The sequence below is a fragment of the Coregonus clupeaformis genome, unplaced genomic scaffold, assembly GCF_020615455.1.
Source record: "Coregonus clupeaformis isolate EN_2021a unplaced genomic scaffold, ASM2061545v1 scaf0024, whole genome shotgun sequence".
Taxonomy (NCBI): domain Eukaryota; kingdom Metazoa; phylum Chordata; class Actinopteri; order Salmoniformes; family Salmonidae; genus Coregonus; species Coregonus clupeaformis.
This window is the reverse complement of record NW_025533479.1, coordinates 493,731-637,909: the sequence shown is the minus strand read 5'-3', so window position 1 is coordinate 637,909 and position 144,179 is coordinate 493,731. Positions and strand designations below refer to the sequence as shown.

Sequence of the window (144,179 nt, the reverse complement as noted above, 5' to 3'; positions counted from 1 at the left end):
ATCACAGGGCCAAGCTTCCTGCCATCCAGGACCTCTATACCAGGCGGTGTCAGAGGAAGGCCCTAACAATGATCAAAGACTCCAGCCACCCTAGTCATAGACTGTTCTCTCTGCTACCGTACGTTAAGCGGTACCGGAGCGCCAAGTCTAGGTCCAAGAGGGAATCTAAACAGCTTCTACCCCCAAGCCATAAGACTCCTGAACATCTAATCAAATGGCTACCCGGACTATTTGCATTGCACCCACCCCACCCCCACCCCCTATTATGCTGCTGCGACTCTCTGTTAATTATCGACGCATAGTCACTTTAATAACTCTACCTACATGTACATATTACCTCAATTACCTCAACTAAATGGTGCCCCTGCATATTGACTCGGTACCGGTACCCCCTGTATATAGCCTTGCTATTGTTATTTTTACTGCTGCTCTTTAATCATTTTTTACTTTTATTTCATATTATTTTATATTGTCTTTTTTGTATGATTTTTTGGGGGTATTCTTTCTTAAAACTGCATTGTTGGTCAAGGGCTTGTAAGTAAGAATTTCACTGTAAGGTCTTCACCTGTTGTTTTCGGCGCATGTGACAAATAACATTTGATTTGATTATGAACTGTTGTAGGCAATGTAGATTAGTGGGAGAGAAGCCAGGACATTATGAACTGTGTTAGTGGTGTTCCCGTGCTGGGAGAGAAGCCAGGACATTATGAACTGTGTTAGTGGTGTTCCCGTGCTGGGAGAGAAGCCAGGACATTATGAACTGTGTTAGTGGTGTTCCCGTGCTGGGAGAGAAGCCAGGACATTATGAACTGTGTTAGTGGTGTTCCCGTGCTGGGAGAGAAGCCAGGACATTATGAACTGTGTTAGTGGTGTTCCCGTGCTGGGAGAGAAGCCAGAGAAGCCAGGCCAGTGGCTATAAGAGTCATTTTACTGTGAGGAGGAGACAGTGTGGAGAGGTCAACTTTGACCCTAGAGGAAGTCTGGTCTTGCTGCTCCTAGAGAGCCGGGTGGCATAAACAGGGCCCTGAGTTTTATCTGACCATATGATCTGACCAGTTCCTGAGTTTTCCTGAGATGTAGCCTATAACTACTGTAGGGCCCAGAGTTGCCTATAGGGCCCTGAGTTTTCCAGAGATATACAGTGAGCTCCAGAGGTATTGGGACAGTGATACATTTTGTTGTTGTTTTGGCTCTCTACTCCAGCACTTTGGATTTCAAATGATAAAACAACCAAAAATGTGTCATTGTCCCAATACCTTTGGAGCTCACTGTGGTCTATATCACCTATAGGGCCCTGAGTTTTCCTGAGATATAGCCTATAGCCACGGTATGGCCCAGAGTTGCCTATAGGGCCCTGAGTGTTCCTAACCATGTGAACTGACCAGGACTGGAGTGATCCTGAGTTATGGCCTAGGGCCTATGCAGGGTTTTTTTTAATGGTCAGGTGAAATAGTCAGGAGAGACTCAAGACCCTAACTATGAGTAATGGTGTAGACTGCTCAGAGAGTGTGATGTTGTTGCAGTTTGTATCCAGAAGGATTATGACATAACTGTGGTGCTATGCTGCTTGACCACTCTGAGGTGGTGTCTAGTTCTGACTGTTCCTGGGTTATCTCTGAGGGGGTGTCTAGTTCTGTCTGTTCCTGGGTTATCTCTGAGGGGGTGTCTAGTTCTGTCTGTTCCTGGGTTATCTCTGAGGTGGTGTCTAGTTCTGACTGTTCCTGGGTTATCTCTGAGGGGGTGTCTAGTTCTGTCTGTTCCTGGGTTATCTCTGAGGTGGTGTCTAGTTCTGTCTGTTCCTGGGTTATCTCTGAGGTGGTGTCTAGCTCTGTCTGTTCCTGGGTTATCTCTGAGGTGGTGTCTAGCTCTGTCTGTTCCTGGGTTATCTCTGAGGTGGTGTCTAGTTCTGACTGTTCCTGGGTTATCTCTCATAAAACAATAATAGAAATCCTAGGGACTTTCACCTCTCTCTCTCTCTCTCTCTCTCTCTCTCTCTCTCTCTCTCTCTCTCTCTCTCTCTCTCTCTCTCTCTCTCTCTCTCTCTCTCTCTCTCTCTCTCTCTCTCTCTCTCTCTCTCTCTCTATGTCTGTATCAATGAGAAAGTGAAAACAATGTTGTGTCTCACCGTTGACTGAGCCCAGGTCAGATTGAGAAGGCTGGCCCTCCTATGCCTTCTGTCCTGTACACTACGGGTGTTCCTTACAGAAATATGTAACTGCTGATTAAACAGTATTTACTGCTGACTCATACTGTATAACATCATAGAACACAATACTTTTAGGGGAACAACATGACTGGACTAGATTGTAGTTAAACTGGTGAGTGAGGTTACTCCCTTTATGGTAATTTCAATGGAAAGTTTGGTATATTCCAAGTGTGTGATTGTACTTACTCACTAGTGTAACTATCTGTACATACACACACATGCGCACGCACGCACACACACACACACACACACACACACACACACACACACACACACACACACACACACACACACACACACACACATACACACACACAAGAGAGAGATAGTATACAGGCCTCAGAGACAGAGAGAAGACCAACCAGGGGGATCTATGGAGGTCAGGGGTCAGAGAGACATCACTAGGGGTCACAGAGAGACATGACCTTTAACCTCAGAGTCAGGGCCGTGCAGACACAGGGTCTGAGTTAGTGACATATGCAAAACACTTTTCTCCAAACAGCAGGAATCGAGTATGCAGAGAAAAACTGTATTAAAATGTGTATCATAATGTTTGTCCTCTTTCTCAAGTCAATGGAAAAAACAATTCTTCACAAGAAAAGGAAAAACTCTCCCTTTGTTGTTGACTTCCTATGTATGTAATACAGTTTTTCTCAATTGCTAAAACACTAAACCCTATTGTCTGAACCAAATGCTCAGTTGCCTGAACCCACTGATTGAATCAATCACTCTTTTAGCAAAACCATAAGCACTTTTCACCTGTTTAGACATAACTTGCCAACACATTTTCATTGTGATGCACCCGTGCTGCATAATGGTGAGCACAGGTGACAAAAGTCAAACACAATTAGAGCACAGGTGTCACCACTTGAACACAACAACTCAAAATTGATCACACTTGTGGCTAATGATGTGAGGGAACATATACAGTAAGCCAGTTCAGAGAGCACTGGTTTGTGAGGCCCTACAATGGATAGAAATCTGAGAGGAAGAGTTCGTGTGAGAGGAGGTCGAGGTGGTCGAGGTGGTCAGCGAAGACAAAGAACAGTAATATCTGATGAAATCAGAGCTACTGTGATTGACCATGTTCTTGTCCATGGTATGAGCATGAGGGAGGCTGGACAAAGGGTACAACCAAACATCAGTAGATTCACTGTGTCCACCATAATCCGAAGATTTAGAGAAGAGAACAGGTAATTACCTTTTTTGACATTATAGTACAGTATGTAAATGTTGACAGCAATTACTGTATGACATACTATATATTGTACCACAGTATACTGTAAGTAAATATATGTTTCAGTACATCACTGTACCAATGTACTGTAGTATTGTAATGGAGGGTTGGTCTAACTGTTTGTAGGCCTAGTATTCCATGTATATTTTTGTAACTCCATGTTCTCTTTTTGTAGAATTGAAAGACTGCCACATGGGGGTGGGAGGACAGGTATGTTCTCCCCACACCAAGAGACCCTAATTGTTGATATGGTCCGTGAGAACAATGCCATTAAACTGAGCGAAATTCAGCAGAAGATCATTGAGGACCATTTACATTTTGAGGGTATCAACAGTGTCAGCCTCTCTACTGTTGATCGTGTCCTCAAGCGCAACAGACTGCGCATGAAACAGCTATACAGAGTGCCCTTTGATCGCAACTCAGACAGAGTCAAAGAGCAAAGATTCCAGTATGTACAGGTTGGCATATATACAGACACATTCAATGTTGATTACTCTAAGTAGTGATTTACTGTAGTGGCCTAAATCACTTTTTCCGTATCACTTACAAAACTATATCTATTTCTACAGAGGGTTTTTCAACTGGATGCAATGGAAAGACCCCATCAATACATCTACATGGATGAAGCTGGGTTTAATCTCACCAAAAGGAGAAGGAGAGGCCGTAATGTGATTGGCCATCGGGCCATTGTTGGTGTTACTGGGCAGCGTGGTGGCAATGTCACATTATGTGCTGCCATCAGCAATCATGGGGTTGTCCACCATCATGCCAACCTGGGGCCCTACAACACTCACCAGCTCCTCATTTTCCTCAATCACATGCGAGATGCTTTGTTAGGGCAGCAGGATGAGCATCCCATCTATGTTGTTGTTTGGGACAATGTGAGTTTTCACAGAGCCCTCCAGGTTAGAGAGTGGTACAATATGAACCAAGGTTTTATCAATCTTTGCCTTCCACCGTACTCCCCTTTCCTAAACCCCATTGAGGAATTATTCTCCTCATGGCGGTGGAAGGTATATGAACGCCAACCTTACACCAGGGTAAATCTCCTGCAAGCCATGGGACTTGCCTGTGGTGACATAGGTGTGGAGGCATGCCAAGCCTGGATACGGCATGCCAGGGTTTTTTCCCCCGTTGCCTGGCCAGACAAAATGTGGCCTGTGATGTGGATGAAGTCCTGTGGCCTGACCCAGTACGGAGACATGATGCTGTGGCTGAGTAATGCACTTATTTGTATATTTTTGTACTTTATTTTTACATGGGCTTACTGTACACAAGTGGCAAACGCATAAGATTTCTGTTTGTTTTTACAAGTGCTACATGTAAATGCACAAGATTTCTGTTTTGTCTTTTTGTACAAGTGCTAAATGCACAGTTTTTTTTTTTTTTGCAACATGCATTTAGCCTACAGTGAACAATAAACATTTATTTCTCCAGCTTCATGTCCTGAGCATTGTGTTTTCTATTTTTCTACGTAGTGTTTAGTGACTGTTCAGTAGTGTTTTTTTATTTTGATTGACTCGGGGCACGATTTGACAACATAGTTCAGTTTTGAGCACAGATTGAACTGTTTTGAGGTGAAAGTTTGGTTTTGCAAGAAGAGTCTGAGGTTTTGTGAATGTAGCTTGAAAATTGGGTTTTGTGTTCACAGTTAAGAGAAAAGGAGAGCAGCTTTCAAGAAATGTGTCTTAGCAATCGAGAAAAACTGTAAGCTAGTATGTGTCTTTCGGACCTTTGCTCTCCTCTGTTTAGACAGCATGAGCCTGTAGAGACATGTTCAGTGTTCATAATGTGTTGTTCACTGGACCGAGGAGGGGAGGATATGGCTTAAGAAGTGAAGATTTGAATTAGGTCTTTGGCTCTCCCTTCCAAGGGCCTGCATTAGTGTAAGTGGATGTTTGAGGTAATTTCATTGTCTGGGTCCAAATGGCACCCTATTGCCTACAGAGTGCAAAAACTAGTGCACTAAATAGGGAATAGGGTGCCATTTAGTACGCAGCAATGGTCTTTTCATGGACATGACCTCTTGTTAGTCTTGGCCTGATGGGCAGCTGGGAGAGGCTTTGAAGTTGCAGGGCTGACGGAGAGCTTAGAGAGCCTTAACAGCCAAGGGAAGGGTGTGTGTGTGTGTGTGTGTGTGTGTGTGTGTGTGCCCGGCTAAGGCACTGAGTTGACTTCAACCTCTCTGAGAATGTTTGGTCCTGCCTGATCAGAGAGTATACTTAATTATTACATGGCGCTGGAAATAAAAACATGTCGTTAATCAACATTCGACAGGGATGTTGGCTGGTATCTGCAGCACTTCTAACTGAGAAACACAATGAACAACAGCAGAGTGGGAATGATAGAACAACAGATAACACAACGGTGAGTTAACCAGTTTATAATAACAGATAACACAACGGTGAGTTAACCAGTTTATAATAACAGATAACACAACGGTGAGCTAAATGTGTGTGATTACTTTGAAGCTTTGAGTCCCTGAGTGATTAATTGATCATAACAGGAATACACGCAGTTAGTTAGTGGACAAAGCAGGAAGGAGGTGTGAGCAGTAGCCTAGGGGTCACGTTTTGTGTTGGGTTGTGTTTGGCTCAGCTGAAGGGAGAACTGTGGAGTTCTACAGGGCTGGGATCCAATGCTCTGTTTGGCTATAGGTGGTGTTGGCCAGAGTAACATTTAAAAACTGCTGTGGATTTCTCATACAGAAAAAAAGAAAGAGAGAGTCAGAGAGAGAGAGGAAAACCCCAGTCATAAAAAGAGAGGCAGAGATCAGAGAGAGAGAAAGAGAGATAGAGAGAGAGAGGACAAAAAGTGCAGTACAAAGCTGGTTTGCTTGCATGTCCTGGTTAGAGGAGGGGTTAACCAAGCCAAGTAGAATAAGAGCAGTGTGTTTGTGACGCAGTCACCTTGCAGGCAGCGGGTAGCGGGCATGGGGCAGCGGGTAGCGGGCATGGGGCAGCGGGTAGCGGGCATGGGGCAGCGGGGCAGTGGGTAGCAGGCATGGGGCAGCGGGTAGCAGGCATGGGGCAGCGGGGCAGTGGGTAGCAGGCATGGGGCAGCGGGTAGCAGGCATGGGGCAGCGGGTAGCGGGCATGGGGCAGTGGGGCAGTGGGTAGCAGGCATGGGGCAGCGGGTAGCGGGCATGGGGCAGCGGGGCAGTGGGTAGCAGGCATGGGGCAGCGGGTAGCAGGCATGGGGCAGCGGGTAGCGGGCATGGGGCAGTGGGACAGTGGGTAGCAGGCATGGGGCAGCGGGTAGCGGGCATGGGGCAGCGGGGCAGTGGGTAGCAGATGTGGGGCAGCGGGTAGCAGGCATGGGGCAGCGGGTAGCGGGCATGGGGCAGTGGGGCAGTGGGTAGCAGGCATGGGGCAGCGGGTAGCAGGCATGGGGCAGCGGGGCAGTGGGTAGCAGGCATGGTGCAGCGGGTAGCAGGCATGGGGCAGCGGGTAGCGGGCATGGGGCAGTGGGGCAGTGGGTAGCGGGCATGGGGCAGCGGGTAGCGGGCATGGGGCAGCGGGTAGCGGGCATGGGGCAGCGGGTAGCGGGCATGGGGCAGCGGGTAGCGGGCATGGGGCAGCGGGTAGCGGGCATGGGGCAGCGGGTAGCGGGCATGGGGCAGCGGGTAGCGGGCATGGGGCAGCGGGTAGCAGGCATGGGGCAGCGGGTAGCAGGCATGGGGCAGCGGGTAGCAGGCATGGGGCAGTGGCTAGCGGGAATGGGGCAGTGGGTAGTGGGCAAGGGGCAGTGGGTAGTGGGCAAGGGGCAGTGGGTAGTGGGCAAGGGGCAGTGGGGCAGTGGGTAGCGGGCATGGGGCAGTGGGGCAGTGGGTAGCGGGCATGGGGCAGCGGGTAGAGCGCATGAGGCAGCGGGTAGCGGGCATGGGGCAGTGGGGCAGTGGGTAGCGGGCATGGGGCAGCGGGTAGCGGAAATGGGGCAGTGGGGCAGCGGGTAGCAGGCATGGGGCAGCGGGTAGCGGGCATGGGGCAGCGGGTAGCGGGCATGGGGCAGCGGGTAGCGGGCATGGGGCAGCGGGTAGCTGGCATGGGGCAGTGGGTAGCGGGCATGGGGCAGCGGGCAGCGGGCATGGGGCAGTGGCTAGCGGGAATGGGGCAGTGGGTAGTGGGCAAGGGGCAGTGGGGCAGTGGGTAGCGGGCATGGGGCAGTGGGTAGTGGGCATGGGGCAGTGGGTAGTGGGCATGGGGCAGTGGGTAGTGGGCATTGGGCAGTGGGTAGCGGGCATGGGGCAGCGGGTAGCGGGCATGGGGCAGCGGGTAGCGGGCATGGGGCAGCGGGTAGCGGGCATGGGGCAGCGGGTAGCGGGCATGGGGCAGTGGCTAGCGGGAATGGGGCAGTGGGTAGCAGGCATGGGGCAGCGGGTAAAGCGCATGGGGCAGCGGGTAGCGGGCATGGGGCAGTGGGGCAGTGGGTAGCGGGCATGGGGCAGCGGGTAGCGGGCATGGGGCAGTGGGGCAGCGGGTAGCAGGCATGGGGCAGCGGGTAGCAGGCATGGGGCAGCAGGTAGCAGGCATGGGGCAGCGGGTAGCGGGCATGGGGCAGCGGGTAGCGGGCATGGGGCAGTGGGTAGCAGGCACGGGGCAGCGGGTAGCGGGCATGGGGCAGTGGCTAGCGGGAATGGGGCAGTGGGTAGTGGGCAAGGGGCAGTGGGGCAGTGGGGCAGTGGGTAGCGGGCATTGGGCAGTGGGTAGCGGGCATGGGGCAGCGGGTAGCGGGCATGGGGCAGTGGGGCAGTGGGTAGCGGGCATGGGGCAGCGGGTAGCGGGCATGGGGCAGTGGGTAGCGGGCATGGGGCAGTGGGGCAGTGGGTAGCGGGCATGGGGCAGCGGGTAGCGGGCATGGGGCAGTGGGGCAGTGGGTAGCGGGCATGGGGCAGTGGGGCAGTAGGTAGCGGGCATGGGGCAGTGGGGCAGTGGGGCAGTGGGTAGCGGGCATGGGGCATGGGGCAGCGGGTAGCGGGCATGGGGCAGTGGGTAGTGGGCATGGGGCAGTGGGGCAGTGGGTAGCGGGCATAGGGCAGTGGGTAGTGGGCATTGGGCAGTGGGTAACGGGCATGGGGCAGCGGGTAGCGGGCATGGGGCAGTGGGGCAGTGGGTAGCGGGCATGGGGCAGTGGGGCAGTGGGTAGCGGGCATGGGGCAGTGGGTAGTGGGCATGGGGTAGCAGGCATGGGGCAGTGGGGCAGTGGGTAGCGGGCATGGGGCAGCGGGTAGCAGGCTTGGGGCACTGGGGCAGTGGGTAGCGGGCATGGGGCAGTGGGGCAGTGGGTAGCGGGCATGGGGCAGCGGGTAGCGGGCATGGGGCAGCGGGTAGCGGGCATGGGGCAGTGGGGCAGTGGGTAGCGGGCATGGAGCAGTGGGGCAGTGGGCATGGGGCAGCAGGTAGCGGGCATGGGGCAGTGGGTAGCGGGCATGGGGCAGTGGGTAGCGGTTATGGGGCAGTGGGTAGCGGTTATGGGGCAGTGGGTAGCGGACATGGGGCAGCGGGTAGCGGCATGGGGCAGTGGGTAGCGGGCATGGGGCTGCGGGTAGCGGGCATGGGGCAGTGGGGCAGTGGGTAGCGGGCATGGAGCAGTGGGGCAGTGGGCATGGGGCAGCAGGTAGCGGGCATGTGGCAGCGGGTAGCGGGCATGGGGCAGTGGGTAGTGGGCATGGGGCAGTGGGTAGCGGTTATGGGGCAGTGGGTAGCGGTGATGGGGCAGTGGGTAGCGGTTATGGGGCAGTGGGTAGCGGGCATGGGGCAACGGGTAGCGGGCATGGGGCAGTGGGTAGCGGGCATGGGGCAGCGGGTAGCGGGCATGGGGCAGTGGGGCAGTGGGTAGCGGGCATGGAGCAGTGGGGCAGTGGGCATGGGGCAGCAGGTAGCGGGCATGGGGCAGCGGGTAGCGGGCATGGGGCAGTGGGTAGTGGGCATGGGGCAATGGGTAGCGGGCATGGGGCAGTGGGTAGCGGGCATGGGGCAGTGGGTAGCGGGCATGGGGCAGTGGGTAGCGGTTATGGGGCAGTGGGTAGCGGTTATGGGGCAGTGAGTAGCGGGCATGGGGCAACAGGTAGCGGGCATGGGGCAGTGGGGCAGTGGGTAGTGGGCATGGGGCAGTGGGTAGCAGGCATGGGGCAGTGGGGCAGTGGGTAGCGGGCATGGGGCAGCGGTAGCGGTTATGGGGCAGTGGGTAGCGGGCATGGGGCAGTGGGTAGCGGGCATGGGGCAGTGGGGCAGTGGGTAGCGGGCATGGGGCAGCGGTAGCGGTTATGGGGCAGTGGGTAGCGGGCATGGGGCAGGGGGTAGCGGGCATGGGGCAGCGTGTAGCGGGCATGGGGCAGTGGGTAGCGGGCATGTGGCAGCGGGCATGGGGCAGTGGGTAGCGGGCATGTGGCAGCGGGCATGGGGCAGCGGGCATGGGGCAGCGGGCATGGGGCAGTGGCTACGGGGCAATGGGCATGGAGCACTTGGCCTAGCTGTGTTACTTATGGGCCTTGGCAAAGTTGGCATGGAGCATTGTGCCTGTGCATTCCATGGGGCGATGCATCCTGTGTGCCACGCCATGATGAACCAAGCTGCTGGGCTGGCAGATAATTAGCAATGCCTGGCAATGGTATGAGCACTCCTGGAGTGTTGCTAATCTGTTGTGAGGGAGACATGACAAGATACATCGCTAAACAGCTGGTCACAGAAAAATCTTTCAAAATACCACCCAGAGAGAGAGAGAGAGAGAGGTAGAGAGAGAGGTAGAGAGAGAGAGAGAGAGAGAGAGAGAGAGAGAGAGAGAGAGAGAGAGAGTGAGGGAGAGGGGGAGAGAGGGAGAGAGGGAGGGTGGTATTTTGAAATATGTTTATTTAATCAGCTGTTTAGCAATGTATCTTGTTATGTCTCCCTCCAAACAGATTGTGAGGCCGTCCATAGCAACACTCTAAGAGATCCCCTGCATAGATTATTGAGCCACTACAGCAGTGAGCCTTCTCCCTGTTTAAAACAATACTGGAATATACAGTATAGTATCACAATAAAACAATGGAGGTGGGGAGAGCAGAGACCAGTGCATACCTCTACCACTGTAAGACAGGGTTTATCAATACTGGCTGCTAAAATCACTACCCTGCATACCTCTACCACTGTAAAACAGGGTTTATAACTACTGGCTGCTAAAATCACTACCCTGCATACCTCTACCACTGTAAAACAGGGTTTATCAATACTGGCTGCTAAAATCACTACCCTGCATACCTCTACCACTGTAAGACACGGTTTATCAATACTGGCTGGCAGCTATAATCACTACCCTGCGTTTATCTAATGCTGCTGTTTTTATATGTGAGCAATGCGTTATTACTGCCTGTGGAGCAGCAGGGTGGCCTGGGCTCACACACACGCACGTGCGCACGCAAGCACGCACGCACACGCACGCACGCACGCATGCACACACACACACACACACACACACTCACTCACTCACTCACTCACTCACTCACATGGCTCGGGGCCTCTCCTGTGTTTTCATGTCCCTAGCAGGCACCTGGTGGGGAGATAGAGAGAGAATTAACTTTGGGTCCAACGTGTCATTACAGAGACGGTGGAAACAGTCCATCTTCCTTCTCTTCCACATATCTCCCTCCATTTCTAGTGTACACCCCCCACCACACTAACACCCCCCACCACACTAACACCCCCCACCACACTAACACCCCCCACCACACTAACACCCCCCACCACACTAACACCCCCCACCACACTAACACCCCCCACCACACTAACACCCCCTTTTCTCTAACCTCCCCCCTTCTCTCTAACCTCCCCCTTCTCTCTAACCTCCCCCCTTCTCTCTAACCTCCCCCCTTCTCTCTACCCTCCCCCTTCTCTCTAACCTCCCCCTTCTCTCTACCCTCCCCCCTTCTCTCTACCCTCCCCCCTTCTCTCTACCTCTCTCTAACCTTCCCCCTTCTCTCTACCCTCCCCCCTTCTCTCTACCTCTCTCTAACCTTCCCCCTTCTCTCTACCCTCCCCCCTTCTCTCTACCTCTCTCTAACCTTCCCCCTTCTCTCTAACCTCCCCCCTTCTCTCTACCTCTCTCTAACCTTCCCCCTTCTCTCTAACCTCCCCCTTCTCTCTAACCTCCCCCTCTTCTCTCTACCTCTCTCTAACCTTCCCCTTCTCTCTAACCTCCCCCTTCTTTCTAACCTCCCCCCTTCTCTCTAACCTCCCCCCTTCTCTCTAACCTCCCCCTTCTCTCTATCCTCCCCCCTTCTCTCTAACCTCCCCCCTTCTCTCTAAACTCCCCCTTCTCTCTAACCTCCCCTTCTCTCTAACCTCCCCCTTCTCTCTAACCTCCCCCCTTCTCTCTAACCTCCCCCTTCTCTCTATCCTCCCCCCTTCTCTCTAACCTCCCCCCTTCTCTCTAACCTCCCCCCTTTTCTCTAACCTCCCCCCTTCTCTCTATCCTCCCCCCTTCTCTCTATCCTCCCCTATTCTCTCTAAACTCCCCCCTTCTCTCTAAACTCCCCCCCTTCTCTCTATCCTCCCCTATTCTCTCTAAACTCCCCCCTTCTCTCTAACCTCCCCCTTCTCTCTAACCTCCCCTATTCTCTCTAAACTCCCCCCTTCTCTCTAACCTCCCCCTTCTCTCTAAACTCCCCCCTTCTCTCTAACCTCTCCCCTTCTCTCTAACCTCTCCCCTTCTCTCTAAACTCCCCCTTCTCTCTAACCTCCCCCCTTCTCTCTAACCTCTCCCCTTCTCTCTAACCTCTCCCCTTCTCTCTAAACTCCCCCCTTCTCTCTAACCTCCCCCTTCTCTAACCTCCCCCTTCTCTCTAACCTCTCCCCTTCTCTCTAAACTCCCCCCTTCTCTCTAACCTCCCCCCTTCTCTCTAACCTGTGGTAGAGGAGAGGAAGTCAGCGGGGAGTTGAGGTGTTGATCTCTGCAAGCTGACGTAATGCTGACCATGGTTCTGGTGATGTTTGGACCCACAACAAGGACCACAACAAGCTGACGCAATGCTGACTATGGTTCTGGTGATGTTTGGACCCACAACAAGGACCACAACAAGCTGACGTAATGCTGACCATGGTTCTGGTGAAGTTTGGACCCACAACAAGGACCACAACAAGGACCACACCTTCAATTAACAGATCACTTCTACAGAGTCAAACCACCTTCAATTAACAGATCACCTCTACAGAGTCAAACCACCTTCAATTAACAGATCACCTCTACAGTCACACCAACTTCAATTAACAGATCACCTCTACAGAGTCAAACCACCTTCAATCAACAGATCACCTCTACAGAGTCAAACCACCTTCAATTAACAGATCACCTCTACAGAGTCAAACCACCTTCAATTAACAGATCACCTCTACAGTCACACCAACTTCAATTAACAGATCACCTCTACAGAGTCACACCACCTTCAATCAACAGATCACCTCTACAGAGTCACACCACCTTCAATTAACAGATCACTTCTACAGAGTCAAACCACCTTCAATTAACAGATCACCTCTACAGTCAAACCACCTTCAAATAACAGATCACCTCTACAGAGTCCAACCATCTTCAATAAACAGATCACCTCCGTTAACCCGTTCAGTTACACTAGGACCCATGGACAACAGGTAGGTGTTTGTGTGTGTGTGTGTGTGTGTGTGTGTGTGCATAAGTGTGTGTGAGTCTGAAACAACATTCAGGTGTGGGATCATCAACAACAGGATGGCAGAGATCAACACCTCAACTCCCCGCTGACTTCCTCTCCTCTACCACACCCAGAGCTGGGGGGCAGGGTGTGTGTGTGTGTGTGTTAGTGTGTGTGTTAGTTTGTTAGTGGGTGTGTTAGTGTGTGTGTGTGTGTGTGTGTGTGTGTGTGTGACAGGGGCCATACATTTGGTGTCCTCTTTTCAGTTTTATACCCTGAATACCTAATGTTTGTTCTTTACCCACAGCCCCTATCCATACCTACATCCCCTATCTATACCTAAATACCCCTATCCATACCTACATACCCCTATCCATACCTACATACCCCTATCTATACCGACATACCCCTATCCATACCTACATACCCCTATCTATACCTACATACCCCTATCCATACCTACATACCCCTATCCATACCTACATACCCCTATCCATACCTACATACCCCTATCTATACCTACATACCCCTATCTATAACGACATACCCCTATCTATACCTACATACCCCTATCCATACCTACATACCCCTATCTATACCTACGTACCCCTATCCATACCTACATACCCTATCTATACCTATATACTCCTATCTATAACTACATACTCCTATCTATACCTACAGCCCCTATCCATACCTACAGCCCCTATCCATACCTACATACCCTATCTATACCTACATACCCCTATCTATACCTATATACCCCTATCTATACCTACATACCCTATCTATACCTACATACCCCTATCTAGACCTACATACCCCTATCTATACCTACATACCCCTATCAATACCTACATACCCCTATCTATACCTACATACCCCTATCTATACCTACATACCCCTATCTATACCTACATACCCCTATCTATACCTACATACCCCTATCTATACCTACATACCCCTATCTATACCTACATACCCCTATCTATACCTACATACCCCTATCTATACCTACATACCCCTATCTATACCTACATACCCCTATCCATACCTACATACCCTATCTATACCTATATACTCCTATCTATACCTACATACTCCTATCTATACCTACAGCCCCTATCCATACCTACAGCCCCTATCAATACCTATATACTCCTATCTATACCTACATACCCCTATCTATACCTACATACACCTACATACCCCTATCTATACCTACATACCCCTATCTATACCTACATACCCCTATCTATACCTACATACCCCTATCTATAACGACATACCCCTATCTATACCTACATACCCCTATCCATACCTACATACCCCTATCTATACCTACATACCCCTATCCATACTGTGACGTCACGAGAGGCTACACAGCTTTCAGCGGGATTGCTCAAGTAGTGCAAGGAGACAAGGTTCAAACAAAACAAGGATTTTATTATAGGTCTTGGGAAATTAATGAAAATATAACAAAATTCTGTTCTCTTGTGGCTCTTTAAGGGTTAACAGTTCAGGGATGTCTCTTCCACATCCAAAATCATAATTCTCACTCGCTCAGATAACTTTTCCCCAGCCTTACTGTAGTCCACGTTGCAGCTAGTGGCCAACCCAGCAAAAAGTCCTTCCAAATGTCTCTCACGTATTTCCACAGGTGCATATATCCAAAGGTGAGTATTTCCCAAAGGTAAGTATCTCCAAATCCTTATATTCCTCATGGAAGTGGACGTGCAGCACTCTTGTCCTCCAGAGAGCCCAGCTTGGAGACTGTGTCTCTTCCCTTCCCAAACCTTCAGCTCATCAGCTCCTCATTTGTTTCAGCTGCGTGGGAAGATTGGCCATAGAGGGGTGGAGTTCCCGACCATACCAGCAGATGGAGCCATAGCTGTCTGGGTTTGCAGCCACCTCAGGGGATGTAACGTCCCTCCAGGACACAGCCTCTCGTGACATCACACATCCCCCTCCTCGGGACCGACGTCCTCGTCGGGGTAAAGGCAGCGAAGAAGGCATCACGCCGGGAGAGGGCGTCCGCATTGCCGTGGTGCTTGCCAGACTGCTCTCTCTTCAACTCCTCCAACTCTAGGACCAGGGACTCAGCCTCCTGTTGTCTCTCCTTGAGTTTCTTACTGAACGCATCAGCCTTGGTTTTAGCAGAGTTTAGCTTCTGTTGAGCAGCTTTCAGTTCCTTCTCTCTCTCTGCCTCCGCATTCTTCATCTTGTTCTCCAACACCTTGTACTTCTCCTCTGCCTTCTTCTGGACCTCCTTACTACTGCGCAGGGTCTCCTCACACTCCTCGATGGTCCTGCGCAGCCTCTCCAGCTCCTCCTGTTGCTTAGGGAAGGAGCTCTGTTGGAGTTTAGCCTGGAGGATATCTAACTCTTCTGTCTTCATGTCTAACTGTTGCTTTAACAAACGATACCTCTCAGCGGTCCCCTTCAGACCAGACAGTTCTTTGTCCAGATTCTGTAGCTCCGTCTCTGTGTCGGTCTGGGCACCTGCCATCCCTATCAGAGCCCGGGGCGGGAGTGAGTAACTCGGAGGATTGCACCGGAGCCTTCCCAGGATGAGTCTTGCCTCTCCGTTTCCGAGGTACTCGGGTTATCCTCTCCTGAGACTCTCTCCAGAGTGGGTAAAAGGCTGGGCAGTCTCGTCCAATTAGGACAGGGACGGGGAGGGAATCAACCACCCCCGCCGTCGTGTGTATGGTTCCCCGTGTGCTGGTCATTGTAAGTTCAGTAATGGGGTATTCTCTGCTGTCCCCATGGACACAGGAAACTGGGAGGACTTTCCCCCGGGGTCAGACACGTTGGGCCCACCAAATCCTTACGCACCAGGGTGGCCCGGCTACCAGAATCCAGTAAGGCCTCCACATCATGGTGATTCACAGTTACCGGGCAGGTGGGGGGTCGATCTGGGCCGCCATCTACGACTCCCAAGAGCGAGGCAAAACGGTGTGTGGGTGCTGAGCTGGAGGACTCCGCAGTGGGCATAGGTTCATCGGCTGGTTTCCCACACTGCCAGGAGATATGTCCCATCTCCCCACACCGGTAACACTGTCGAGTTTCCCCCTCCTGGTGTACTCTTCTTGGACCCGCCTGGTTTCTGGCTCCCCCTGGAGCCGGGATAAGTCCTGACGTGGCTGGGTTCGAGACCTTGGGGTCCTTTGGACGGGTTCTTCCCATTTGTGGTGGGGCCGCACTCCTGGGGTCTTTTCGGGAAGCATTCAGCATCTCCGCTGTGGCCTGGTACTTTTCCACAGCTTCCACGGTCAGATCAGCCGTGGTCAAGGCCTGTTGACTGATGAACCGTTTTGCCTCATAAGGCAGGGCGCGTAGGTAACGATCCACCACAACGGCCTCCACCACCGCCGCTGCTGTATTCCTCTGCGGATCCAGCCATTTCCTTGCGATTCGGACAAGTTCATGCATCTGCGCCCGAGGAGGTTGGTCTGGTTGGAAGGTCCAGCTGTGAAAGCGCTGGGCCATACCAAACTTTGTGAGTCCATATCTGCTGAGGATCTCAGACTTCAGGGCATCATAGTCAGTAACCTGGTCAGGGCCCAGGTCCCGGACAGCATTCAGCGATTCCCCGGTTAGAAAGGGGGGGCTAACAGACCAACCCACTGTTGCTTGGGCCAGGCTTCCCTAGTGGCCGTGGCCTCAAATGCATGCAGGTATGCCTCAATGTCATCGGTAGCTCCCATCTTAGATATAAAGTCACTTGCCTTTATTGGGCGGGTATTTTGGACCACCCTCTGTCTCTGCAACTGCAATTCCTCTGCCTTCAGAAGGTTGGCTTTCTTTTGCTCCTCCAAGAGAGCCACGTTTGCTTGCATCTGGGCTTGCTGGCCAGCAACAAGGGCTTTCAATATGTCCTCCATTTCAGTCGGGCGGGGAGCCTACGGCCAACTTGGAAAACTGGGTGATCAAACCTTCGGTATCCTCCTCTGACATGCACTATTAACGCTTGAGCGTGCCTGTATTCTCCACCATCTGTGACGTCACGAGAGGCTACACAGCTTTCAGCGGGATTGCTCAAGTAGTGCAAGGAGACAAGGTTCAAACAAAACAAGGATTTTATTATAGGTCTTGGGAAATTAATGAAAATATAACAAAATTATGTTCTCTTGTGGCTCTTTAAGGGTTAACAGTTCAGGGATGTCTCTTCCACATCCAAAATCATAATTCTCACTCGCTCAGATAACTTTTCCCCAGCCTTACTGTAGTCCACGTTGCAGCTAGTGGCCAACCCAGCAAAAAGTCCTTCCAAATGTCTCTCACGTATTTCCACAGGTGCATATATCCAAAGGTGAGTATTTCCCAAAGGTAAGTATCTCCAAATCCTTATATTCCTCATGGAAGTGGACGTGCAGCACTCTTGTCCTCCAGAGAGCCCAGCTTGGAGACTGTGTCTCTTCCCTTCCCAAACCTTCAGCTCATCAGCTCCTCATTTGTTTCAGCTGCGTGGGAAGATTGGCCATAGAGGGGTGGAGTTCCCGACCATACCAGCAGATGGAGCCATAGCTGTCTGGGTTTGCAGCCACCTCAGGGGGATGTAACGTCCCTCCAGGACACAGCCTCTCGTGACATCACAATACCTACATACCCTATCTATACCTATATACTCCTATCTATACCTACATACCCCTATCCATACCTACAGCCCCTATCTACCCTATATACCCCTATCCATACCTACATACCCCTATCTATACCTACATACCCCTATCTATACCTACAGCCCCTATCCATACCTACATACCCTATCTATACCTATATACCCCTATCTATACCTACATACCCCTATCCATACCTACATACCCCTATCTATACCTACATACCCCTATATATACCTACATACCCCTATATATACCTACATACCCCTATCTATACCTACATACCCCTATCCATACCTACAGCCCCTATACTACCAATCAGGTTTGAGGAGTTAGCGAGCTAACTTTGGTCAACTCTGAGTTCAACTTTGGATAACCAGTCATACGAAAGTGGCTCACCTTTTAGCAAGGTACATTTCTATGGCAATGAATTCTTCAGAACTAACCTGCTCTGGGGCAGGCTAACTCAGGGCTAACTCAGGGCTAACTCAGGGCTAACTCAGGGCTAACTCAGGGCTTACTCCACTTACCCTGAATGAAATGACTGAGCCGCGAGTTGAGGACCAATGAAATCAGATTCCCTCCCTGTGGCAAAGATTGCATCATTATCCCCTTCATTTGGGAAGACAACTGAATATTTTATGAATCAAATGTTGTTAAAAATAGTAATATTTAAATAGCTATCACATTACACATTTATTAATGACAGGATGCATTTGAAAGTTCATGCACAGTAAAACTGTCTTAAGACAAACATTTTATTGATAGGAGTGGGAGGGGGAAAAGGTGTTTGTGCATTGATCAGCACACCAAAGTACATCCTGTTGCTTACAGCTGCACTGGAGTCGGACAGGCTTCCTGTTTAGATTAAGACACCACGGTGTACCCCGAATTGTCCCATTATCACAACTGTTACACGGAGAAGATTGAACGACTGCTAGTTGTTAAGTAGACTGCCGTTTTCATCCTCATGCTAGCTAGCAGTAGCCACTTTGGAATGTCACGTTACATTGAACAACAAAGGAGCTGATTGGCTTACACTGCCAATCCAAAATGTCTACCTAGCATGAGGACAAAAAAGGGCAGTTTTCTGGAAAATCTAGCAGTCGTTCAAATTTTCTCGGTGTAAGAGTTGGGATAATGGGACAATTCGGAGTACAACACATTTCTCATCCCAGGATTTAGGTACGTTTTTCAAACCATATCTCGCACCAGCGCCGTGGTGTCTTAATCTAAACAGGAAGCCTGTCCGATCCCAGTGCAGTTGTTATCAAGCTTATGGTTGGAATCGATTTTGGGTACATTTGCATGATAACTTTTCTTTCATGTTGATTTTGGCAAAAATTAAAATGTTGCACTGACTTGCAATGGATTGATGGTTCAGCATTGTCTCAATTAATAGTTTGGTGTTCGACTAGCCATGTGCGACTTGCACGCGCAGTTACAAGCCTGCTTGAGTTAGCGGCAGCTGCATGATCAAATATCCACCTTTGTAGTATGGATGAAGCCTGGAATGTGAAGCTAACAAGCTGGCTAGCTTTAGAAAAGCCTGAGTAGATCTAAACCAGAACTGCCCAACCCTGTTCCTGGAGAGCTACCATCCTGTAGGTTTTCACTCCAACCCTAATCTAGCACACCTGATTCTAATAATTAGCTGCTCAACAAGACATTAACTAGCTGAATAAGATTCGCTAAATTAGGGTTGTACTGAAAACCTACAGGACAGTAGATCTCCAGGAAGAGAGTTGGGCAGCCCTGATCTAAACCCTTTAACCCTAAACAGAGATAACCCCTGACCTCTAACCTTAACCTCTGGGGCTCTTTAAATGGGACTTTGGCCTCCTGGGAATTTCACCTCATATCTCATGGAGGATCTCTCTCTCTCTCATCTCTCTCTCTGCTATCTCTCTCTCTGCTATCTCTCTCTCTGCTATCTCTGTTCTTAATCATTTAACTCTGTGTCTCTGCTTTCCTTAGAGCCCATCTTGAGTTTTCACAACAGAGAGCCGAGGGGGCTGCTAGTATATACACGCGATGGCTAAACTGAGACACATGGATGTGTTCACGGCCTGGTCTGAGCCAGGAGATACTTGTGTGTTTGTTGACTTTATCCCTTTGTTTCCATTTTTGGTCTCTTAATCAAGCAGAGAAGTAAAAACGATACTCTTTTGCAAAAGGTCGATCAAACTTTGACCAAACTATATTTTCTACGATTTCATTCTGTCACTACTGTCACTACACTACACTACACTACACTCTACACCACACTACACACTATACACTACACCACACTACACACTACACTCTACACTACACTACACTCTACACTACACTACACTCTACACTACACTACACTCTACACCACACTACACACTATACACTACACCACACTACACACTACACTCTACACTACACTACACTCTACACTACACTACACTCTACACTACACTACACTCTACACCACACTACACACTACACTCTACACTACACTACACTCTACACTACACTACACTCTACACTACACTACACTACACACTATACACTACACTACAAACACACGACACTACACTACACTACAAACACACGACACTACACTACACTACAAACACACGACACTACACTACACTACAAACACACTACACTACACTACACTACACACTACACTCTACACTACACTACACTCTACACCACACTACACACTATACACTACACCACACTACACACTACACTCTACACTACACTACACTCTACACTACACTACACTCTACACTACACTACACTCTACACCACACTACACACTACACTCTACACTACACTACACTCTACACTACACTACACTCTACACTACACTACACTACACACTATACACTACACTACAAACACACGACACTACACTACACTACAAACACACTACACTACACTACACTACAAACACACGACACTACACTACACTACAAACACACTACACTACACTACACTACACTACACTACACTACACTACAAACATACTACACTACACTACACTACACTAGAACATACTACACTACACTACACTACAAACACACTACACTACACTACACTACAAACACACTACACTACACTACACTACACTACAAACATACTACACTACACTACACTACACTACAACATACTACACTACACTACACTACACTACAAACACACTACACTACACTACACTACAAACACACTACACTACACTACACTAAACTACACTACAAACATACTACACTACACTACACTACACTACAAACACACTACACTACACTACACTAAACTACACTACAAACATACTACACTACACTACACTACACTACAAACACACTACACTACAAACACACTACAAACACACTACACTACACTACACTAAACTACACTACAAACACACTACACTACACTACACTACACTACACTACAAACACACTACACTACACACTATACACTACACTACACTACACTACACTCTACACTACACTACAAACACACTACACGACACTACACTACACTACAAACACACTACACTACACTACACTACACTACAAACACACTACACTACACTACACTACACTACAAACACACTACACTACACTACACTACAAACATACTACACTACACTACAAACACTACACTACACTACAAACATACTACACTACACTACACTACAAACACACTACACTACACTACACTACACTACACTACAAACACACTACACTACACTACACTACACTACACTACACTACAAACACACTACACTACACTACACTACACTACACTACACTACAAACACACTACACTACACTACACTAAACTAAACTAAACTACACTACACTACACTATAAACACACTACACTAAACTACACTACAAACACACTACACTACACTACACTACACTACACTAAACTACACTACAAACACACTACAAACACACTACACTACACTAAACTACACTAAAAACACACTACACTAAACCAAACTACACTACACTACAAACACACTACACTAAACTACACTACACTACACTAAACTAAACTACACTATACTACACTACACTACACTAAACCACACTACACTACACTAAACTACACTACACTACACTAAACTACACTACACTACACTACACTACACTACACTACACTACACTCACTAAACTACACTACACTACACTAAACTACACTAAACTACACTACACTACACTACACTACACTACACTACACTACACTACACTAAACCACACTATACTACACTACACTAAACTACACTACACTACACTACACTACACTACACTAAACTACACTACACTACACTACACTACACTAAACTACACTACACTACACTACACTAAACTACACTACACTACACTACACTACACTACACTAAACTACACTACACTACACTACACTAAACCACACTACACTACACTACACTACACTACACTAAACTACACTACACTACACTACACTACACTACACTACAAACACACAGTAGAGGAGGAGACACCCTTACTGTGAGGTAGGGTACAGACTGACTGTCTGTGGTGGATAAGGAATGGGGAAAAGGTGGGACGCATTATATTAAACATATAGTATTAGCTGTGACAATATATAAGATATATAAATAACAACCAGCAGAGATATATAAATAACAACCAGCAGAGATATATAAATAACAACCAGCAGAGATATATTAATAACAACTAGCAGAGATATATTAATAACAACTAGCAGAGATATATTAATAACAACCAGCAGAGATATATTAATAACAACTAGCAGAGATATATTAATAACAACCAGCAGAGATATATTAATAACAACCAGCAGAGATATATTAATAACAACTAGCAGAGATATATTAATAACAACTAGCAGAGATATATTAATAACAACCAGCAGAGATATATTAATAACAACCAGCAGAGATATATAAATAACAACCAGCAGAGATATATAAATAACAACCAGCAGAGATATATAAATAACATGTATTCATTTAGCAAATATGATACATTAGCCTTCAGGAGCTCTGATCTTTATGGCCAGCCTAGCAACAGGTCTTTCTGTCCTTCCATTTTCACACGGGTTCTCCAAATAACTCAGCTGGCCGTGGCGACCTTTTGATCCCCCTCTATTCTCTCTTTGCCATGCATGCCAGCTGTCTCTGTGTCAGGGAGACGGAGGGATGGAGGGAGAGGGAACGGAAGAGAAAAAGAGAGGGAGATGCATGTGTTTTCACTCAAACAAAATAACCACACAAACTCATATCCTGTGCTTTCATGGACTTTATTGACTCAATCTACAGTACGCCATCTCCTCTGTTACTTTCACTTTGTAAATATTTCACAATATTGTGGTTGTCACCGACATCACCAAGACAAGTGATAGGGAATCCATCACAAGCCCCATACACTGACTGTCTTTGACCTGTTGATAGCCTTCCTCTTTAACTGATCCTTGATGAGGATTCCCTGTCTCGTAACGCAATCAAATCAAATCAAATTTTATTTGCCACATGCGCCGAATACAACAGGTGTAAACATTACAGTGAAATGCTTACTTACAAGCCCTTAACCAACAATGCACTTTTAAGTAAAAAAAAGATGAGTAAAAAATAAAAATAATTAAAAAATTAAACAAATTAAAGAGCAGCAGTAAAATAAAATAACAGTAGGGAGGCTATATACAGGGGGTACCGGTACAGAGTCAATGTGCGGGGGCACTGGTTAGTCAAGGTAATTGAGGTAATATGTACATGTGGGTAGAGTTAAAGTGACTATGAATAGATAATAAACAGAGTAGCAGCAGGGTAAAAGAGGTTTGGGGTGGGGGTGGGGGGGCAGTGCAAATAGCCCGGGTAGCCATGATTAGCTATTCAGGAGTCTTATGGCTTGGGGGTAGAAGCTGTTAAGAAGCCTTTTGGACCTAGACTTGGCGCTCCGGTACCGCTTGCCGTGCGGTAGAAGAGAGAACAGTCTATGATTAGGGTGGCTGGAGTCTTTGATAATTTTTAGGGCCTTCCTCTGACACGGCCTGGTATAGAGGTCCTGGATGGCAGGAAGCTTGGCCCCAGTGATGTGCTGGGCCGTACGCACTATCTCTGTAGTGCCTTGCGGTCGGAGGCCGAGCAGTTGCCAAACCAGGCGGTGATGCAACCAGTCAGGATGTATAACTTTTTGAGGATCTGAGGACCCATGCCAAATCTTTTCAGTCTCCTGAGGGGGAATAGGCTTTGTCGTGCCCTCTTCACGACTGTCTTGGTGTGTTTGGACCATGATAGTTTGTTGGTGATGTGGACACCAAGGAACTTGAAGCTCTCAACCTGTTCCACTACAGCCCCGTCAATGAGAAAGGGGGCGTGCTCAGTCCTCTTTTTTTCCTGTAGTCCACAATCATCTCCTTTGTCTACATCACGTTGAGGAAGAGGTTGTTATCCTGGCACCACACGGCCAGGTCTCTGACCTCCTCCCTATAGGCTGTCTCATCGTTGTCGGTGATCAGGCCTACCACTGTTGTGTCGTCGGCAAACTTAATGATGGTGTTGGAGTCGTGCCTGACCATGCAGTCATGGGTGAACAGGGAGTACAGGAGGGGGACTGAGCACGCCCCCCTGAGGGGACCCCGTGTTGAGGATCAGCGTTCCAGATGTGTTATTACCTACCCTTACCACCTGAGGATGACCCGTCAGGAAGTCCAGGATCCAGTTGCAGAGGGAGGTGTTTAGTCCCAGGGTCCTTAGCTTAGTGATAAGCTTTGAGGGCACTATGGAGTTGAACGCTGAGCTGTAGTCAATGAATAGCATTCTCACGTAGTGTTCTTTTTGTCCAGGTGGGAAAGGGCAGTGTGGAGTGCAATAGAGATGACATCATCTGTGGATCTGTTGGGGAGGTATGCAAATTGGAGTGGGTCTAGGGTTTCTGGGATAATGGTGTTGATGTGAGCCATGACCAGCCTTTCAAAGCACTTCATGGCTACAGACGTGAGTGCTACGGGTCTGTAGTCATTTAGGCAGGTTACCTTAGTGCTCGGAGTACATGTCCTGGTAATCCGTCTGGCCCTGCTACCTTGTGAATGTTAACCTGTTTAAAGGTCTTACTCACATCGACTACGGAGAGCGTGATCACACAGTCGTCCAGAACAGCTGATGATCTCATGCATGCTTCAGTGTTGCTTGCCTTGAAGCGAGCATAGAAGTAATTTAGCTCGTCTGGTAGGCTTGTGTCACTGGGCAGCTCGTGGCTGTGCTTCCCTTTGTAGTCTGTAATAGTTTTCAAGCCCTGCCACATCCGATGAGCGTCGGAGCCGGTGTAGTACGATTTAATCTTAGTCCTTTTATTGACTCTTTGCCTGTTTGATGGTTCGTCTGAGGGCATAGCAGGATTTCTTATAAGTGTCCGGGTTAGAGTCCCGCTCCTTGAAAGCGGCAGCTCTACCCTTTAGCTCAGTGCGGATGATGTCTGTAATCCATGGCTTCTGGTTGGGGTATGTACGTACGGTCACTGTGGGGACGACATCATCGATGCACTTATTGATGAAGCCAGTGACTGATGTGGTGTACTCCTCAATGCTATCAGAAGAATCCCGGAACATGTTCCAGTCTGTGCTAGCAAAACAGTCCTGTAGCTTAGCATCTGTGTCATCTGACCACTTTTTTATTAACCGAGTCACTGGTGCTTCCTGCTTTAGTTTTTGCTTATAAACAGGAATCAGGAGGATAGAGTTATGGTCAGATTTGCCAAATGGAGGGCAAGGGAGAGCTTTGTATGTGGCTCTGTGTGTGGAGTAAAGGTGGTCTAGAGTTTTTTTTCCTCTGGTTGCACATTTAACATGCTGGTAGAAATGAGGTAGAACGGATTTAAGTTTCCCTGCATTAAAGTCCCCGGCCACTAGGAGCGCTGCCTCTGGATGAGCGTTTTCCTGTTTACTTATGACCTTATACAGCTCATTGAGTGTAATCAGCATCGGTTTGTGGTGGTAAATAGACAGCTACGAAAAATATAGATGAAAACTCTTGGTAAATAGTGTGGTCTACAGCTTATCATAAGATACTCTACCTCAGGCGAGCAAAACCTAGAGACTTCCTTAGTATTAGATTTTATGCACCAGCTGTTGTTTACAAATATACACAGACCGCCACCCCTTGTCTTACCGGAGTCAGTCGTTCTATCATGCCGATGTAGTGTATATCCCGCCAGCTGTATCTTGTCCATGTCGTCGTTCAGCCACGACTCGGTGAAACATAAGATATTACAGTTTTTAATGTCCCGTTGGTAGGATAACCGTAATCTTAGGTCATCCAATTTATTCTCAAATGATTGAACATTGGTTAATAGGTTTGATGGAAGAGGCAGTTTACTCGCTCGCCGTCAGATCCTTACAAGGCACCCCGACCTACGTCCACGATATCTCTGTCTCTTTCTCATGCGAATGACGGGGATTTTGGGCCTTGTCGGGTGTCTGTAGGATATCCTTCGCGTCCGACTCGTTGAAGAAAAAATCTTCGTCCAATACGAGGTGAGTAATCGCTGTCCAGATATTCAGAAGCTCTTTTTGGTAATAAGAGACGGTGGCAGAAACATTATGTATAGAATAAATAAAAAATAACGCGAAAAAACACACATCATAGTACAATTGGTTAGAGGGCTGTAAAATGGAAGCCATCTTCTCCGGCGCCATTCATCTCATGATCCTGCAGCCTCTACAGAAACTGTATCATGGCTCATAGAATCACAGGGGACCAAGGGTAGAAACTGGACCACGGCTAATAGAATCACAGAGAATCACAGGGCCCAGAGGGTAGAAACTGGACCGTGGCTGAGGCAGAGAATCCCAGCCCAGAGGCCTGAGGGTAGAACCTGGACCGTGGCTGAGTCAGAGAATCCCAGCCTCGAGGGGCCCAAGGGTAGAAACTGGACTGTGGCTGAGTCAGAGAATCCCAGCCCAGGGGCCTGAGGGTGTCTTGTATAACCAACATCTCAGATGCCTCAGCAAAAGGTAGGCCGTGTTGTTACATAACAGTTTAGTCCGTAATGAATGGACCTCAGCACAGGCCTGCTGAATGGAAGTAAATGGGAAATGAATGGAAGTGAATGGGAAATGAATGGAAGTGAATGGGAAATGAATGGAAGTGAATAGGAAATGAATGGAAGTGAATGGGAGTGGAAGCAGAGGGGAACAAGTGGGTATAAACAGTTTGTCAATAAGACACACTACTGATATCATTTAACTCACTTTTAATTCACTTAGAAATAACTATTTCATAACTCAAATAAATTGACCTTGAATTCGTCAAAATATTATTTGAATTCCTCAACATAATCAAACAATCAAAAATGTAAGAAAAAACAGAAGTCCATGTCTTGCATACTGCACCTGATGCAGGGTATACTAAAAGGTTCTAGAATGTCAGCTGTGGGGTTAGTTTTGTTTGCAGTGATGAGGGAGAGGGAGTGGGGAGGTGCAGTGTGAGACCTTGCTTTAATGACCCACTATAGACTCTATACATGACCACCCTAGCACAACCCTCCCTCAGGCCTCCACCCTTCCACCCCTCCTTCACCCACCCTGCACCCCTCTGTTCTGCCTCACTATACACAGCCCCAGCCCTCCTCCTCCACCCCATCACCCCACTATACACACAGCCTATTTAAAGGCCAGGTCTTTGTGTATGCAACTCACTTTGTCAGCCTCTATTTATGGCTTCCTTTACAAGGCCCCGGGTCCTTTGAATATGAACTATGTGAGCCGTCCTGCCACACAGACAGCCTCCTCCAGATACATGGACTATTGCATCCCAAATGGCACCCTATTCCCTACATAGTGCACTACTTTTGACCAGGGGTGCACTATATAGGGAATAGGGTGCCATTTGGGATGCTGGCCTTCCAGAGAGACCCCCCATGTAAGCTCCAGATCCAGCCCAGCACTCAGCACTCAGATTGGTGTCTTTGTGCTCCAAACTACTGCCTCCGTGGATGTCCCATTGCCAGTCATTAATACAACAAGCACTTGAGTTTAGTCAACGGCCAACTGGTAGGGAGGAGAGATTTCATTCCATTCAATTTCCACTGCTTAAATTACATAATGATGTAATGGTTGATTAATTGTAAGGTCTGGGAGCACACATTGCACCAGACAGTAGATATGACTGAGGAGTCTGTTTCAGTTTCAATATTACAGGCCCTGAGAATAAAACAATGAAGTAAAGACAAGAGGGAGCAAATAGAAACACAGGAAAAGGAGGAGAAGAGAGGAGATTTGTCTGTGTCACATTGTGTGTCATTGTGTGTCATCGTGTGTCATCGTGTGTCATGGTGTGTCATCGTGTGTCATGGTGTGTCATGGTGTGTCATGGTGTGTCATGGTGTGTCATGGTGTGTCATGGTGTGTCATGGTGTGTCATGGTGTGTCATGGTGGAGTTCCAGTGGAGTGAGACTGTGGTGTGATGACACGACAACAGCAATACTGTGAGTCACAGAGCCTCTCATAAACAGCAAGACACACACACACACACACGTACACACACATGCACACAGACCCCATACGCTCACACACACGAAACACACACACACACCAGGGCAGTATAGTGTAGCATAGCGGGTGCAGGAAGGGGACAGGTGAGCTGTAGTCAGTCTGGGCTGGTGGTTTCTCTCAGGGGAGCTGTAGTCAGTCTGGGCTGGTGGTTTCTCTCAGGGGAGCAGTGGTCAGTCTGGGCTGGTGGTTTCTCTCAGGGGAGCTGTAGTCAGTCTGGGCTGGTGGTTTCTCTCAGGGGAGCTGTAGTCAGTCTGGGCTGGTGGTTTCTCTCAGGGGAGATGTAGTCAGTATGTGCTGGTGGTTTCTCTCAGCCAATAAGCCCTTTTATTGAGTCTCAGGAAATCCTAATTGGAGTCGGAAGTGGCTCCAACAGCCAGCTGTACAACGACAAACAGACAGAATAGGGAGGGAGGGGGTAGTAGGACAGGGAGGGAGGGGTAAGACAGGGAGGGGGGAGGGAGGGAGAGGGGAGGGAGAGGGGAGGGAGGGGTAGGACAGGGAGGGGGAGGGAGGGAGGGGGTAGGACAGGGAGGAGGGAGGGGGTAGGATAGGGAGGAGGGAGGGAGGGAGGGGTAGGACAGGGAGGAGGGAGGGGGTAGGATAGGGAGGGGGAGGGGGGAGGGGGTAGGACAGGGAGGAGGACAGGGGGAGGAGGGAGGGGTAGGACAGGGGGAGGGAGGGAGGGGGGTAGGACAGGGGGAGGGAGGGAGGGGGTAGGACAGGGAGGAGGGAGGGGTTAGGACAGGGGGTGGGAGGCAGAGGGTAGAACAGGGAGGAGGGAGGGAGGGGGTTAGGACAGGGGGGTGGGAGGGGTTAGGACAGGTAGGAGGGAGGGAGGGGGTAGGACAGGGAGACGGGAGGGAGGGGGTAGGACAGGGAGGAGCGAGGGAGGGGGTAGGACAGGGAGGAGGGAGGGGTTAGGACAGGGGGGTGGGAGGGGTTAGGACAGGTAGGAGGGAGGGAGGGGTAGGACAGGGAGACGGGAGGGAGGGGGGTAGGACAGGGAGGGGGGGGGAGGGGAGGACAGGGAGGAGGGAGGGGGGGTAGGACAGGGAGGAGGGAGGGAGGGGGTAGGACAGGGAGGAGGGAGGGAGGGGGTAGGACAGGGAGGAGGGAGGGAGGGGGTAGGACAGGGAGGAGGGAGGGAGGGGTAGGACAGGGAGGAGGGAGGGAGGGGGTAGGACAGGGAGGAGGGAGGGAGGGGGTAGGACAGGGAGGAGGGAGGGAGGGGGTAGGACAGGGAGGAGGGAGGGAGGGGGTAGGACAGGGAGGAGGGCCCAAACCCCACAGAGCACCCATGACCACAAGCACTTTAAACAAGCGCCCCTCCCCTGTCCCCTGGAGTGTTTGAAGACTTTTCTCTCCCCTCACACTACAGTGTTGTTACAGTAGACAGCTGGGGAAACACACAACATCATCAGCTGTGCTACCCTGAGGACTGGCAGACACAGACTGTTGTTGTCACGGTTCAGACAGACGACAAGAGGACCACAATTGCGTCACACCAGAAAGTTTATTAAAACTTAAGGGAAAAGGGAAGTAGGGAGTGAGTGAAGGCTCCAGGGGTTATCCCGTCCAATGTGCTGGGTCTGTGCCCTCCCCCAGTGGCAGCGATGCGTCCGATGACGCCGGTGGTTGGTGGTCCAGAAGTCCTGGGGGGGGAGGAAACACAGACACAACGGGGCGGATGAAACAAGGCAGAAGTACAGTTCAAGGGAAATCCCAATACGTTGTAGCAAGGCAGAAGGCTGGTCAGAGTTACCGGGGTCGAAGAGTAGTCAGGAGTCGTAATGGCAGAAAGCAGGTCTGGTATTCCTGGGGCAGAAGAGTATCCAAGAATCAGGCAGGTCCGGGGTCACAAAACAAGGGTGAGCCAGAAGCACGAGCACACAGGTTCCGGGTGTGAGCTTTGCAGACGATCTGACAAAGGAGAGCTGAACGACAGGACTTTAAATACTGGGAGAGGTTAGTGGGTAATGCAGCGCAGCTGGCAGAGTAATTAGAGCCGAGCAGAGCAGGGACAGGTGGAGCTAGTTAGGCTGAGTAGAGAGAGAGAGATGAGCAGAGTGGAAGATAGTGGAAACACATTAAGGTGGTAACCCGGTGGAGTGAGAGGGCTCATGACAGTTGTAGATGCACAGATCAGAAACTACACCTCTCTTTATATATAATATTCATTACAGTAGAGGGACGGAGCACAATACCGCCTCAAAAAAAGTGTATCAAATACTTGTTCTCCCCACTGTATATATACAGTGGGGAGAACAAGTATTTGATACACTGCCGATTTTGCATGTTTTCCTACTTACAAAGCATGTAAAGGTCTGTAATTTTTTATCATAGGTACACTTCAACTGTGAGAGACGGAATCTAAAACAAAAATCCAGAAAATCACATTGTATGATTTTTAAGTAATTAATTTGCATTTTATTGCATGACATAAGTATTTGATCACCTACCAACCAGTAAGAATTCCGGCTCTCACTGACCTGTTAGTTTTTCTTTAAGAAGCCCTCCTGTTCTCCACTCATTACCTGTATTAACTGCACCTGTTTGAACTCGTTACCTGTATAAAAGACACCTGTCCACACACTCAATCAAACAGACTCCAACCTCTCCACAATTGCCAAGAACAGAGAGCTGTGTAAGGACATCAGGGATAAAATTGTAGACCTGCATAAGGCTGGGATGATAATCTTAGCTTCTGGAGGGGGTCGGAGAGAGGGGTTGACAGTCCCTCTGTAAGCATTAGGAGGTGGGGGGCAGTAAGCATTAGAGGGAGTATGGGGGGGCAGTTCTCCCGCTTATGGTCCCCCACTTACCAAAACATTCAAACAAATCACCCTCCTCAATACTTTTTGATTTTAGCTTGATCAAACAGCGATCATTTTCTCACACACCAAAACACATCCATAGTATGTATATATGTATATATGTACTGTATATATGTGTACCGCCCACACTGTCTGGGCACCAGTACACATTCTCTCTCATTCACCCACCCTCCCACTGGGCACACCACGTCATTTCAACGTGGAAATGTAGGTAATATTTGGTTGAGACGTTGATCAATGAGATTTCAACCTTTATTCACCCACTCAAAGACAGACAGAAGTTTGTTGAATTCCCAATGTGTTATCACTATGCTTTCAACCATCTAAAAGCTCAACCAAAGTCAAATGTAAAAACAACGTCAGGTTGTTGGGTTTAGTTTTCATCTAAATGTGTTATCACTATGCTTTCAACCTTTTCAAATGGGAATACCATGTCAGATGTTTTGTATCCATACAACAGATTAATGTGGTACCACTGTGCTTCATCTAATAGCAGAACCAAATGACCTGCACTGTTGTTGAGATCACATTAAAAGTACGTGCTACAAGTGATCAATGCTGTTCCAGATTCTGCTCCGATTATTACAGGTATTTTGAAGATCTCCACAGATCTGCGATGACCTTTGCATGCTATCTTGAACACGCACGCTTTCTATGATTACATTAGAAGACATGTATAGTTACAGTAACCTCAAAATGTGGCCATGGATGTGTTACTCATTTTAAGGTTGAATAAATACTGTTACATTAGTTTGTAAGATAGCTTTAACTTTAGGCTATTTTAATGTATTGCAAAAGTGATATTGAATTGTGTTTGGTTGTCAACACAACGAAATATCAACATTTGAAGGAGATGTCTAAGTTAAAGAATATGACTAAATCAAATCAAACTTTATTTAAAGTGCATTTAAAGTTTGATTTGATTTAGTCATATTCTTTAACTTAGATTTTTGGTTGAGATGGATATGTGAATCCAACATATAAATTATTAATTTGTAGACAAACTGGAATTAAAGTCAGACTAAGTCAGTGGCACAGATGGAACTATCCAAGCAGAAGATACATCTCCTTCAAATGTTGATATATCATTGCATTGACAACCAAACACAATTCAATATCCAGTTTGTCTACAAATTAATAGTTGAAATGATGGATTCAAATCTCAATCTCAACCATAAATCTAAATTAAAGAATAGGACTAAATTAAATCAAATCAAATTTTAAATGCTATGTAAATAAAGCTGGATTTAATTTAGACCTATTCTTTAACTTAGATTTTTGGTTGAGATATCAATTAACAACTTGAAGATTACATTTGAAATCAACCAAAGCTTTAAACCCTTGGCCTACAGTGCATTCGAATGTATTCAGACCACTTCCCTTTTTCCACATTTTGTTACGTTACAGCCTTATTCTAAAATTGATTAAGTAATTTTTTTTACTCATCAATCTACACACAATAACCCATAAGGACAAAGTGAAAACAGGTTTTTAGAAATGTTTGCAATTTTATATACAAAAAATAAAAGAAATACCACGTTTACATAAGTATTCAGACCCTTTACTAAATACTTTGTTGAAGCACCTTTGGAAGTGATTACCGCCTCAAATGTTCTTGGGTATGACGCTACAAGCTTGGCACACCTGTATTTAGGGAGTCTCTCCCATTCTTCTCTGCAGATTCTCTCAAGCTCTGTCAGGTTGGATGGGGAGCGTCGCTGCACAGCTATTTTCAGGTCTCTCCAGAGGTGTTCGATCAGGTTCAAGTCCGGGCTCTGGCTGGGCCACTCAAGGACATTTAGAGACTTGTCCCGAAGCCACTTCTGCATTGTCTTGGCTGTGTGCTTAGGGTTGTTGTCCTGTTGGAAGGAGAACCTTCGCCCCAGTCTGAGGTCCTGAGCGCTCTGGAGCAGGTTTTCATCAAGGATCTCTCTGTACTTTGCTCCGTTCATCTTTCCCTCGATCCTGACTAGTCTCCCTGTCCCTGCCACTGAAAAACATCCCCACAGCATGATGCTGCCACTACCATGCTTCACCATAGCGATAGTGCCAGGTTTCCTCCAGACGTGATGCTTGGCATTCAGGCCAAAGAGTTCAATCTTGGTTTCATCAGACCAGAGAATCTTGTTTCTCATGGTCTGAGAGTCCTTTAGGTGCCTTTTGGCAAACTCCAATCGGGCTGTCATGTGCATTTTACTGAGGAGTGGCTTCAGCCTGGCCACTCTACCATAAAGGCCTGATTGGTGGAGTGCTGCAGAGATGGTTGTCCTTCTGGAAGGTTCTCCCATCTCCACAGAGAAACTCTGGAGCTCTGTCAGAGTGACCATCGGGTTCTTGGTCACCTCCCTGACCAAGGCCCTTCTCCCCCGATTGCTCAGTTTGGCCAGGTGGCCAGCTCTAGGAAGAGGCTTGGTGGTTCCATACTTCTTCCATTTAAGAATGATGGAGGCCACTGTGTTCTTGGGGACCTTCAATGCTGCAGACATTTTTTGGTACCCTTCCCCAGATCTGTGCCTCGACACAATCATGTCTCGGAGCTCTACGGACAATTCCTTCGACCTCATGGCTTGGTTTTTGCTCTGACATACTCTGTCAACTGTGGGACCTTATATAGACAGGTGCCTTTCCAAAACATGTCCAATCAATTGAATTTACCACAGGTGGACTCCAATCAAGTTGTAGAAACATCTCAAGGATGATCAATGGAAACAGGATGCACCTGAGCTCAATTCCGAGTCTCATAGCAAAGGGTCTGAATACTTATGTAAATAAGGTATTTCTGTTTTTTTATTTTTAAAACATTTGCTACAATTTCTAAAAACCTGTTTTTGCTTTGTCATTATGGGGTATTGTGTGTAGATTGATGAGGAAAACATTAATTTAATACATTTTAGAATTAGGCTGTAACGTAAAAAAATGTCTTGTCTGTTTTAAGTTTAACCCTGGGTTGAACTGAAACAATAGCTGTTGATGTCTTCTCAAATACTATACAGGCCTAAATATTGATGATGCTGTATATGACTTATAAAGTATGGTTACATTTCATTTGCTCTGTTAAACCTACACTTTGGAATGACTTCGAAAGCAACAGGGAATCTATTTAGTTATTAAGAGATCTCTCAACAATCCTTTTCACGATAGCACATTGGTAATAGTCAGTGACACATCAATGCTAAGCAGGGCTTGGTTAAATCCCTGGATAGGAGACCAAAGGGAAGCTGTAGATAAATACATTTTTCCAGTAGGAGGTGCTGCCCAGCCAGTTTCTTTCTGATAGTGGATATAACGATGACAATCTGACGTTGTTTCAAAGGTAAAATTGAAATTTGGTTACCATGATGACATAATCATGTGGTTGAATTTTCACCCTCAAAACAACAGTTGATTACTTTGTTTCAAATCCAATGTTTTTCCACGTAGATTCCATATCATAATACGTTGACAAATTACGTTGAAACAACATTGATTCAACCAGTTTGTGCCAAGTGGTCTGCCTCCAATACACTAATTCTCTCTCATTCATAAAAACGACACCCCCTCAATGAAAGGTCCCTTTCTGACCCCGTCCAGTTTTACACACGAACACCCACATGAACATCCATTCACAGGAGAACAGAGCCTCAAGCTCCAAGGATCACTGCAGAAAGGGAAACGGGGTCGGTCCACCACTGACTGTTGTTTCACTGTGAAGCAAAATAGTCAGTCTCAGTGAAGCAAATGAGGTGTGTGTGGGTGTGTTCGTGTGCACCCTTCTACAGGGGTGTTCTGGCTCTGTACAAGGCCTATACAACAGCTTTTTTTCTCAAGTATTCTGAAGTCTACTGTACTCAGAGTCTGGCCTAAGTTACGGCCTGAACTGACTGGAGGACAGAAAGATACGTTTCCTGAGAGTTAGTTTATTCTGGCACAGTCTCGGCACACCCTGATGGATGGACGGAGTCAGAGAGAACAATGGCTGGCGCTGAGAGGTCATAACCTCCCAATTAGCTGCTACAGCCTCTGATGTGTTGAGTTGTGTCTGTCACCGTGTCGTGTAAAAGAGGCTACCTACCTGAGAGCACACAGGTGACATGGGTCCAGGAGCACCCCCAGATGCCCCAGCACGTCCAATGAAAGGCCAGTGTTGTGGCTTCACACACGTGTGTCAACAGCCTGTCTGGACTTCTAGCATCTTGGCTTTCAGGCTTCATCCCTTCATACACCCTCTTTCATTTCTCTCCCTCTCTCATTTCTCTCCCTCTCTCATTTCTCTCTCTCTCTATAATTGTTTCTGTTCCCACTCTCTCTTTCTCCTCTTCCTCCTTCTCTCTCTCCCTCCTGCTCCTTCTCTATCACTCATCCCCCTGCTCCATCTCTCCCTCTCTAGTCTCATCTGGATCTGAACATAATCTCCATGTCTGTCTAATGCATCTGGTCTCTCAGGGTCTTGTTCCCCTCCTCTCTCCCCTGATCAAGGCTCTCTACACCAGGCAGAAATCACAGCCCCACCCCCCTGTGATGATAACCCTGGAACAAGGACTTATCACCAAGATACTGTAACTACAAATTCTTCTTGTAGTCATCAATGATCTTGCTGAACCATTCTACTGGCAATTTGGCTTAATTTTCAGCAGCAACTGGATCTAATTCTTCAACATTTGAGGGGTGCCCTTCACTAACTGCTGTTTTCAGATCTCCCCATAGGTTTTGGATGTGATTCAGATCTGGACTCTTTGCTGGCCACTCCAGAACAGACCAGCATCTCTGAACCATTCCAGAGACACAGTCCAAAAACTGTCTCTGTTGAAGGTTGTGAGTCTTCCAGCAGGACAACAACCCCAAACACACATCAAAAGCACCCTGGAATGGTTCAAGAAGAAACGTTGGATTATTCTGGAGTGGCCAGCGAGGAGTCCAGATCTGAATCACATCCATGGCGAGAGCTGAGGAGGGCACCACTCAAACATAGAAGAATTAGAGCAGTTTGCTGCTGAAGAGTGGGCCAAATTGCCAGCAGTAATATGCAGCAAGCTTATTGATGGCTACATGAATAATTTGTTGGCGTTATCTTGGGAAAGGCTGCGCAAACAAGTACTAGCTCCGGGGTGCCAATAATTTTGGCAATGCCATTTGTCTTTATTTTCAAATTAAATTGTAAACTTTAGTTGACAAAAATAAAATTGGTTCTGCAATGTTGAAAATACATTAACAATGTGTGGAGACCAAACATTTTTTTCAATTTCAACTTATTTTAGACAAATAGGGAATTATTTAAGAAAAGCGCAAGGGTGCCAATATATTTGGCCACAACCGTAACAATACAGTATATCCTAATGGCACTTTCTATATCATTTTCATGGGAACTATTTTTATTCTCCATTATGTGTGAATTAGTGTGTAAGCCCGTTATTAATGTGTCCAGGTATTATAAATGTTCCCAGGGCTTATAAATGTGCCCAGGTATGCAGGGGAAACCACTGGAGTGATTGGTGAAGTACCTGTTTGTCCATCACATGGGAAAGTTGGGCGGAAATAATGCAAGAAGCTCAGGGCCACATTCAGTTGCCGAACGTATAGAACGTTGTAGATAGAAATGCATGAATAGAGCCGACGTGATTCCTTATTCTACATGTCAGAGTGGCATGTTTGTTCTACATAACACATTTCTATCTGAACGTTCCAAAACGTTGCGTACTGATGAACGCGCTCCTGGGCAAATTTTAAGAGACTCGGCGGCGCGCCTGCGCGTCTCTTCAGCACTAGGAAAGTTTTCCTGCAAATTGAGCGAAGTAGAGGAGAACACTTGAAACTGCGGAGCAGCACAATGCATTGGCTTGAGTGAGGAGGCATCAAGCAAAAGAGAACGAAATAAAACAAAACAATACGTTTTTCATTGAAGTTTAAAACAAGAAAGAAGGAATTGTCAAATAAGTTTAGGTAATAACTTTGGAAAGTCGGATATCGCATCATAACGCACTGTGAGTAGCATGTGTTTTTTTTTTTGTGTGATTTTGTTGCAGGAAAAGGTGGAAATAACCATGAGAAGACTACGATAAACCGGGGAATTACATTGTAGGCTTATAAGGCATTATTGCAAATTCGCTATAGCCTAAACAATTGTTTTTATAAAGTAATTTAGCCTACATTTAATTGAGAAACAAACATGCAGAGATGATCATATTATAATAATTGGTCATTTAGCAGACGCTCTTATCCAGAGCGACTTACAGGAGCAATTAGGGTTAAGTGCCTTGCTCAAGGGCACATCGACAGATTTTTCACCTAGTCGGCTCGGGGATTAGAACCAGCGACCTTTCGGTTACTGGCACAAAGCTCTTAACCACTAAGCTACCTGCCGCCCATTTTATTATTAATATTCACAGTAGGCCCCTGCTACCCAGGTGGCTGAGTGTTTTAAATGAAAGTCTATTTTAGGAACTGACACGGTTTAGACTAAATCTGTCAATTGATGTGTTTGTTTTGGGGGTGTCCACACAAAATCAGTACTCTTAACGTTGGGCCTACTCTTCTTTCCTCCTTGAATTAAAACCATCAGGCTATGAACTTTCTTCGTAGGTCTACTCCTCCTAAATTATGTATTTATTTATTAGTATGTTTACTTTTGAAGAATGACTGTCTTGGCTGTATACAAAGAAAGCGTTCCGATTGAATGAGTAATTTACGGAAGGCCAAATCAGAGATGGTCTTTGGCTGTGTTTAGACAGGCAGCACAAATCTGATATTTTTTTAACTTATTGGTCTTTTGCCCTATCAGATCCTCTCTGGAAAAAAATCTAACGTGGAAGATGTGATGTGATTGGTAAAAAAATATCAGAATTGGGCAGCCTGTCTAAAAGCAGCCTCTGTAGCGCGCTCATGCGGTGCGAAGTGAAACAACTAACATGGCATTAATCACTGGCCTCAGAGCGCCATTGTGCCCCAGTGTTGTCATTCATGAAAATAATACCACACGAGGAGGCCCATATGTTGCCATTTATGATTGAATAACTTATATTTTCAATCAGAAAAACATGCACTTGAAACCTGAATGACTCATTTGTGTAATTGCAGGTTAGGCCTATCCAAAACTTTCCAGTGGGTTCATGACGCTTACTGCTAATTTTCAGAATCTGTTTAATATTCGTGACTGGACATGTCCTATCTGAAGAGAATCTAGTCATATTAGACACGAGAAATTTAGGGACGTTTACTGTTCCACCTTTCCTTGTGTGTGAGCGGGAGAGAGAGTAGATCGCCTGCTTCCCTACACGTCTCTCCCTCTGATGTCTGGTGGAGGTGTGTGTGGACTTGAGGCCGGCATCAGGGTGAAACATGCTGTCCTCTTTCTCCCCTCTCTCTCTCTCTGAGGGTGTAACCTAACCGGAGGTAAGCATTTTCAAGCTGTGTAACAAACAGTCAGTTAGATCCGCTGTAGAGAGTGATGAACAGAGATATAACAGGCATAACCGTGCTGCTAATTAAAGGACTAGCCAGGTGTCTGAGTTAGTAGCTTGCGGGCCGCACACTGGAATATTTCAAATGCTTATTGAAAAACCTTAAATACCGGTCTTAGCCTGGTACAGAGTTTTACTCAAAGAATACAGACGGATAAGAAATACTTTATTTGAAAATGTGGTTTGTCAATCACAATCAACATAAGTTACACAAATTCCAAATGCCTTTGGTTGATGTAGGCTAAGACTCAACCTTTTTAAATCGGGTTATCAGAATGAGTGACAATGGAACCCTTGGCTTCCGAATCCCAGAGCATCTGGTGTCATCTCAAATGTCTAGTAACTAAAAGATATGGAGACGTTAATGTCAGGCCCAGGACCAGACTAGACTAGACAGGTCCTGGGTTTATAACGTATGTCTGTCTGTCTTTAAGTAAGTAATGTGATCATGGAGACTGGATGAAATGCTTCATTACATTGTCTGATACCAGCATAGCCTATACTGCTATTGGCATAATAAAGATGGCATGAGAGGTATCCTGAGACATGTCTGTCTATTGAACCTATCTGAGAGTTGATTTCCTTGTGTTGTTGTTTTCCTAGATTGGAGAGACTGACTGAGACTTGCACCACTGTGAGAAGAGAATAGAGAGCGGACACTCCTTGGTTGAGTAGAGACTGTACTGGCCCTTTGGGACGCACCCTAACAAACATCAAATCTACACCCTAACTAGCCCCTATACCCTAAATGTCAATATCCATCTATCTATGTTGAACTCTTGCTATCCGCAATGCTAGACCACAACCAGTCCCAGTCCTAAACCCTAGTTGAGCCCTATCCTAACTCCCAACTAGCCTCTATGCTTATCAACCTGACTGTGTCCTTCAAGGAGTCCCGTGCCTTTCATGGAACGCCACCCGCCAGCCCTCGCGGTGTTGCGCCCCTCATCTTGGAAGTGACAGCCATGGACACCCTCCCTGGCCCTACCCCTGCTCCCCTACCCCTCACCCCTGCTCCTACTCCTCTGCCACCTCCCCCACCTCCTCCACCTCCCTTCACCTCCTCTCCTCTGACCCGTATGGACTCGGCCCGTCGCAGCCGGCTGAGGAAGCTGAACTGGGAGCAGATCCCTAAGGAGAAGGTGGAGGGGAGGAAAAGTGTCTGGAGTGGAGCGGCTACGGAGGAGGAAGAGTTCCCTATAGACCTCCACTCTCTGGATGAGCTGTTTAGACAGAAGGACTGTAAACCTCAGGACAGAGCCGGGAGTTTGAGACGGAGGTCTGTGCTGATGCGATGCAGTTCACCCCAGGACAACACCACGGATAAGGTGAGATAGCTGGGAGAGGATGATGGGGCTGGAGATGGGTGGGAGAGAGGATGAGAGGACTGGAGATGGGTGAGAGAGACGATGAGAGGACTGGAGATGGGTGAGAGAGAGGATGAGAGTACTGGAGATGGGTGAGAGAGAGGATGAGAGGACTGGAGATGGGTGAGAGAGAGGATGAGAGGACTGGAGATGGGTGGGAGAGAGGATGAGAGGACTGGAGATGGGTGGGAGAGGGGTTGAGAGGACTGGAGATGGATGAGAGGACTGGAGATGGGTGGGAGAGGGGATGAGAGGACTGGAGATGGATGAGAGGACTGGAGATGGGTGGGAGAGGGGATGAGAGGACTGGAGATGGGTGAGAGAGAGAAGATGAGAGGACTGGAGATGGGTGGGAGAGAGAGACAGCACCACAGACAAGGTATGGGATAGGAGCGCAGTATGAGTTAGTGCCAGTCTGTGTGCGCATACTACAGTGGAATGTTGTTGCTGTGCCAAGACAACAGCATGCTGGCTAGAGGCAGACACTGACTAGGTGTAGTTTAAACTGACACTGACCGGCACCGAGGCTAGGTGTGGTTTAAACTGACACTGACCGGCACCGAGGCTAGGTGTGGTTTAAACTGACACTGACCGGCACCGAGGCTAGGTGTGGTTTAAACTGACACTGACTGGCACCAAAGCTAGGTGTAGTTTAAACTGCCAGGTAGCATATATTGATAGAATGTGTTGTCTGTAAAGTTGAATGAGATACTGTAGAAAGATACTGCATATACCACGCAGGAGGCTGGTGGCACCTTAATGGGAGAGGACGGGCTCGTGGTAATGGCTGGAGCGGAATCAGTGGAATGGTATCAAATACATTACATTGGCTCCGTTCCAGCCATTATTATGAGCCGTCCTCCCCTCAGTAGCCTCCAGTGAGATACCGGTATACCACTGACTATTATTCCACCTTGATGATAGTATCTGACATGTTCTCTGTGTGTGTGTTTGCAGGTCTCACTACTGGACTCCAAACGCAGTATGAATGTTGGAATATTTCTACGGCAGTTTAAGACGTAAGGATCTACTTCCCTTTCCTCATCACACTCTTTCATTTTCATTTTTCGAAGAAGTATGCATCTGTAAGGTCCTAGAGAGCACATGCTGCTCTGGTATCAGAGGTCAAGCGCCATGAATCAGAAAAGCTATTAGAGTCTGTAGGGGGAAACACAAGGGGCTAGGATTGCACCCAGGGGAACAACCCTTCACACTGGAGATGGACTGGAGAGGATGGGCTTCTATCGAGGAGTGGGAAGTGTGGGGGGGGATCTTCTAAGTATGAGGGGAGAGGGGGTGTCAAGAAGGTGACAGGTGCAGATGAGATGGCATCCTGCCTTAGCAGCTGGACTGTGGGGGGCACAGGGTGAGGGTGGTAGGGGGGTAAGATGGTGAGCCAAGGGGTCAAAGTTGACACCTGCTCAGACCGTTAAGGAGTGCTGCCCTCCAGTAAAGACAGTCGGACATAGGTTGCATCCCAAATAGCACCCTGTTCCCTTTATAGTGCACTACATTTGACGATGGCCCTGTAGCGAATAGGGTGCCATTCATAGTCCTCCTCCTTTACTCTGTAGAGTCTTTGAGTCTGTAAACACAAGGTGAAAAGTATTTAAATGACTTGTAAAACCAAAGGTTGTGCTTTTCTATAGCTTGATGTTTTCACTTTTCACTTTTATTTTATGTAGAGTTTAGATCGTAGGTTTAAAATCGGTGTACTGTTTGGAATGTCTCTTGGTTGATGCTGCAGATATGGTTGGTCTCTGTGGGTCAGATATGGTTGGTCTCTGTGGGTCAGATATGGTTGGTCTCTGTGGGTCAGATATGGTTGGTCTCTGTGTGTTGGTGTCTGTGGGTCAGATATGGTTGGTCTCTGTGGGTCAGATATGGTTTGTCTCTGTGTGTTGGTCTCTGTGGGTCAGATATGGTTGGTCTCTGTGGGTCAGATATGGTTGGTGTCTGTGGGTTGGTCTCTGTGGGTCAGATATAGTTGGTCTCTGTGTGTTGGTCTCTGTGGGTATTAGTATTGCACGGTACACCAAAACGTAGGTACTTTTTCGATACTAGAACATGAAAAACGCTTCAGTACTAGAATTTGTTACTCTCTGTACTTCTGTCAAATGTGTCGCACGTCGTCTACTGATTGAGAGAGGATCTAGTCTGTCTATCAGCGCAGCCGATGACACTTATAGCCTCCACTCACTCATTAGAGCACCGTGCCTGCTCCACACCCTCCACTCACTCATTACTAGCTCTAGCCTGCCATGAGGAACCACTGAACTCACTGGGAGTCTGGGCTGCATCATGTTAGCTCCCCACTCATGCTGCACAGAAGTTAACATGTAGAAAGAAATGTTTAAACTGCTAATTACTGTTCCCAAAACAATGTCCAGTACAGGCTAGAATACTACAGAAGATACCGGTAGCTTCCAGCTTTGTAGGCTAACTTTCCTTGCTAGCTTACAGACGAAGACAACATCAATTCACTACCCTAGTACCTTGTTTGTGATAATAAGCAAACCGTAACGCAGAATATTGCTGATTGTTACCAAAAACGTTATTAATTCACTTTGTTTCCCTCACCTCACGTCTCTCCCAGTCAAGATAATCTTTCCTCGAGCCTGGAACGGACTTTGTGTGTGAATGACGTCATGGTCGTGAAGAGACAGCGTACACGTTTGTAAAAGAAGAGATTGTTGTTGATCAGTCCAATAAAATAAGTCCCAAATGGAAGGTAAACAGTGTTTCATCTGTAGCCTCATGAAATCAGCCCAAAACAAGATCAATAACACAATGCTTGCACACACCCCTATTGAATATGTATTCATCTGTATTGTGAAAAGACCTTGGCTACATCTCGGTTTACCCAGTTTTATCAATAGAGATTTACCATTCAAATAAATGATTACCGTTTATGTGGTTAGATTGGTAATAAACTGTCACATTGATTTGTATAATTGATTCATTAATGCATACATTCAAACATTTCAAAAGTAATGATATTGAACTCTACAGATCTGTCCGGATCAAGTGTCATTCTGCGTTTTTGGCTAATACCACTTATTTCTTTACCGTGGTATAGTGATGGTATCGCGTATCGAAGTCAAAATTCTGGTTTTGTGACAACACTAGTGGGTATGATGGTAGCTACCAGACGATGCCCTCTTGCAGAGCAGGTATGTTGTCATGCCCGCGCGTTTACTGAACACAGAGTTCACGGAGATTCAATTGTTTGCGTCCTACTTGAAGAGAACTTCTCTCTAAACAAACTATCTGTCAGAACATGTAGTTGAAAGCCTTTATATGAAGAGAGGTGAGCCTATGGACAAAAACATGTCTTCTTACATGGAGCTTGTTTGTCTTGTGTGAGTCACAAGGTACTTTTAGATTAGCGACATGGGTGGAAGTCGTTTGAACAGATTGGTCCCTTCGTGAGACACTACGGTATTAGAACATGTACTACCTCCCTCTACCTTTTCATTATGCTCAATTTCAGCTGTGGCGACTGTTATTGTAACCAGCATTCAGTTCTGCGTAGAAATAACAGGCCGGAGGTTATGAAGGTAGAGGCTAAAAACCTTTCATTCAACTCTTTTGAATCAGGATAATCCCAGTTGAGCCACGTGTATTTTCAATCCTTAACAAAGGTTAATGTTATCTGTGATTCAGACAGGCAGAGCCACGGTATTAGTGAACACAGGGCAGACAGGCAGAGCCACGGTATTAGAGTGAACACAGGGCAGACAGGCAGAGCCACGGTATTAGTGAACACAGGGCAGACAGGCAGAGCCACAGTATTAGTGAACACAGGGCAGACAGGCAGAGAGGAGGTATTAGAGTGAACACAGGGCAGACAGGCAGAGAGGAGGTATTAGAGTGAACACAGGGCAGACAGGCAGAGCCACGGTATTAGAGTGAACACAGGGCAGACAGGCAGAGCCACAGTATTAGTGAACACAGGGCAGACAGGCAGAGCCACGGTATTAGAGTGAACACAGGGCAGACAGGCAGAGACATGGTATTAGAGTGAACACAGGGCAGACAGGCAGAGAGGAGGTATTAGAGTGAACACAGGGCAGACAGGCAGAGAGGAGGTATTAGAGTGAACACAGGGCAGACAGGCAGAGAGGAGGTATTAGAGTGAACACAGGGCAGACAGGCAGAGAGGAGGTATTAGAGTGAACACAGGGCAGACAGGCAGAGCCACGATATTAGAGTGAACACAGGGCAGACAGGCAGAGAGGAGGTATTAGAGTGAACACAGGGCAGACAGGCAGAGCCACGAGGTATTAGAGTGAACACAGGGCAGACAGGCAGAGAGGAGGTATTAGAGTGAACACAGGGCAGACAGGCAGAGCCACGGTATTAGAGTGAACACAGGGCAGACAGGCAGAGAAGAGGTATTAGAGTGAACACAGAGCAGACAGGCAGAGAGGAGGTATTAGAGTGAACACAGGGCAGACAGGCAGAGACGAGGTATTAGAGTGAACACAGGGCAGACAGGCAGAGAGGAGGTATTAGAGTGAACACAGGGCAGACAGGCAGAGAGGAGGTATTAGAGTGAACACAGGGCAGACAGGCAGAGAGGAGGTATTAGAGTGAACACAGGGCAGACAGGCAGAGCCACGTATTAGAGTGAACACAGGGCAGACAGGCAGAGAGGAGGTATTAGAGTGAACACAGGGCAGACAGGCAGAGCCACGGTATTAGAGTGAACACAGGGCAGACAGGCAGAGAGGAGGTATTAGAGTGAACACAGGGCAGACAGGCGGAGCCACGGTATTAGAGTGAACACAGGGCAGACAGGCAGAGCAGGAGGTATTAGAGTGAACACAGGGCAGACAGGCAGAGCCAGGAGGTATTAGGTGAACACAGGGCAGACAGGCAGAGCCACGAGGTATTAGAGTAAACACAGGCAGACAGGCAGAGAGGAGGTATTAGAGTGAACACAGGGCAGACAGGCAGAGCCACGGTATTAGAGTGAACACAGGGCAGACAGGCAGAGAGGAGGTATTAGAGTGAACACAGGGCAGACAGGCAGAGCCACGATATTAGAGTGAACACAGGGCAGACAGGCAGAGAGGAGGTATTAGAGTGAACACAGGGCAGACAGGCAGAGAGGAGGTATTAGAGTGAACACAGGGCATACAGACAGAGCCACGGTATTAGAGTGAACACAGGGCAGACAGGCAGAGAGGAGGTATTAGAGTGAACACAGGGCAGACAGGCAGAGAGGAGGTATTAGAGTGAACACAGGGCAGACAGGCAGAGAGGAGGTATTAGAGTGAACACAGGGCAGACAGGCAGAGAGGAGGTATTAGAGTGAACACAGGGCAGACAGGCAGAGCAGGAGGTATTAGAGTGAACACAGGGCAGACAGGCAGAGAAGAGGTATTAGAGTGAACACAGAGCAGACAGGCAGAGAGGAGGTATTAGAGTGAACACAGGGCAGACAGGCAGAGAAGAGGTATTAGAGTGAACACAGAGCAGACAGGCAGAGAAGAGGTATTAGAGTGAACACAGGGCAGACAGGCAGAGCCACGGTATTAGAGTGAACACAGGGCAGACAGGCAGAGAGGAGGTATTAGAGTGAACACAGGGCAGACAGGCAGAGCCACGGTATTAGAGTGAACACAGGGCAGACAGGCAGAGAGGAGGTATTAGAGTGAACACAGGGCAGACAGGCGGAGCCACGGTATTAGAGTGAACACAGGGCAGACAGGCAGAGAGGAGGTATTAGAGTGAACACAGGGCAGACAGGCAGAGAAGAGGTATTAGAGTGAACACAGGGCAGACAGGCAGAGCCACGATATTAGAGTAAACACATGGCAGACAGGCAGAGAGGAGGTATTAGAGTGAACACAGGGCAGACAGGCAGAGCCACGGTATTAGAGTGAACACAGGGCAGATAGGCAGAGAGGAGGTATTAGAGTGAACACAGGGCAGACAGGCAGAGCCACGATATTAGAGTGAACACAGGGCAGACAGGCAGAGAGGAGGTATTAGAGTGAACACAGGGCAGACAGGCAGAGAGGAGGTATTAGAGTGAACACAGGGCATACAGGCAGAGCCACGGTATTAGAGTGAACACAGGGCAGACAGGCAGAGAGGAGGTATTAGAGTGAACACAGGGCAGACAGGCAGAGAGGAGGTATTAGAGTGAACACAGGGCAGACAGGCAGAGAGGAGGTATTAGAGTGAACACAGGGCAGACAGGCAGAGAGGAGGTATTAGAGTGAACACAGGGCAGACAGGCAGAGAGGAGGTATTAGAGTGAACACAGGGCAGACAGGCAGAGAAGAGGTATTAGAGTGAACACAGAGCAGACAGGCAGAGAGGAGGTATTAGAGTGAACACAGGGCAGACAGGCAGAGAAGAGGTATTAGAGTGAACACAGAGCAGACAGGCAGAGAAGAGGTATTAGAGTGAACACAGGGCAGACAGGCAGAGCCATGGTATTAGAGTGAACACAGGGCAGACAGGCAGAGAGGAGGTATTAGAGTGAACACAGGGCAGACAGGCAGAGCCACGGTATTAGAGTGAACACAGGGCAGACAGGCAGAGCCACGGTATTAGAGTGAACACAGGGCAGACAGGCAGAGCCATGGTATTAGAGTGAACACAGGGCAGACAGGCAGAGAGGAGGTATTAGAGTGAACACAGGGCAGACAGGCAGAGCCACGGTATTAGAGTGAACACAGGGCAGACAGGCAGAGCCACAGTATTAGTGAACACAGGGCAGACAGGCAGAGCCACGGTATTAGTGAACACAGGGCAGACAGGCAGAGAGGAGGTATTAGAGTGAACACAGGGCAGACAGGCAGAGAGGAGGTATTAGAGTGAACACAGGGCAGACAGGCAGAGCCACGATATTAGAGTGAACACAGGGCAGACAGGCAGAGAGGAGGTATTAGAGTGAACACAGGGCAGACAGGCAGAGCCACGGTATTAGAGTGAACACAGGGCAGACAGGCAGAGAGGAGGTATTAGAGTGAACACAGGGCAGACAGGCAGAGCCACGGTATTAGAGTGAACACAGGGCAGACAGGCAGAGCCACGGTATTAGAGTGAACACAGGGCAGACAGGCAGAGAGGAGGTATTAGAGTGAACACAGGGCAGACAGGCAGAGCCACGGTATTAGAGTGAACACAGGGCAGACAGGCAGAGAGGAGGTATTAGAGTGAACACAGGGCAGACAGGCAGAGAGGAGGTATTAGAGTGAACACAGGGCAGACAGGCAGAGCCACGGTATTAGAGTGAACACAGGGCAGACAGGCAGAGCCACGAGGTATTAGAGTGAACACAGGGCAGACAGGCAGAGAGGAGGTATTAGAGTGAACACAGGGCAGACAGGCAGAGCCACGGTATTAGAGTGAACACAGGGCAGACAGGCAGAGAGGAGGTATTAGAGTGAACACAGGGCAGACAGGCAGAGAGGAGGTATTAGAGTGAACACAGGGCAGACGGGCAGAGCCACGGTATTAGAGTGAACACAGGGCAGACAGGCAGAGAGGAGGTATTAGAGTGAACACAGGGCAGACAGGCAGAGAGGAGGTATTAGAGTGAACACAGGGCAGACAGGCAGAGAGGAGGTATTAGAGTGAACACAGGGCAGACAGGCAGAGAGGAGGTATTAGAGTGAACACAGGGCAGACAGGCAGAGAGGAGGTATTAGAGTGAACACAGGGCAGACAGGCAGAGAGGAGGTATTAGAGTGAACACAGGGCAGACAGGCAGAGCCACGGTATTAGAGTGAACACAGGGCAGACAGGCAGAGAGGAGGTATTAGAGTGAACACAGGGCAGACAGGCAGAGCCACGATATTAAAGTGAACACAGGGCAGACAGGCAGAGAGGAGGTATTAGAGTGAACACAGGGCAGACAGGCAGAGAGGAGGTATTAGAGTGAACACAGGGCATACAGGCAGAGCCACGGTATTAGAGTGAACACAGGGCAGACAGGCAGAGAGGAGGTATTAGAGTGAACACAGGGCAGACAGGCAGAGAGGAGGTATTAGAGTGAACACAGGGCAGACAGGCAGAGAGGAGGTATTAGAGTGAACACAGGGCAGACAGGCAGAGAGGAGGTATTAGAGTGAACACAGGGCAGACAGGCAGAGAGGAGGTATTAGAGTGAACACAGGGCAGACAGGCAGAGAAGAGGTATTAGAGTGAACACAGAGCAGACAGGCAGAGAGGAGGTATTAGAGTGAACACAGGGCAGACAGGCAGAGAAGAGGTATTAGAGTGAACACAGAGCAGACAGGCAGAGAAGAGGTATTAGAGTGAACACAGGGCAGACAGGCAGAGCCATGGTATTAGAGTGAACACAGGGCAGACAGGCAGAGAGGAGGTATTAGAGTGAACACAGGGCAGACAGGCAGAGCCACGGTATTAGAGTGAACACAGGGCAGACAGGCAGAGCCACGGTATTAGAGTGAACACAGGGCAGACAGGCAGAGCCATGGTATTAGAGTGAACACAGGGCAGACAGGCAGAGAGGAGGTATTAGAGTGAACACAGGGCAGACAGGCAGAGCCACGGTATTAGAGTGAACACAGGGCAGACAGGCAGAGCCACAGGTATTAGATGAACACAGGGCAGACAGGCAGAGCCACGGTATTAGTGAACACAGGGCAGACAGGCAGAGAGGAGGTATTAGAGTGAACACAGGGCAGACAGGCAGAGAGGAGGTATTAGAGTGAACACAGGGCAGACAGGCAGAGCCACGATATTAGAGTGAACACAGGGCAGACAGGCAGAGAGGAGGTATTAGAGTGAACACAGGGCAGACAGGCAGAGCCACGGTATTAGAGTGAACACAGGGCAGACAGGCAGAGAGGAGGTATTAGAGTGAACACAGGGCAGACAGGCAGAGCCACGCGTATTAGAGTGAACACAGGGCAGACAGGCAGAGCCACGGTATTAGAGTGAACACAGGGCAGACAGGCAGAGAGGAGGTATTAGAGTGAACACAGGGCAGACAGGCAGAGCCACGATATTAGAGTGAACACAGGGCAGACAGGCAGAGAGGAGGTATTAGAGTGAACACAGGGCAGACAGGCAGAGAGGAGGTATTAGAGTGAACACAGGGCAGACAGGCAGAGCCACGAGGTATTAGAGTGAACACAGGGCAGACAGGCAGAGCCACGGTATTAGAGTGAACACAGGGCAGACAGGCAGAGAGGAGGTATTAGAGTGAACACAGGGCAGACAGGCAGAGCCACGGTATTAGAGTGAACACAGGGCAGACAGGCAGAGAGGAGGTATTAGAGTGAACACAGGGCAGACAGGCAGAGCCACGAGGTATTAGAGTGAACACAGGGCAGACAGGCAGAGCCACGGTATTAGAGTGAACACAGGGCAGACAGGCAGAGAGGAGGTATTAGAGTGAACACAGGGCAGACAGGCAGAGACGAGGTATTAGAGTGAACACAGGGCAGACAGGCAGAGAGGAGGTATTAGAGTGAACACAGGGCAGACAGGCAGAGAGGAGGTATTAGAGTGAACACAGGGCAGACAGGCAGAGCCACGAGGTATTAGAGTGAACACAGGGCAGACAGGCAGAGAGGAGGTATTAGAGTGAACACAGGGCAGACAGGCAGAGAGGAGGTATTAGAGTGAACACAGGGCAGACAGGCAGAGAGGAGGTATTAGAGTGAACACAGGGCAGACAGGCAGAGAGGAGGACTGTAAGAGAAAGACAGAAAAGGGGGGGGATATAAGGGAGAGAGAGGAAGAGCCAGGGAAAGAGAGGGGGGGAAAGGAAGAAGTGAAGGAATGGGGTGAAGCTGTCTGATGTAGGTGGTGATGAAAGGAGAGACTCCTGGAGGAGTTGAGCTACATACTAGACTTGTGTCATTTGGAGGAAGTCGGGGTCGGGGAGAGGTCATACAGTCAGGGACTGGCCAGCTTCTGCTCTCTCTCCCTCTCTGTCTGGCGATAACTCAACCTCTAAGGACCGCTGTGTGTGGGTGTCTACTTATGTGTTTGCCCAAGTGTCTGTGTTGAGCGCCTGTGTGTGTTTCTATATCTGTGTGTGTGTTTGCTCAGGGCACATGTCATTCAGCGTGTCGCCAATGTGGCGTCAAAGGCCTTTTTTCCCAACAATCAGTCAGATAAGAGGGGATAAGCTTGACTGCGTGTGCGTGTGTGCGTGCACCAAGCAGAGTAATCAGAGAATATCAAACCCCCTCCACCATTCCAGACCCCTGGATGAAACCCCCTCCACCATTCCAGACCCCTGCATGATACCCCCTCCACTATTCCACACCCCTGCATGATACCCCCCTCTGCCATTCCAGACCCCTGCATGAAACCCCCTCCACCATTCCAGACCCCTGTATGAAACCCCCTCCACCATTCCACACCCCTGCATGAAACCCCCTCTTTTCTTCATTTCTTAAATGATGAGTGTTAATTTGAATCACCTCAGTATATCAGTGACTTACATCCTCCGTGGTTGGCTTAAACCCCATTTCTCTAAACCCCACAGACAGTGCAGCTGCGTGTGTGTTTGTGTGTAAGGTGATGTCACCATAGAGCTGATGTGTGTTGTCATGTTTTCCACAGGGCTGCCCAGGAGATAGTTGAGGATATCCGGCAGGGGGTCGGGACCCGCTATGGGGCAGAGAAACTGGCCGAGCTCTGCAAACTGCTGCCTGACACCGACGAGGTAAAGACTCTGCTCCGTGTCCTCTCCGACACACCGGAGCTCCTACTGCAACAGCACTGACTAGCCTGTAGCCCCCACCCCTCTCTTCATCTGGTTCTGATGATCCTAATCAACAGTTTGCCATTACACCATCGTCTCAGAATTGTGAAGGGCTTACTGACAATACATGTGGTAAAATATGTTCCCAATGACTGCACGTGTTGTTGTATATGGACATGGTTATAAGAATATAAAGTAATAATAATGACTCATCCTGGGTGATGGTGGTTCTACCGCTGGACTCATCCTGGGTGATGGTGGTTCTACCGCTGGACTCATCCTGGGTGATGGTGGTTCTACCGCTGGACTCATCCTGGGTGATGGTGGTTCTACCGCTGGACTCATCCTGGGTGATGGTGGTTCTACCGCTGGACTCATCCTGTGTGATGGTGGTTCTACCGCTGGACTCATCCTGGGTGATGGTGGTTCTACCACTGGACTCATCCTGGGTGATGGTGGTTCTACCGCTGGACTCATCCTGGGTGATGGTGGTTCTACCGCTGGACTCATCCTGGGTGATGGTGGTTCTACCGCTGGACTCATCCTGGGTGATGGTGGTTCTACCGCTGGACTCATCCTGGGTGATGGTGGTTCTACCACTGGACTCATCCTGGGTGATGGTGGTTCTACCACTGGACTTATCCTGGGTGATGGTGGTTCTACCGCTGGACTCATCCTGGGTGATGGTGGTTCTACCGCTGGACTCATCCTGTGTGATGGTGGTTCTACCGCTGGACTCATCCTGGGTGATGGTGGTTCTACTGCTGGACTCATCCTGGGTGATGGTGGTTCTACCGCTGGACTCATCCTGGGTGATGGTGGTTCTACCGCTGGACTCATCCTGGGTGATGGTGGTTCTACCGCTGGACTCATCCTGGGTGATGGTGGTTCTACCACTGGACTCATCCTGGGTGATGGTGGTTCTACCACTGGACTTATCCTGGGTGATGGTGGTTCTACCGCTGGACTCATCCTGGGTGATGGTGGTTCTACCACTGGACTTAACCTGGGTGATGGTGGTTCTACCGCTGGACTCATCCTGGGTGATGGTGGTTTTACCACTGGACTCAAGCAAAGTTTTAAATTCTACAAATTATTTCTGGAGATGCTAGTAAATGAAACCTAGGTGGAATTCCCAGTAAAATGAATGAGGCTTGTAGAATGTAACAGGAAAGCTGACTGATAATATCTCTAAGTTGTCCGTCTGGGTATTTTCACAGGAGGCTCGTCTGAAGAGGTTCAAGGGAGAGCGCAGTAGGCTTGGGGAGCCTGACCTCTTCATGATTCTGCTAGTGGAAGTCCCCAGGTATACCACACAACCTAGCACTTCACTGTTTTAAACTATTACAAACCCTAACCTTGAAGTTCAAACTGTGTTGCAAAATATGCCAATTTATCTGCTGTTCTCATTTTACAGTGACTCCCACTCTCCACACACTAATGGCTGACTCACTAACTTTCCACTCTGTGCTGATGTGTGTCTCTCTGATGATCGAGATGGCTCTAACCACTTCCATCCTCTCCTCTCCCCCCCCTCCCCCCTCTCCCTCCTCTACCCCCCTCTCCCTCCTCTACCCCCTCTCCCCTCCCCCTCCTCTCCCTCTCCCTCCTCCCTCTCCTCTCTTCCCCTCCTCTCCTCCCCCTCTCATCTCCCTCCTCCCCCTCTCCTCTCCTCCCCCTCTCCTCTCTCATCTCCCTCCTCCCCCTCTCCTCTCCTCTCTCATCTCCCTCCTCCCCCCTCTCCTCTCCTCCCCCCTCTCCCCCCCCTCCTCCTCTCCTCTCCTCCCCTTCTCCTCTCCTCTCTCCTCTCCTCCCCCTCCTCCCCTTTTCTCCCCTGTTAGCTTTCGTCTGCGTCTGGACGCCATGATCCTGCAGGAGGAGTTTGACCCCGCTGTGACCTCTCTCTGTCTGGCGGCCAGATGTCTGAGGGAGGCGGCCAGAGGTAAACCATCAGCAGGGGCTTTTAGTTAAGGGATACGTCCCAAATGGCACCCTATTCCCTATATAGTGTACTACTTTTGACCAGGTTCCATAGGGCTCCGGTTCAAAGGTTGTGTACTATGTAGGGAATAGGGTGCCATTTGGGATTAACCCTAGGCCTACTCTACTCCCTATCACCGCCCTTTTTAAACTATTTTGTGGTCATTCACTTCCATACCGTTCACTTCCCCTTGTAGTGCTCTTGTCTTGTTTGAGTTTAGTATGAAATGGTGGAAGTTATTATTTAGTTGTTTTTAGTTTTACTCTACACTACTACTCATCACCATCCGTTTAACCCCCTTTGTGGCCCATCCACTTCCTCTTTTCGATAATACCAATGCATCCCAAATGGCACCCTATTCCCTACATAGGGCACTACTTTTGTCCAGATCCCCATGGGCCCTGTTAAAAAGTAGTGCACTATAAAGAGAATACGGTGCCATTTCGGACGCAAACATGGCCTACTGCTCTTCATCAGCGCCCCCACCCCTTTAATCACCAGCAGGGGGTTTTAGTTTCCCCTTTAATCACCAGCAGGGGGTTTTAGTTTCCCCTTTAATCACCAGCAGGGTTTTAGTTTCCCCTTTAATCACCAGCAGGGGGTTTTAGTTTCCCCTTTAATCACCAGCAGGGGGTTTTAGTTTCCCCTTTAATCACCAGCAGGGGGTTTTAGTTTCCCCTTTAATCACCAGCAGGGTTTTAGTTTCCCCTTTAATCACCAGCAGGGGTTTTAGTTTCCCCCTTTAATCACCAGCAGGGGTTTTTAGTTTCCCCTTTAATCACCAGCAGGGGGTTTTAGTTTCCCCTTTAATCACCAGCAGGGTTTTAGTTTCCCCTTTAATCACCAGCAGGGGTTTTTAGTTTCCCCTTTAATCACCAGCAGGGTTTTTAGTTTCCCCTTTAATCACCAGCAGGGGGTTTTAGTTTCCCCTTTAATCACCAGCAGGGGTTTTTAGTTTCCCCTTTAATCACCAGCAGGGTTTTTAGTTTCCCCTTTAATCACCAGCAGGGTTTTTAGTTTCCCCTTTAATCACCAGCAGGGTTTTTAGTTTCCCCTTTAATCACCAGCAGGGTTTTTTAGTTTCCCCTTTAATCACCAGCAGGGTGTTTTAGTTTCCCCTTTAATCACCAGCAGGGTTTTTAGTTTCTCTTCTAAGTGTTCAGTCTTGTTTGAGTTTAGTCTGGGATGGTGACCTGAAGTTGGTTCAGAATTAGTGACGTGATGTACTGTAGGCTACAGATGGGCCACGTGGGTTTTTGTCTAAAGAAGATATGAGATCGTTTTATTCACCAGTTTTATATCCGTCTGTCCGTCCGTCTGTCTGTCCCGCTGTCCCTCTGTCTCTGTCTCAGAGCTGTTGAGCTGTCCTGAGCTGCACTCCATCCTCCGTCTGGTTCTGAAGGCAGGAAACTACATGAACGCTGTGAGTCATGTCTTCTTTCTCTTCCTCCTTCCTTTCTATCTTTCAGATGAAAGAGAGAGACGTCCTTTATCTGTGTGCACAATGCTGCTGGTGTAGGACTGGGGTCTGGGACGGGGGTCTGGGACTGGGGTCTGGGTCTGGGAAGGGGGTCTGGGACGGGTGGGTCTGGGACGGGGGTCTGGGTCTGGGACGGGGGTCTGGGACGGGGGTCTGGGTCTGGGACGGGGGTCTGGGACGGGGGTCTGGGTCTGGGACTGGGGTCTGGGACGGGGGTCGGGGTCTGGGACTGGGGTCTGGGTCTGGGACTGGGGACTGGGACGGGGGTCTGGGACGGGGGTCTGGGACGGGGGTCTGGGACTGGGGTCTGGGACGGGGGTGTGGGACTGGGGTGTGGGACTGGGGTCTGGGACTGGGGTCTGGGACGGGGGTCTGGGACTGGGGTCTGGGACTGGGGTCTGGGACTGGGGTCTGGGGTCTGGGACGGGGGTGTGGGTCTGGGACTGGGGTCTGGGACGGGGGTGTGGGACTGGGGTCTGGGACTGGGGTCTGGGACGGGGGTCTGGGACGGGGGTCTGGGACGGGGGTCTGGGACGGGGGGTCTGGGACGGGGGACGGGGGTCTGGGACGGGGGTCTGGGACTGGGGTGTGGGACTGGGGTCTGGGACGGGGGTCTGGGACGGGGGTCTGGGACGGGGTCTGGGACGGGGGTCTGGGACGGGGGTCTGGGACTGGGGTCTAGAGCGTCACTCTGGCTGCACCTGGGTTTTGTAATGTTGTGTTTGTTTAAGATGTCGGGGGTGTGTGTGTGTGTGTGTGTGTGTGTGTGTGTGTGTGTGTGTGTGTGTGACCTCTTTTCACTGACCTACTGTATTTGACCTCAGGGTGGGTACGCAGGCAACGCAGCAGGGTTCCGAATCGCTTCTCTGCTCAAGCTGGCCGACACCAAAGCCAACAAGCCAGGCATGAACCTCCTGCACTTCGTGGCCATGGTAAGACCTGATCTAGGATCAGGTACCTTTTTGTGCATATAGCTGTATTCATTATCATCTAAAATGCAAAACTGATCCTACTGTAGATCAGCACTCCTACCCTGATGTAGTCAAATATACACCTTCCTAATATTGAGTTGCATCCCCTTTTGCCCTCAGAACAGCCTCAATTCGTCAGGGAATCGACTCTCTACAAGGTGTCGAAAGCATTCCACAGGGATGCTGGCCCATGTTGACTCTAATGCTTCCCACAGTTGTGTCCAGTTGGCTGGATGTCCTTTGGGTGGTGGACTATTCTTGATACACACAGGAAACTGTTGAGCGTGAAAAACCCAGCAGCATTGCAGTTCTTGACACACTCAAAACGGTGCGCCTGGCACCTACTGCCATACCCTGTTCAAAGGCACTTCAATCTTCACCCTCTGAATGGCACACATACACAATCAAAGTTTGTCTCAAGGCTTAAAAATCCTTCTTTAACCTGTCTCCTCCCCTTCATCTACACTGATTGAAGTGGATTTAACAGGTGACATCAATAAGGGATCGTAGGTTTCACCTGGATTCACCTGGTCAGTCTGTCATGGAAAGAGCAGGTGTTCGTAATGTTTTGTACACTATGTAAATCACACTTGCAGTGAAGAGGAGACCCTTGAAGTGCTTGACTTTAATTGATCTTTCAGTGAAGACTTAAGCTATAGCAGTAATATGCCACACATCTCAAGAAACTCTCTCTAGATGCAGTTCAAAGACGACAGAATGAATCCCAGACTACTCTTTATTGAAGACTAACAACCATCTGACAGACTGCACATTTAGTTTCCTTTGAAAAACTTGACACTTATTTAGCAGAATTGTTCAATTGGCATAGATGAAATGGGTCTTCAGAATGTCTTTCAAACTATGTGTTGGGTATTTGTTGTATTTGACCAACCATTAATTATTACTTTCACAATAACCATATCAACACACTGAATCGTGACACAATGCAATGATTCAGACAGAATTATGACGGCTCACTGTGTGAAACAATAGCTGGATCAGCGCCGTCTCTGTCTCCACAGGAAGCGGTGAAAAAGGACCAGAGTTTACTGTCGTTTCCCAGCCAACTAGGACATGTCGGCCCCACATCCAGGTCAGTAAGAGCCAATAATACAGACCCCCCCCCAGTTTAGAAAGGCCCCCCTTCTTCCTTCCTCATAGGGAATGGGCCACGTTAATTTGCCAAACATTGTCGAACGTTGCAGATAGAATTGCCATGAATAGAGCCAACATGATTCCTTGGTCTACGTGTCAGAGAGGCATGTTTCTATCCAAACGTTCCAAAACGTTGTCCTGCTGAACGAGCCCCTGTTCTAATAGTTTGAAAATGTACCTTGGGGCGAGCCCAGATCTTTGCGTGATCTGCGCGTAAAGCAAGGTTTCCACTTCATTGCTTTTAACCAGTCCAGCAGATCTGTAATTAATTAAACAGAGGAAAGAAGGAAGGAAGCAATCTGAAGTGTTTGAACGTGGCCCGTGGTGTTTTGTATGCTTTGGGGGAGCATATGAGCTCCGCCCTATAACATCAATACGCTCCAGCAGGCTGCTAACACACACAGACACTACGGCTGCTTTAAGACCAGTTTCAACAGGACTGTATTGTGTTACAGTACTGGAGCTCTGTCCAGCTGTTAGTGATATAACTATCACCTTTTTTAATATGGCCCATGACAACATTTCTGTTTCAATCCAATATCACGGCTCTGTTGGGGTTGTTGGGATTGGTTAGCTATGCAGGACACTTAGATTGAGTCCCAAATGGCACCCAATACTTTTTGTCGATGCACTATATAGGGAATAGGGTGCCATTTGGGATACACCCTTTACTGTCAGTTACTCTGTGGGTATCGGTGTTACTGTCCGTCAGTCAGGACCTAGTAATGAGCGACAGCCTACTCCTGCTGGGGTAGAGCCAAAGGGGAAATCTTGGACGTATTAAGATGTCTGTCAGAGGAAAATAACAGCTTTATCTAGGTCACAGCTTGGGAACCACCGCTTTGACTTATAATCTTAGTAACAGCATCTTCTGAAACAAAGACTCCTTGTATGTTTTACTTTGCAGCATAGTCTCTCATGGACCAACAGATTGGGTTGTGGTTAAAAACACATGGTTTTATCCAGAGCTGTACATTTACACAGTTTGGCCAACTTTTAGAACAGATGCCATCTAGTTGTTGGGTCACAGAATCTCACTGTAATCACTTTACTATCATCTATAAAGGTGGACTCTGCGAAATGACGTTGCCACGAGCAGCACCGGAGATATTGAGATGAGCGAGATGCAACACTTTGCTCTCACACGGTCACACACAAGTATCTGCGCAAGTGCACGGGTTCGCTTCAGCCTGTTCACAGTGTGATAGCCAGGGAGAAGTTGAGCCTCGTGCTTTAACGCTCTTAGTTGTTACGGAAATTGACCCACTCTGCTGTTTACTTTCTGCAGCCACCTCATATCGCTGAGTCTACCTTTTTAATGTCATGTAAAGTAATGCATCTCTCGTCTCTGTCTTCCTATAGGTTGTGTGAGGAGTCTGTAGTAGAGGATCTCTCCAGGCTCCACAGCCGTGTGGCATCCCTCAGGATCAGTGTCCAGACGGAGGCAGACCTCCAGCAGCTCACACAGCCTTTCCTGGAGGTACGGAACTGAACTAGATTCTAGAACATGGATTTAGAACATATTTACATTTTAGCCATTTAGCAGACGCTCTTATATATAAAAATATATATATATATATATATTATAATTTTTTCATACTGGCCCCCCGTGGGAATCGAACCCACAACCCTGGCATTGCAAGCGCCATGCTCTACCATCTGAGCTACACGGAACTGAGCTAGAACATGCTAAGTTCTTAAACACTGATCTATGGTATCTAGTGAAGTGAGAATTTATGAACTCACAAAGAACAAAACTGAAACTCACACGGCTTTGGTTAACTCTGAGTCTCTTCCCTCCATATTCTTCCTCCTGAGTCAAAATGCACAACAGTGAGTCTAATCTCGCTCTCTCGCTCTCTCCATCTCTAGGTGGCAGAGGAGCGTCTGAAGGAGGCGGAGGATGAGGTGGAGGGGATGAGGATGTCCAGTCAGGCTCTGGTCGAATTCTTCTGTGAGGATGACAGCACCTTTAAACTGGAGGAGGCCTGCAGGGTCTTCCACTCCTTCTGCCTTCGCTTCCAAAGAGCTGTACAGGTGAGACCAACTGCTTTACATCAAGCTGTACAGGTGAGACCAACTGCTTTACATCAAGCTGTCTGCATGGGTTCACCCTACATGACCAAAGTCTACATTTTGTCCATATTGAAAAAATGTATGAAAACTAAAATGAGTTTTTTGGTCCTAATTCAAGGTTGGGTTTAGGGTTGGGCTTGGGTTTAGGGTTGGGCTTGGGTTTAGGGTTGGGCTTGGGTTTAGGGTTGGGCTTGGGTTTAGGGTTGGGCTTCATCTAGACACCGTTGCCCTAGAGCACACAAAAAAACTATACATACAGTTGAAGTCAGAATTTTACATACACCTTAAACTCAGTTTTTCACAATTCCTGACATTTAATCCTAGTAAAAATTCCCTGTCTTAGATCAGTTAGGATCACCACTTTATTTTAAGAATGTGAAATGTCAGAATAATAGTAGAGTGATTTTATTTAAGCTTTTATTTATTTTATCACATTCCCAGTGGGTCAGAAGTTTACATACACTCAATTAGTATTTGGTAGCATTACCTTTAAATTGTTTAACTTGGGTCAAACGTTTCGGGTAGCCTTCCACAAGCTTCCCACAATAAGTTGGGTGAATTTTGGCCCCTTCCTCCTGACAGAGCTGGTGTAACTGAGTCAGGTTTGTAGGCCTCCTTGCTCGCACACGCTTTTTCTGCTCACAAATGTTCTATAGGATTGAGGTCAGGGCTTTGTGATGGCCACTCCAATACCTTGACTTTGTTGGAAGTATGCTTTGGGTCATTGTCCATTTGGAAGACCCATTTGCGACCAAGCTTTAACTTCCTGACTGATGTCCTGAGATGTTGCTTCAATATATCCACATAATTTTCCTTCCTCATGATGCCATCTATTTTGTGAAGTGCACCAGTCCCTCCTGCAGCAAAGCACCCCCACAGCATGATGCTGCCACCCCCGTGCTTCACAGTTGGGATGGTGTTCTTCGGCTTGCAAGCAACCCCCTTTTTCCTCCAAACATAACGATGGTCATTATCGCCAAAGTTCTATTTTTGTTTAATCAGACCAGAGGACATTTCTCCAAAAAGTATGATCTCCAATTGACTCAACTGATGTCAATTAGCCTATCAGTAGCTTCTAAAGCCATGACATCATTTTCTGGAATTTTCCAAGCTGTTTAAAGGCCCAGCCAATTTAGTGTATGTAAACTTCTGACCCACTCGAATTGTGATACAGTGAATTATAAGTGAAGTAATCTGTCTGTAAACAATTGACTTGCCAAAACTATAGTTTGTTAAAAAGAAATTTGTGGAGTGGTTGAAAAACGAGTTTTAATGACTCCAACCTAAGTGTGTGTAAACTTCCGACTTCACCTGTGTGTGTGTGTGTGTGTAAGGAGTTATAGACAGATGAGGAAAAAAAGATTATATGATAGATACGTAGATAGATATGATAGATACGTAGATAGATACGTTGTAGATAGATACGTAGATAGATGCGTAGATGCTTTGCTGATAAATGTATACTTTATGTTTCTTATTTTACCTGAAACTCCTTTAACTCATCCTGTTCCCTCTCAGGAAAACGCAGAGCGGAAACAGAAGGAGCAGAAGCGGATGGAGCGAGAGCGAGAGATGGTGGAGAAGCGTCGCTCTGTGGCCGTGTGTACAGGGCTGGACCTGGGTGTGGTTCTGGGTCAGGTGTCTCCACCGGGCACCCAGGAGAACCAGGATGACCTGGAAAGAACCCTTGAGAACCTGAGCCACACCTGGAGCCAGCGCAGCCTTAGAACCCAGGAGAACCGTAGGCTCTCCAACCACCTCCAGAACTACAACTCTCATCTCCTCCAAAACAACTCCTCATCCTCCCCTCCTCCTCAAACCTCCTCCACCCGCTTCCAGAACTACACTTCCAACCTAATCCAGGACACCACCTCCGCTCCTCTTCAGACATCCCCTGATTTGGGTAGAATCGCATCCCCCCATCTCCACCTCAACAACTCCTCCAACCTCCGCAGTACCTCCATCAACCCCCAGACCTCCTCAGGGCTACCCTGCCCCACCTACCCCAGCCAGGAGAGACCGTCCCTGGGGACAGAGACCAGGACAGAGCCCCTGGTCCATCAGCACCAACCAGTCCTGGAGACAAAGAGACCACATCATGAGGGGACAACTCAGACTCAAGTCTCACAACCTCAACATGAACTGACTTCTAATGTCACTCAAACCCAGTGTGGACTTAGATTCAATGTCCCCCAAAACAGGCAGGACACTATTGCCTATGCCACACAAACCCAACATGGAATTGCTACTAACTTCAATGAAAGCCGACTCACACCAATGGCTCGAGTGACTAAAACTCACCATGAACGGACAGTTGATGCCAGCCTGGACCAGCGTGTACTGACCACTAAGTCTATGGCCAGTCCTCATAGACACTCCTCCACTACCACTACTGCCATTCCCAGTGTGAGAAGAAATACCATTGGTCTTAGACACAGGTACGGCCTAGTGGGGACTGAGCCTACCCCCGTTTCTCAGGCGAATGCCACAGACTCCTCAGTCAGAGACGCAGCGCATCAAGACCCTGACCTCGCTCCTCTCACAGGGTCAACGGTCACTGAGGTGACTCAGCAGCCCTTTGAGAGCCAATCAGAATCATCCATGGCCACTGACCCCCCAGACGGTGTCCAATCGCAGGAGGCTAAGGGAGCCAAGGAGACCACACAAGGAAGTGGTTTGGAGCTGAGGCCTGAGGGGGGAACAACCCAGCAGAGGGAAACAGAATCTCCCTCTACACCAGTGGAACAGAGCTGGCTGCCTCCCAGCCTACCAGAGCTGAGCCCACAGCGGGCACATCAATGCCCAGAGGTCTCCAGCCCTGACAGGGAGAGGGACCGGTCGTACCCACGTGTGGGCGAAACCCTGGAGTACCACACCCTGGTCCGAGGCCTGCGTTCTTACGACACCATATCCCCTCCTCCCACTCCCACCTCAACCCTCCCTAGAGCCCCACCCAGCCTATGTTCCAAGTGGAGGAAAGAGAGGCAGGCAGAGACTCCAGGGGTTGGTGCCGGGCTTCCAATGGGGAAAGAGGACTCTCGGAGCGGGGGGAACATTCCTGTTGTCCGAGGAGGGGCTAAGAGGGGCTTGGTACCTCGTGCAGGTCAACCGAACAATACAGGCATCCATAGGGTGCGTTTTATTTCCAAACCAGAGACACCCACTGGCCCCGTCCCAAATCCTAATTTACAGACTACACCACGTTCCACTTGTCTGGCGTCCCCGTCCATACGCAGCGCCTCCATACGCTCCTCCCCCATCACACGTCCTACTACTACCCAGACAGAGGTGAAGCGGAGCAGTAGCACCAGGAGTGAGAGGATCCAGGCTGGGGGTGAGAACCAGCAGCAGGCCCCAGGGAAACCCACCTTGACCCGCCAGGCATCAGAGAGAGCTGGGCTGGGGCTTGGACCAGAGAGGGAAAGGACTTCTAGCACCAGCACCACTAGTAGTACAGCTAGCAGCCAGCCAGCCTTTGTCAGAGGCTCCCCTCTCAGGGTGACCAAACGTCTCGCCCCCACCGCCAACTCTGAGACCCAACACTCCTCTCAGCCCCGCTCCACACACAGCCCATCCTCTGCTACGGCTAAAACCGTCCGTACAGCTGTTATAGCTGCGGCCAGGACTAAAACGGTCAAGACGAGCCCCGGCACAGAGCCCTCTAGAGCTGCTGTCTCTGCCTGCAAAACCCCCACAGCAACACGGATACCTGGACCTAAAATGGCCCGTCCTGCCTCCTCGCCCATGTGGAAGTGATCATGGCAGATAATACCACTTTTTCCAACTTTATACAGCAGTCTTACGTCCACACATACACATGCCTATGTGTGTTTTGGGTCCACTGTACATGTATGCGGGTATCAATAGATGACTTGGTGAATTGTAACAGACCTCTCTGTTCTGGAGGGGTAGGCAGTTACTGGTCCATTCAGACTATTCACGATTGTCCAGAATCGATGGGGTGTTTTCACTTAGGTTTGGCCCATTTTAAAGCGCAATTAAGGACGTACCAAGTACCTGCCATACAATCTCTCCTCTGCTGCGAAGATGACACAGAACTCGAACAAAATGGCTGCCACGACGTCACTCTACATCTATTCTGTTTGCATATGGACAGTAGCTGTACTGTCACTGTAGATAGAAATATATTCGGTTCTACACACTTCCTCCATCCACTAGTGTCCTGTGCAGGCAACAGGGCACTTCAAGGAGAGACTACACCCCCCCTCACACCTACCTGGACTTTGTCAAGCTCCTGAAATGTGTGCCTCTGACCTTGATCATTTGTAGTTCAAGAAAGTCCTTAATTTAGAATAATTTGCCACAGCGGCCTCCTCTGTGCCTTGGTCTTCCAAAAGATCACTCTCATCAACTTGTTTTTTTAGGGTGTATGTTGAAAATGACGTGTTTGTCTTCAAGGGGTTCATTTATTTAACTTTGGTTTCGTCCCAAAGGGCACCTTATTCTCTATACATCGAGTATACCAAATATCCTAACATTAAGTTGCACCCCCCCTTTTACCCTCAGAACAGCCTCAATTCGTCGGGGCATGGACAAGATGTCAAAAGCGTTCCACAGGGATGCTGGCCCATGTTGACTCCAATGCTTCCCACAGTTGTGTCAGGTTGGCTGGATGTCCTTTGGGTGGTGGACCATTCTTGATACACACGGGAAACTGTTGAGCGTGGAAAAACCCAGCAGCGTTGCAGTGCTTGACAAAAAAATGGCGCACCTACTGCCATACCCCATTCAAAGGCACTTAGATTTTGTGTCTTGCCCATTCACCCTCTGAACGGTACACATTCCATGTCTCAATTGTCTTAAGGCTTAAAGCTCCTTCTTTAACCTGTCTCCTTTCCTTCATCTACACTGATTTGAAGTGGATTTAACAGGTGACATCAATAAGGGATCATAGCTTTCACCTGGATTCACTTGGTCAGTCTGTCGTGGAAATGTTTGTTTTGTGTACTCAGCGTATAGTGCACTACTTTTGACAGGAGCCAATAGGGCTCTGGTCAAAAGTAGTGCACCATGTAGGGAATAGGATGCCATTTGGGACTCCACCACCATACCTGATCAGTCCATCTCCTATGTGCGATGTAATTTCTGAGTCCTCAAGGTATTTCTAAACCTCTTGTTGTGCTGTTTGATTAGATGCATGGACCAGATTGATTAGTGTGAATCTTCTTCCTCTTCCGTTGCTTTCTCACCTTGGGCTATTTGTTTGCCCAATCAGCAATCAATCGGTATGGTATCCAATTGGGTAATTGATCGATTTGTTGGTTGTCCTCATCTTGAATGTGCTCTTCATTCTGATATACTTTACAAAGTGAAGAGGAGACATGTTGCTAGGATACTCACTGTAATATTCTACTACTGATGTTTATATCAGAAAAGAGATCTTAACTTAAATTGAACGACATGAATTGTTATCCATGGCGACAATGTGTGCGTTTGTAAATAAAATATCAAATAAAGATGCTAATCAGACTCCTGGTTTGTTGTTTGTTTCACCCTAACTAAAGACAATAAGGAACTGTAAGGCAGGTTTTCTTTAATGCACAGCTGTTCTTATGTCTTTTCTTGCGGTTACTGGCTGCCTACACAATCAGTTTCCCCAGGCATCTCGATGGTCACAGAATGGTTGCTAACATCCCAAATGGCACCCTATTCCCTATATAGTGCACTACTTTTGATCATATACCTATGGGCCCTGGTCAAAAGTAGTGCACTATATAGTGAATAGGCTGCCATTGGTCACATTATTTTAGACTAGAGAGCAGTTTTAATAAATAACCAAGCTGTTGGCTCATTATCAACATCATTTCTCCCTCTCTCTCTCTCTCCACTGCTTCACTCCATTTCCCTATTTTCTATCCCCCCTCTCCTCTCTCACCTTCTCCATGTCTTGACACAATCATCCTCCCCCTTGGGCCTGTAATTGTTGCTATGGTGACACTGCAAGCATCCTAGGGAATTTCCTTGGAGAATAGGGGTGAGAAGGGTGTGTGGGTGCAGGAGTTCAGTGGGAGAGCTCTGTTAACAGGCCACAGTGACGCGACTGACACCAGAACCCCCTGGAGGGCAGAGCAATAAACTGGTGCCTCTTTGTGTTCCCTGGTTTTCCGGTGGTTGGTCAGCACTGACCTCTTCACCACTCTCTGCATCCCAAATTACACCCTATTTCCTTTAAAGTGTACTACTATTGACCAGGGTAGTGTGCTATATTGGGGAAAGGGTGCCATTTGGGATGCATCCAATGCTTTACCTGGATCAGTGTATAGATTGGAGATGTGATGTCATCAATGAGTCTGCCAGCAGGGGCAGACTGGCCATCTGACATTTCGGGGAAATGCCGGATGGACTGGTCCATTTTTAGCCCAGTGGGCCTGTCTAACTTGTTTTTTTTGCACAGAAAATGAGCCGGTGTGGGGGCCTCAAGGAAAGAAATGGACCGGTGTGTTAGAGGAGGTCTAACTGAAATAGTGCAAAGTATTCTGAAGTGGCTTCCCTTCCTATTCTGCTTGTGACGAAGAGTTACTCACTCACAACCGCTCTGTCACTGTCTACAAACATTCATGGATTACAAAGTTTATGAACTGAACTGGACAATGTACCCTACCCTTAAGTTAAACGTGACCAGTGAAGGCATGTTAGTCAGTGTCTGTTCTCTCCAGAAGAAAGTGGACAAAGCAGCTGAGACATGGTCATTAGTAGCATCTGTGCTGTTTGGAATGGTGTCAGAAGAAAACTGATTGTTTTAGCGCTTGGTCAAGGGGTCAAATTGTTTGAAAATGGTTAGGCCAACCAAATTTATTATTTCATTTATCCTTTATTTAAACAGAGAAATCACATTGAGATGTACATCTCTTTTCAAGAGAGCAGCATACACATACACTGTATTAAAATATAAACAACATACAACAATTTCATAGATTTTACGAAGTTACAGTTCATATAAGGAAATCAGTCAATTGAAATAAATTCATTAGGCCCTAATCTATGAATTTCACATGACTGGTAATACAGATATGCATCTGTTGGTCACAGATACCTTTTAAAAAAGGTAAGGGCGTGGATCAGAAAACCAGTCAGTGTCTGGTGTGACCACCATTAGCCTCATGCAGCGCGACAGATCTCCTTCGCATAGAGTCGATCAGGCTGTTGATTGTGGCCTGTAGAATGCTCAATGGGTGACATGAAGAACTGGGACATTTTCAGCTTCCAGGAATTGTGTACATGGGGCCGTGCATTATCATGTTGAAACATGAGGTGATGGCTGCGGATGAATGGCACGACAATGGGCCTCAGGATCACCTCACCGTGTCTCTGTGCATTCAAATTGCCATCGATAAAATGCAATTGTGTTCGTTGTCCATGTAGTTTATGCCTGCCCATACCATAACCCCACAGCCACCATGGGGCACTCTGTTAACAACGCCATACACGCTGCCATCTGCCTGGTACAGTTGAAACCGGGATTCATCCGTGCCAGTGGCCATCGAAGGTGAGCATTTGCCCATTGAAGTGGAGTCGGGTGTGTATGGAACATTTCTTGGATATTTTATTCATGGAACATGGGACCAACACTTTACATGTTGCGTTTATATATATTTTTCAGTGTAGTTACACAATACACATAAAACATAACAATGAATGGAAGTTAAAACAGTGCAAAGTGCATAAGAGAGAGAGAGATTAATAGAGCAGGTTTAAAAACAAGTGCAGCCAGTCAGTTGGCAGCAGCCCTCCAATCCTGGAATTTAAACTGATCAATCAGAATACAATTATCTAATTTTGTGATGAGCCATTATATAGCCTAATGACTTGTGTTGCCTGTAGGCTTACATTTTGCCATGGTCTGACTACTGTTGTTTTAGTCTTTGTTTATTTGAGAACTATGTACACCGGTATTATAAAACAATCAAATATATACCACAATTTGAATGTGCATGTTTAATGTAATGCGCAAGGTCCTTTTCTGGGGGATATGATTATTTTAAAAAGCGTTATGGTTTATAGTGCCATCTAGCGTCCGAATGATCTCTTATCAGCTTGAAGTAAGATGAGAAGAAAAACTACAACTACCATGATGACGTAATACGTGGTGGGCGTTTAAGAAAGTTCCCCGTATGCTGTTGTGATTGACTGTACACGGCTAAAAAGTTGAGCTCTAGTCGAGAGGTGGTAAGATAAACAACACTTTTTTTGAATATAGATAATTCTTGCAAACTATTGTTATACCTATATGTATACTAACACTGCTAATTGTGGCTGATAGCTACTTAAATTGTTTTTAGGAAGTGGAAACTTGAGAAACTCCACATGCTTGCTTGTTAGCACGCTAGCTAGGTCCTTCGCGTTCCATCTAGCTGGCTGGCTAGGATGGGTACGCCCAAAAGTTGACTACCTTGGATAGCAATTTTATAGTTGTCTAACTTACTCAGGCTTTACATTGTATCATAGTTAAATCCTTGTAGTTAACTGGTACCTTGCTAATTAAGAGGAAAGACTTTAGCAAAAGTTTAATAAATAATCAAAACAAACTTCAGTCAATGCGCTGCTAATGGTTTCTGTTTCGCCAGCTCCAGCCTGTGGACTTTGATTTAGAGTCAATTCGGTTAGAGGAAACAAACAACCTAACATTTACTCTGCTCCCTCTTTTAATCTATCTCCCCTCTCTCCCCCCCAATAAACAAAAGTGAAATTAACAATAAAAAGTGAAATATAAAAAGTTCCAAAATAAGAGACATTTCAAATGTCATATTATGTCTATATACAGTGTTATAATGATGTGCAAATAGTTAAAGTACAAAAGGGAAAATAAACATATGGGTTGTATTTACAATGGTGTTTGTTCTCACTGGTTGCCCTTTTCTTGTGGCAACAGGCCACACATCTTGCTGCTGTGATTGCACACTGTGGTATTTCAGCCAAAAGATATGGGAGTTTATCAAAATTGGATTTGTGTTCAAATTCTTTGTGGGTCTGTGTCATCTGAGGGAAATATGTGTCTCTAATATGGTCATACATTTGGCAGGAGGTTAGGAAGTGTAGCTCAGTTTCCACCTCATTTTGTGGGCAGTGTGCACATAGCCTGTCTTCTCTTGAGAGCCAGGTCTGCCTATGGCGGCCTTTCTCAATAGCAAGGCTATGCTCACTGAGCCTGTACATAGTCAAAGCTTTCCTTAATTTTGGGTCAGTCACAGTGGTCAGGTATTCTGCCACTGTGTACTCTCTGTTTAGGGCCAAATAGCATTCTAGTTTTCTCTGTTTTTTTGTTAATTCTTTCCAGTGTGTCAAGTAATTCTCTTTTTGTTTTCTCATGATTTGGTTGGGTCTAATTGTGTTGCTGTCCTGGGGCTCTGTGGGGTCTGTTTGTGAACAGAGCCCCAGGACCAGCTTGCTTAGGGTACTCTTCTTCGGGTTCATCTCTCTGTAGGTGATGGCTTTGTTAAGGAAGGTTTGGGAATCTCTCTCTCCCCCCTCCTTCTCTCGCTCTCTCTCTCGCTCTCTCTCTCTCCCCCCTCCTTCTCTCTCTCTCTCTCTCTCCCTCCTTCTCTCTCTCTCTCTCTCTCTCTCTCCCCCTTCTCTCTCCCCCTCCTTCTCTCTCTCTCCCTCTCTCCCCCTCCTTCTCTCTCCCTCTCTCCCCCTCCTTCTCTCTCCCCCCCCTCCTTCTCTCTCCCCCTCCTTCTCTCTCCCCCTCCTTCTCTCTCCCCCTCCTTCTCTCTCCCCCTCTTCTCTCTCCCCCTCCTTCTCTCTCTCTCTCTCTCCCCCTCTTTCTCTCTCTCTCTCTCTCCCTCCCCCTCCTTCTCTCTCTCTCTCTCTCCTTCTCTCTCTCTCTCCCCCTCCTCTCTCTCTTTCTCTCTCTCTCTCCCCTCCTTCCCTCTCTCTCTCTCTCTCTCCCCCCTCCTTCCCTCTCTCTCTCTCTCTCCCCCTCCTTCCCTCTCTCTCTCTCTCTCTCTCTCCCCTCCTTCCCTCTCTCTCGCTCTCTCTCACTCTCTCTCCCCCCTCACTCCCCCTCCTTGCTGTGACTCTTATGTGGATGATGTAAAAACATTTTTGGGGTCTTATGTGATTAATAAGGAGCATCTAGACGCTGCACTTGATGAAATTGCTTCTTCCAATTATTAATACACATGCACTTGTTAAGAAACTGACTGTTAGGACTGTTAAGGCTCCATGGATTGATGAGGAATTAAAAATCTATGGTTGAAAGAGATGGGTCAAAAGGAGTGGCTAATAAGTCTGGCTGCACATCTGACTGGCTGCCTTAATGCAAATTGCAAAGTTGTGAATAAACTCAACAAAAAGAGGAAACCGTATTATGAAGCCAAGATCAATGATATAAAGAGTGATGGAAAAAGGTGTCTTATTCATCACAAAACCATTTGATGTTGCCAATTATTTTAATGATTACTTCATTGTCAAAGTGGGCGAACATAGGCAGGAAATGCCAACAATGAACAGTGAGCCATCGTATTCATGCATAAAAAAACAAACAATGAAAGAAAAGCATTGCAAGTTTAAATTTTGTAAAGTCAGTGTGGGAGAGGTGGAAAAATGATTATCGATCAATAATGACAAACCTCCTGGCATTGACAACTTAGATGGAAAGCTACTGAGGATGGTAGCTGACTCTATAGGCACTCCTATCTGTCATATCTTTAATCTGAGCATAGAGGAAAGCCAATGTAATTCCATTATCCAAGAGTGGTAAAGCGGTCTTTACTGGTTCTAACAGCAGACCTATCAGCTTGCTGCCAGCTCTTAGCAAACTGTTGGAAAAAATGGCATTTGACCAAATTCAATGCGATTTCTCTGTAAACAAATTAACAAGAGAGGTTATGGTTAATAATATGTTGTTGAAAAAACTTATGTCTTTTCAACCGCTCTTTTCAAGCGCTATCTATCTAATAGAACTCAAAAGGTTTTCTTCAATGGAAGCTTCTCTAATGTCAAACATGTAAAGTGTGGTGTACCGCAGGCAGCTCTCTAGGCCCTCTACTCGTTTCTATTTTTACCAATGACCTGCCACTGGTGTTAAACAAAGCATGTGTGTCCATGTATGCTGATGATTCAACCATATACACATCAGCAACCACAGCTAATGAAGTCACTGAAACCCTTAACAAAGAGTTGCAGTCTGTTTTGGAATGGGTGGCCAGTAATAAACTGGTCCTGAACATCTCTAAAACTAAGAGCATTGTATTTGGTACAAATCATTCCCTAACATGCTACCCAGACCGCACGCGCGCAAGTTGATTTTGTCCCCCCACACCAGAAGCGATCAGGACACGCAGGTTGAAATATCAAAATAAACTCGGACCCAATTATATTAATTTGGGGACAGGTCGAAAAGCATTAAACAAATATGGCAATGTAGCAAGCTTGCTGTTGCTAGCTAATTTGTCCTGGGATATAAACATTGGGTTGTTATTTTACCTGAAATGTACAAGGTCCTCTACTCCGACAATTAATCCACAGATAAAACTGTAAAAGTTTTTTCTAGTCATCTCTCCTCCTTCAGTCTTCTTTGGACCTTTTATATGGCGGTTGGCAACCGACTTTATGGTGCATTACCACAGCCAACTGGACTGGAGCGTAGACCTCAGTTCATCTTTCAATCACCCTCGTGGGTAGATGCTCGTAAAAACCAATGAGGAGATGGGGGAGGCAGGACTTGCAGCGCATTGAGCGTCACAAATAGAACCAAGTTCTATTTTAGCACCTGGCCACGCAGACGCTCGTGAGCAGTGTGGGTGCAATGACTGAATAACATGAATGTGTACATTTATTGTTAACAAACTATAGTTTTGGCAAGTCGGTTAGGACATCTACTTTGTGCATGACTCAAGTAATTTTTCCAATAATTGTTTACAGACCAGATTATTTCACTTATAATTCACTGTATCACAATTCCAGTGGGTCAGACGTTTACATACACTAAGTTGACTGTGACTTTAAACATCTTGGAAAATTCCAGAAAATGATGTCATGGCTTTAGAAGCTTCTGATAGGCTAATTTACATCATTTGAGTCAATCGGATGTGTACCTGTGGATGTATTTCAAGGCCTACCTTCAAACTCAGTGCCTCTTTGCTTGACATCATGGGAAAATCTAAAGAAATCAGCCAAGACCTCAGAAAAATAATTGTAGACCTCCACAAGTCTGGTTCATCCTTGGGAGCAATTTCCAAACGCCTAAAGGTACCACGTTCATCTGTACAAACAATAGTACGCAAGTATAAACACCATGGGACCACGCAGCCGTCATTCCGCTCAGGAAGGAGACACATTCTGTCTCCTAGAGATGAACATACTTTGGTGCGAAAAGTGCAAATCAATCCCAGAACAACAGCAAAGGACCTTGTGATGATGCTGGATGAAACGGGTACCAAAGTATCTATATCCACAGTAAAACAAGTCCTATATCGACATAACCTGAAAGGCCGCTCAGCAAGGAAGAAGCCACTGCTCCAAAACCGTCATAAAAAAGCCGGACTACGGTTTGCAACTGCACATGAGGACAAAGATCATACTTTTTGGATACATTTCATCTGGTCTGATGAAACAAAAATAGAACTGTTTGGCCATAATGACCATTGTTATGTTTGGAGGAAAAGGTGGGCGCTTGCAAGCCGAAGAACACCATCCCAACCGTGAAGCACGGGGGTGGCAGCATCATGCTGTAGGGGTGCTTTGCTGCAGGAGGGACTGGTGCACTTCACAAAATAGATGGCATCATAAGGAAGGAAAATTATGTGGATATATTGAAGCAACATCTCAAGACATCAGTCAGGAAGTTAAAGCTTGGTCGCAAATGGGTCTTCCGAATGGACAATGACCCCAAGCATACTTCCAAAGTTGTGGCAAAATGGCTTAAGGACAACAAAGTCAAGGTATTGGAGTGGCCATCACAAAGCCCTGACCTCAATCCTATACAGTGAGGGAAAAAAGTATTTGATCCCCTGCTGATTTTGTACGTTTGCCCACTGACAAAGAAATGATCAGTCTATAATTTTAATGGTAGGTTTATTTGAACAGTGAGAGACAGAATAACAACAAAAAAATCCAGAAAGACGCACGTCAAAAATGTTATAAATTGATTTGCATTTTAATGAGGGAATTAAGTATTTGACCCCCTCTCAATCAGAAAGATTTCTGGCTCCCAGGTTTATTTTATACAGGTAACGAGCTGAGATTAGGAGCACACTCTTAAAGGGAGTGCTCCTAATCTCAGCTTGTTACCTGTATAAAAGACACCTGTCCACAGAAGCAATCAATCAATCAGATACCAAACTCTCCACCATGGCCAAGACCAAAGAGCTCTCCAAGGATGTCAGGGACAAGATTGTAGACCTACACAAGGCTGGAATGGGCTACAAGACCATCGCCAAGCAGCTTGGTGAGAAGGTGACAACAGTTGGTGCGATTATTTGCAAATGGAAGAAACACAAAATAACTGTCAATCTCCCTCGGCCTGGGGCTCCATGCAAGATCTCACCTCGTGGAGTTGCAATGATCATGAGAACGGTGAGGAATCAGCCCAGAACTACACGGGAGGATCTTGTCAATGATCTCAAGGCAGCTGGGACCATAGTCACCAAGAAAACAATTGGTAACACACTACGCCGTGAAGAACTGAAATCCTGCAGCGCCCGCAAGGTCCCCCTGCTCAAGAAAGCACATATACAGGGCCATCTGAAGTTTGCCAATGAACATCTGAATGATTCAGAGGAGAACTGGGTGAAAGTGTTGTGGTCAGATGAGACCAAAATCGAGCTCTTTGGCATCAACTCAACTCGCCGTGTTTGGAGGAGAAGAAATGCTGCCTACGACCCCAAGAACACCATCCCGACCGTCAAACATGGAGGTTGGAAACATTATGCTTTGGGGGTGTTTTTCTGCTAAGGGGACAGGACAACTTCACCGCATCAAAGGGACGATGGACAGGGCCATGTACAGTCAAATCTTGGGTGAGAACCTCCTTCCCTCAGCCAGGGCATTGAAAATGGGTCGTGGATGGGTATTCCAGCATGACAATGACCCAAAACACACGGCCAAGGCAGCAAGGGTGTGGCTCAAGAAGAAGCACATTAAGGTCCTGAAGTGGCCTAGCCAGTCTCCAGACCTTAATCCCATAGAAAATCTGTGGAGGGAGCTGAAGGTTCGAGTTGCCAAACATCAGCCTCGAAACCTTAATGACTTGGAGAAGATCTGCAAAGAGGAGTGGAACAAAATCCCTCCTGAGATGTATGCAAACCTGGTGGCCAACTACAAGAAACGTCTGACCTCTGTGATTGCCAACAAGGGTTTTGCCACCAAGTACTAAGTCATGTTTTGCAGAGGGGTCAAATACTTATTTCCCTCATTAAACTGCAAATCAATTTATAACATTTTTGACATGCGTTTTTCTGGATTTTTTTGTTGTTATTCTGTCTCTCACTGTTCAAATAAACCTACCATTAAAATTATAGACTGATCATGTCTTTGTCAGTGGGCAAACGTACAAAATCAGCAGGGGATCAAATACTTTTTTCCCTCACTGTATAACATTTGTGGGCAGAACTGAAAACGCGTGTGCGAGCAAGGAGGCCTACAAACCTGACTCAGTTACACCAGCTCTGTCAGGAGGAATGGGCCAAAGTTCACCCAACTTATTGTGGGACGCTTGTGGGAGGCTACCCGAAACGTTTGACCCAAGTTAAACAATTTAAAGGCAATGCTAGCAAATACTAATTGAGTGTATGTAAACTTCTGACCCACTGGGAATGTGATGAAAGAAATAAAAGCTGAAATAAATAATTCTCTCTACTGTTATTCTGACATTTCACATTCTTAAAATAAAGTGGTGATCCTAACTGACCTAAGACAGGACATTTTTACTAGGATTAAATGTCAGGAATTGTGAAAAACTGAGTTTAAGGTGTATGTAAAATTCCGACTTCAACTGTATGTATAGTTTTTTTGTGTGCTCTAGGGCAACGGTGTCTAGATGGAATTTGTATTTGTGGTCCTGGCAACTGGACCTTTTTTGGAACACCATTATTTTTGTCTTACTGAGATTTACTGTCAGGGCCCAGGTCTGACAGAATCTATGCAGAAGATCTAGGTGCTGCTGTAAGCCCTCCTTGGTTGGTGACAGAAGCACCAGATCATCAGCAAACATTAGACATTTGACTTCAGATTCTAGTAAGGTGAGGCCGAGTGCTGCAGACTGTTTTAGTGCCCTCGCCAATTCGTTGATATATATGTTGAAGAGGGTGGGGCTTAAGATGCAAACCTATCTCACCCCACGGCCCTGTGGAAAGAAATGTGTGTTTTTTGCCTATTTTTAACCGCACACTTGTTGTTTGTGTACATGGATTTTATAATGTTGTATGTTTTTCCCCCAACCCCACTTTCCATCAATTTGTATAGCAGACCCTCATGCCAAATTGAGTCAAAAGCTTTTTTGAAATCAACAACGCATGAGAATACTTTGCCTTTGTTTTGGTTTGTTTGTTTGTCAATTAGGGTGTGCAGGGTGAATACGTGGTCTGTCGTACGGTAATTTGGTAAAAAGCCATTTTGACATCACACAGTTTTCACTCTCCCCCCACCTCTCTCTCTCTCTCGCGCTCTCTCTCGCTCTCTCTCTCTCTCTCTCTCTCTGTCTCTCTCCCCACCTCGCTCTCTCTCTCTCTCTCCCCACCTCGCTCTCTCTCTCTCTCCCCCCATCCCACCTCGCTCTCTCTCCAACCCACCTCTCTCAATTCAATTTAACGGCTTTATTGGCATGGGAAACATATGTTAACATTTCCTAAGCAAGTGAAGTACATAGTAAACAAAAGTTAAATAAACAATACATATTAACTGTAAACATTACACTCAGAAGGTCCAAAAGAATAAAGACATTTCAAATGTCATATTATGTATATATACAGTGTTGTAACAATGTGCAAATAGTTAAAGTACAAATGGGAAAATAAATAAACATAAATATGGGTTGTATTTACAATGGTGTTTGTTCTTCACTGGTTGCCCTTTTCTTGTGGCAACAGGTCACAAATCTTGCTGCTGTGATGGCACACTGTGGTATTTCACCCAATAGATAAGGGAGTTTATCAAAATTGGGTTTGTATTCTAATTCTTTGTGGATCTCTGTAATCTGAGGGAAATATGTGTCTCTAATATCTCAAATATGGTCATTCATTTGGCAGGAGTTTAGGAAGTCCAGCTCAGTTTCCACCTCATTTTGTGGGCAGTGTGCACATAGCCTGTCTTCTCTTGAGAGCCAGGTCTGCCTACGGTGGCCTTTCTCAATAGCAAGGCTATGCTCACTGAGTCTGTACATAGTCAAAGCTTTCCTTTAGTTTGGGTCAGTCTCTGTGGTCAGGTATTCTGCCACTGTGTACTCTCTGTTTAGGGCCAAATAGCATTCTAGTTTGCTCTGTTTTATTTGTTTGTTCTTTCCAATGTGTCAAGTAATTCTCTTTTTGTTTTCTCATGATTTGGTTGGGTCTAAATCTCTGTCTCCCCCCACCTCTCTCTCTCTCTCTCTCTCTCCCCCCCACCTCTCTCTCTCTCTCTCTCTCCCCCCACCTCTCTCTCTCTCTCTCTCTCTCTCCCCCCACCTCTCTCTCTCTCTCTCTCTCCCCCCCCCTCTCTCTCTCTCTCTCTCTCTCCCCCCCACCTCTCTCTCTCTCTCTCCCCCCCACCTCTCTCTCTCTCTCTCTCTCCCCCCCACCTCTCTCTCTCTCTCTCCCCCCCACCTCTCTCTCTCTCTCTCTCCCCCCCCCCCTCTCTCTCTCTCTCTCCCCCCCCACCTCTCTCTCTCTCTCTCTCCCCCCCACCTCTCTCTCTCTCTCTCTCTCCCCCCACCTCTCTCTCTCTCTCTCTCTCTCCCCCCACCTCTCTCTCTCTCTCTCTCTCCCCCACCTCTCTCTCTCTCTCTCCCCCCCCCCTCTCTCTCTCTCTCTCCCCCCACCTCTCTCTCTCTCCCCCCCCCCCTCTCTCTCTCCCCCCCCCCTCTCTCTCTCTCTCCCCCACCTCTCTCTCTCCCCCCACCTCTCTCTCTCCCCCACCTCTCTCTCTCTCTCTCTCCCCCCCACCTCTCTCTCTCTCCCCCACCGCTCTCTCTCTCTCCCCCCACCTCTCTCTCTCCCCCCCCACCTCTCTCTCTCTCTCTCCCCCCCACCCCTCTCTCTCTCTCTCTCCCCCACCTCTCTCTCTCCCCCACCTCTCTCTCTCCCCCCCACCTCTCTCTCTCTCTCCCCCCCACCTCTCTCTCTCTCTCTCCCCCCACCTCTCTCTCTCTCTCTCTCCCCCCCCACCTCTCTCTCTCTCTCCCCCCACCTCTCTCTCTCTCTCTCTCTCTCCCCCCACCTCTCTCTCTCTCTCTCTCTCTCTCCCCACCTCTCTCTCTCTCTCTCCCCCCCACCTCTCTCTCTCTCCCCCCCCACCTCTCTCTCTCTCCCCCCACCTCTCTCTCTCTCCCCCCACCTCTCTCTCCCCCCACCTCTCTCTCTCTCTCCCCCACCGCTCTCTCTCTCTCCCCCCACCTCTCTCTCTCTCTCCCCCCACCTCTCTCTCTCTCCCCCCCACCTCTCTCTCTCTCCCCCCCACCGCTCTCTCTCCCCCCCACCGCTCTCTCTCCCCCCACCTCTCTCTCCCCCCCACCTCTCTCTCTCTCTCCCCCCACCCTCTCTCTCTCTCTCCCCCCACCTCTCTCTCTCTCCCCCCCACCGCTCTCTCTCTCCCCCCCACCTCTCTCTCTCCCCCACCTCTCTCTCCCCCCACCTCTCTCTCCCCCCACCTCTCTCTCCCCCCCCACCTCTCTCTCTCCCCCCACCTCTCTCTCTCCCCCACCTCTCTCTCTCTCTCCCCCACCGCTCTCTCTCTCTCTCCCCCCACCTCTCTCTCTCTCCCCCCACCGCTCTCTCTCTCTCCCCCACCTCTCTCTCTCCCCCCCACCTCTCTCTCTCCCCCCACCTCTCTCTCCCCCCCACCTCTCTCTCTCTCTCCCCCCACCCTCTCTCTCTCTCTCCCCCCACCTCTCTCTCTCTCTCCCCCACCGCTCTCTCTCTCTCCCCCCACCGCTCTCTCTCCCCCACCTCTCTCTCTCTCCCCCCCACCTCTCTCTCTCTCTCTCCCCCCACCTCTCTCTCTCTCTCCCCCCACCTCTCTCTCTCTCCCCCCCCACCTCTCTCTCTCTCTCTCCCCCCACCTCTCTTTCTCTCTCCCCCCCCACCTCTCTCTCTCTCTCCCCCCCACCTCTCTCTCTCTCTCCCCCCACCTCTCTCTCTCTCTCCCCCCCCCCTCTCTCTCTCTCCCCCCCCCCCTCTCTCTCTCTCTCCCCCCACCTCTCTCTCTCTCTCCCCCCCACCTCTCTCTCTCTCTCCCCCCACCTCTCTCTCTCTCTCCCCCCCCCTCTCTCTCTCTCTCTCTCCCCCCCCTCTCTCTCTCTCTCCCCCCCACCGCTCTCTCTCTCTCCCCCCACCGCTCTCTCTCTCCCCCACCTCGCTCTCTCTCCCCCCCACCTCTCTATCTCTCTCTCTCCCTACCCCCCCCAGGTTCTGTAGCCTGTGTGGTAGGTCGGTCATAGGAAGGCAGCAGGACAGAATGCAGACCATAAAGTGTGTAGTGGTTGGGGACGGTGCCGTGGGTAAAACATGCCTCCTCATCTCCTACACCACCAACGCTTTCCCCGAGGAGTACATCCCCACCGTGTTCGACAACTACAGCGCCCAGGTACACCTGTGTTTTCCCCTGTCTGCCTGTGTGGTACACCTGTGTTTTCCCCTGTCTGCCTGTGTGGTACACCTGTGTTTTCCCCTGTCTGCCTGTGTGGTACACCTGTGTTTTCCCCTGTCTGTGTGTTCATGTCTGCCTGTGTGTGTGTGTTACACCTGTGTTTTACATCTCTCTGTGTTTTACATCTCTCTGTGTTTTACATCTCTGTGTGTTTTACATCTGTGTGTGTTGCAGATGACTGTAGACGGCCGCAGCATCAGCCTCAACCTGTGGGACACAGCCGGACAAGAGGAGTACGACCGCCTCCGCACTCTCTCCTACCCCCAGACCAACGTCTTCGTCATCTGTTTCTCCATCGGGAGTCCTTCATCCCACGCCAACGTCCGCCACAAGTGGCACCCGGAGGTCTCTCACCACTGCCCCAGCGTGCCCATCCTCCTAGTGGGGACCAAGAGGGACCTGAGGGGGGATGGGGAGACGGTGAAGAAGCTGAAGGAGCAGGGTTTAGCGCCCACCACACAGCAACAGGGGAACAGCATGGCTAAGCAGATAGGAGCGGTGAAGTACATGGAGTGTTCTGCTCTGACGCAGGAAGGGGTCAGGGAAGTGTTCGCCGAGGCAGTACGGGCCGTGTTGTATCCCGTTACCAAAAAGAATGCCAAGAAGTGTGTACTGTTGTAATGAAATGGGTGGGTGACTGGGAATTCGGGAGGAGGGGACTAAGGGAGTGACATGAATGGAGAGCGAGAGAGTGAGGGGAAAAGGAGGGAGAGAGACAATGACGGGGAGCAAGGTTGAGTTTGTTGCTGGAGATGGACTCAGGCCTCTCGGCCTCTCAGGCCCCAGGCCCCCAGGCCCCTCTGCCTCTCAGCCCCTAGGCCCCCAGGCCCCTCTGCCTCTCAGGCCCCTCTGCCTCTCAGGCCCCTCTGCCTCTCAGCCCCCAGGCCCCTCGGCCTCTCAGCCCCCAGGCCCCTCGGCCTCTCAGCCCCCAGGCCCCTCTGCCTCTCAGCCCCCAGGCCCCTCTGCCTCTCAGCCCCCAGGCCCCTCTGCCTCTCAGCCCCCAGGCCCCTCGGCCTCTCAGCCCCCAGGTCCCTCGGCCTCTCAGGCCCCAGGTCCCTCTGCCTCTCAGCCCCCAGGCCCCTCGGCCTCTCAGCCCCCAGGTCCCTCGGCCTCTCAGGCCCCTCTGCCTCTCAGGCCCCAGGTCCCCAGGTCTCCTCGGCCCCCAGGTCCCCCGGCCTCTCGGCCCCCAGGTCCCTCGGCCCCCAGGTCCCTCGGCCTCTCGGCCCCCAGGTCCCTCGGCCTCTCAGCCCCCAGGTCCTTCGGCCTCTCAGCCTCTCAGCCCCAGGTCCTTCGGCCTCTCAGCCCCATCCCTCGGCCTCTCAGCCCCAGGTCCCTCGGCCTCTCAGCCCCCAGGTCCTCGGCCTCTCAGCCCCCAGGTCCCCGGCCTCCTCAGCCAGGCCTCGGCCTCTCAGCCCCCAGGTCCCTCGGCCTCTCAGCCCCCAGGTCCCCCGGCCTCTCGGCCCCCAGGTCCCTCGGCCCCCAGGTCCCTCAGCCCCCAGGTCCCTCGGCCTCTCGGCCCCCAGGTCCCCCGGCCTCTCGGCCCCCAGGTCCCCTCGGCCCCCAGGTCCCTCGGCCTCTCGGCCCCCAGGTCCCTCGGCCTCTCAGCCCCCAGGTCCTTCGGCCTCTCAGCCTCTCAGCCCCCAGGTCCTTCGGCCTCTCAGCCCCCAGGTCCCTCGGCCTCTCAGCCCCCAGGTCCCTCGGCCTCTCAGCCCCCAGGTCCTCGGCCTCTCAGCCCCCAGGTCCCTCGGCCTCTCAGCCCCCCAGGTCCCTCGGCCTCTCAGCCCCCCAGGTCCCGGCCTCTCAGCCCCCAGGTCCCCCGGCCTCTCGGCCCCCAGGTCCCCCTCGGCCCCCAGGTCCCTCGGCCCCCAGGTCCCTCAGCCCCCAGGTCCCTCGGCCTCTCAGGCCCCAGGTCCCTCTGCCTCTCAGCCCCCAGGCCCCTCGGCCTCTCAGCCCCCAGGTCCCTCGGCCTCTCAGGCCCCTCTGCCTCTCAGGCCCCAGGTCCCCAGGCCTCTCGGCCCCCAGGTCCCCCGGCCTCTCGGCCCCCAGGTCCCTCGGCCCCCAGGTCCCTCGGCCTCTCGGCCCCCAGGTCCCTCGGCCTCTCAGCCCCCAGGTCCTTCGGCCTCTCAGCCTCTCAGCCCCCAGGTCCTTCGGCCTCTCAGCCCCCAGGTCCCTCGGCCTCTCAGCCCCCAGGTCCCTCGGCCTCTCAGCCCCCAGGCCCCTCTGCCTCTCAGCCCCCCAGGTCCCTCGGCCTCTCAGCCCCCAGGTCCCTCTGCCTCTCAGCCCCCAGGTCCCTCTGCCTCTCAGCCCCCAGGTCCCTCTGCCTCTCAGCCCCCAGGTCCCTCTGCCTCTCAGCCCCCCAGGTCCCTCTGCCTCTCAGCCCCCAGGTCCCTCTGCCTCTCAGCCCCCAGGCCCCTCGGCCTCTCAGCCCCCAGGCCCCTCGGCCTCTCAGCCCCCAGGCCCCTCGGCCTCTCAGCCCCCAGGCCCCTCGGCCTCTCAGCCCCCAGGTCCCTCGGCCTCTCAGCCCCCAGGCCCCTCTGCCCGTAAAGACTCTTGATTCAGCTCACTTCTCTCCTCTCCTTCCTCCAGCCCCCTCAAAATTAAATCTGGACCTCAAAGCCAGTTCCACTGCTTTTTACATTCTTTCTGTCTATTCAGGGACTGATTTACACTAGGTGTGTGCAATTAATTATCAGGTAGAACCGAAAACCAGTTGTAGTCCGGACCTCGTAGGGTCAGAGTTGAATACCCTGGCTCTATTATTTTCCTCAGAGTTTAATCCACTTCTAATTGTATCATCACCGAAGTGACTATGCCAACAGAACTGCAGGGGAGCATATAGTCTCTCTCCTCCCAGTCCGCTCAAACCTGTGTTAATGTTATCTGTTGATTTCACTTGATTTTTAGCAATGTTCGAAAGATGCTTCTGCCGTAGCTAATGTAATCGGTCTATTTTGTTTCATACGATCCCTTCCTTTAAGAGGTTTCTTAATGTGCCATAATGACAGATCCTGAACATACAGTGACCCAGTAGAGCTGGAGAGATGAGCTCTGCCTTAGTATGAGGGTAATCACAGCCTCTCCAGTCAGCTATTCAGGCTATCCATCAAGTACTGTTGAAACCACACCTGGAAATAGGTTTTGGGCATCTTGTTCTATGCAGCTCTCTGCTTTAGCTAGGTGTCCAGTTTGCCTTCTTAATGTCCTTTCAAATGGACATTAGCCTAATCCAAGTATGATGCAAGGGCCAAATCAACAGGGTTGTGTGCTGACATTTTAAAATCAATGAATCGATTGGTTGGATGAATGTTGTGAGTATGTATGATTAATGCTGACAGGAATGATGGAACGACAGCGATATCAGATTGTTGGTTCCGGTTATTTATGCCAATTACATTTTTATGTGCCTTATTGTATAATATCTGTTTTTTTTAAGTTTATTTTATCTACCTGAAATTGATTATATGCTTTAGATCCCAAAATGTTTGAATTTGAAATCTGTTGAATAGCTTGTGTGTGAGATACTAGTCCCTGGCAGAGTTGATTAGCTCAATGTTTCATCCTCTCAGAGGAACCAAAGCTTCTTTATCAAAGTGCCATGAAACCAATTTTTGACTTTACACAATGTTTCTGCCCTCTCAGCCTGCTCCGAGACGGATGTAGGCCTATAACTGACATCAGAGAAGTGGCGTGTGGTGTGAACTTGTGTTCACAGCCCTTAGCGTTTGCCTCTAGAATGTGGTTTTTTGCTGGTAAATGGAGGATGGGGTTTACTGGCTATGTGATAACTGACACATAACAACTACAACAGGAAATATGGCCCAGATTCCAGTAACTGTACATTATTTAAGCTAGTATTATTTCTGCATGGTTTTATTAAATGAATGAAACGATATAGCCTGGATAGGGTATCATACTGAAAACGTATCGGGTCAGACCTTCCAAAGATCTATTTAAGGGTGCATCACAAATGGCACCCTACTCCCTATTTAATGCACTGCTTGGTCAAAAGTAGTGCATTAAATAAGTAGTAGGATGCCATTTGGGATTCACTCAGAGTAGGAAAGCCTAAAGCAATAAACTTCATTCCTGTTTTATATACATTTTTTTAATGTAATCAATTTATTCAAGTGATCAGCTGGTAGTTTGAATATAAACAAAACAGTAACTATTCATGGGAGTTCTCTCCGAGGTAGGGAGAGAGATGCAAATTATTGTTTCTGGAAAAAACCTCTGAGTGGAAGAACCAATGTCACTCCACCTCTCAAGTTGCAGAGGGAGTTTGCTTTATTCTGTCAAGAAAACTGACACGGAGGTCCTTCGGGGCTTTGTGGAAACAGATGTGTCGGTTTGACAGATCGCTGCGACTGTGTTGTGTAGAGGGTTGAATGTAAGATAATGAAAGCGTGTCTGTCAGTGTAAATCCTGTGGGTTGCTTGTTGTGCTACCGTGTCCTGATTTCACTCTGAACATGCTGTCAAAACGGAACACACACCTGTGGCCTTTCCGTCTGCGTCTTAGTGTGTGTGTATGCTACAGTGTGGGATACATTGGCGTTTGCATGCCACGGTGTGTGTGTGTGTGTGTGCGCCACGGTGTGTGTGTGTGTGCCACGGTGTGTGTAGGCCAGTGTTTCCCAAACTCCTGGGGACCCCAAGGGTTGCGTATTTAGGTTTTTGCCTTAGCATTACACAGCTGATTCAAATAATAAAAGCTTGATGATGAGTTGGTTATTTGAATCAGCTGTGTAGTGCTAGGGAAAAAACCAAAACGTTCCCCAGGACTGAGTTTGGGAAACGCTGGTGTAGGGCAAAGTAGGTGTGTGTGGGGTACTCAATTTATTATACACTGGGAACTTGATTTGTTTGTAGAATTTTTGTAATTTTATATATATACACACACACACACACTACCGTTCAAAAGTTTGGGGTCACTTAGAAATGTCCTTGTTTTTGAAAGAAAAGCAATTGTTTTGTCCATTAAAATAACATCAAATTGATCAGAAATACAGTGAAGAGGCGACTCCGGGATGCTGACCTTCTAGGCAGAGTTGCAAAGAAAAAGCCATATCTCAGACTGCCCATCTTAATCTTTTATCTTTATTGGCCAGTCTGAAATATGGCTTTTTCTTTGCAACTCTGCCTAGAATGTCAGCATCCCGGAGTCGCCTCTTCACTGTTGACGTTGAGACTGGTGTTTTGCGGGTACTATTTAATGAATCTGCCAGTTGAGGACCTGTGAGGCGCCTGTTTCTCAAACTAGACACTCTAATGTATTTGTCCTCTTGCTCAGATGTGCACCGGGGCCTCCCACTCCTCTTTCTATTCTGGTTAGAGACAGTTTGCGCTGTTCAGTGAAGGGAGCAGTACACAGCGTTGTACGAGATCTTCAGTTTCTTGGCAATTTCTCGCATGGAATAGCCTTAATTTCTCAGAACAAGAATAGACTGATGAGTTTCAGAAGAAAGTTATTTGTTTCTGGCCATTTTGAGCCTGTAATCGAACCCACAATTGCTGATGCTCCAGATACTCAACTATTCTCAAGAAGGCCAGTTTTATTGATTTTTTTTTTTTTAAATCAGCACAACAGTTTTCAACTGTGTTAACATAATTGCAAAAGGGTTTTCTAATAATCAATTAGCCTTTTAAAATGATAAACTTGGATTAGCAAACACAACGTGCCATTGGAACACAGGACTGATGGTTGCTGATAATGGGCCTCTTTACGCCTATGTAGATATTCCATTAAAAATCAGCCATTTCCAGCTACAATAGCCATTAACAATGTCTACATTGTATTTCTGATCAATTTGATGTTAATTTAATGGACAAAAACATTGCTTTTCTTTCGAAAACAAGGACATTTCTAAGTGACCCCAAACCTTTGAACGGTTGTGTGTGTGTGTGTGTGTATGTATGTATGTATATATATATATATATATATACATACATACATACATACACAAACAAACAAACAAACAAACACACACACACACACAGTGGGGAGAACAAGTATTTGATACACTGCCGATTTTGCAGGTTTTCCTACTTACAAAGCATGTAGAGGTCTGTAATTTTTATCATAGGTACACTTCAACTGTGAGAGACGGAATCTAAAACAAAAATCCAGAAAATCACATTGTATGATTTTTAAGTAATTAATTTGCATTTTATTGCATGACATAAGTATTTGATCACCTACCAACCAGTAAGAATTCCGGCTCTCACAGACCTGTTAGTTTTTCTTTAAGAAGCCCTCCTATTCTCCACACATTACCTGTATTAACTGCACCTGTTTGAACTCGTTACCTGTATAAAAGACACCTGTCCACACACTCAATCAAACAGACTCCAACCTCTCCACAATGGCCAATACCAGAGAGATGTGTAAGGACATCAGGGATAAAATTGTAGACCTGCACAAGGCTGGGATGGGCTACAGGACAATAGGCAAGCAGCTTGGTGAGAAGGCAACAACTGTTGGCGCAATTATTAGAAAATGGAAGAAGTTCAAGATGACGGTCAATCACCCTCGGTCTGGGGCTCCATGCAAGATCTCACCTCGTGGGACATCAATGATCATGAGGAAGGTGAGGGATCAGCCCAGAACTACACGGCAGGACCTGGTCAATGACCTGAAGAGAGCTGGGACCACAGTCTCAAAGAAAACCATTAGTAACACACTACGCCATCATGGATTAAAATCCTGCAGCGCACGCAAGGTCCCCCTGCTCAAGCCAGCGCATGTCCAGGCCCGTCTGAAGTTTGCCAATGACCATCTGGATGATCCAGAGGAGGAATGGGAGAAGGTCATGTGGTCTGATGAGACAAAAATAGAGCTTTTTGGTCTAAACTCCACTCGCCGTGTTTGGAGGAAGAAGGAGGATGAGTACAACCCCAAGAACACCATCCCAACCGTGAAGCATGGAAGTGGAAACATCATTCTTTGGGGATGCTTTTCTGCAAAGGGGACAGGACGACTGCACCGTATTGAGGGGAGGATGGATGGGGCCATGTATCGCGAGGTCTTGGCCAACAACCTCCTACCTTCAGTAAGAGCATTGAAGATGGGTCGTGGCTGGGTCTTCCGGCATGACAACGACCCGAAACACACAGCCAGGGCAACTAAGGAGTGGCTCCGTAAGAAGCATCTCAAGGTCCTGGAGTGGCCTAGCCAGTCTCCAGACCTGAACCCAATAGAAAATCTTTGGAGGGAGCTGAAAGTCCGTATTGCCCAGCGACAGCCCCGAAACCTGAAGGATCTGGAGAAGGTCTGTATGTAGGAGTGGGCCAAAATCCCTGCTGCATTGTGTGCAAACCTGGTCAAGACCTACAGGAAACTTATGTTCTCTGTAATTGCAAACAGGTTTCTGTACCAAATATTAAGTTCTGCTTTTCTGATGTATCAAATACTTATGTCATGCAATAAAATGCAAATTAATTACTTAAAAATCATACAATGTGATTTTCTGGATTTTTGTTTTAGATTCCGTCTCTCACAGTTGAAGTGTACCTATGATAAGAATTACAGACCTCTACATGCTTTGTAAGTAGGAAAACCTGCAAAATCGGCAGTGTATCAAATACTTGTTCTCCCCACTGTATATATATATAAATACATACATACATACATACAGTTGAAGTCGGAAGTTTACATACACTTAGGTTGGAGTCATGAAAACTCGTTTTTCAACCACTCCACAAATTTATTGTTAACAAACTATAGTTCTAGCAACTCGGTTGGGACATCTACTTCAAGTAATTTTTCAAACAATTGTTTACAGACATATTATTTCACTTATTATTCACTGTATCACAATTCCAGTGGGTCAGAAGTTTACATACACTAAGTTGACTGTGCCTTTAAACAGCTTCTGATAGGCTAATTTACATCATTTGAGTCAATCGGATGTGTACCTGTGGATGTATTTCAAGGCCTACCTTCAAACTCAGTGCCTCTTTGCTTGACATCATGGGAAAATCAAAAGAAATCAGCCAAGACCTCAGAAAAATAATTGTAGACCTGCACAAGTCTGGTTCATCCTTGGGAGACATTTCCAAACGCCTGAAGGTACCACGTTCATTTGTACAAACAATAGTATGCAAGTATAAACACCATGGGACCACACAGCCACCATACCGCTCAGGAAGGAGACGCGTTGTGTCTCTTATAGATGAACGTACTTTAGTGCGAAAAGTGCAAATCAATCCCAGAACAACAACAAAGGACCTTGTGAAGATGCTGGAGGAAACAGGTACAAAAGTATCTATATCCACAGTAAAACTAGTCCTATATCGACATAACCTGAAAGGCCGCTCAGCAAGGAAGAAGCCACTGCTCCAAAACCACCATAAAAAAGCCAGACTACAGTTTGCAACTGAACATGGGAACAAAGATTGTACTTTTTGGAGAAATGTCCTCTGGCCAAACAAAAATAGAACTGTTTGGCCATAATGACCATCGTTATGTTTGGAGGAAAAAGGCGAACGCTTGCAAGCTGAAGAACACCATACCAACCGTGAAGCACGGGGGTGGCTGCATCATGCTGTGGGGGTGCTTTGTTGCAGGAGGGGCTGGTGCACTTCACAAAATAGATGGCATCATTAGGAAGGAAAATTATGTGGATATATTAAAGCAACATCTCAAGACATCAGTCAGGAAGTTAAAGCTTGGGCGCAAATGGGTCTTCCAAATGGACAATGACCCCAAGCATACTTCCAAAGTTGTGGCAAAATGGCTTAAGGACAACAAAGTCAAGGTATTGGAGTGGCCATCACAAAGCCCTGACCTCAATCCTATAGAAAAGTGGTGGGCAGAACTGAAAAATCGTGTGCGAGCAAGGAGGCCTACAAACCTGACTCAGTTACACCAGCTCTGTCATGAGGAATGGGCCAAAATTCACCCAACTTATTGTGGGAAGCTTGTGGAAGGCTACCCGAAACGTTTGACCCAAGTTAAACAATATAAAGGCAATGGTACCAAATACTAATTGAGTGTATGTAAACTTCTGACCCACTGGGAATGTGATGAAAGAAATAAAAGCTGAAATAAATCCTTCTCTCTACTATTATTCTGATATTTCACATTCTTAAAATAAAGTGACCTAAGACGGAATATTTTTACTAGGATTAAATGTCAGGAATTGTGAAAAACTGAGTTTAAATGTATTTGACTAAGGTGTATGTAAACTTCCGACTTCAACTGTACATACATACATACGCTACCGGTCAAAAGTTTTAGAACACCTACTCATTCAAGGGTTTTTCTTTATTTTTACTATTTTCTACATTGTAGAATAATAGTGAAGCCATCAAAACTATGAAATAACACATGGAATCATGTAGTAATAAAAAAGTGTTAAACAAATCGAAGTATATTTTATATTTGAGATTCTTTAAGTAGCCACCCTTTGCCTTGATGACAGCTTTGCACACTCTTGGCATTCTCTCAACCAGCTTCATGAGGTAGTCACCTGGAATGCATTTCAATTAAAAGATGTGCCTTCTTAAAAGTTAATTTGTGTAATTTCTTTCCTTCTTAATGCGTTTGAGCCAATCAGTTGTGTTGTGACGAGGTAGAAGATAGCCCTATTTGGTAAAAGACCAAGTCCATATTATGGCAAGAACAGCTCAAATAAGCAAAGAGAAACGACAATCCATTATTACTTTAAGACATGAAGGTCAGTCAATACGGAACATTTCAAGAACTTTGAAAGTTTCTTCAAGTGCATTCGCAAAAACCATCAAGTGCTATGATGGAACTGGCTCTCATGAGGACCGCCACAGGGGGGTGCTTTGCTTGTGACACTGTTTGTGATTTATTTAGTATTCAAGGCACACTTACCCAGCATGGCTACCACAGCATTCTGCAGCAATACGCCATCCCATCTGGTTTGGGCTTAGTGGGACTATCATTTGTTTTTCAACAGGACAATGACCCAACACGCCTCCAGGCTGTGTAAGGGCTATTTGACCAAGAAGGAGAGTGATGGAATGCTGCATCTGATGACCTGGCCTCCACAATCCCCCGACCTCAACCAAATTGAAATGGTTTGGGATGAGTCGGACCGCAGAAGTGAAGGAAAAGCAGCCAACAAGTGCTCAGCATATGTGGGAACTCCTTCCAGACTGTTGGAAAAGCAGTCCAGGTGCAGCTGGTTGAGAGAATGCCAAGAGTGTGCAAAGCTGTCATAAAGGCAAAGGGTGGCTATGTGAAGAATCTCAAATATAAAATATATTTTGATTTGTTTAACACTTTTTTGGTTACTACATGATTCCATATGTGTTAATTAATAGTTTTGATGTCTTCACTATTATTCTACAATGTTGAAAATAGTAAAAATGAAGAAAACCCCCTCTAATGAGGTGTTCTAAAACTTTTGACCGGGTGTGTGTGTGTGTGTGTGTGTGTGTGTGTGTGTGTGTGTATATATATATACACACACACAGCTGTGGAAAAAATTAAGAGACCACTGCAAATTTTTCTTAAATCAGCATCTCTACATGTATGACTTAGAGGACTGGAGTAAGGTCATCTTCTCTGATGAGTCCAATTTTCAGCTTTGCCCAACACCTGGTCGTCTAATGGTTAGACGGAGACCTGGAGAGGCCTACAAGCCACAGCGTTTCGCACCCACTGTGAAATTTGGTGGAGGATCGGTGATGATCTGGGGGTGCTTCAGCAAGGCTGGAATTGGGCAGATTTGTCTTTGTGAAGGACGCATGAATCAAGCCACGTACAAGGTTGTCCTGGAAGAAATCTTGCTTCCTTTTGCTCTGACATTGTTCCCCAACTCTGAGGATTGGTTTTTCCAGCAGGACAATGCGCCATGCCACACAGCCAGGTCAATCAAGGTGTGGATGGAGGACCACCAGATCAAGACCCTGTCATGGCCAGCCCAATCTCCAGACCTGAACCCCATTGAAAACTTCTGGAATGTGATCAAGAGGAAGATAGATGGTAACAAGCCATCAAACAAAGCCAAGCTGCTTGAATTTTTGCACCAGGAGTGGCATAAAGTCACCCAACATCAATGTGAAAGACTGGTGGAGAGCATGAAAGCTGTGATTGAAAATCAGGGTTATTCCACCAAATATTGATTTCTGAACTCTTCCTAAGTTAAAACATGAGTATTGTGTTGTTTAAAAATGAACATTAACTTATTTTCTTTGCATTATTCGAGGTCTGACAACACTGCATCTTTTTTGTTATTTTGACCAGTTGTCATTTTCTGCAAATAAATGCTCTAAATGACAATATTTTTATTTGGAATTTGGGAGAAATGTTGTCAGTAGTTTATAGAATAAAACAAAACGTTTATTTTTACCCAAACACATACCTATAAATAGTAAAACAAGAGAAACTGATATTTTTGCAGTGGTCTCTTAATTTTTTCCAGAGCTATATATATATATATTATATATCTCAAAAGTGTATTTGTATAAATGAGCTAACAATGAGATTATTTTTAACTGTGCTAAATAAAATTGTTATAGTTAAATAGTGATATTGTGTTATTTCCTGTGTGGTGTTCTCTGCTTCTGCAGATGGTGAGCTTGTGGGTGAACATGTAGCTGTGGGGGTAAAGTGGGTGATCCTGTAGCTGTGGGGGGTGAAGTGGGTGATCCTGTAGCTGTGGGCGTAAAATGGGTGAACCTGTAGCTGTGAGGGTAAAGTGGGTGATCCTGTAGCTGTGGGGGTAAAATGGGTGAACCTGTAGCTGTGAGGGTAAAGTGGGTGTAGCTGTGAGGGTAAAGTGGGTGTAGCTGTGGGGGTAAAGTGGTTGAACCTGTAGCTGTGGGTGAACCTAAAAAAAATAATAAAAAAAAACCTGTAGGTGTGGGTGAAGCCTGCAGGATATGTTGTAATGTGACTTATTATTGACTAACCAAATGGAACAGAGTTTAGATCATGTAAAGCTGTGGAAATCAAATGATGAAAGTGAAATGGGAACTGTTCATGACACAGTTGGCCTAGAACACAGCTCTAAGCACCAGGTCATGACACAGTCGGCCTAGAACACCGCTCTAAGCCCGATATCCCAAGTGGCTACATGTACTGTATGTATTCAGTCCCTTTTAAAAGTTACATGAAGGCTACTGTGGCATATTTATCAGCATGGACTTTGATGGAAATAAGAAATTGCAGTACTAAAATACATTTACATCTGTATTTTGTAGTTTGTATTGAGTACATAACCATTCTTCAACACAAGATGGCGACAAAGCCCCTCTGTTTTATTCCATATTCCCCAGATAAACTCTCTTCCCTGGTTTACACCTGTTACACAATCTTCTACGTTCAGAGGTCTTGTCCCAAATGGCATCCTATTCTCTGTATAGTGCACTACCTTTGACCAGGGCCCGCATAGGGCTCTGTTCAAAAGTAGTACGCTATATTGGCAATAGTGCTATTTGGGACAGTCTGAGTTAATGTTCCACCCTCGTCTCCTCTTCTCTCTGAGTCATCCTTCAACTCAGCAGACACCTACAAGTTCCATCCATTCTTCCTGCTCTAGAATGTCGAAGTGTTGCCAACTCTGAAAAATGTCTGTGACCTTTGTGGGTGTTGGCTCTAACCACATGATAGATGTGTAGAACTTCACCAACAAAACTCCCACAACGGTATGCATATTCTCTGTCCTGAAATGTTTTATTCCGTTCATGTTTGTGTTCTATTCAAGAGGTTGACATTGTTGGCACAGAATATTTAGCATGCCTATTTCACAATATGGACATAAAATTGTTTAGAAGACATACAAAACATTAGAGCTGGGAAGATGAACCGAAAATGATCAACGACCATACGATAAGTAGCCTATACTAGAGAAATGTAAAGTTTGAAATGAAATACGTTTGCTAATATGGGTGATTGTTAATGGGACAATTGATGGCTTCAACCATCAAACTAGTAGTAGTAGTTTAAAGGATAATTTTAAACTGTGGTGCACATTTATATTATTTATATATTTATATATATTATTAACGTATCGTTCTATTGATTGTTATTCCATCCATTCAGACAATTTATTGCAATATGTATTTTGGTTGATATCGCCCAGCTCTACAAGACATGCATTTGAACTACTAGATGCAACTAATTAAGACCAATGTCTTGATTGATCACCAACCCAGCTGAAATCAGGGAGGTTTGAAGTCCGGAACACCTTCATCTATAGGCCTGCAAACATGCATGCATCAAAGTTCATGCATCAAATAACACATGGAATCATGTAGTAATAAAAAAGTGTTAAACAAATCGAAGTATATTTTATATTTGAGATTCTTTAAGTAGCCACCCTTTGCCTTGATGACAGCTTTGCACACTCTTGGCATTCTCTCAACCAGCTTCATGAGGTAGTCACCTGGAATGCATTTCAATTAAAAGATGTGCCTTCTTAAAAGTTAATTTGTGTAATTTCTTTCCTTCTTAATGCGTTTGAGCCAATCAGTTGTGTTGTGACGAGGTAGAAGATAGCCCTATTTGGTAAAAGACCAAGTCCATATTATGGCAAGAACAGCTCAAATAAGCAAAAGAGAAACGACAATCCATTATTACTTTAAGACATGAAGGTCAGTCAATACGGAACATTTCAAGAACTTTGAAAGTTTCTTCAAGTGCATTCGCAAAAACCATCAAGTGCTATGATGGAACTGGCTCTCATGAGGACCGCCACAGGGGGGTGCTTTGCTTGTGACACTGTTTGTGATTTATTTAGTATTCAAGGCACACTTACCCAGCATGGCTACCACAGCATTCTGCAGCAATACGCCATCCCATCTGGTTTGGGCTTAGTGGGACTATCATTTGTTTTTCAACAGGACAATGACCCAACACGCCTCCAGGCTGTGTAAGGGCTATTTGACCAAGAAGGAGAGTGATGGAATGCTGCATCTGATGACCTGGCCTCCACAATCCCCCGACCTCAACCAAATTGAAATGGTTTGGGATGAGTCGGACCGCAGAGTGAAGGAAAAGCAGCCAACAAGTGCTCAGCATATGTGGGAACTCCTTCCAGACTGTTGGAAAAGCAGTCCAGGTGCAGCTGGTTGAGAGAATGCCAAGAGTGTGCAAAGCTGTCATAAAGGCAAAGGGTGGCTATGTGAAGAATCTCAAATATAAAATATATTTTGATTTGTTTAACACTTTTTTGGTTACTACATGATTCCATATGTGTTAATTAATAGTTTTGATGTCTTCACTATTATTCTACAATGTTGAAAATAGTAAAAATGAAGAAAACCCCTCTAATGAGGTGTTCTAAAACTTTTGACCGGGTGTGTGTGTGTGTGTGTGTGTGTGTGTGTGTGTGTGTATATATATATATATACACACACACAGCTGTGGAAAAAATTAAGAGACCACTGCAAATTTTTCTTAAATCAGCATCTCTACATGTATGACTTAGAGGACTGGAGTAAGGTCATCTTCTCTGATGAGTCCAATTTTCAGCTTTGCCCAACACCTGGTCGTCTAATGGTTAGACGGAGACCTGGAGAGGCCTACAAGCCACAGCGTTTCGCACCCACTGTGAAATTTGGTGGAGGATCGGTGATGATCTGGGGTGCTTCAGCAAGGCTGGAATTGGGCAGATTTGTCTTTGTGAAGGACGCATGAATCAAGCCACGTACAAGGTTGTCCTGGAAGAAATCTTGCTTCCTTTTGCTCTGACATTGTTCCCCAACTCTGAGGATTGGTTTTTCCAGCAGGACAATGCGCCATGCCACACAGCCAGGTCAATCAAGGTGTGGATGGAGGTCCACCAGATCAAGACCCTGTCATGGCCAGCCCAATCTCCAGACCTGAACCCCATTGAAAACTTCTGGAATGTGATCAAGAGGAAGATAGATGGTAACAAGCCATCAAACAAAGCCAAGCTGCTTGAATTTTTGCACCAGGAGTGGCATAAAGTCACCCAACATCAATGTGAAAGACTGGTGGAGAGCATGAAAGCTGTGATTGAAAATCAGGGTTATTCCACCAAATATTGATTTCTGAACTCTTCCTAAGTTAAAACATGAGTATTGTGTTGTTTAAAAATGAACATTAACTTATTTTCTTTGCATTATTCGAGGTCTGACAACACTGCATCTTTTTTGTTATTTTGACCAGTTGTCATTTTCTGCAAATAAATGCTCTAAATGACAATATTTTTATTTGGAATTTGGGAGAAATGTTGTCAGTAGTTTATAGAATAAAACAAAACGTTTATTTTTACCCAAACACATACCTATAAATAGTAAAACAAGAGAAACTGATATTTTGCAGTGGTCTCTTAATTTTTTCAGAGCTATATATATATATATTATATATCTCAAAAGTGTATTTGTATAAATGAGCTAACAATGAGATTATTTTTTAACTGTGCTAAATAAAATTGTTATAGTTAAATAGTGATATTGTGTTATTTCCTGTGTGGTGTTCTCTGCTTCTGCAGATGGTGAGCTTGTGGGTGAACATGTAGCTGTGGGGGTAAAGTGGGTGATCCTGTAGCTGTGGGGGGTGAAGTGGGTGATCCTGTAGCTGTGGGCGTAAAATGGGTGAACCTGTAGCTGTGAGGGTAAAGTGGGTGATCCTGTAGCTGTGGGGTAAAATGGGTGAACCTGTAGCTGTGAGGGTAAAGTGGGTGTAGCTGTGAGGGTAAAGTGGGTGTAGCTGTGGGGGTAAAGTGGTTGAACCTGTAGCTGTGGGTGAACCTAAAAAAAATAATGAAAAAAAACCTGTAGGTGTGGGTGAAGCCTGCAGGATATGTTGTAATGTGACTTATTATTGACTAACCAAATGGAACAGAGTTTAGATCATGTAAAGCTGTGGAAATCAAATGATGAAAGTGAAATGGGAACTGTTCATGACACAGTTGGCCTAGAACACAGCTCTAAGCACCAGGTCATGACACAGTCGGCCTAGAACACCGCTCTAAGCACGATATCCCAAGTGGCTACATGTACTGTATGTATTCAGTCCCTTTTAAAAGTTACATGAAGGCTACTGTGGCATATTTATCAGCATGGACTTTGATGGAAATAAGAAATTGCAGTACTAAAATACATTTACATCTGTATTTTGTAGTTTGTATTGAGTACATAACCATTCTTCAACACAAGATGGCGACAAAGCCCCTCTGTTTTATTCCACATTCCCAGATAAACTCTCTTCCCTGGTTTACACACTGTTACACAATCTTCTACGTTCAGAGGTCTTGTCCCAAATGGCATCCTATTCTCTGTATAGTGCACTACCTTTGACCAGGGCCCGCATAGGGCTCTGTTCAAAAGTAGTACGCTATATTGGCAATAGTGCTATTTGGGACAGTCTGAGTTAATGTTCCACCCTCGTCTCCTCTTCTCTCTGAGTCATCCTTCAACTCAGCAGACACCTACAAGTTCCATCCATTCTTCCTGCTCTAGAATGTCGAAGTGTTGCCAACTCTGAAAAATGTCTGTGACCTTTGTGGGTGTTGGCTCTAACCACATGATAGATGTGTAGAACTTCACCAACAAAACTCCCACAACGGTATGCATATTCTCTGTCCTGAAATGTTTTATTCCGTTCATGTTTGTGTTCTATTCAAAGAGGTTGACATTGTTGGCACAGAATATTTAGCATGCCTATTTCACAATATGGACATAAAATTGTTTAGAAGACATACAAAACATTAGAGCTGGGAAGATGAACCGAAAATGATCAACGACCATACGATAAGTAGCCTATACTAGAGAAATGTAAAGTTTGAAATGAAATACGTTTGCTAATATGGGTGATTGTTAATGGGACAATTGATGGCTTCAACCATCAAACTAGTAGTAGTAGTTTAAAGGATAATTTTAAACTGTGGTGCACATTTATATTATTTATATATTTATATATATTATTAACGTATCGTTCTATTGATTGTTATTCCATCCATTCAGACAATTTATTGCAATATGTATTTTGGTTGATATCGCCCAGCTCTACAAGACATGCATTTGAACTACTAGATGCAACTAATTAAGACCAATGTCTTGATTGATCACCAACCCAGCTGAAATCAGGGAGGTTTGAAGTCCGGAACACCTTCATCTATAGGCCTGCAAACATGCATGCATCAAAGTTCCTCTGGTGCAGAGCTGAGGACAGAGAAGTTCCTCTGGTGCAGAGCCGAGGACAGCGAAGTTCCTCTGGTGCAGAGCCGAGGACAGCTAAGTTCCTCTGGTGCAGAGCCGAGGACAGCTAAGTTCCTCTGGTGCAGAGCCGAGTACAGCTAAGTTCCTCTGGTGCAGAGCCGAGGACAGCTAAGTTCCTCTGGTGCAGAGCCGAGGACAGCTAAGTTCCTCTGGTGCAGAGCCGAGTACAGCTAAGTTCCTCTGGTGCAGAGCCGAGGACAGCTAAGTTCCTCTGGTGCAGAGCCGAGGACAGCTAAGTTCCTCTGGTGCAGAGCCGAGGACATCCACTGTAAAGGCTGGATAGAGACCTGAGGAGAGGAGTGGTGGTGAGTTGGGGTGAGGAGAGAAGATATACCAAGGAGTTTACACAATACACACAGAAAATTTACATGACAGATTTCTCTCCCTTACCCGCTCGCCCTGTCCAGTCCCCCACTCTTTCTCCCTCTCTAAGTCTCTTGCTTGTTTTTGCACCAGTTCCATTAAAGAGCTAGGCCTATGTAACCGACGCCAATCGCTTCCTCCACTCCCTGTCGCTACCATGGCTTAAACTAGTTACCCTCTGCTGGCCAACACACGTGACCGTCGGGCTTGAAAACATACTGAGCAGTGGACCACTGAAAAGGATCTGATTGTAGGCGCCAACTGGCTGAGTTTGTTCAGTACGATCTCAATCCGTTACACATACACATATCTACCTACCATGGTCTGTCTCAGAGTTCAAATAGATGTACATCTCCCCCATCTCTGTATCAGCTCTGTTGGAGGTTTGCTGTATCTCTCAGTTCTGTGGGAGGTTTGCTGTATCTCTCAGTTATGTGGGAGGTTAGCTGTATCAGTTCTGTGGGAGGTTTGCTGTATCTCAGCTCTGTGGGAGGTTTGATGTATCTCTCAGTTCTGTGGGAGGTTAGCTGTATCAGTTCTGTGGGAGGTTTGCTGTATCTCTCAGTTCTGTGGGAGGTTAGCTGTATCAGTTCTGTGGGAGGTTAGCTGTATCTCTCAGTTCTGTGGGAGGTTAGCTGTATCTCTCAGTTCTGTGGGAGGTGTGTGTGTGTGTGTGTGTGTGTGTGAGTCATCAGTGTGGGAGGAGAGGCCACTGCTAAGACCTTGATGTGGGCTCTGCCCTCCCTCCCTCCCTCCCTCCCTCCCTTCGTTTGATGCTGTACTGGTTAGGGGTAGAGGTTGGACAGCTGTGGGCTCCAGTCAGGAACAGAGAGATGTCTTATTTTCTTCAGACAGAGATAAAGAAGAAGAGGCATGAACTTAATAGACACCCTGCAGCAAAGAATGTGAGGCTGAGTTCCAAATGACACCCTATTCCCTACATAGTGCACTACTTTTGACCAGGGCCCACAGGGTAAGGTAAAAGGTTTCCATTTGGGATACAAAAGAAAGTCGTGGCTCTGCATTCAAATCAAACAGGAGAGGCGAAGAAGGAGAGAAAGAGGTAGGTGGAATCAAAGTCACAGAGGGAGGCTTTATGGCTGTGTGTTCACGGAAAGACAGGGTTTTAAATAAAGAGAAGGAGAGAGGATTGATAGATGGGAGTTACTGTATAGAGGAAAGGGAGTGGGAAAGGGGTCGACAGAGAGGGTGTGCATGTGTGTGTCCGCGTGTGTGTGGGCAGGGTAGGTGGTTTTAAATGACATGTTTATTTGTCACATTATGGTTGCATTAGCGTTTTAGACAGTGCTGGGAGAGGAGTAGAACCCAGATGGAAATCTCACGGGGAACACTGAGTTAGTGGGCAGGTGGTGGGGAAGGGAGAGGAGAACAACAGAACTGCGAAGAAAAGATGAGGACAGAGAAGTGTCAGAGAACCACTCAGGTCTTCATTGCGGACGAAGAGAGAGTAGAGCAGGAGCTGCCCACGTAACCCTGACACACACACACACACACACACACACACACTGCCCACGTAACACTCTCATAATGAAAAAGGAACACAAGAGTCCTCACACTCCTCCACTCATCCTTTCTTCTTTACACACTTTATTTCTCTCTCTTTCTCTTCACACTCTTCCTGTCATCCTCTCTGCCGCCTGGGAGAAGACAAATAGAGAATTAAACAGGGTTGGTGTGAAGCACAGTGCGTGGCCGTGGGTCTGCGTTGGTACAATCTCTTCAATCCACATCCTGTCAACCCCTGACATCTATAGTTGTGTCCCAAATGGCACCCTATTCCCAATTTAGTGCACTACTTTTGACCAGGTCCCATAGTGCACTATGTAGGGAATAGCATAGGGTGCCAGCTGGGATACAGCTTTATATCATCTGTATGGAGAGAATGGAGACCGATGGTGAAGAAGTCTGGTGTTGGACAGAATGGAGACCGATGGTGTAGAAGTTTGGTGTTGGACAGAATGGAGACCGATGGTGTAGAAGTTTGGTGTTGGACAGAATGGAGACCGATGGTGAAGAAGTCTGGTGTTGGACAGAATGGAGACCGATGGTGTAGAAGTTTGGTGTTGGACAGAATGGAGACCGATGGTGAAGAAGTCTGGTGTTGGACAGAATGGAGACCGATGGTGTAGAAGTCTGGTGTTGGACAGAATGGAGACCGATGGTGAAGAAGTCTGGTGTTGGACAGAATGGAGACCGATGGTGAAGAAGTCTGGTGTTGGACAGAATGGAGACCGATGGTGTAGAAGTCTGGTGTTGGACAGAATGGAGACCGATGGTGTAGAAGTCTGGTGTTGGACAGAATGGAGACCGATGGTGTAGAAGTCTGGTGTTGGACAGAATGGAGACCGATGGTGTAGAAGTCTGGTGTTGGACAGAATGGAGACAGATGGTGTAGAAGTCTGGTGTTGGACAGAATGGAGACCGATGGTGTAGAAGTTTGGTGTTGGACAGAATGGAGACCGATGGTGAAGAAGTCTGGTGTTGGACAGAATGGAGACCGATGGTGTAGAAGTTTGGTGTTGGACAGAATGGAGACCGATGGTGAAGAAGTCTGGTGTTGGACAGAATGGAGACCGATGGTGTAGAAGTCTGGTGTTGGACAGAATGGAGACCGATGGTGAAGAAGTCTGGTGTTGGACAGAATGGAGACCGATGGTGTAGAAGTTTGGTGTTGGACAGAATGGAGACCGATGGTGAAGAAGTCTGGTGTTGGACAGAATGGAGACCGATGGTGTAGAAGTTTGGTGTTGGACAGAATGGAGACCGATGGTGTAGAAGTCTGGTGTTGGACAGAATGGAGACCGATGGTGAAGAAGTCTGGTGTTGGACAGAATGGAGACAGATGGTGTAGAAGTCTGGTGTTGGACAGAATGGAGACCGATGGTGTAGAAGTCTGGTGTTGGACAGAATGGAGACCGATGGTGTAGAAGTCTGGTGTTGGACAGAATGGAGACCGATGGTGAAGAAGTCTGGTGTTGGACAGAATGGAGACCGATGGTGTAGAAGTCTGGTGTTGGACAGAATGGAGACCGATGGTGTAGAAGTCTGGTGTTGGACAGAATGGAGACCGATGGTGTAGAAGTTTGGTGTTGGACAGAATGGAGACAGATGGTGAAGAAGTCTGGTGTTGGACAGAATGGAGACCGATGGTGTAGAAGTCTGGTGTTGGACAGAATGGAGACAGATGGTGTAAAAGTTTGGTGTTGGACAGGATGGAGACAGATGGTGTAGAAGTCTGGTGTTGGAAGATGGAGACAGATGGTGTAAAAGTTTGGTGTTGGACAGGATGGAGACAGATGGTGTAAAAGTTTGGTGTTGGACAGGATGGAGACAGATGGTGTAGAAGTCTGGTGTTGGAGGATGGAGACAGATGGTGTAAAAGTCTGGTGTTGGAGGATGGAGACAGATGGTGTAAAAGTCTGGTGTTGGACAGGATGGAGACAGATGGTGTAAAAGTTTGGTGTTGGACAGGATGGAGACAGATGGTGTAGAAGTCTGGTGTTGGACAGAATGGAGACAGATGGTGTAGAAGTCTGGTGTTGGACAGAATGGAGACAGATGAGATGCACATTAACACACCACTTGTCACCCTGTGAGAGGTTAGGTATACACACTGGGGGAGAGTTGTGGACCTTTCTTTCTTTCTTTCTTTCACAGTGTCAGAGTACTGAGCTATCTGCCATTATTGCACCAAGCCATTTCACAACACTGTCAGCTCTCACACTGTTAGAAAGGTTACCAGGCAATTTTGCTCTGACTGTTACTCACTGACCCAGCCATCGCTCTGCTCAAATACGTCTGGGAGTGTGCGAGCGTGCATGCGTGCGTGTCAATGCTATCTCCACGGCAGCGGCTGATTTGAACTCCTCTGCACATTTCCATCTCCCCAGCACAGATTGTACCATTCTCTGAAAGACTGTTCTATTCAACCATATGGAAAATGCATGTTGAATGTGAATCAAACAGTTTCTCTGGCTCCAGTCCTTGGTTTTTCACGCAGCCATAAGCATCATCCTCCACTGAAAGCAACCCCTCTGTGTGTGTGTGTGTGTGTGTGTTTCTGTCTTGGCATGATGGTTTGATGGCTCCACATGACAGTAAAACACTAAGATCTCTGAAACCTACAGTCTCCCAGGGCCAAGTCTTTACAGATGGAGTGAAATATACACACACACAGACCTACATGGTTAATGTCCTGAGAGTCCAGGCAGTTCATCCAATTGTCTCAAGTCCCGTGTAAAGAGAGGGGATTGGGCCCTCTGTGTGGGTTAGGGGGTTGTGTGTGTTTGTCTGACATGTTTACGGATTAGCGGGGGTGTTGCAGGGCGGCCAGCCAGTGTGTTGAGCCTCTCCTGGATAAAGGACTTGTGATGTCATCATCGCTACAGGAGATTGTTGTTGCTGGCCTAAGGCACATAAACAACATGCAGCTGTCTGTTAGCACTAGCTGCTGTCTGTTAGCACTAGCTGCTGTCTGTTAGCTCTAGCTGCTGTCTGTTAGCACTAGCTGCTGTCTGTTAGCACTAGCTGCTGTCTGTTAGCACTAGCTGCTGTCTGTTAGCTCTAGCTGCTGTCTGTTAGCACTAGCTGCTGTCTGTTAGCACTAGCTGCTGTCTGTTAGCTCTAGCTGCTGTCTGTTAGCACTAGCTGCTGTCTGTTAGCACTAGCTGCTGTCTGTTAGCTCTAGCTGCTGTCTGTTAGCACTAGCTGCTGTCTGTTAGCACTAGCTGCTGTCTGTTAGCACTATCTGCTGTCTGTTAGCTCTAGCTGCTGTCTGTTAGCACTAGCTGCTGTCTGTTAGCACTAGCTGCTGTCTGTTAGCACTAGCTGCTGTCTGTTAGCTCTAGCTGCTGTTTGTTAGCACTAGCTGCTGTCTGTTAGCACTAGCTGCTGTCTGTTAGCACTAGCTGCTGTCTGTTAGCACTAGCTGCTGTCTGTTAGCTCTAGCTGCTGTCTGTTAGCACTAGCTGCTGTCTGTTAGCTCTAGCTGCTGTCTGTTAGCACTAGCTGCTGTCTGTTAGCACTAGCTGCTGTCTGTTAGCACTAGCTGCTGTCTGGATAACTGGTTTACTCTGGGAAACTGGTCCCTGACGTTGGTGTCTGATGGGTTTTTTAGGAGATGTGACCTGCTATGAACACTGTTCTGTCTGAGGATGCTAGTACTGTATGTCAGATAACTGTTTCACACAGAGGGGGTTGTTTGTCCAGAAGAAACAAAGAGGCCTCTGAATCTGTGTTGCTCCTTCTCCTTTGTCTCTGTCTCTGTCTCTGTCTCTGTCTCTGTCTCTCTCTCTGTCTCTGTCTCTGTCTCTGTGTGTGGGAGTAGGGGATGATCTGTGAATCCACAGTGGAATTTGTTCTATGTGTTCTACAATCCTGTCTGTTTACATTACATTAATGCATTTCGTCACGCTACATTCCAATCACCATACGGTATATTATCATAACCATGAGTGGTGCTGGAACCATGGAGACACAGAGCGGTGCTGGAACCATGGAGACGGAGGGTGGTGCTGGAACCATGGAGACACAGAGCGGTGCTGGAACCATGGAGACGGAGGGTGGTGCTGGAACCATGGAGACACAGTGTGGTGCTGGAACGAGGACATGACAGGGAAAATATTACAATTTTCCCACACATGCCAAAACCGTACACGCCATACGACCTGTACCACATGCACGTACACACACACACACACACATACACACGCACACACACACGCACACACACACACACACACACACACACACACACACACACGCACACATCTCCATCACTCATTTCTATGTTATACACCATGTTCTCCCTCTCTCTGTAGTTTAGGGCTAAAGCCGCATGGTGGCAGCTTCTGCGTCCCAAATGCCACCCTAATCCATCGATAGTGCACTACGTTTGACCATAGGGCTCTGGTCAAAAGTAGTGCACTATGTAGGGAATAGGGTGGCATTTGGGACGCAGACGCTGCCACCTCCAAATGTGTGTGTGTTGTCTCTGGTTCTACTGTGAAGCGGGCAGCTAGCCTCTGCCCTCCACTGGCGCCACCAGTGGCGTGTGTGAATAGCATGCTAGGTTCAGTTAGTGAAGAGCTAATCGCTAATGAAGCTGAGAGCCAGTGTGTGTGAGTGTATGACTGCTGCCTGACCTCTCCACCACTAGCAGACTGTAATCCCAGACATAATGAAGGTCAGGCCTGTGATCCTGCCTGCAGACCCAGATACACACACACACACACACACACACAACTGACCTCAAACCTCAAGGTTTCTCTCCCACTTTACCGCACACATCTAACAAAGCATTGTGTAATAGTTATAATTGTAATTGTTTAGCAGATAATAACAAAAGAAGAACGATATTTACATAGCTCAAAGAGGAATATAATATCTATTGTTTACAGGAAACCCATTCAACAATTCCAGCTAGACGAAGTTGCGTGGAAAAAGGAATGTGGGGGGCGAAATATACACTGCTCAAAAACATAAAGGGAACATTAAAATAACACATGCTAGATCTGAATGAATTAAATAATCTTATTAAATACTTTTTTCTTTACATAGTTGAATGTGCTGACAACAAAATCACACAAAAATGATCAATGGAAATCAAATGTATCAACCCATGGAGGTCTGGATTTGGAGTCACCCTCAAAATTAAAGTGGAAAACCACACTACAGGCTGATCCAACTTTGATGTAATGTCCTTAAAACAAGTCAAAATGAGGCTCAGTAGTGTGTGTGGCCTCCACGTGCCTGTATGACCTCCCTACAACGCCTGGGCATGCTTCTGATGAGGTGGCGGATGGTCTCCTGAGGGATCTCCTTCCAGACCTGGACTAAAGCATCCGCCAACTCCTGGACAGTCTGTGGTGCAACGTGGCGTTGGTGGATGGAGCGAGACATGATGTCCCAGATGTGCTCAATAGGATTCAGGTCTGGGGAACGGGCGGTCCATAGCATCAATGCCTTCCTCTTGCAGGAACTGCTGACACACTCCAGCCACATGAGGTCTAGCATTGTCTTGCATTAGGAGGAACCCAGGGACAACCGCACCAGCATATGGTCTCACAAGGGGTCTGAGGATCTCATCTCGGTACCTAATGGCAGTCAGGCTACCTCTGGCGAGCACATGGAGGGATGTGCGGCCCCCCAAAGAAATGCCACCCCACACCATGACTGACCCACCGCCAAACCGGTCATGCTGGAGGATGTTGCAGGCAGCAGAACGTTCTCCACGGCGTCTCCAGACTCTGTCACATCTGTCACATGTGCTCAGTGTGAACCTGCTTTCATCTGTGAAGAGCACAGGGCGCCAGTGGCGAATTTGCCAATCTTGGTGTTCTCTGGCAAATGCCAAACGTCCTGCACGGTGTTGGGCTGTAAGCACAACCCCCACCTGTGGACGTCAGGCCCTCATACCATCCTCATGGAGTCTCTTTCTGACCGTTTGAGCAGACACATGCACATTTGTGGCCTGCTGGAGGTCATTTTGCAGGGCTCTGGCAGTGCTCCTCCTGCTCCTCCTTGCACAAAGGCGGAGGTAGCAGTCCTGCTGCTGGGTTGTTGCCCTCCTACGGCCTCCTCCACGTCTCCTGATGTACTGGCCTGTCTCCTGGTAGCGCCTCCATGCTCTGGACACTACGCTGACAGACACAGCAAACCTTCTTGCCACAGCTCGCATTGATGTGCCATCCTGGATGAGCTGCACTACCTGAGCCACTTGTGTGGGTTGTAGACTCCGTCTCATGCTACCACTAGAGTGAAAGAACCGCCAGCATTCAAAAGTGACCAAAACATCAGCCAGGAAGCATAGGAACTGAGAAGTGGTCTGTGGTCACCACCTGCAAAACCAGTCCTTTATTGGGGGTGTCTTGCTAATTGCCTATAATTTCCACCTGTTGTCTATTCCATTTGCACAACAGCATGTGAAATGTATTGTCAATCAGTGTTGCTTCCTAAGTGGACAGTTTGATTTCACAGAAGTGTGATTGACTTGGAGTTACATTGTGTTGTTTAAGTGTTCCCTTTATTTTTTTGAGCAGTGTACTTCTCCCAGGGGCTAAGAAACTAAAAAGGGGTGATGATATTAATGAACAGTACTTTCGATCTGAATGTGCAAATTGTCCAAACAGATACGCAAGGTAGATGGATTATTTTAAATATGTTATTGGACCATTAACAAATATGGCTCATTAACCTTTACGGACAAAATAATGATGATCCACACTTCTTTGAAAATATGTATAATAAATTATCGACCTTGCAAGCTCTATTATGGTGGGAGATTATAATACAGTTTTAAATAGCTCAATGGACCGTAAAGGAAATCACACTGCAAACAATCACCCTCATGCTCTTAAGGAAATCGTGAATGTCATGGATACATTAGAACTAGTAGATATATGGAGGCTTAAATATCCTGATCTAGTGAGATATACATGGCGGAGACTCAATCAAGCTTGTCGTCTTGACTACTTTCTTATGTCATTCTCATTGGCACCAAAAGTTTAAAAAGTGTTGATAGGGGACAGAATGCGGTCGGACCATCATGTAATTGGCATATACATTACTCTTATTGAATTTCCACATGGGCGAGGATATTGGAAATTTAATCAAAGCCTTTTGGATGATAACTTGTTTTTAACTAGGACAGAGGAATTGATAACTGATTTCTTCCGACATAACATAGGTACAGCAAATCCCCTTATTGTATGGGACACCTTTAAATGTGCCTTTAGAGGCCATGCAATTCAGTACTCATCTCGAAAACAAAAGCAATTTAGGTCAAAAGAGTCCACACTAACAAATTAAATAGAAGGTCTTACAGAACAGATAGATAGCAATAAAAACTGTGACATAGAGGCTCAGAATAAATTAGAGGAAAAACAAAAAGAAATTGAGAAACTTATTCAAGAAAGATCAAGTGTAATATATTATAAAAATAAAGCACACTGGATGGAATATGGGGAAAAATGCACCAAATATTTTTTAATCTTCAACATAGGAATGCTACCAAAAATAATTTATTGAAACTGCTTACAAATGACGGAGTCACCCAAGATTCACCAAATGATATTTTGAAGGAGGAAACAAAGTACTTTAAGCATACGTTTTCGTTTCAGTTGCCTCCATCTCCTCTAACTGAAGCAAATTGTAGAGATTTTTTTTCTATTGATAATGTAAAATTAACAGCCATACAGAAAGACTCGTGAAAATTACAGAGGAGGAACTTCTGGATGCAATTAAAGACTTTAAGTCTGGGAAAACTCCAGGGTGGGATGGCATACCAGTCGAGGTATACCAAACCTTTTTTGATATACTCAGAGGACCATTATTAGCATGTTTTAACCACTCCCATGTAAATGGTAGATTATCAGACACTCAAGAAGAAGGCCTGATTTCATTCTTGCTATTAGCCACAGTTAGCGGTATTTCACCCAGAACATTGGATTTGTCTGCCGGAATAATTTAATCACTGGACATTAATCACCGGATCGCAACTAGCTAGCCGCAACCGAATGGATGTTGCTGTTTGGCTAATCACCACTGCCCCCGATGCAAGCACCAGTTAGCCTTGAGCTAGCCTAGAGCCAGGCCCATATCCCGGCTATCTACCTCTCGGTCTACCGGACGGGAGTAGCCAGCTAACTAGCACCATTGTCCGTGGCCTGCACCACCTACCAGCCAGCTCTAGCCTAGACTATTATTCGGCCAGTCTGCACTGTCTGCACAGCGCGTTATCGACCCAGAACATATCAGTTTTTCTGCCGGAATCACTGAATCACTGGACCTTTAACTCCGGATTCATCACTACCAGCTAGCTGCAACAAAATGGACGTTGTGGTTTGGCTAATCATCCTGAACTAGGCCCATCTCCCGTCTATCTACCTCTCTGTCAACCGGACGGGACCACCTAGTGTTGACACGGAGCCCTGCCGATCCTACACGACTGGTCTGCCGACGAAATCGTCTGATGTGGTTACAACAGGCTTCCCGTTACGACGTCGACCACGAAGATTCCATCTGCTAGCCCCGGCCCGCTAGCACACGCTAGCCGTGGCCTCTTGCTCGCTAGTGCTTTAGCAGCCCCCGAACTACCTCCGAACTATCCTATTGCTGTTCACCGGACCTTATGATAACTCAGCTATACAGCTGATGCCTGCTGGACTGTTCCATTTTACGGTACCGCATCCTGTTTATGTTTAGCCTCAGCCCAAACTGTGTCGCCATTACCAGCTGTTGTCTTAGCTCTCTCAAATTACACCTGTGATTGCTTTATGCCTCTCTCCCATGTCAATATGGTTTGCTTATTGCTGTTTCGGTTATTTCTAATTGTACTATTTCACTGTAGATCCCCCAGCCCAGCTAAACCTGCCTTAGATAGCTCCTTTGTCCCACCCCCCATACACGCGGAGACCGACTCAATCGGTGCCTCCAGTGATGCTATCTCTTTCATTGTTACCCAACGCTTAGGTTTACCTCTACTTTACTCATATTCTTCCATATCCTTGTCTGTACATAATGCCCTGAATCTTTTCTACAACGCCCAGAAATCTGCCCCCTTTATTCTATGTACCCAACGCACTAGAAGACCAGTTCTTAAAGCCTTTAGCCGTATCCTTATTCTAGTCCTCCTCTGTTCCTCTGGTGATGTAGAGGCTAACCCAGGCCCTGCAGCCCTCAGTATCACTCCTACTCCCCAGGCGCTATCATTTGTTGACTTCTGTAACCGTAAAAACCTTGGTTTCTTGTATGTTAACATCAGAAGTCTCCTTCCTAAGTTTTTGTTATTCACTGCATTAGCACACTCCGCCAACCCTGATGTTCTAGCAGTATCTGAATCCTGGCTTAGGAAGGCCACCAAAAATTCCCCAACTATAACATTTTCCATCTAGATAGAACTGCCAAAGGGGGTGGAGTTGCAATCTACTGTAGAGATAGCCTGCAGAGCTCTATCATACTATCCAGGTCTGTGCCCAAACAGTTTGAGCTTCTACTTCTAAAAATCCACCTTTCCAGAAATAAGTCTCTCACTGTTGCCGCTTGCTACAGACCCCGCTCAGCCCCCAGCTGTGCCCTGGACACCATATGTGAATTGATTGCCCCCCATTTATCCTCAGAGTTCGTACTGCTTGGTGACCTAAATTGGGATATGCTTAACACCCCACCCATCCTACAATCCAAACTAGATGCCCTCAGTCTCACACAAATTATCAACGAACCTACCAGGTACAACCCTAAATCCGTAAACATGGGTACCCTCATAGATATCATCCTGACTAACTTACCCTCTAAATACACCTCCGCTGTCTTCAACCAGGATCTCAGCGATCACTGCCTTATTGCCTGCGTCCGTAACGGGTCTGCGGTCAAACGACCACCCCTCATCACTGTCAAACGCTCCCTAAAACAAGAGCAGGCCTTCCTAATTGACCTGGCCCAGGTATCCTGGATGGATATAGATCTCATTCCATCAGTAGAGGATGCCTGGTTGTTCTTTAAAAGTAATTTCCTCTCAATCTTAAATAAACATGCCCCATTCAAAAAATACAGAACTAAGAACAGATTTGCCCCTGGTTCTCCTCAGACTTGACTGCCCTTGACCAGCACAAAAACATCCTGTGGCGTACTGCATTAGCATCAAATAACCCCCGCGTATGCAACTTTTCAGGGAAGTTAGGAACCAATATACACAAGCAGTCAGGAAAGCAAAGGCTAACTTTTTCAAACAGAAATTTGCATCCTGTAGCACTAACTCCAAAAAGTTTTGGGACACTGTAAAGTCCATGGAGAATAAGAGCACTTCCTCCCAGCTGCCCACTGCACTGAGGCTAGGAAACACTATCACCACCGATAAATCTACAATAATCGAGAATTTCAACAAGCATTTTGCTACGGCTGGCCATGCTTTCCACCTGGCTACCACTACCCCGGCCACCAACTCTGCACCCTCCGCTGCAACTTGCCCATGCTCCCCCTGCTTCTCCTTCACACAAATCCTGCAGTGCCAGACGTGTCCCCCTGCTTAAGCCAGTACATGTCCAGGTCCGTCTGAAGATTGCTAGAGTGCATTTGGATGATCCAGAAGAGGATTGGGAGAATGTCATATGGTCAGATTAAACCAAAATATAACTTTTTGGTAAAAACTCAACTCGTCGTGTTTGGAGGACAAAGAATGCTGAGTTGCATCCAAAGAACACCATACCTACTGTGAAGCATGGGGGTGGAAACATCATGCTTTGGGGCTGTTTTTCTGCAAAGGGACCAGGACGACTGATCCGTGTAAAGGAAAGAATGAATGGGGCCATGTATCGTGAGATTTTGAGTGAAAACCTCCTTCCATCAGCAAGGGCATTGAAGATGAAACGTGGCTGGGTCTTTCAGCATGACAATGATCCCAAACACACCGCCCGGGCAACGAAGGAGTGGCTTCGTAAGAAGCATTTCAAGGTCCTGGAGTGGCCTAGCCAGTCTCCAGATCTCAACCCCATAGAAAATCTTTGGAGGGAGTTGAAAGTCCGTGTTGCCCAGCGACAACCCCAAAACATCACTGCTCTAGAGGAGATCTGCATGGAGGAATGGGCCAAAATACCAGCAATAGTGTGTGAAAACCTTGTGAAGACTTACAGAAAACATTTGACCTGTGTCATTGCCAACAAAGGGTATATAACAAAGTATTGAGAAACTTTTATTATTGACCAAATACTTATTTTCCACCATAATTTGCAAATAAATTCATTAAAAATCCTACAATGTGATTTTCTGGATGTGTACCTATGATGAAAATGACAGGTCTCTCTCATCTTTTTAAGTGGGAGAACTTGCACAATTGGTGGCTGACTAAATACTTTTTTTCCCCACTGTATGTATGTGTATATATATGTGTATGTATGTGTGTGTGTGTGTGTGTGTGTATATATATATATATATGTATATATGTGTATATATATGTATATACATTTATATAAATGTGTACAGTGGGGGAAAAAAGTATTTAGTCAGCCACCAATTGTGCAAGTTCTCCCACTTAAAAAGATGAGAGAAGCCTGTAATTTTCATCATAGGTACACGTCAACTATGACAGACAAATTGAGAATGTTTTTTCCAGAAAATCACATTGTAGGATTTTTAATGGATTTATTTGCAAATTATGGTGGAAAATAAGTATTTGGTCACCTACAAACAAGCAAGATTTCTGGCTCTCACAGACCTGTAACTTCTTCTTTAAGAGGCTCCTCTGTCCTCCACTCGTTACCTGTATTAATGGCACCTGGCATGTGTATATACAGTGAGGGAAAAAAGTATTTGATCCCCTGCTGATTTTGTACGTTTGCCCACTGACAAAGAAATGATCAGTCTATAATTTTAATGGTAGGTTTATTTGAACAGTGAGAGACAGAATAACAACAAAAAAATCCAGAAAAACGCATGTCAAAAATGTTATAAATTGATTTGCATTTTAATGAGGAAATAAGTATTTGACCCCTCTGCAAAACATGACTTCGTACTTGGTGGCAAAACCCTTGTTGGCAATCACAGAGGTCAGACGTTTCTTGTAGTTGGCCACCAGATTTGCACACATCTCAGGAGGGATTTTGTCCCACTCCTCTTTGCAGATCTTCTCCAAGTCATTAAGGTTTCAGGGCTGACGTTTGGCAACTCAAACCTTCAGCTCCTTCCACAGATTTTCTATGGGATTAAGGTCTGGAGACTGGCTAGGCCACTTCAGGACCTTGAGATGCTTCTTACTGAGCCACTCCTTAGTTGCCCTGGCTGTGTGTTTCGGGTCGTTGTCATGCTGGAAGACCCAGCCACGACCCATCTTCAATGCTTACTGAGGGAAGGGGGTTGTTGGCCAAGATCTCGCAATATATGGCCCCATCCATCCTCCCCTCAATACGGTGCAGTCGTCCTGTCCCCTTTGCAGAAAAGCATCCCCAAAGAATGATGTTTCCACCTCCATGCTTCACGGTTGGGATGGTGTTCTTGGGGTTGTACTCATCCTTCTTCTTCCTCCAAACACGGCGAGTGGAGTTTAGACCAAAAAGCTCTATTTCTGTCTCATCAGACCACATGACCTTCTCCCATTCCTCCTCTGGATCATCCAGATGGTCATTGGCAAACTTCAGAGGGGCCTGGACATGCGCTTGCTTGAGCAGGGGTACCTTGCGTGCGCTGCAGTATTTTAATCCATGACGGCGTAGTGTGTTACTAATGGTTTTCTTTGAGACTGTGGTCCCAGCTCTCTTCAGGTCATTGACCAGGTCCTGCCGTGTAGTTCTGGGCTGATCCCTCACCTTCCTCATGATCATTGATGCCCCACGAGGTGAGATCTTGCAAGGAGCCCCAGACCGAGGATGATTGACTGTCATCTTGAACTTCTTCCATTTTCTAATAATTGCGCCAAGAGTTGTTGCCTTCTCACCAAGCTGCTTCCCTATTGTCCTGTAGCCCATCCCAGCCTTGTGCAGGTCTACAATTTTATCCCTGATGTCCTTACACAGCTCTCTGGTCTTGGCCATTGTGGAGAGGTTGGAGTCTGTTTGATTGAGTGTGTGGACATGTCTTTTATACAGGTAACGAGTTCAAACAGGTGCAGTTAATACAGGTAATGAGTGGAGAACAGGAGGGCTTCTTAAAGAAAAACTAACAGGTCTGTGAGAGCCGGCATTCTTACTGGTTGGTAGGTGATCAAATACTTATGTCATGCAATAAAATGCAAATTAATTACTTTAAAATCATACAATGTGATTTTCTGGATTTTTGTTTTAGATTCCGTCTCTCACAGTTGAAGTGTACCTATGATAAAAATTACAGACCTCTACATGCTTTGTAAGTAGGAAAACCTGCAAAATCGGCAGTGTATCAAATACTTGTTCTCCCCACTGTATATATATATATATATACAGTGGGGAAAAAAAGTATTTAGTCAGCCACCAATTGTGCAAGTTCTCCCACTTAAAAAGATGAGCGAGGCCTGTAAATTTCATAATAGGTACACGTCAACTATGACAGACAAAATGAGAAAAGAAAATCACATTGTAGTATTTTTAATGAATTTATTTGCAAATTATGGTGGAAAATAAGTATTTGGTCAATAATAAAAGTTTCTCAATACTTTGTTATATACCCTTTGTTGGCAATGACACAGGTCAAACGTTTTCTGTAAGTCTTCACAAGGTTTTCACACACTGTTGCTGATATTTTGGCCCATTCCTCCATGCAGATCTCCTCTAGAGCAGTGATGTTTTGGGGCTGTCGCTGGGCAACACAAACTTTCAACTCCCTCCAAAGATTTTCTATGGGGTTGAGATCTGGAGACTGGCTAGGCCACTCCAGGACCTTGAAATGCTTCTTACGAAGCCACTCCTTCGTTGCCCGGACGGTGTGTTTGGGATCATTGTCATGCTGAAAGACCCAGCCACGTTTCATCTTCAATGCCCTTGCTGATGGAAGGAGGTTTTCACTCAAAATCTCACGATACATGGCCCCATTCATTTTTTCCTTTACACGGATCAGTCGTCCTGGTCCCTTTGCAGAAAAACAGCCCCAAAGCATGATGTTTCCACCCCCATGCTTCACAGTAGGTATGGTGTTCTTTGGATGCAACTCAGCATTCTTTGTCCTCCAAACAGGACGAGTTGAGTTTTTTACCAAAAGTTATATTTTGGTTTCATCTGACCATATGACATTCTCCCAATCCTCTTCTGGATCATCCAAATGCACTCTAGCAAACTTCAGACTGGCCTGGATATGTACTGGCTTAAGCAGGGGGACACGTCTGGCACTGCAGAATATGAGTCCCTTGCGGCGTAGTGTGTTACTGATGGTAGGCTTTGTTACTTTGGTCCCAGCTCTCTGCAGGTCATTCACTAGGTCCCCCCGTGTGGTTCTGGGATTTTTGCTCACCGTTCTTGTGATCATTTTGACCCCACGGGGTGAGATCTTGCGTGGAGCCCCAGATCGAGGGAGATTATCAGTGGTCTTGTATGTCTTCCATTTCCTAATAATTGCTCCCACAGTTGATTTCTTCAAACCAAGCTGCTTACCTATTGCAGATTCAGTCTTCCCAGCCTGGTGCAGGTCTACAATTTTGTTTCTGGTGTCCTTTGACAGCTCTTTGGTCTTGGCCATAGTGGAGTTTTGAGTGTGACTGTTTGAGGTTGTGGACAGTTGTCTTTTATACTGATAACAAGTTCAAACAGGTGCCATTAATACAGGTAACGAGTGGAGGACAGAGGAGCCTCTTAAAGAAGAAGTTACAGGTCTGTGAGAGCCAGAAATCTTGCTTGTTTGTAGGTGACCAAATACTTATTTTCCACCATAATTTGCAAATAAATTCATAAAAAATCCTACAATGTGATTTTCTGGATTTTTTTTCTCAATTTGTCTGTCATAGTTGACGTGTACCTATGATGAAAATTACAGGCCTCTCTCATCTTTTTAAGTGGGAGAACTTGCACAATTGGTGGCTGCCTAAATACTTTTTTTCCCCACTGTATATATACAGTAAGGGGAAAAAGTATTTGATCCCCTGCTGATTTTGTACATTTGCCCACTGACAAAGAAATGATCAGTCTATAATTTTAATGATAGGTTTATTTGAACAGTGAGAGACAGAATAACAACAAAAAATTCCAGAAAAAAGCATGTCAGAAATGTTATAAATTGATTTCCATTTGAATGAGGGGACCCGTGTTGAGGGTCAGCTTGGTGGATGCGTTTTTGCCGACACTCACCACCTGGGGGCGGCCCGTCAGGAAGTCCAGGATCCAGTTGCAGAGGGAGGTGTTTAGTCCCAGGGTCCTTAGCTTAGTGATGAGCTTGGAGGGCACTATGGTGTTGAACGCTGAGCTGTAGTCAATGAATAGCATTCTCACGTAGGTGTTCCTTTTGTCCAGGTGGGAAAGGGCAGTGTGGAGTGCAATAGAGATTGCATCATCTGTGGATCTGATTGATAGAGTGGGTCCAGGGTGTCTGGGATGATGGTGTTGGTGTGAGCCATTGGTGTCAAAGCATTTCATGGCTACATATGTGAGTGCTATGGGCGATAGTCATTTAGACAAGTTACCTTGGCGTTCTTGGGCACAGGGACTATGGTGTTCTGCTTGAAACATGTAGGTATTACAGACTGGGTCAGGGAGAGATTGAAAATGTCAGTGAAGGCACTTGCCAGCTGGTCAGCGCATGCTCTGGGCACGCATCCTGATAATCCGTCTGGCCCTGCGGCCTTGTGAATGTTGACCTGTTTAAAACCAATATTTTCTCTGAGGCTAGACTTGACTGGAGATCTTGGACTTGGTCCCGTTCTAATACTTCGGAGATTTTCCTCCTCTCCTTGGCCGTGTTCTAATACGTCAGAGATGCACCCTTCAGCATAGGCCGTGTTCTAATACAGTGGGGAGAACAAGTATTTGATACACTGCCGATTTTGCAGGTTTTCCTACTTACAAAGCATGTAGAGGTCTGTAATTTTTATTATAGGTACACTTCAACTGTGAGAGACGGAATCTAAAACAAAAATCCAGAAAATCACATTGTATGATTTTTAAGTAATTAATTGGCATTTTATTGCATGACATAAGTATTTGATCACCTACCAACCAGTAAGAATTCCGGCTCTCACAGACCTGTTAGTTTTTCTTTAAGAAGCTCTCCTGTTCTCCATTCATTACCTGTATTAACTGCACCTGTTTGAACTCGTTACCTGTATAAAAGACACCTGTCCACACACTCAATCAAACAGACTCTAACCTCTCCACAATGGCCAAGACCAGAGAGCTGTGTAAGGACATCAGGGATAAAATTGTAGACCTGCACAAGGCTGGGATGAGCTACAGGACAATAGGCAAGCAGCTTGGTGAGAAGGCAACAACTGTTGGAGCAATTATTAGAAAATGGAAGAAGTTCAAGATGACAGTCAATCACCCTCAGACTGGGGCTCCTTGCAAGATCTCACCTCGTGGGGCATCAATGATCATGAGGAAGGTGAGGGATCAGCCCAGAACTACACGGCAGGACCTGGTCAATGACCTGAAGAGAGCTGGGACCACAGTCTCAAAGAAAACCATTAGTAACACACTACGCCGTCATGGATTAAAATCCTTCAGCACACGCAAGGTCCCCCTGCTCAAGCCAGCGCATGTCCAGGCCCGTCTGAAGTTTGCCAATGACCATCTGGATGATCCAGAGGAGGAATGGGAGAAGGTCATGTGGTCTGATGAGACAAAAATATAGCTTTTTGGTCTAAACTCCACTCGCCGTGTTTGGAGGAAGAAGAAGGATGAGTACAACCCCAAGAACACCATCCCAACCGTGAAGCATGGAGGTGAAAACATCATTCTTTGGGGATGCTTTTCTGCAAAGGGGACAGGACGACTGTACCGTATTGAGGGGAGGATGGATGGGGCCATGTATCGCGAGATCTTGGCCAACAACCTCCTTCCCTCAGTAAGAGCATTGAAGATAGGTCGTAGCTGGGTCTTCCAGCATGACAACGACCCGAAACACACAGCCAGGGCAACTAAGGAGTGGCTCCGTAAGAAGCATCTCAAGGTCCTGGAGTGGCCTAGCCAGTCTCCAGACCTGAACCCAATAGAAAATCTTTGGAGGGAGCTGAAAGTCCGTATTGCCCAGCGACAGCCCCGAAACTTGAAGGATCTGGAGAAGGTCTGTATGGAGGAGTGGGCCAAAATCCCTGCTGCAGTGTGTGCAAACCTGGTCAAGACCTACAGGAAACGTATGATCTCTGTAATTGCAAACAAAGGTTTCTGTAGCAAATATTAAGTTCTGCTTTTCTGATGTATCAAATACTTATAAAATGCAAATTAATTACTTAAAAATCATACAATGTGATTTTCTGGATTTTTGTTTTAGATTCCGTCTCTCACAGTTGAAGTGTACCTATGATAAAAATTACAGACCTTTACATGCTTTGTAAGTAAGAAAAACTTCAAAATCGGCAGTGTATCAAATACTTGTTCTCCCCACTGTATATATATATATACGTCAGAGATGCACCCTTCTCTCTGCCTCTTCTTTTTGAAGCAATAGCTGATCGTCTCTCTACACCTTTGGATAAGTGAAAGGAAGGGTTCCTCTAAGGAAATCAGGACATAAAGATGTGTTTCTCAAGTATTGGAACAGAGTCCTACTCTGCATTGCGGGGCTAAGAGGTATGGGCTAATACTGTAGGTGTCCAGGAAACACAGGTCAGAGAGAGGGGATTCCGCCTCAATCTAAAGCTTCCTGCCAGTCTCCAGACAGCAAACCGATGGATGTCCTGCCATCCATTTCACCGTCTGCATGCGTTCAATCAATACACCCAGTAGGAGAGGGGGGAGGGAGGGGAAGACAAGATGGAGGGGAGGGGAGGGGAGGGGGTGTCTTGACTCTGTTTCCTCTTAAATCAGAGTTGATATGCTAGCTGATGAGATGAGCCCTTCATTCGTTATCCCCCCTTGGAAAGGCAAGTCTATTGTGTGCCTCAAGGCAAACTGTTTGCACTGCAACTTACTCCCTGGCAGGTGCAGAGATATACAGTCTGTATCTAACTAAATTGGAGTTAAGTGTTATGGTTACATGCATACAATAACGTGATTATTGTGGATAGTCAGATTTAATAAAATAGTTCCATTAAAACGTTTACATGCTTTGCAAGAAGAACATTTCCCTAATAATCCTGTTTACCTGGACACATCTGAAATCAGGCTTCCAGATGGCACTCTGATAAATGCAGAAAATTGCCAATCAAAATAAACGTTCTACCACAGCGACCATGTATTTTTGGGATGCATATTTTATTCTGAGTTTGGACATATGAAGTTTGTATGTGAAAACGACTTCTAAGACGCATACATTCAGTTGTTCCGAACTCACTTCACTCGCGTTAAAGAAGGAAGCTGGCTCGGCTGGTGCTAGCACATGCGCAGATCAAATACACAGCTGGAACGCCGATTAAAATGTTTACATGTTCTGATAATTCAAAAGATTGCTTAGGAAACCAGGTGTTTTAATCGGCTTACTTCGATTGACCTTACGCCAATTAAGATGAGCAGTGGTATGCATGCGGGTTGAGATGAGCAGTGAGTTGTCCTGACAGGTTCTGGATCCATTGGGTGGTTGTTGATGTTATTGTTATCTTAGTATGTCAGAGGAAGGGAAGGAAGAGAACCCCCCCCACAGTGAGGAGAAGGGTAATGAGGTCACCCTCAGTAGGGAGAGCTGTGAGAGGCGGGATACTGGGAAGTATTTAATTAATACCAGTCAGGAGCCCCAGTGAGGCCTGCCCTTCTGTTCAAAGCCTCCAGCTAACCTGCCTGCCTCTCCCCAGACTGGGATAAATTATTGAACAGGCTGGGGGGCGGATAGATGCGGTGGAGGGAGGGGGGTGTGTGTGTTAGCTTGGGGGGGAGCCTGGTGACTGTAAACAAACCAACAAAGAGAGAGAGAGAGAGAATCATAACAGATAGGAATGTACAGAAGTTACTTAAAAATCATACAATGTGATTTTCTAGATTTTTGTTTTAGATTCCGTCTCTCACAGTTGAAGTGTACATATGATAAAAATTACAGACCTCTACATGCTTTGTAAGTAGGAAAACCTGCAAAATTGGCAGTGTATCAAATACTTGTTCTCCCCACTGTATGTATTCACCCCCTTTGCTATGAAGCCCCTAAATAAGATCTGGTGCAACCAATTACCTTCAGAAGTCACATAATTAGTTAGATTGCACACAGGTGGACTTTATTTAAGTGTCACATTATCTGTCACATGATCTCAGTATATATACACCTGTTCTGAAAGGCCCAGAGTCTGCAACACCACTAAGCAAGGGGCACCACCAAGCAAGCGGCACCATGAAGACCAAGGAGCTCTCCAAGCAGGTCAGGGACAAAGTTGTGGAGAAGTACAGATCAGGGTTGGGTTATGAAAATATATCAGAAACTTTGAACATCCCACGGAGCACCATTAAATCCATTATTAAAAAATGGAAAGAATATGGCACCACAACAAACCTGCCAAGAGAGGGCCGCCCACCAAATCTGATGGACCAGTCAAAGAGGGCATTAATCAGAGAGGCAACAAAGAGACCAAAGATAACCCTGAAGGAGCTGCAAAGCTCCACAGCGGAGATTGGAGTATCTGTCCATAGGACCACTTTAAGCCGTACACTCCACAGAGCTGGGCTTTACGGAAGAGTGGCCAGAAAAAAAGCCATTGCTTAAAGAAAAAAATACGCAAACAAGTTTGGTGTTTGCCAAAAGGCATGTGGGAGACTCCCCAAACATATGGAAGAAGGTACTCTGGTCAGATGAGACTAAAATTGAGCTTTTTGGCCATCAAGGAAAACGCTATGTCTGGCGCAAACCCAACACCTCTCATCACCCCGAGAACAACATCCCCACAGTGAAGCATGGTGGTGGCAGCATCATGCTGTGGGGATGTTTTTCATCGGCAAGGACTGAGAAACTGGTCAGAATTGAAGGAATGATGGATGGCGCTAAATACAGGGAAATTCTCGAGGGAAACCTGTTTCAGTCTTCCAGAGATTTGACACTGGGACGGAGGTTCACCTTCCATCAGGACAATGACCCTAAGCATACTGCTAAAGCAACACTCAAGTGGTTTAAGGGGAAACATTTAAATATCTTGGAATGGCCTAGTCAAAGCCCAGACCTCAATCCAATTGAGAATCTGTGGTATGACTTAAAGATTGCTGTACACCAGCGGAACCCATCCAACTTGAAGGAGCTAGAGCAGTTTTGCCTTGAAGAATGGGCAAAAATCCCAGTGGCTAGATGTGCCAAGCTTATAGAGATATACCCCAAGAGACTTGCAACTGTAATTGCTGCAAAAGATGGCTCTACAAAGTATTGACTTTGTGGGGGTGAATAGTTATGCACGCTCAAGTTTTCTGTTCTTTTGTCTTATTTCTTGTTTGTTTCACAATAAAACATATTTTGCATCTTCAAAGTTGTAGGCATGTTGTGTAAATCAAATGATACAAACCCCTCAAAAATCCATTTTAATTCCAGGTTGTAAGGCAACAAAATAGAAAAAATGCCAAGGGGGGTGAATACTTTCGCAAGCCACTGTATCTAGCTATAACTGTGGAATGCAGTAGAGACTCAGAGAGAGACTCCAATACTCTCTTTATGAAAGACAGGCAGAGGAAGGTAACTTTGTCGTGCCCTCCTAAATCAGACTAAAGGTTTCCCAAAACGCTCTCTCCTTATTGGGCTACAGATGTATGGGTGGATGTATCGGTGGATGGGACCGTCCTCTCCCATCTCCTTATTGGGTTTCACGAAGATACAAACCCACGTGGGTGCTTATAAGATTAATGAGGAGAGCTGAAACAAAGATAACTAACTAGGTTTCCCTTTTTATTTGTGGATTAATCATCGGAGTAGAGAAACACACTATTTTATTTGACTATGTGTCAAAATTCTATAAAGAACCAGCTAAAAAGAGGACCATATGCATGCCAGGTAGAATAACAACCCAATGTTCATCTCCCAGGTCAAACTAGCTAGCAACAGCTTATTGTCCATGAATGTTTCGTGTGTGTTTTGACCTGTCCTGAAATTATAATAGTTGATTCACAGTTGGTTTTGGTATTTTAACCTGCGTGTCATGATCGTGTCTGGTGGGGATAGACAAAATGATAATGCGCACGAAGGTGTAACTCTAACCCTAAACCTAACCCTAAACCTAACCCTAGCTCTAAACCTAACCCTAAACCTAACCCTATACCTAACCCTAAACCTAACCCTAGCTCTAAACCTAACCCTAGCTCTAAACCTAAACCTAAACCTAACCCTAAACCTAACCCTAAACCTAACCCTAACCCTAGCTCTAAACCTAACCCTAGCTCTAAACCTAACCCTAAACCTAACTCTAACCCTATACCTAACCCTAAACCTAACCCTAGCTCTAAACCTAACCCTAAACCTAGCCCTAACCCTATACCTAACCCTAAACCTAACCCTAGCTCTAAACCTAACCCTAAACCTAACTCTAACCCTATACCTAACCCTAAACCTAACCCTAGCTCTAAACCTAACCCTAAACCTAACTCTAACCCTATACCTAACCCTAAACCTAACCCTAGCTCTAAACCTAACCCTAAACCTAACTATAACCCTATACCTAGCTCTAAACCTAACCCTAACCCTAAACCTAACTCTAACCCTATACCTAACCCTAACTCTAACCCTAACTCTAACCCTAGACTTAATCCTGTGGCTGGAACATTCTCCTAATATTTGGCTTCTCAAATGTTATATGATTCTAATATGCTAAGCAGTAACTTGGTAACAGCAAATATTGCAGATGCCCAAACTCCCATGAAATTGAACAGCTTGCAAGAGATCTCCCGAGACTCTCAACACTAAGAGTTCTGCTTCCAATACAAAAACCCAATTAGCCTATTGTGATTATCTCCTGCTCTCTCTTTCTCTTTCTGAAATCTCCCTCCCTCTCTCTCTTCCTCTTTCTCTCTCTCGCTCTCTCCCTATCTCTCTCTCCCTATCTCTCTCTCTCTCTCTCTCTCTCTCTCTCTTCCCTCCTCTCCACTCTCCATGAGTAGTCATTAGGAAGACCATCCTGATGGAACTGAAGCTCTCTGCATCAAACAAAACAAAAACTAAAATTTGGGGCACAGGGGAGATGGAGAAAGAGATGGAGAGAATGCTTCGGTTAATGTATTTTTAATCACCTGTGTACAGTCATGGTCAAACGTTTGAGAATGACACAAGTATTGGTCTTCACAAAGTTCGCTGCTTCAGTGTTATGAGATATTTTTTATCAGATGTTACTATGGTATACTGAAGTGTAATTACAAGCATTCCATAAGTGTCAAAGGCTTTTATTGACAATTACATTCAGTTTATGCAAAGAGTCAATATTTGCAGTGTTGACCCTTCTTTTTCAAGACCTCTGCAATCCGCCCTGGCATGCTGTCAATGAACTTCTGGGCCACATCCTGACTGATGGCAGCCCATTCTTGCATAATCAATGCTTGGAGTTTGTCAGAATTTGTGGGTTTTTGTTTGTCCACCCGCCTCTTGAGGATCGACCACAAGTTCTCAATGGGATTAAGGTCTGGGGAGTTTCCTGGCCATGGACCCAAAATGTCAATGTTTTGTTCCCCGAGCCACTTAGTTATCACTTTTGCCTTATGGCAAGGTGCTCCATCATGCTGGAAAAGGCATTGGTCATCACCAAACTGTTTTTGGATGGTTGGGAGAAGTTGCTCTCGGAGGATGTGTTGGTACCATTCTTTATTCATGGCTGTGTTCTTAGGCAAAATTGTGAGTGAGCCCACTCCCTTGGCTGAGAAGCAACCCCACACATGAATGGTCTGAGGATGCTTTACTGTTGGCATGACATAGGACTGATGGTAGCGCTCACCTTGTCTTCTCCGGACAAGGTGTTTTCCTGATGCCCCAAACAATCGGAAAGGGGATTCATCAGAGAAAATGACTTTGCCCCAGTCCTCAGCAGTCCAATCCCTGTATCTTTTGCAGAATATCAGTCTGTCCCTGATGTTATTCCTGGAGAGAAGTGGCCTCTTTGCTGCCCTTCTTGACACCAGGCCATCCTCCAAAAGTCTTCGCCTCACTGTGCGTGCAGATGCACTCACACCTGCCTGCTGCCATTCCTGAGCAAGGTCTGCACTGGTGGTGCCCCGATCCCGCAGCTGAATCAACTTTAGGAGACGGTCCTGGCGCTTGCTGGACTTTCTTGGGTGCCCTGATGCCTTCTTCACAACAATTGAACCTCTCTCCTTGAAGTTCTTGATGATCCGATAAATGGTTGATTTAGGTGCAGTCTTACTAGCAGCAATATCCTTGCCTGTGAAGCCCTTTTTGTGCAAAGCAATGATGACGGCACGAGTTTCCTTGAAGGTAGCCATGGTTAACAGAGGAAGAACAATGATTTCAAGCACCACCCTCCTTTTAAAGCTTCCAGTCTGTTATTCTAATTCAATCAGCATGACAGAGTGATCTCCAGCCTTGTCCTCGTCAACACTCTCACCTGTGTTGAGGAGAGAATCACTAACATGATGGCAGCTGGTCCTTTTGTGGCAGGGCTGAAATGCAGTGGAAACGTTTTTGGGGGATTAAGTACATTTTCATGGCAAAGAGGGACTTTGCAATTAATTGCAATTCATCTGATCACTCTTCATGACATTCTGGAGTATATGCAAATTGCCATCATCAAAACTGAGGCAGCAGACTTTGTGAAAATTATTATTTGTGTCATTCTCAAAACATTTGACCACGACTGTAGAACTGATACCTAGGATGAGACACCAGACAGATATTCACACCGACCTTCTATTACTTATAGGGCAACTCCACCACTTTTCAACCTTATTATCATTATCTCCAGGACCAAACCAGTGTCACCGTCTACATATGTGAAAACAGCATATTTCTAAGTTTTGAAGAGAAAAATATAACGTTAAAAAGTTCTACCTGATGATCAAACACTGAGATTCGCGGTGACGTGGGGAGCAAGAAAATACCTTCCCTCTGGCTAGAAACTCGTTGCAGGTTTTGAAAATCACTGTTTTCTGACTTTTAATCATATCCTGTGATGTCACAGAAAAGCATCATTACTGAGCTCTCCTCAGTAGAACTGTTGACACTATATGTGGTCCTCTGTAGCTCAGCTGGTAGAGCACGGCGCTTGTAACGCCAAGGTAGTGGGTTCGATCCCCGGGACCACCCATACACAAAAATGTATGCACGCATGACTGTAAGTCGCTTTGGATAAAAGCGTCTACTAAATGGCATATTATTATATTATTATATCATCGTTAGAAAAGTCAAATTTGCTCCAGTCTTGGATGAGTAGCGCTATGATCCTTGATCCTTTCTCTTTCATCACTGGATGGTGAGGAAGAATTCTCAATCCTCCCACAGATTTACACCGCTGAGATGACCTCCGTCGGTGGCCATACACTCTTTAGGTGGCATGGTGGGGTGATGGAGTGGGTCACAAAAACAAGAAAATACCCAGTAGTGAGACCACTTAAACATTATTCTTACTCATTGGTTGTCTACACACAGACTTATAGAACTCTCTAGTTCTGGTACCAGTCTGTCTTGTTGAACTCTCTAGTTCTGGTACCAGTCTGTCTTATAGAACTCTCTAGTTCTGGTACCAATCCCAAATGACACCCTATTCCCTTTATAGTGCACTATGGAATAGAGCGGCTGCCATTTGAGACGCAGCCTAAATAGGGCTCTAATCTGAGTGCCAGTGTGTCTCTGCTTTTAGCCAATGTCTTGTTTGGCTGGCGAGGCAATTACCATGAATTGTAGAGCAGTCCAATAGCCAGGCTAACAGCTCTCTGTCTGCATCCAAAGTTGTTTTTTCAAACAGCTGTCTCTGTGACTCCCAGCCACCCTTTGAGTCAATCCCACTGAGGGTTCCTGCCCTGCAGACTCTGTGACGCATGGTTATGATCATGTCTAATCAGTCATCTCCCCCAGTCCAGAGTGATGACATGTCATTTAGTCATCTCCCCCAGTCCAGAGTGATGACATGTCATTTAGTCATCTCCCCCAGTCCAGAGTGATGACATGTCATTTAGTCATCTCCCCCAGTCTAGAGTGATGACATGTCATTTAGTCATCTCTACCAGTCCATAGTGATGACATGTCATTTAGTCATCTCCCCCAGTCCAGAGTGATAACTACTTTGATCTGACAGTGGAGCTGACTGTCCCTCTCTGAATATTTGTCACGCCCTGGCTCTGGGGACTCTTAAATGTTGAGCCAGGGTGTGGACTTGTTATGTTTAGTTTTCATTGGGTCTGTTCTAGATCGTTCATATCTATGTTGGCCAGGGTGGTTCCCAATCAGAGACAGCTGTAGCTCGTTGTCTCTGATTGGGGACCATACTTAGGCAGCCTTTTGGCACTTTAGTATTGTGGGATCTTGTTCTGTATAGGTTTGTGTTGGTGAACCTTTAGACTTCACGTATCGTTTTGTTGTTTTGTTGTTGGTGTAAAGTACTCATTAAAAGATGTACGCCTATCACGCTGCGCCTTGGTCTGCCTCTTACAACGATCGTGACAGAAGATCCCACCAAAACAGGACCAAGCAGCGTGTTCAGGAACAAACGCCGGGTAAGGAACAGGAGGTTACTCTAGTGGATGTCCTCCTCGGTTGGGGGAAGATCACGGAGGAGGAGGCCGTCCGCTACCGGAGGGCGATGAGGGAGGATGCCCAGGCAGGAGAGGAGAAGCGGCGCCAACCGGGCCGTCGTCGGACAGGCGAGAGGCAACCCCAAGACATTTTTTGGGGCGGGCACATGGCATGGACGACAGGGCTGCTGGAGGCAGCTACAGGGCGAGTTTGCGGACTAGGAGAGGAGGCCACCAGGTTACGGGGGCCATTGGTCATGAAGGGGAAGGAGAGTGTAGAGGCACGGCGAGAGGTACTGGGGTGTGTTACCAGTCCGGTCCGGCCCGTTCCTGATCCCCGCACAAGGCCAGTGGTGTGTGTTCCCAGTACGGTCCGGGCTGTTCCTGTCCCTCGCACCAAGCCTGTGGTGCGCGTTGCCAGCCCGGTCCGGCCTGTTCCTGCTACCCGCACCAAGCCTGTGGTGCGCGTCGCCAGCCCGGTCCGGCCTGTTCCTGCCCCTCGCACCAAGCCTGTGGTGCGCGTCGCCAGCCCGATCCGGCCCGTTCCTGCTCCCCGCACCAAGCCTGTGGTGCGCGTCGCCAGCCCAGTCCGGCCTGTTCCTGCTCCCCGCACCAGGCCAGGGGTGCGCATCGCCAGTCCGGCCCGGCCTGTCCCTGTCCCTCGCACCAAGCCTGTGGTGCGCGTCGCCAGCCCGGTCCGGCCCCCCGCACCAAGCCAGTGGTGCGCGTTGCCAGCCCGGTCCGGCCTGTTCCTGGCCCTAGCACCAAGCCTGTGGTGCGCGTCGCCAGCCCGGTCCGGCCTGTTCCTGCTCCCCGCACCAAGCCAGTGGTGCGCGTCGTCAGCCCGGTCCGGCCCGTTCCTGCTCCCCGCACCAAGCCAGTGGTGCGCGTCGCCAGCCCGGTTCGGCCTGTTCCTGCTCCCCGCACCAAGCCAGTGATGCGCGTCGTCAGCCCGGTTCGGCCTGTTCCTGCTCCCCGCACCAAGCCAGTGGTGCGCGTCGTCAGCCCGGTCCAGCCCGTTCCTGCTCCCCGCACCAAGCCAGTGGTGCCCGTCGTCAGTCCGGCACGGCCCGTGCCTGTTCCACCGGTGCCTGGTCCGGCACCGGTCAGCTGCTCCACTCCGGAGCAAGAGCAATCCGCTCCACCGGTGTCCAGTCCAGCTCCGGCCAGCGGGGCCAGACCAGACCAGGGGCGCTACGGGGGGGTAGCGAGAGAGTGGTGGTCACGCCCGGAGCCGGAGAACTCCCCTGTTGTGTTAAGTTGGCGCGGTCGCAGTCCGCGCCTTTGGGGGGGGGGTACTGTCACGCCCTGGCTCTGGGGACTCTTAAATGTTGAGCCAGGGTGTGGACTTGTTATGTTTAGTTTTCATTGGGTCTGTTCTAGATCGTTCATATCTATGTTGGCCAGGGTGGTTCCCAATCAGAGACAGCTGTAGCTCGTTGTCTCTGATTGGGGACCATACTTAGGCAGCCTTTTGGCACTTTAGTATTGTGGGATCTTGTTCTGTATAGGTTTGTGTTGGTGAACCTTTAGACTTCACGTATCGTTTTGTTGTTGGTGTAAAGTACTCATTAAAAGATCCTATCACGCTGCGCCTTGGTCTGCCTCTTACAACGATCGTGACAATATTCCTATTCTCCCTCATGATGATAAAGGCGTTTTACTTCCTACTTAAAATGCTGTTCATCAACTTGGAGGAGTTTAGTGCTGAAATAAAAAATACAACGTGTTTATTGTCATCCACAGTTAGACGGTTGAAATTATATGTAAACTATCATCTACTTTGGATGCATCCCAAATGGCACCCTATTCCCTACATAGTGCACTACTTTTGAACAGGGTCTGGTATAGTCACGTCTAGTCACGCCTAGTCAGGTCTGGTCTGGTCTGGTCTGGTCTAGTCTGGTCTGGTCTGGTCTAGTCTGGTCTGGTCTAGTCTGGTCTGGTCTAGTGAGCTCTAGTCTGGTCTGGTCTGGTCTAGTCAGGTCTGGTCTGGTCTGGTCTGGTCTAGTCTGGTCTGGTCTGGTCTAGTCTGGTCTGGTCTGGTCTAGTCTGGTCTGGTCTGGTCTAGTCAGGTCGGGTCTGGTCAGGTCAGGTCTGGTCTGGTCTAGTCTGGTCTGGTCTAGTCTGGTCTGGTCTAGTGAGGTCTAGTCAGGTCTGGTCTGGTCTGGTCTGGTCTAGTCTGGTCTGGTCTAGTCAGGTCTGGTCTAGTCTGGTCTGGTCTGGTCTGGTCTGGTCTAGTCTGGTCTGGTCTGGTCTGGTCTAGTCTGGTCTAGTCTGGTCTGGTCTGGTCTGGTCTAGTCTGGTCTGGTCTAGTGAGGTCTAGTCAGGTCTGGTCTGGTCTGGTCTGGTCTAGTCTGGTCTGGTCTAGTCAGGTCTAGTCTGGTCTGGTCTAGTCAGGTCTAGTCTGGTCTGGTCTAGTGAGCTCTAGTCTGGTCTGGTCTGGTCTAGTCAGGTCTGGTCAGGTCAGGTCTAGTCTGGTCTAGTCTGGTCTGGTCTAGTCTGGTCTGGTCTAGTGAGCTCTAGTCTGGTCTGGTCTGGTCTAGTCAGGTCGGGTCTGGTCAGGTCAGGTCTAGTCTGGTCTGGTCTAGTCAGGTCTAGTCTGGTCTAGTCTGGTCTGGTCTAGTCTGGTCTGGTCTAGTGAGGTCTGGTCTGGTCTAGTCAGGTCTAGTCAGGTCGGGTCTGGTCAGGTCTGGTCTAGTCAGGTCTAGTCTGGTCTGGTCTAGTCTGGTCTGGTCTAGTGAGATCTAGTCTGGTCTGGTCTGGTCTAGTGAGGTCTAGTCAGGTCTGGTCTGATCTAGTGAGATCTAGTCTGGTCAAGTCTGGTCAAGTCTGGTCAAATTAGGTCTGGTCTAGTCTGGTCTAGTCAGGTCTAGTCAGGTCTAGTCAGGTCTAGTCAGGTCTAGTCTGGTCTAGTCAGGTCTGGTCTAGTCAGGTCTAGTCTGTTAGCCAGCCTGCCAGCTTAGTGGAGTCTGCCACTAGCACAGTCAGTGTAGTCAGCTCAGCTATCCCCATTGTGACCGTGTCTGTGCCTCGATCTAGGTCGGGCTAAACTAAACATGACGGTGTTCGCCTTAGCAATCTCACTGGAATAAAGACCTCCTCCATTCCTGTCATTATTGAAAGAGACTAGGAATACTTAATGTTAGTTACCTCACTTCCAAGGCAGTCATAATCAGTTAACTAATCACTGATCATAACCTTGATGTGATTGGCCTGACTGAAACATGGCTCAAGCCTGATGAATTTACTGTGTTAAATGAGGCCTCTCCTTCTGGTTATCTATGCAGTTTACTCAATCACTTTTTATAGCTACAGTTTACAGGCCTCCTGGGCCGTAAACAGCGTTCCTCACTGAGTTCCCTGAATTTCTATCGGACCTTGTAGTCATGGCAGATAATATTCACATTTTTGGTGACTTAAATATTCACATGGAAAACTCCACAGACCCACTCCAAAAGGCTTTCGGAGCCACCATCGACTCAGTGGGTTTTGTCCAACATGTCTCTGGACCTACTCATTGCCCCAGTCATACCCTGGATCTAGTTTTATCCCGTGGAATAAATATTGTGGATCTAAATGTTTTTCCTCATAATCCTGGACTATCGGACCACAATCTTATTACGTTTGCAATCGCAACAAATAATCTGCTCAGACCCCAACCATGAATGATCAAAAGGCGCGCTATACATTTATCGGATAACCCAAAGATTCCTAGATGCCATTCCAGACTCCCTACACCTACCCAAGGACGTTGGAGTACAAAAATCAGTTAACCACCTGACCGAGGTTCTAAACTTAACCTTGCATAATACCCTAGATGCAGTCGCACCTCTAAAAACAAAACAAAAAACATTTGTGACAAGAAATTAGTTCCTGAAGAAATCTTCCATAAAATTGGAATGGAAATGGCGCTCCAACAAACTGGAAGTATTCCGACTAGCTTGGAAAGACAGTACCGTGCAATATGGAAGAGCCCTCACTGCTGCTCGATCAGCATACCTTTCCAACCTGATAGAGGAGAATAAAAACAATCCAAAATGATACTGTCACAAAGCTAACTAAAAACAGCATTCCCCAAGTGAGGATGGCCTTCACTTCAGTGATGAATTCATGAACTTCTTTGATGAAAAGATTATGATCATTAGAAAGCAAATTATGGACTCCTCTTTAAATATGCGTATTTCTCAAAAACTCAGTTGTCCTGAGTCTGCACAGAACTGCCAGGACCTAGGATCAATGGAATCCTGTATCTCTCAACACATTCACGAAAATAGTATTGGCCTCTAAACCTCCCAGCTGCCTACTGGACCCTAATCCAGTTAAACTACTGAAATAACTATTTCCTGTGCCTGGCCCTCCTATGTTGAACATAATAAACATCTCCCTATCCTCCGGATGTGTACCAAACTCACTAAAGTGGCAGAAATAAAGCCTCTCCTGAAAAAGCCAAACCTTGCCCGGAAAATAAAAAAAATCTATCGGCCTATATCGACTCACTTCCTTCCTGAATACAAAGAATGTATACGAAATGCTCCAGTCTGGTTTTAGACCCCATCATAGCACTGAGACTGCACTCTTGAAGGTGGTAAATTACCTTTTAATGGCGTCAGACCAAGGCTCTGCATCTGTCCACGTGCTCCTAGACCTTAGTGCCGCATTTGACACCATCGATCACCTCATTCTTTTGGAGAGATTGGAAACCCTAATTGGTCTACACAGACAAGTTCTTGCCTGGTTTAGATCTTATCTGTCAGAAAGATATCAGTTCATCTCTGTGGATGGTTTGCCCTCTGACAAATCAATGTTACGTTTCGGTATTCCTCAAAGTTCTGTTTTAGGACCACTATCGTATTCACTATATAGTCAACCTTTTGGTGATGTCATTCGGAAACACAATGTCAACTTTCACTGCTATGCGGAGGACACAGTTGTACATTTCGATTAAACACGGTGAAGCCCCATAATTATCAACCCTGGAAGCCTGTGTTTCAGACATAAGGAAGTGGATGTCCCAAGAAGTGTTCTAAGTCCCAAGAAGCAAAGAGATCTGCTGTTTGATCTGACAATTAAACTTGATGGTTGTACAGTCATCTCAAATAAAACTGTGAAGGACCTCTTTTGACGAACATATCAAGAACATTTTAAGGGCAGCTTTTTTCCATCTTCTTAACATCGCAAAAATCAGAAGCTTTTTGTCATAAAATGATGCAGAAAAGCTAATTCATGCTTTTGTCACTTCTAGAATAGACTACAGCAATGCTCTACTCTCTGGCTACCCAGATAAAGCACTAAATACAATTCAGTTAGTGCTAAATACAACTGCTAGAACCTTGACTAGAACCAAAACAGTTGGATGACCGTTCAAACCGATTTTTCTAAGTCTGAGCTCGTTTTTTTGCCAGTTGTCTTGAACAAACTGAAGTCGGAAGTCTGAGATTTCCGAGTTCCCAGCCGTTTTGAACGCGGCATCAAACGGCAACGGAAGGCAGGCTTAATCAGCGCGTCACACACCACTTTGCAATGAGCTGGAGGCCCTGTGCATTTGGAAAACATATACTTAATTGTTTGAAACCTGAACGTTTTAATACATATTATGAGGCATGTTTTACCTTGCTTCAAATTAGCCTGTTAGATCTCCTCTCTTTCAAAATTTCTAACAGATATTTTAATCTCTGTCACATGAAACCACTCACATGTAGAGTGCCTTTTTGACAACAGTGTTTTCCTGCTAATTGCATTATGGAACGCACATTCGCGCGTAGCCTACTGCCTTGTGTGCATTGCTGCGCTTATAATGTGAAGAAATAATAGTTTATCAACATTTTAATAAGATAAACGTTCTGATCTGTTGTATTAGACTCACTCATTTTTAACGTTTTGTTTATGTAGCCTAGGCCTACTGGTTGTATGAATTTGTGATCTATCGTCCCATAACTGTCCCAGAGTCAGTTTGGAATAGGCTATTTCTTTCTCGAGAAGCTGACCAATTGAATAGGTAGCCTAAACTTTTCTACTATAGTAGATTGACATAGGCTAGTGATTTTGCTGTTCGTTACTTGTCTTGTTGGCTGAGGAAAAGTAAATGTGGACAGTTATTCGAACATGTTCAATGTGCACATCAGAATTCGGTAAGAAGGCCCGCACGCCGTTGCATCCTCGACTTGCATGTTCTGTTAATATGAATTACCATCACTAAATGTGATTTCTGTCATTCTGAGCACCGCGGGTGGACGCCCTAATCAGGTTACGCACCCAATGGATATGGATCCGGGAACATTTGTCAAATGTCCAGTAAATTTAAATGTTGCCGGAAACCCTGACATACACACACACAAACACCCCAGTGTGTGTACAGTACTAAGCTGTGGATGGAAGGGCTCAAGGCCTTTCCTGCTTTGACTATTCCCAGTCTCTTTCTCATCTTGTTGTCCACCACAGGATGTCTATGTGTCTATCTGAACGCCTGTCTGTGAAAACTTACAATGAAATGTGAATTTGGATTGCCCAGGTATGGAAACAGGTGGGATGGTACATTCAGCATGCTTTACAGAGAGAATGAAAAGATATGTGACTGTGTGAGAGAGAAAGATACACAAGAATGTGTGTGAGAAGGAGTGATATGTGAGTTCATAGGAGATAGAGAAACCTGGCTGCTTAAATATGTGTGTACTGAAATGCTCCCTGGGTGGTTGAGTTGTTGATGGCTTGGTGGAATAACGTACAAAGCAATTTCCAGAAATATATTTCCCTCTGTCAGCAGAGTACCAATGCATATTTAACAGGGGGGATGTTTAGGCCCTCTCCACCTGCCAGGAATGTTTGGATATGAGGTCGCACACAGTCAACAAGAGTATAAGACTTACAGACTTCCTACTGTGCTTGGCTTGCAACAAATCCTGCCTACATTTCCTTAATGGTCAAATCCATGGTCAAATCAAATTACTCACAGTCTTGTTTGCCAACTAATGCATGCGATTCCAACTGCACAGTCAATCTTGTAGACATCTTAAAGCGAAGTTTTTGCTGTTTTTGCCCGACTGAAATAGCTCCTGTAAACGGATAAATGCTAAATCTCTCTCTTACTGTGATAGTGTGCAAAGCTGTCATCAAGGCAAAGGGTGGCTATCTGAAGAATCTCAAATATGAAATATATACTTTGATTTGTTTAACACTTTTTTGGTTACTACGTGATTCCATATGTGTTATTTCACAGTTTTGATGTCTTCACTACTTTTCTACAATGTAGAAAATAGTAAAAATAAAGAAAAACCCTTGAATGGGTAGGTGTGCCCAAACGTTTGACTGGTAGTGTACATTTATACCGACTCTACACACACACACTCACATACAAGCTGCTGCTACTCTGTTTATCTTATATCCTGTTGTCTAGTCCCCTTACCCCTATACATATCTACCTCCATCTCTCCAGTATCCATGCACATTGTAAATATGGTATTGGAACTGACCCTGTACATAGTCACCTTACCCCTATACATATCTACCTCCATCTCTCCAGTATCCCTGCACATTGTAAATATGGTATTGGAACTGACCCTGTATATAGTCACCTTACCCCTATACATATCTACCTCCATCACTCCAGTATCTCTGCACATTGTAAATATGGTATTGGAACTGACCCTCTATATAGTTGCTTGCTTACTTATTGTGTTCTTCATATTTCTTCTTATTTCTCGTGTGAGTTTTTTCTAGCATTCCATTGTTATTGATTATTGCATTGTTGGGTTTTGAGTTTGCAAGAAAGGCATTTCACTGTACTTGTGCATGTGACATTAAAACTTGAAACTTGTTTCAAGCTTATCTATCTTAAAAAGTTAGCTGGCTATGTCAATGATCTTGGTAGTAGTATACCCCTCTGATCTTTTGTCATTATTTTTAAAGGAGGAAACGTTTGGTCTCCCCTGGGGATATGTATACTGTAACAGGAAACGTTTGGTCTCCCCTGGGGATATGTATACTGTAACAGGAAACGTTTGGTCTCCCCTGGGGATATGTATACTGTAACAGGAAACGTTTGGTCTCCCCTGGGGATATGTATACTGTAACAGGAAACGTTTGGTCTCCCCTGGGGATATGTATACTGTAACAGGAAACGTTTGGTCTCCCCTGGGGATATGTATACTGTAACAGGAAACGTTTGGTCTCCCCTGGGGATATGTATACTGTAACAGGAAACATTTGGTCTCCCCTGGGGATATGTATACTGTAACAGGAAACGTTTGGTCTCCCCTGGGGATATATATACTGTAACAGAACATGTTTGATCTCCCCTGGGGATGTTTATACTGTAAGAGGAAACGTTTCATCTCCCCTGGGGATATGTATACTGTAACAGGAAACGTTTGGTCTCCCCTGGGGATATGTATACTGTAACAGGAAACGTTTGGTCTCCCCTGGGGATATGTATACTGTAACAGGAAACATTTGGTCTCCCCTGGGGATATGTATACTGTAACAGGAAACGTTTGGTCTCCCTGGGGATTGTTTGTAACAGGAAACGTTGGTCTCCCCTGGGGATATGTATCCTGTAACAGGAAACGTTTGGTCTCCCCTGGGGATATGTGTACTGTAACAGGAAACGTTTGGTCTCCCCTGGGGATATGTATACTGTAACAGGAAACGTTTGGTCTCCCCTGGGGATATGTATACTGTAGCAGGAAACGTTTGGTCTCCCCTGGGGATATGTATACAGTAACAGGAAACGTTTGGTCTCCCCTGGGGATATGTATACTGTAACAGGAAATGTTTGGTCTCCCCTGGGGATATGTATACTGTAACAGGAAACGTTTGGTCTCCCCTGGGGATATGTATACTGTAACAGGAAACGTTTGGTCTCCCCTGGGGATATGTATACTGTAACAGGAAACGTTTGGTCTCCCCTGGGGATATGTATACTGTAACAGGAAACGTTTGGTCTCCCCTGGGGATATGTATACTGTAACAGGAAATGTTTGGTCTCCCCTGGGGATATGTATACTGTAACAGTAAACGTTTGGTCTCCCCTGGGGATATGTATACTGTAGCAGGAAACGTTTGGTCTCCCCTGGGGATATGTATACTGTAACAGGAAACGTTTGGTCTCCCCTGGGGATATGTATACTGTAGCAGGAAACGTTTGGTCTCCCCTGGGGATATGTATACTGTAGCAGGAAACGTTTGGTCTCCCCTGGGGATATGTATACTGTAGCAGGAAACGTTTGGTCTCCCCTGGGGATATGTATACTGTAACAGGAAACGTTTGGTCTCCCCTGGGGATATGTATACTGTAGCAGGAAACGTTTGGTCTCCCCTGGGGATATGTATACTGTAACAGGAAACGTTTGGTCTCCCCTGGGGATATGTATACTGTAGCAGGAAACGTTTGGTCTCCCCTGGGGATATGTATACTGTAACAGGAAACGTTTGGTCTCCCCTGGGGATATGTATACTGTAACAGGAAACGTTTGGTCTCCCCTGGGGATATGTATACTGTAGCAGGAAACGTTTGGTCTCCCCTGGGGATATGTATACTGTAGCAGGAGAGTCAGATCAACAGATAACAGAGAAGGTCATCAGTTCCTTAATTACTTTCTGAAGGCGTTTCCTTTTTATTATTGATTTGCTTTTGACCAGAACTTGACAATAGAGTGTCATTTGGGATGCATATTTGGTGTCTGTGGAATAACTGAGGTTTGAAAATCAATTTGGAATTTTCCACACCTCACAACTTGATAAAGCCTAATACTTTACTGTGATAGACACTGTACCGTAATGTTGAAATATAAATGTGGAATTGTCATAGTGCACTACTTTTGACCAGGGCCCTATGTCGGGTATAAGGTGCCATTTGGAACGTACTCTACGGTATATACAATGAGCTCTCACAGTGGAGAAGAAATGTGAAAAACCCAAGTACGCTTAGAAATATGAAGGAGAAAATGTTATATAATGGTGTGGATTTATGAAACAGCTATACTGTATACATTTACATTTTAGTCATTTATTTATATATTTATCTCTGACAATCTCTAGGAAGAAGATATTCAATCTTTAGAGATCATTGGATGTTTCTATTGTTTGTATTTACTAGATTCACAAAAAAAACTCCAGGATGTTTTGTCAGCATTTATCACAATTTACTTCTTACTTCTATTTAGTTTGACATTGCCAGTAAATCCCTGTCTCGCTCGCCAGTTACCGTTTTTTTTTATTGCCAACAAGCGTTGTTCAATACTGCGGATACATGTGCAAAACTCTAAATACAGTTATCAAAACAACATGCAACTTGGCAATGCACATCCTACATGTCTCAAAAGCAAATCTTTCTACCAAATTAAAGCTAACAGTATCTCACGACATGCACACTTTGTCATTCATAGTATGGGGGGTGTAAGATCAAAAACGGAGTGTGGATCCGAAATTGACTCCAGGTAGAGAGCCCATTACCGAACATAAACTAAACTAAACTTGTGTTGAGACAATATGAAAGAGGGTTGTCAAAAGTACACCAGAAGAACCTTGTGTTGCGTTCAATCTGAGATTGTCAATAGTACACAGGAAGGAAGTAAACTTCGGCGTTTTTAGATGTTTATCTAGAGAAAACCCAATGCGCCAGTATTCTAGATAAAAATAAAATGGGGGTGAAACTTCAAGGAGGGAAATAACTATTATCGTGTGAGATAGATACACTAAACAAGTCAAAAGTCATAAACAACTGTAGATTAGCGTAACTCCATCCGTTTCAGTGAAAACTGGAGCCTTACAAACTCCAGGTTACCGATGGTGTTAACTAATAATCATATAAGGTTTTATATGTGTGAGACCTAATGATCCATCGAAAGTCGCGATAATTAATTGTTTCAAGGAAGGGACTAAAATAGGTAGCGTGAGAAAGAATGGTTGTCCCATCCGTTTCATGAAACGGGGGTCTTAAAACACTCTGGGTTAGGGGTTGAATAATTTAAATGGTTAATTACAAAAGTTGATCATAACATTTGCTCTAACCCTAACCCTAACCCTAAGTCCAAAGGAGAATAATTCTTGAGTGAATTATTACTAGATTATAGGGTCAACGGGGGGATTTCTTATTTTCGACCATGGGAAGTGTCACGGTTTACTAAGCCAGAACCCAGAAGCAGACCAGGACAAGGTAAGTGGAAACAAAGGTGAGTGTTTATTTAACTGATCCACGAGTGATGCTGAATAATCCAGGGAACAGAGCGGGCGGCGTGGATGAGTTGTTGAGGGTGCAGTAGTTGGTCCAATGATGGCTCGGCAGCCGCCGACCATCAGGCAGAGGTTGGGTGAAGGTTCCGGACGAGTGACTGCAGGTAGAACAAAACGGAGGTAAGCATACAACAAGCAAACAAGGTGCAAAACAACAAAACTAATGCTCTAAGCTCTAAGACTGATCCGCTGATAAACATACTGTTCATGGCTAACGATCCGGCAGGGAATGGATGTTAGGACAGAGCCTAAGAAGGGTGATGATCAGGACCAGGTGTGCAGATTGCTGATGGGATGCAGGTGCGGAAATCAAGAGAGCTCCCGCCTAGCAACGTTGCCCGGCAACCAGGCAGGGAGCGTTCCAGAACCCTCGGGAAACTGGAGATCCCGAGCAGAAAACTAGTAACACAGACAGGAACCGACTCAGACTGCAGGGTTCGTTACAGTACCCCCCCTCCGACGAACGCCACCGGGCGGACTCCCCGGAGCGCCAGGATGGAGGCGGTAGAAGTCACGAATGAGGTCAGCATCCAGGATCTGTCGCCGCGGAATCCAACTCCTCTCTTCAGGACCATACCCCTCCCAGTCCACGAGATACTGGAAACCCCGGCCCCGCCGTCTGGAATCCATGATGCGTCGCACCGTGTAGGCAGGACCACCTCCGATCATCCGAGGAGGAGGAGGAGGAGGCGGAGGAGGCAACAGAGGACTGAGGAGAACAGGCTTGAGGCAGGAGACATGAAAGGTGGGATGGACTCTGAGCGTTCTCGGTAGTTTGAGTCGAACTGCAACCGGATTGATCACCTTCTCCACCACAAACGGACCAATGAACTTCGGTGACAACTTCCTAGACTCAGTCCGTAAAGGAAGATCCCGTGTGGCCAACCAGACCCTATCTCCGATGGTATAGGTGGGAGCGGGAATCCGGCGACGATTCGCCTGGAGCTGATACCGGTCCGAAACTCTAAGGAGTGCCTTTCTGGCCCGATGCCAGGTCCGGTGGCAACGACGAATATGGGCCTGAACAGAGGGCACTGAGAGCTCCTTCTCCTGAGAAGGGAACAAGGGAGGTTGGTAGCCATACAGGCACTGGAAGGGGGACATCCCAGTGGCAGATGTAGGGAGAGTATTGTGGGCATACTCAACCCAAGGCAACTGAGAGACCCAGGAGGTGGGGTTGGAGGAGACAAGGCAGCGTAGCGTGGATTCCATCTTCTGGTTGGCTCTCTCCGCCTGACCATTAGATTGGGGGTGAAAACCAGATGTGAGACTGACTGTAGCTCCAATGGCCAAACAGAAGGACTTCCAGACAGCAGAGGTAAACTGAGGGCCACGGTCGGAAACGATATCACTGGGCAAACCGTGGACCCTGAAAACCTCCCTAACCAGGATCTCGGACGTCTCCGAGGCAGAGGGAAGCTTGGCAATTGGCACAAAGTGGGCGAACTTGCTGAATCTGTCCACGATAGTCAGAACGACCGTGTTCCCCTCAGAAGAGGGCAACCCAGTGACAAAGTCCAGGGCCAGATGCGACCATGGTCGCCGGGGAATAGGAAGGGGGTGAAGTAGTCCAGAGCTGGGCCGATTGGTACTCTTATTCTGCGCACACACTGGACAGGCAGCAACAAAACCCCGAGTATCCTCGGCCATGGCAGGCCACCAAAACGTCTGCGAAGAAACGCCATCGTCCGAGCCACGCCAGGGTGACAAGCCATCTTGCTGGCGTGGGACCATTTGAGGACAGCAGGACGAACCGACTCAGGCACAAACAACCGACCGGGTGGACCGTTACCGGGACCGGGCTGCGTCCGAAGGGCCGCCATCACCTCCCTCCTCAATCTTCCACATAACTGCTCCCACGACACAGTTCCGGGGAGAATCGTCTCGGTCTTGGACCCACTCTCCTCCGTCTTGGAGAACATCCGGGACAAGGCGTCCGCCTTGCCGTTCTTAGATCCAGGTCGGAACGTCAGGGAAAAGTTGAATCGTCCGAAAAACAACGCCCACCTGGCCTGGACGGGAGTTGAGACGTCTAGCCGATTGCACGTAAGCAAGATTCTTGTGGTCAGTCCAGACAATAAACGGTTGCTCCGCCCCCTCCAACCAGTGGCGCCACTCCTCCAAGGCAAGTTTCACCGCGAGAAGCTCCCGGTTACCCACATCGTAGTTCCTCTCCGCAGGCGAAAGACGACGAGGTAGTAGGCGCAGGGATGGAGTTTACTGTCCGTGGAGCATCGCTGCGACAGGATGGCGCCAACTCCCACATCAGACGCGCCCACTTCAACGACGAACTGACGGGCCGTGTCCGGTTGAGAGAGAATCGGTGCGTTGGTGAATCGCCTCTTCAAATCCAGAAACGCTCGATCCGCCTCCGGATTCCACTTGAAGGTCCTGATACTGGAAGTCAAGGCAGTTAACGGAGCGGCCACACGGCTGTAATCCCGGATGAATCTGCGGTAGAAATTCGCAAACCCCAAAAATCTCTGGAGCTGCAATCTCGCACCGGGCTGGGCCCATTCCAGAACCGCTCTAACCTTCTCCTGGTCCATCCTAATCTCTCCCCTGGAGATGATGTACCCGAGGAAGGATGTCGTGTGGGCGTGAAACTCGCACTTCTCGGCCTTCACGAACAGGCGATTCTCCAACAATCGCTGCAGAACCTGTCGGACATGCTGGACGTGGTCGGAAGGTTCCTTCGAGAAGATCAGAATGTCATCCAGGTAAACAAACACAAAGAGACCGATCATATCTCTCAGGACGTCGTTCACCATACTCTGGAATACCGCTGGAGCATTGGTCAGTCCAAACGGCATCACCTGATACTCGAAGTGACCCATCGGTGTATTGAAACCCGTCAACCACTCGTCCCCCTCTCTGATCCGGACCATGTGATACGCATTGCGTAGGTCTAGTTTGGTGAACACCGTAGCACCCTGTAAGGAGTCGAAGGCAGAGCTCATCAAGGGCAGGGGATACTTGTTCTTGACCGTGATGTCATTCAACCCCCGATAATCAATACACGGTCGAAGAGAGCCATCCTTCTTACCCACAAAGAAGAATCCTGCCCCCCAGGGGTGATGACGAGGGACGAACGAGACCAGCAGCTAGGGACTCCTTGATGTAGGTCTCCAAAGCCTCACGTTCAGGTCGGGAGATACTGTATAACCTTCCCTTGGGGTAGACAGCTCCAGGGAACAGGTTGATGGCACAATCATATGGTCGGTGGGGAGGGAGTGACAGAGCCTTCTGCTTACTGAACACTTCCCCCAAATCGTGATATGTCTCGGGAACCAGGGACAAATCTGGGGGTTTAGCCTCAATCACCTGACTGGGAACCGAATGGGGACAGGCAGTCTTGAGACAGTTAGCATGACAATCAAGGCTCCAACTCGTTACCTTGCCCGTCACCCAATCGAACGTGGGATTGTGTTCCTTCAGCCAGGGGTATCCAAGGACCAGAGGAACATGGGAAGACGGCAGAATGAAGAATGAAATCATCTCAGAATGATTCCCCCGACAACAGCATCTTAACCGGTTCAGTCCTCATCGTGATACGTGCCAGACTACTGCCGTTCAGAGTGGTAGCTTCAATGGCTTCCGGCAATTGCTCCTTGGAAAGCCCCAGCTGTTCCACCAACTCGGCATCAAGAAAGCTTCCATCGGCACCTGAATCGATAAAAGCGTTAATCGCTAAGCTCTGATTCCTGTTCATAAGGGTAGCCGGGAAACGGGGTCTGACAGAGGTATTGAGAGGTCGAAACTGGCTCGCTAAAAGTCCTCCCCAACTTTAGCGAGCCGCGCAGTTTGACGACCGCGGGAACAAGTGGCGAGGTAATGTCCCGAACCACCACAGTAGAGGCAACAGTTAGTCCTACGTCTGTGTTGGCGCTCCTCCTTGGTTAACCCGTGCCGCCCCACTTGCATGGGTTCAGAATCGGGAGACAGGACCTCTCCACTAATCCTGTGTGGTGGACGATGATCGACGTATTCTGGTCCAATCCCCGACCCGACTGGAACCTGAGAAGCTGATCGGTTGGACGGGGCCCATTGCTTCTCCCTCCTTCGCTCTCGGACTCGATTATCCACCCGAATAGACAAGGCTACCAAGCTGTCCAGGTCACTAGGCTCCGGATAGGAGATCAACTCATCCTTGAGCTGCTCCGACAGACCCTGGTAAAAGGCCGCTTGCAGAGACTCCTCATTCCACCCACTCTCCACAGCCAACGTCTTGAACTCGATCACGAAGTCGGCCACGCTGCGCAGTTCCTTGGCGAAGCGAAAACAGGCGCTAGCTGCGTCCCGCCCTCGGACGGAATGGTCGAAGAGCTTCCTCATCTCGGCCGTGAACCCCTGGTATGAAGCCATGCAGGGGTCCTGTCGTTCCCAAACGGCTGAAGCCCACTCCAGCGCTCGACCACGCAGCAACTCAATCACAAAGGCTATCCTAGCCTTGTCTGTGGCATAAGAGTAGGGCTGTAGATCGAACACTAACCCACACTGCATAAGGAAGGAAACGGCATCTTCCCAGCTCCCCCTCATATTTATCCGGCGTCGGAACCTTGGGCTCACGGAAGGACACAGCTCCAGAAGCGGCAGGCGAGATGGGTGAAACCGGTAGTGGATCCTCCACCGGAAACTTGCGCTGGTTCTGGACCTCCGTCAGACCGGTAGAAAGGTTCCGAACTGACAACGCGATCTCCTGTAGTACCGTGCCATGATGGCCCAACATCTTCTCCTGATGGGTAATGGCATGGCGAACAGAGTCCAGGTCCGCTGGGTTCATTACTGGCCGGATCGTTCTGTCATGGTTTACTAAGCCAGAACCCAGAAGCAGACCAGGACAAGGTAAGTGGAAACAAAGGTGAGTGTTTATTTAACTGATCCACGAGTGATGCTGAATAATCCAGGGAACAGAGCGGGCGGCGTGGATGAGTTGTTGAGGGTGCAGTAGTTGGTCCAATGATGGCTCGGCAGCCGCCGACCATCAGGCAGAGGTTGGGTGAAGGTTCCGGACGAGTGACTGCAGGTAGAACAAAACGGAGGTAAGCATACAACAAGCAAACAAGGTGCAAAACAACAAAACTAATGCTCTAAGCTCTAAGACTGATCCGCTGATAAACATACTGTTCATGGCTAACGATCCGGCAGGGAATGGATGTTAGGACAGAGCCTAAGAAGGGTGATGATCAGGACCAGGTGTGCAGATTGCTGATGGGATGCAGGTGCGGAAATCAAGAGAGCTCCCGCCTAGCAACGTTGCCCGGCAACCAGGCAGGGAGCGTTCCAGAACCCTCGGGAAACTGGAGATCCCGAGCAGAAAACTAGTAACACAGACAGGAACCGACTCAGACTGCAGGGTTCGTTACAGGAAGCAAATCCTCCAAGGAGGTCCTGGAGACAACCGGGGGATGAAATATTTATGGAGTCCAGGGATAGGAGGAACCTCCATTATGTGACCAGGTGGAGGGAGAGGTATGGTTTTGAGGGACGTCTGGACGCAGACAAACTTGAATCCATGGTTAAACAGATGCATAAGGCGTGTTGGTTAAGGGCTGTAAGTAAGCATTTCACTGTAATGTCTGCACCTGTTGTATTCGGCACATGTGACCAATAAGATTTGATTTGATTTGTAAAGGCAGAGCAGAGAGAGAGCGAGTGGAAGGGCTAGATACGGCCAGGGTGTGGCTATCTGAGTCTCGAAAGAGAGAGACAGAAAGAGAAGGCTAAGAAAGTAACTAGAGTACTAGGGTACAATAGGGGGGTCAAGGGACCGAAGGGTGGAAGACCCAGGTCCCTGAGGAGACTTGAACCCCACAACAAAAGTCCAGTTAGGAGCTGAGCTCAGGAAGGAGTCAGTATGAGTCAGGAGATGAGGGAGTAGGAGGGGGGCGGTACCCAATGATAGCCTTACCCAATCCATTGGCAGGGGCTGAGGGATCCCCGGCAACCTTAGATGTATACAGGGCATGGACCCAGAGAGATGTGGTCCGAGCCGTATAAGGGGTGGTACACCCGAAAACAGGAATAGAGGGATTCAGGAGAGATATGGAAGGGCTCACTGCAAGGTTTAAGTTAAACACGGGGGAATTGGAAAAGGCAGTGAGACAGATAGTGGTAGGAAAGGATTGGGCAGCTGTGAAGGGAGCAGTGTCCTGGAAATCACAGTCTGTTTTTTTTTTTGTCCGTTCTGCTGGGAGTATATTTGATGAAGGGGATTTGTGTTGAATGAGAGGCTAGAGATTTCATAAAATAATAATTGGAATAATAATTATATATTAACTTGCTCACCCAAACGTAGACATACGTCATGGGTGAGACATAATTAATATGGGTTTTCTGAATAAACTGACCAGAAGTAATGTGGTTAAAGACGCAAGTTATAATATTGTACAAAGCCAATTTAGGGTTTTCATTAAGGAATGTCATTTTGTATCAGATGGTAAGACGACAAACTATTGTGATAGTAGTGGGATTTCTTTGTCATTTTAATCACAGAGTGAATAAATCTGTCTATGAGTGTGACTTACTTGTAGCCTACGTAGAAAGGACAGTTGCCTAGATCAGCTGTATTCTAAATAATGACGGATTGGGGGTTTCATGAGAGGTGGCTATAATTTTAGTTGATAACAGAGGTAATAGGATGTAGTTTATGATGCCTAGAGAAGCGAATGTCTTATATTCATGGGAAGTGAAGTAAGGGAACTCAGAGAATAATAGGATTATTAAACAAACACTAAGAATAATGAAGCAGTGTTGGAAGGAAGCAGAGTATGTAAGATAACATCAACTGACTGGTCTAATTGATAAGTCTATACGAAATAGATTGTCCTAGCAACACATGGTGGATAGTATAACATAGTAGTTTAAGTTGCATCTCTGGGAATATATGTTTTGTTTGTTTTGACTATAACTTCAAAATAATTGGTTATCTGTTAAAGTAATGTTAGATGGAAAGACAGCGGTAGAGGATAGAGATTATACAGGGTTTCCTGCGTAAAAAAAGTAATAGAAATTGGGTGATGAGAAATGTTGAATTGCATTGTTTAAGCAAGAATGGCAAATTCATGCTTTCTAGTTATGTGTATGCAAGTTGTATTCGTTTTTGGTGGTGTGTGGATAGAATTGACTAATGCCAGGATTTAGTAACCGAAGCAGAGGGTAATGTGAAGCGGATGTCTGAATAGTTTGTTTATACAACAGTGAGTTACGCAGACAGTTCACGTTGAACAATGGGAGATCGTTTTTACTATTAGGCTGATGGCGTAGTAAACATTTTTCGTAGGTTCTGGATTTATTAAACAATAGGTTTATATTTTAATACATTAATGCAACAGGTTTAAATCAGTAGATTACCGGAAAGTGGTTATGGGTTTGTTATTTATAGGTTTAGTGAATTTTATGAAACGTGGAGTTATCCGATGTGTTCTAAGGGGGAGTTATTTTTTCTTTTTTCCCAGGATGAGGGAAATCCCCTACAGTATATGTTAAGGGACAGTAGGAGACAACGTATCACTTTTTTTTTTTTTATAGATGCCTGGAACAAAATATCACTGCGTACTTACACGAAGTAAGGGATTATATTGGCAAATGAGTGAAATATGACATTAAGAAGGGTGACAGGAGCAATATATGGGGAAACAGATATTTCCTATGTTCTTGATTACATTTAGCATTTTAGTCATTTAGCAGACGCTCTTATCCGGAGCGACTTACAGTTAGTGAGTGCATACATTTTCATACTGTAAAGAAGAAAGGATAAAGAATTGAACATGTGGAAAAAGAAAGGGGCAATCCTACGAGATAATGTCTGGCATAAGGATAAATTATTAATTTTATTAAAGTCACCATTTTGATATGCGGAAATATTGACACATGGGTAAAGCCATGTGTCAACAGGGGGAATGGTAGAGCAGGTTAGGAAACACTTTGTGGCCTATGGTATAATGAACTTGTAAAAAAAAAAAATTGTTGTTCCAGATGTGTCATCTGTGCACAGAATAATCACCAAGGTAGAGCGAGCACCCCAGGGGGAATATCCCCTGGCAAAATATCCAGTCCAGCAACTGGAAATTGATTTTATAGAGTTATCACGGAGTGAAGGGAAGAAATTGGGTACAATGCCTACCAATAGTGTTGATCACCATTAGAGTAACCCCAGATAAAGATGGGTTATCCCCCTTCGAGAAAGTTTTTGGGAGACCATATAGAATGCCCGAGTTAGGTAGACTAGAACAGGCAGACATAGAGGCAGAATACACATTGGCAGAACATATGAGGAGACTGTTTGTTAACCAAACCCGTATGTCAAAGTTTTTGTGCCCCACAGGAGAACTAAAGGAGAAGGTAACCCACTCTATTCAACCAGGTGACTGGGTGTGGATCCAATCCCTAAAGAAGAAAGACTGGAAGCAGACCCGTTGGGAAGGTCCATATCAGGTCCTGTTGGTGACAGCCTTCGCTGTAAGAATTGCGGACAGATCCACATGGGTGCATGTCACACACTGCAGAAAGGTAAACCCAGCCACACCTGACGAACAAACACAGAGTTAGGAGAAAGAACCGATCACCACTAGGGCTCGGGGGTTGGCTCCTTAACGAAGATTCCCTTACCCTGTCTGATCATCCCTGTGTGAGTTCGATAGAAGGTAAAGCAATGGGTTGGCCTCTGGCGTCTGACATGTTCGCAGGGCGAGGGTGGGGACCCGCCAGAAGTCTCCTGACGGTAGGTAGCTGTCTGATTGTGGGGGCCATATTCCTAGCACACTCAAACCCGCCTGACCCGCCAGAAGTAATAGTTAACGTAACTCAAGTTAGTAAGAACGTGCCCGGGGAAAGCAAAAGCAGGCAGAAAAGACAGCTTGACGTAGGGAAAGGGGAAGTACTAGTGACAGTCCCGACAGATGAAATATCCTCTTCAACTGGGGCACCCTATGGAGTAAACATTTCTGAGGGAGGGAGTGAGACTGGGGCCGTGGTGAAGATAGTGCAAACTATAGACCTGAAGGAGGTATTAGAGGTGGAGACTGGTTATAAGGACCCAAATCTATGGTTGGAATGGATACAGTATACGGCAATAACTATGTCCAAGGAGGACTGTTATGCCTGTGGAACAGCTAAACCTAGGTTAACCACTACTCCGTTCCCCTTGACGGGCTTTAACTCTCCGTCAGGTTTATCCTGCATGGTTAAATTGTTCAAGCCACCTGGGAATGTGGTGGAGGAGTCTTTTATTAACTTGCACTATCTGTATCCCCCTGTAACAAAGTCACCCAACCTAGATTACCTCCGTTTGAAGTCTCAGGGGAATCTTATTATTGTTTTTCTAGGATGGATAAGATGGGGTACGAAGTAGGGCATCTTAGCTCCTGCTCCCACACAGAGGATGTCACAACTAAAGAGACCATGGCTAATCTATCCTCTTTGTTGCAGCCAGAGGATTTTACCAAAATCAGGCCCGCGCTGACATCTGGTGGTTGTGTGGTGGTGGCAGACTGTGTCCCAGACTACATGCGAATTGGACTGGAAACTGTGCGTTAGCTCAGCTGGTAATGCCTTTCACTCTCATTAAACAATCTAACATGTTAGAGACTGGTGGGTTGTCACGTAAAAAGCGAGACCTCCTTCCGGGATCCTTTGATGAGAGGATATACAGTGGGGAGAACAATTATTTGATACACTGCCGATTTTGCAGGTTTTCCTACTTACAAAGCATGTAGAGGTCTGTAATTTTTTATCATAGGTACACTTCAACTGTGAGAGACGGAATCTAAAACAAAAATCCAGAAAATCACATTGTATGATTTTTAAGTAATTAATTTGCATTTTATTGCATGACATACGTATTTGATCACCTAACAACCAGTAAGAATTCCGGCTCTCACAGACCTGTTAGTTTTTCTTTAAGAAGCCCTCCTGTTCTCCACTCATTACCTGTATTAACTGCACCTGTTTGAACTCGTTACCTGTATAAAAGACACCTGTCCACACACTCAATCAAACAGACTCCAACCTATCCACAATGGCCAAGACCAGGGGGCTGTGTAAGGACATCAGGGATAAAATTGTAGACCTGCACATGGCTGGGATGGGCTACAGGACAATAGGCAAGCAGCTTGGTGAGAAGGCAACAACTGTTGGCGCAATTATTAGGAAATGGAAGAAGTTCAAGATGACGGTCAATCACCCTCGGTCTGGGGATCCATGCAAGATCTCACCTCATGGGGCATCAATGATCTTGAGGAAGGTGAGGGATCAGCCCAGAACTACACGGCAGGACCTGGTCAATGACCTGAAGAGAGCTGGGACCACAGTCTCAAAGAAAACCATTAGTAACACACTACGCCGTCATGGATTAAAATCCTGCAGCGCACGCAAGGTCCCCCTGCTCAAGCCAGCGCATATCCAGGCCAGTCTGAAGTTTGCCAATGACCATCTGGATGATCCAGAGGAGGAATGGGAGAAGGTCATGTGGTCTTATGAGACAAAAATAGAGCTTTTTGGTCTAAACTCCACTCGCCGTGTTTGGAGGAAGAAGAAGGATGAGTACAACCCCAAGAACACCATCCCAACCGTGAAGCATGGAGGTGGAAACATCATTCTTTGGGGATGCTTTTCTGCAAAGGGGACAGGACGACTGCACCGTATTGAGGGGAGGATGGATGGGGCCATGTATCGCGAGATCTTGGCCAACAACCTCCTTCCCTCAGTAAGAGCATTGAAGATGGGTCGTGGCTGGGTCTTCCAGCATGACAACGACCCGAAACACACAGCCAGGGCAACTAAGAAGTGGCTCCGTAAGAAGTATCTCAAGGTCCTAGAGTGGCCTAGCCAGTCTCCAGACCTGAATCCAATAGAAAAGCTTTGGAGGGAGCTGAAAGTCCGTATTGCCCAGCGACAGCCCCGAAAACTGAAGGATCTGGAGAAGGTCTGTATGGAGGAGTGGGCCAAAATCCCTGTTGCAGTGTGTGCAAACATGGTCAAGACCTACAGGAAACATATGATCTCTGTAATTGCAAACAAAGGTTTCTGTACCAAATATTAAGTTCTGCTTTTCTGATATATCAAATACTTATGTCATGCAATAAAATGCAAATTAATTACTTAAATATCACACAATGTGATTTTCTGGATTTTTGTTTTAGATTCTGTCTCTCACAAAATTACAGACCTCTACATTCTTTGTAA

The 144,179-nt window shown here is 47.0% G+C and overlaps 5 protein-coding genes across 6 annotated transcripts; 3 read left to right on the top strand and 2 right to left on the bottom strand.

Annotated features, from left to right (window-relative positions):
- Positions 1–6,348: 6,348 nt before the first annotated feature.
- Positions 6,349–8,059, bottom strand: LOC123483094 (extensin-like). The gene is made up of 3 exons (XM_045212567.1): positions 7,832–8,059; positions 7,283–7,780; positions 6,349–7,152 (listed from the first exon to the last, which is right to left on the bottom strand). The coding sequence occupies exons 1-3, from the start codon at positions 8,057–8,059 to the stop codon at positions 6,349–6,351; spliced, it is 1,530 nt and encodes a 509-aa protein (XP_045068502.1).
- Positions 8,060–8,069: 10 nt separating this feature from the next.
- Positions 8,070–9,857, bottom strand: LOC121585857 (extensin-like). Its single transcript, XM_041902135.2, has one exon. The coding sequence runs from the start codon at positions 9,855–9,857 to the stop codon at positions 8,070–8,072; it is 1,788 nt and encodes a 595-aa protein (XP_041758069.2).
- Positions 9,858–36,838: 26,981 nt separating this feature from the next.
- On the top strand, positions 36,839–62,825 carry LOC121531368 (FH2 domain-containing protein 1). Of its 2 annotated transcripts, none has more exons than XM_041836609.2 (12): positions 36,839–37,041; positions 39,121–39,845; positions 40,842–40,903; positions 50,454–50,556; positions 51,816–51,901; positions 52,437–52,537; positions 53,929–53,999; positions 54,881–54,988; positions 56,050–56,120; positions 57,545–57,662; positions 58,055–58,219; positions 59,777–62,825. In XM_041836609.2, the coding sequence occupies exons 2-12, from the start codon at positions 39,378–39,380 to the stop codon at positions 62,012–62,014; spliced, it is 3,591 nt and encodes a 1,196-aa protein (XP_041692543.2). In that variant the 5' UTR covers positions 36,839–37,041; positions 39,121–39,377; the 3' UTR covers positions 62,015–62,825. The 2 variants fall into 2 exon arrangements, with proteins under 2 accessions (XP_041692543.2, XP_041692548.2); XM_041836614.2 differs by lacking the exon at positions 36,839–37,041 and adding an exon at positions 37,375–38,449.
- A 3,544-nt stretch (positions 62,826–66,369) lies between these two features.
- LOC121536471 (rho-related GTP-binding protein RhoG-like) lies at positions 66,370–77,885 on the top strand. The gene is made up of 3 exons (XM_041843765.2): positions 66,370–66,445; positions 76,816–76,993; positions 77,231–77,885. The coding sequence occupies exons 2-3, from the start codon at positions 76,865–76,867 to the stop codon at positions 77,675–77,677; spliced, it is 576 nt and encodes a 191-aa protein (XP_041699699.1). The 5' UTR covers positions 66,370–66,445; positions 76,816–76,864; the 3' UTR covers positions 77,678–77,885.
- On the top strand, positions 77,775–79,610 carry LOC123483093 (basic proline-rich protein-like). The gene has a single exon (XM_045212566.1). The coding sequence runs from the start codon at positions 77,775–77,777 to the stop codon at positions 79,608–79,610; it is 1,836 nt and encodes a 611-aa protein (XP_045068501.1).
- Positions 79,611–144,179: the final 64,569 nt, after the last annotated feature.

Coding starts and splice junctions, on each gene's coding strand:
- LOC123483093 (XM_045212566.1), top strand. CDS start 77,775: ATGACGGGGAGCAAGGTTGAGTTTGTTGCTGGAGATGGACTCAGGCCT.
- LOC123483094 (XM_045212567.1), bottom strand. CDS start 8,059: ATGCCCGCTACCCGCTGCCCCGTGCCTGCTACCCACTGCCCCATGCCC. Junction 7,781..7,831: donor CCCGCTACCCGCTGCCCCAT/GCGCTTTACCCG, acceptor CATTCCCGCTAG/CCACTGCCCCATGCCCGCTA. Junction 7,153..7,282: donor CGCTCTACCCGCTGCCCCAT/GCCCGCTACCCA, acceptor CATTCCCGCTAG/CCACTGCCCCATGCCTGCTA.
- LOC121536471 (XM_041843765.2), top strand. CDS start 76,865: ATGCAGACCATAAAGTGTGTAGTGGTTGGGGACGGTGCCGTGGGTAAA. Junction 76,994..77,230: donor TCGACAACTACAGCGCCCAG/GTACACCTGTGT, acceptor TGTGTGTTGCAG/ATGACTGTAGACGGCCGCAG.
- LOC121531368 (XM_041836609.2), top strand. CDS start 39,378: ATGCTTATCAACCTGACTGTGTCCTTCAAGGAGTCCCGTGCCTTTCAT. Junction 52,538..53,928: donor TCTGAGGGAGGCGGCCAGAG/GTAAACCATCAG, acceptor TCTCTGTCTCAG/AGCTGTTGAGCTGTCCTGAG. Junction 54,989..56,049: donor TCCTGCACTTCGTGGCCATG/GTAAGACCTGAT, acceptor CTGTCTCCACAG/GAAGCGGTGAAAAAGGACCA.
- LOC121585857 (XM_041902135.2), bottom strand. CDS start 9,857: ATGCCCGCTGCCCCATGCCCGCTGCCACATGCCCGCTACCCACTGCCC.